Source organism: Rhinichthys klamathensis, unplaced genomic scaffold, assembly GCF_029890125.1.
Source record: "Rhinichthys klamathensis goyatoka isolate OS25496 unplaced genomic scaffold, OSU_Roscu_1.1 h1tg000726l_1, whole genome shotgun sequence".
NCBI classification, from domain to species: domain Eukaryota; kingdom Metazoa; phylum Chordata; class Actinopteri; order Cypriniformes; family Leuciscidae; genus Rhinichthys; species Rhinichthys klamathensis.
Window position 1 is genome coordinate 73,228 of NW_026607140.1, and position 144,179 is coordinate 217,406.

The 144,179-nt window shown below is 43.8% G+C and overlaps 1 protein-coding gene and 1 pseudogene across 1 annotated transcript; one reads left to right on the forward strand and one right to left on the reverse strand.

Moving 5' to 3' along the window:
- Positions 1-7,668: 7,668 nt before the first annotated feature.
- LOC130077244 (NACHT, LRR and PYD domains-containing protein 1 homolog) lies at positions 7,669-113,748 on the reverse strand. The gene is made up of 10 exons (XM_056242412.1): positions 113,494-113,748; positions 110,895-110,966; positions 16,417-16,665; positions 14,869-14,913; positions 13,042-14,719; positions 12,838-12,921; positions 12,674-12,730; positions 10,370-10,630; positions 8,028-8,114; positions 7,669-7,812 (listed from the first exon to the last, which is right to left on the reverse strand). The coding sequence occupies exons 2-10, from the start codon at positions 110,911-110,913 to the stop codon at positions 7,671-7,673; spliced, it is 2,622 nt and encodes an 873-aa protein (XP_056098387.1). The 5' UTR covers positions 110,914-110,966; positions 113,494-113,748; the 3' UTR covers positions 7,669-7,670.
- Positions 111,809-113,051, forward strand: LOC130077236 (zinc finger BED domain-containing protein 4-like; annotated as a pseudogene).
- Positions 113,749-144,179: the final 30,431 nt, after the last annotated feature.

The following is a 144,179-nucleotide window of genomic DNA, read 5'->3' on the forward strand; positions in this document are numbered from 1 at the left end:
TTGGGGAAAAACATTTAAAAACCAATATTTATGAGTAATATTAACTGTTTTTATTTGCGAGTAATATAAACTTTTTTATTTCCTCTAAAGCTTTGTAAAATATTCCATACAACCCCCGGCATATACATGACATTGGCCTTTATTGTCGATGAGTACAACAAAACAGCATATTTAAAACTGTTTTAACATCATGTACAATATTGCCTACATTTAAACGAATGTAACAAACATTTTAGAAGTAAAAAATTATACATTTAAACATTGAAGTGTAATCAACCGGTCTTTTATCCCATTTCCACGTTTCAGCGCTGGTTCTCGTGCTGGAGATGCTCTGCGGTTGAAGGGATACAGATATGAAAAAGTTAAATTGAATTACTACTTTTAATACCATCTTTTTAATACCACCTTATATGAAATTTAAGGCCAAACCTGCAATGAAAATACACACGTACATATATATAAATCATCACATATCTCAAAATATCATTGCTGTCACAAATGCTATTTATTATTACAATATACAGTGAGTTTTTCATATCAGCAGCAGACAATATCCGAGAAATCAAAATTGACAGCAGCCAAAGAGCTAGAGAAATACAGTTCCCTTTCGTAGTCACTCCGAGTTACGTCGAGGGACGACAAAATGGGGGTTTCGCTTAGAAGCCTATCACCTTCGAGTATTAAAAAACGAGCCAATGGCAAAGAAATGCCATGGGTCTGCGGAATTTGCATAGCGTAGCTCCGCCCCACCTCGTGGGTATATAAGGAAGGACGCTGGCAACATGCAGATATGTTTTTGCTTCGGAGCCAAGAGGTTCTCTTCACTCCTACAGCCTGAATTCTCTCTAAGTGTCATCGAGTATTCTTTGAGACGAGCAGCTCTCCAGTCTGTGTTGGTGGAAAGGTGATTTCCAGCGAGTTTCACATTCCTGCCTGCTGATCTGTGCAGTGGTCTGCATCCAGCGTGTGTGTTTCTTCCTGGCCGCTTCAGCACAGGCTGCTGAGCTTCCTTTCACAAAAGAGCTTGCACGTGCACGTCTTTTTCAAGATGTTTCGCCCGTGTATTTCTGGGTGCGGTCGTTCCGTCTCATTATCTGATGGGCATGATCGCTGTCTTGCGTGTTTGGGCTTAGAACACATAAAATGTTCTTACTGCGGGAACATGACCATCGCTGCGCTGAGATCGAGACTCCGTGACCTTATTAAAGGTAGAGTCCCCTCTGCCACACCCTGATCTGTCCCCTCCACGAGAGACGACACTTTGGCTGGTGGCCAGGGTGATCTGAGGGTTACGGTGTGGAACAAAAGAGCCCTGACGATGCGTCCTCGGGCCACACCCCCCTCACCAGCGCAACAGTCCGCGAGCACCTTGAGTGCAGCCGCAGGGCTGTCTTCGGATGTGCTTCGTGTCTCATTCGGTGCTCCAGATGATGAGGCGATGCCGATCGCCGCATCACAAGGTGAGCTGGTATTTTCTGTGGATGTGCTGCCGCCCCCTTGGGTCGTGGCATTTTCTGAGTTCAACCCGGAACTAACAGCTATGCTTTCCCGGGCTGCCACGAGTGTCGGGTTAGTGTGGTACTCTCCACCCTCTCCTGAACACTTGCGGTTGGATGATTGGATCTTGGGGGCTGCACGCGCTGACTCTCGTCGGCGCACCCCCCTAGTTCCTTTCTTCCCAGAAGTGCATGAGGAGGTCACGAGCTCCTGGAAGTCCCCGTTGTCTTCCCGTGATCGCTCGGGGACCTCCTCCGCCTTCTCTGCCCTTGATGAGGCCGCTGTGAAATGGTACACTGGGGTTCCCCCTGTTGAACGCTCTGTTGCGATGCAACTGCTTCACAGAGTGCTTCGATGTGGCATGGTGACCCAAAGCACCCCTCCAAAGCCTGTAGGTTTTCGTCTACCTTGGTGGTGAATTCCTACAGAGCTGCGGGGCAGGCCGGCACCTCACTGCATGCCATGGCCATCCTCCAGATCTACCAGGCCAGGATGCTCAAGGACATGCACGAGGGCAGAGCTGACCAAGAGCTCTTTGATGAGCTGCGTGCCACCACCGACCTTGCTCTCCGAAGGTGACCGCATGCTCCCTTGGTCAGGTGATGTCCACAGCTGTGGTCCAGGAAAAACACCTGTGGCTTAACCTGGCCGATATGCGGGATGCCGAGCTGACACGTCTCTTCGACTCCCCTATATCCCAGGCAGGCCTTTTCGGCAGCGCGGTCGAGGACCTCGCCCAAAAGTTCTCGGCTGCCTGAGGCTATTAAGCACATACTGCCCCGCCGGCACAGTTCACTCAGTCTGTCGCCGCCAAGGGTGCCCTCCTGCGACTCCCGTCTCTACTGTTCGGCCCCAGCAACAGCCTTTACCGGGTCGCGCCGTGGAGGTAGTCGCAGGAAGGTGCCCCAGTCCGCTCAGGCCCCGCCACTCCTTGCCCTGGTGGAGGGCCGGGGGAGAATCTCTTTTTCTCCTGTGTGGCTAAGGACAGAACTAACACCCCCATCTCTGAGCCCCCAGAGTGCGCGGATGGCAGTGTGTGCCGCTTACGAGCCTCACCACTCTCGTCCACCTCTGTCACAGAGTTCTCGGATGACAGTGTGCGCCGCTTACCAGCCTCGCCACTTGCGTCCCCCTGTATTGCCATACCCCTGTCACACGAGACCCCAGCGGAACGCACGTCCTTCCCTGCTCTCCTGGATGCGCTTCATCCGCTTCACGGCGGTAGGTGGCAATGCCCCTGTCATGCGTACGGAAGTCGCAACCTTGCCGGCGAAAGGTACGATCGAGATTGTCCCTCCAGCCGAAATGAAGTCCGGGTTCTACAGCCCCTACTTCATTGTACCGAAGAAATCCGGTGGGTTACGGCCAATCCTGGACCAGCGTGTTTTGAACCGAGCCCTTCACAGGCTTCCGTTCAAAATGCTCACGGCCAAACACATTTTCGAATGTGTTCAGCCACAGGATTGGTTTGCAGCGATCAACCTAAAGGACGCCTACTTTCATGTCTCCATTCTTCCTTGACACAGACGGTTTCTGCGGTTTGCTTTCGAGGGGAAGGCATATCAGTACGCGATTCTCCCCTTCGGCCTAGCCCTGTCTCCTCGCGTCTTTACGAAGGTCGTCGAGGCAGCCCTTGTACCGCTTCGGCTACACGGGGTTCGCGTCCTTAACTATCTCGATGACTGGCTAATCCTAGCTCACTCTCGAGACCAGGTTTGCGAAAACAGGGACCGTGTGCTCCGGCACCTAGCTCGTCTAGGCTTTCGGGTCAACTGGGAGAAGAGCAAACTTTGCTCAGTGCAGAGGATGTCTTTTCTCGGTATGGAAATCGACTCGGCCACCATGTCCCCGCAGTCTACGAGCGAGCGCACACAGTCACTGCTGACTTGCCTGCGTCAAATCCAGAGCAAGAGTGCGGTTCCACTGAAACTTTTTCAGAGGCTCCTGGGGCATATGGCATCCGCAGCGGCAGCCACTCCGCTCGGGTTGCTTCATATGAGACCGCTTCAGCACTGGCTTCGCGATCGAGTCCTGAGGTGGGCATGGCAACAGGGCACGCTCAGAGTACCAGTTACTCCGGCCTGCCGTCAAACCTCAGCTTTCTACGGGCCGGTGTGGCCCTAGATCGAGTTTCCAGGCATGTTGTTGTCTCAACAGATGCCTCCACCACGGGCTGGGGTGCCATGTGCAATGGACATGCACCGCGGTCCTCCTGGACAGGACCCGAGCGCCTTCTGCATATCAATTGCCTCGAGTTGCTGGCAGTACAATTGTCTCTGCACCGCTTCCATGCATTGCTCAAAGACCAGCACGTACTAGTCCGTTCAGACAATACCGCGACAGTAGCGGCGTACATCAAACGTCAAGGTGGTCTACGCTCCCGCCGTCACTCGCTCGCCACCTCCTCTTATGGAGTCAGAAGCATCTGAGGTCGCTTCGTGCTATTTTCATTCCAGGAGACCTGAACTGTGCAGCCGACGAGCTCTCACGGATTCAGCCTCTCTCCGGCGAATGGCAACTCCATCCCCAGTCGATTCAACTGATTTGGGACCAGTTTGGGGATGCTCAGGTAGATCTGTTGGCCTCTCACAACTCGACCCATTGCTCCCCGTTTTATTCCTTGACCGAGGGCACGCTCGGCACGGATGCACTGGCGCACAGCTGGCCGCGGGGCCTCCGCAAGTATGCGTTTCCCCCAGTGAGCCTTCTCGCACAGACCCTGTGCAAGATCAGGGAGGACGAGGAGCAGGTCATTTTGGTTGCGCCTTACTGGCCCACCCGGACTTGGTTCCCAGAACTCATGCTCCTTGTGACAGTCCCTCCCTGGCCCATTCCTTTGAGGAAGGATCTTCTGACTCAGAGACGGGGCACCCTATGGCACCCGCGTCCAGACCTCTGGAAACTCCATGTCTGGTCCCTGGACGGGACGCGGAGGTTCTAGGTTACTTACCCCCTGAGGTACTTAACACCATCACTTCAGCACGGGTGCCGTCCAGGAGACGTGTTTACCCCCTGAAGTGGAACCTGTTCGTCGAGTGGTGTTCTTCTCGCCGAGAAGACCCCCGAAGATGTTCGATGGGGTCTGTGCTTTCCTTCTTGCAGCAAGGGTTGGAGCGAAGGCTGTCTCCCTCCACCCTCAAAGTACATGCTGCCGCTATTTCAGCTTATCACGACCACATAGATGGCAAAACAGTGGGGAAGAACAACCTGGTCGTCAGGTTTCTTAGCGGGGCGAGACGATTAAATCCTCCTCGACCCCCCTCCATACCCTCTTGGGACCTTTCCCTGGTGCTTCGAGCACTTCAGGATGTTCCCTTTGAGCCTCTGCAATCAGTAGACTTAAATCTTCTTTCCATGAAGACTTTGCTACTGGTTGCACTGGCCTCTGTCAAGAGGGTAGGAGACCTGCACGCATTTTTGGTCGACGAATCGTGCCTAGAGTTCGGGCAGGGTGACAACCATGTGGTACTAAGACCCCGGCCTGGCTATGTGCCCAAGGTTCCTACCACTCCCTTCAAAAACCAGGTAGTGAACCTGCAAGCGCTGCCTTTGGAGGAGGCAGACCCAGGCCTGGCTTTGCTCTGTCCCGTTCGCGCTCTGTGTATGTACGTGGACAGAACTCAAAGCGTCAGGACCTCAGACCAGCTCGTTTACTGTTACAGAGGCCAGCAGATGGGAAAGGCTGTCTCCAAGCAGGGGATGGCCCACTGGATAGTGGATGCCATCGCCTTGGCTTACCAAGCACAAGGCGTGCCCTGCCCGCTCAGGTTGCATGCACACTCCACGAGAGGCGTTGTGTGACACGCACAAAATAAGTTTTGTTGAGATTATTACTTTTTGTTTTCTTTCCTTCTATATACAATAGTATTTTATTTTATTTTGATTTATGTAATTTAATATTAATGAGAGGGTACGGAAAAAGCACAATGACATGTATTTCCTAAAATGGACACAGGGTGGCAGTAATCGCGAGTAGCATCACACGGGGACATTTAGCGATGCGCAGAGCAAGATAGGCTCATAATCCAAGTCAATGGAGAATGAGCAACTGTGTTCCTGCGTCACTGATTTCTCTGTAATATTTAATATATTTCCAGGTCAGTTACACACCTTTTATGTGACTCAAGATGTTTATAAGCTTATATGAATCCCCAGTGAAGTGTGCTCCGTAAGCTAAAAACATGTCAAATGTGTAAACAGTTAAAATTGACAGTACGCAGTAGAGAAAATGGCAGCCGATGCCCGCAGATTGATTTTTCTTTCTTTCTTATGACTTCGGGGCATTTGTGGGTTATTTCAACGTGTGTGGAAAACAGCTATATGTGTTAAAAGGATAAAAAGTTAATGTGAATGTACATCATAAGACCAGTTACGGCTGCAACCATGTTTAAGGGCGCACGTGTGTTAATATTACAATAATACAGAGTAAGTTCATAGAACTGAGTGCCAAAGTTATGGGGCAGAAATGTTTATTTTTGAAGTGTGAGTTCTTATAGTGTAAATGTGACAAAACTTAACTGCAAATGAGAATTATCCTGTTGTATAAAGTGAACACTAATAAAATGTACATTTATTACAAAAATATTCTTTTGATAAGAGAACAAAGATGACAGATGTTAAAGAGAAAAGTGCAGATATGATTGATGATAGACCAAAAATGTGATTTAAATGGAAAATGTCTGTTTTTGGTTTCATACAAATTTTGATAAGCTAATGTTTGTAAAATATGTGAGTATACATTTATGTGAAAACAGACCTTTCAAGAATATATTGCTTCATGTTATCCAAATGTGGATATAACCTGTGCTTAAAAGCAAACAAAGACAAAAATAACAGAAAATAACTCATGATTGCAGATACAAAGTTAAATTGAAGTTGAAAATAAAGATAATCCGAGTCAATGGAGAATGAGCAACTGTGTTCCTGCGTCACTGATTTCTCTGTAATATTTAATATATTTCCAGAGCACTCCTTGGAGAGGATTATATATACATCTGCCAGCGGAGACCTAGCCGGGACCCGCTACAGTTGCATCCTCCTGGGCGCTGGCACGTGGCTCCTCGCTAACAGATATCTGTAGAGCTGCGGGCTGGGGGACACCTAACACGTTCGCTAGATATTATAGCCTACGTGTAGAGCCGGTCTCCTCCCGTGTTCTCACCCTAAACGGGTAGAAGCACCGAGAGGCCCGGCTCTGTCGGCTTGCTGCACCCTACTGTGCAACCTTATTACTCCAGAGTAAACCTGTTGAGTCCTCCAAAACCCCTCGGCCCACACATGGCGGAGCGCCTGGCGCCAGGCCTTTATCCGCTGAATCCTTGAGAACCGGATCTGGGCTGGGTTCCATATATGTGACCCTACGTGGATCCCCTATGTGTATTTTTTCCACGGCTGCTCCTATCAGAAGCCCGTGTCTTTCCCTTGGGCTAAGTCTCCCATTATTCATATGCAGCACAACCTTCGGGTTAGTCCATATGTATTTTCCACATAACTCTTGAAGAAGTGGCTTCCGCAGCGTTCTCCTTCCTAAATAGAAAGGGCACGCTTTCACAGTGTTATCTAATATCTCACTGTATGGGTTATCACGGAACAACAGTGTCAGACTCACTCTGTGTAAGTCTCTTCCTATCGTCCTTCCATGCAAGAAGGTGTAGAGGCTTGCATTGGGCGCTGGATGGGGTGCAGCGGCTGTGGCGCTTTGGTAGGGATTCCTATTGGTCAGTCATGACCTACGTTGTAGTGACTGACCGACAGGGAACGTCTCGGTTACATATGGTAACCCTCGTTCCCTGAGGGAGGGAACGGAGACGTAGGTCCCGTCACCACATCTGCTGCCGCCCGCTGGGGCGGCCAGCTTTTTCAGGCTTGGCTCCTCAGCAAAAAACTAGTGTGCAATCGCAACAGCTGCTCGTTAAATACCCGCGCTGCGAGGCTGCACAGCTGATGCAAATGATTGCACGCCAATGTGCATTGGCTTGTTTTAGTTTCACTCGAAGTAGATTGGCCTCTCTAGCGAGATTCCTATTGGTCATTCATGACCTACGTCTCCGTTCCCTCCCTCAGGGAACGAGGGTTACCATATGTAACCGAGACGTTACTTGCTCGTGTCATATTACAGTTCTCATTTTTTTTATTGGTGCATTCTTAGTGTTCATCTCAGTCTTAACTTACTCTCACAAAGTCTCCATAGAAAAGCCCTGGTCATTCAGAAGAATCCTCACCTTCTGGCAGCAATTCGACTGGTGATCTTTCAAGCGAGACCAAAAGTCATCATCATAATGTGGGTATTTTTTAAACTGTTTATTGCAAATGGACCTTCATAATTAGAAAGCACAAAGCACAGCATCAGTAAAGCAACAAACCTGATATTTGCTTTTAATGGAGTGTAATCCTTGTTATAACAATAATTTGTGTGAGAAACAGATTAACATTTAAATTGTTATTGAATTGTTAATGAACTAGAAGGTCAGTGTGGATGTAAAGAAAATTTATTTTATCAATATCAATTCTCAAACGTTTGGTATACATACCCGATAAATGTCATCATACAACTTGGTCTTGTGTTTGAGCTCTTCAAGATCTCGATTCCATCCTCCTGTAATATGCCAGCATCTAACCTAGATGTGGAAACACATTATACAGATAAAATTAATAAGATTGATAATGTCATTCTTCATCTGCTTCTTGCACATTAATTTAAACAATTCCATAACAGTTTAAATGGATGAAGGCCATGCACTACAGATGGGCGGATTCATTTGCTTTGCAAGGTTATCTGATATAGCAAGAGCATTGCAAAATTGCTAAACTGCCAAGTTAAATAAATAAATTAAATAATAATAATAATTGTAAAAAGCGCTATGTAAATAAATAAATAAAAACCATTTTGTGTTTTTCACAAGGTTTTTAATTCCTCAAAGGTGAGTGACTGTGTGATCAGTGTCATTAATTCATAGCCTTATAATGTTTTAAAAGACTAGTTCACTAAAAAAACTGAAACTGTGTGTTAACCCTCTGGGGTCGGCAATCACGCCGGCGTGATCTGCTCGCTTTTTTTCTTATCAGTGCAAAAGAGACTCAAAATACTCGGTTGATTTTCATCTTACATTTAAGTGTTATACATCATTAGATCCTGTTAAGTTTCTATTTTTTTGTGGATACTCACAATAAAAACAAAGTGTTGTGCTTTTCACCAAATAAAGAAAAACAAACATGATGCGAGTTCTGCGTTCTCTCTGTCAGTGAAGTCCATTCTGAAACGCGTCCTAAGATTAACTGTAACTCCGCGATTACTTGTCACACAGGCACGAGAGATTTTTCTTTATGAAGCTTGAATTCTCTTCTTTTAAATGAAGTAATTTATATAAAAAACAAATATTCTCAGTTTATGCAATCTGTATGAAAAGAGAGTGCTGTCAGTATTTTTTCCCCCAGCTCATTACACTTCATTACGCGTTAATCTGACACGCCCACGGAGGACGCGCGCTATTCAAACGCAAATGTCGAGGCAAGCCATGACAATGCCCACATCAGCCGTTCCACCGCGGTGGTAAAATGTGTGGTGTATTTGCTGCCTTTTACCGCTAAGAGGCGCTACAATCATAAAAGTGTTCGGTTATTCCGGTTTATTCTCCCTAATGCGTAATCTGCTGCCACACCGCGGCTCATTCAGAGCGATTGAAAGCTGGTAGCAGATGAATTCAACAAGTGAAACGTAGCTAAAATAATTCATAATCACAATACTGAAATTAGGCTACTGAAATGTAATTGAATAAATAATGAAAACATTTCAACAGTAGGCCTATACTTTAGCCTTTTACAGTTTTAAAAGATTATATCTTATATAGATTATACCAACAATTTGTTGTAGGCTTATTTGGAAATTACCATAACTTGTAGTATTTCATCCTTAGGCTACTGTTAATAGACATTAGCCCCACTTACGTTTTGCTAAATGTCCCTTTGCGCCACCTGGCGGTCATTTCGCGTACGACTATAAAATGCGACTGGTTTATTTTTACCGCGGTGGATGGCTAAAAGGTGTGACTAAAAATGTGCTTTTGGCTTTCATTTATATTTTGATTGTTTGTATATATATATATATATGTGTGTGTGTGTGTGTATATAAATATTTATTTATTTATATATATATTGTCCTTGCATTCTTTCTTGTGTGACACCCCTGAATGAAAGGCTCATTAGTATGCAGTCTGCTCAGGTGAGAACTGCCTAATTATTCATGAGGGGGTTGGGCCGTTCCGCCCATCCGCATATTGCCTTTGCAAACAAAAAAATGTTTTTCACAATTTAAAACAATCTATTGTTTTATGTGAATGATTAGGCAGAATGATTTCAGATCAATTTGAAGCAAAAACTCTAGGCGACAACATCCACTAGTCAAAAGTCTTGTGGACAGATATTTAGTATGTTATTTGTGGCCTTATATTAGAAACTTTATTTTTTAGTTTTTTCAATAACCACGCATAAACAATATTCTCTCAAAAATACAAACATGTACATACATGTTGATAACATATTATGGTAGCCCTGTGTGTGCTATATAGAGTGTAATTTCACCTGTGCCATTAATATGTTTATAAGCAACTGAAAAAAGCACAAATGTCAGAGCATGCCAAAACATCTCAAGGACCCCGAAAACACCTCAGACCCCAGAGGGTTAAACAAGCATTCGTTAAAATAACATCTTTTGTTCCTCAGAGGAAAACAGGTTTGGAACAACATGAGGGCGACTAAATGATGACAGCATTTCCCTCTTTGGATGGACTATCCCTTTGAATATTAAATACACAGTTCTCATCAACAGACAAATTCACACAGAAACAGGACAGAGGTGATTTCAGATGTTTCTCACGTGAGTTCGGTTAGACTGGGGCAGTTCTGGCTCATCTGGAGGGTCCAAACAGACAACTTCTCTGTTAGACACTTCACACTCATTTCCATCTTTTTCAGGTTAGAGAAGGAATGAAGAACAGACAGTAATGCATCCAAATCCCATCTGTGAATTATCTGAAAAAGTCTGGTCCAGTCAATGTTGAATATCTCTGAGTGTGGAAAGGTGAGACTGAATGATTCCAAATCCGGATAGCGAAGCAGGACAATCTCTGTGCAGGTACTGTAAAAAAAGAATTAAAAACGGTTGTTTTGACTATTAAAGGGGTCATATAATGCCATTTTTTGTACAAGCTAATATGATTCTTTAGAGTCTAAATTAAAACTTTGTAATATACTTTAATTAAAAATTCTCATTAGTATTGTAAGAAAACACTTATTTTACCTGGTCAAAAACAGCTCTGTTTTCAGCATGCCGTTTCAGTGCGTATGCCTTTAATTGATAATGACCTTTGCTCACCCCGCCTCTCTGTTCTGTGTACACCGTTTGTAACACAATAACCATAACGCGTTGTTCATTATAGACGTGGGATTATGAATTATATTGAGAACGTCGTACATAGAAAACATGCCGTAATGTACCCTGAGTGTAAACCTTAGACGCATTCATTGTGAAGCGTGCAGCTAGCGATTTGCAAAGATTAATAGAAATATTAAAGGTTCAGCAGGAACACGAATAGTTGGTACCGGTCCAGGAGCAGCTTCTTAGCAAAACCAGCTTTATACTGACCCTCCTCGTTTATAAGCAGTCTGGTGTGTGAAATGATTCGCGCAAATATGAAAGCATTGACGTTGCTCGTGGGGAATATTCCCTTCGAAAACAAACTCAGGTTCTGATTTAGGAACATGAAAATGACTGCTGTGTTCGTTATTACACCCAAGAACAGAACACCACAATCGCTGAGACGCCATTCTGCTCATAGACAGTGCTCCAGCCAGTGGCGGCCTTTAGCATCTGGGGGCCCGTTTCAATAACTAATATGGGGCCCTACCCACATAAAACATAAACATAATAGAGCAGAAAAAGCAAGGATTCCTGTTGGTTTGCATCAATGGTATATTATTTTATTAGTGCACTTTCAGCTTCATGAACAGGCAGCTCAACATAGAAATAATCCAACCTTGTTTGATTAAAACTATACAATTATACAGCGTTTTACGTTGGAATAAGCCTCGCCCTTTCACGCAGGGCAACTTCTAGTAGACTGAATGAAGCTTTTCTTTTGTTGTCCGATATCTTTCGTTTTTCAGCACCACTGGCATATGTACGTTTCATTTCCTCTTAAAATTATTTTTCTGCTCAAAATAACATTTTAACCTAACGGCCAAAAAGGCAAAGGTGTAAATACATAAACTACCGATATTATACTTCAGATCGCTTAAGCCGTTCGCGGGAGTGGTAAACGTCGCCATGGTAACCGCGAGTTCGACCAATCAGAGACGTCAGTGTTTTGCAAATAACAAGGTTGATTTCGTAGCTTGTGGCTTTTAAAGGAGCAGAAACTTTCATTTCACAACCTCGTGGCTCGTGGTCAATCTACCTTGAATGGTTTAGACATAATGGCTGAAAATCAATATCCTGTGGAGAAAATTAACGGGATTTTGCTGGTCTGTTGGGGCCACCTCGGAGGGCGGGACCCGTTTCAATTAAAACGGGTGAAACATAGGTAAGGCCGCCCCTGGCTCCAGCATTTCAACAATGACCGCGCCGGTCAATCAACAATCGCGGGAGGGGCGTCCGACCGTGTGACGTCACACGGTTGAACGGCTTGATTTGAGACAGGGGAAAACATATATGGAGATTAAAACAAAAACACTGGATGGATTTTTATCATTTTATGATGTTTGTGTACAGGCACTGCCAACACACATTTCAGTACAATCAACTTGAAAAAGTGCATGTACCATTATATGACCCCTTTAAGTCAAAAATTTATTGCTTAGAATATCTAGTTGTGATTTTTTGGGGGGGGGGGGGGGGGGGGGGGGCAGCAGCCAATATTTACATGAATATCAATAGTCAAAAAAGATAAAAGTGTGTACTTTATTTTTTTAACTGTTTTGGGAGACCAACGTAGTTGCATTATTACTATTAGAATTATAATCCAATAGATTGCGGAGACCAAGTATGCCAGATAAACGGGAGAGCAAGATGATGATATAATTGCTTATCAAAATTCTATTAATCATAGAATTATTTCTGTTTATCATGAGAAAAAAAACTATTTGATGAAAAGAAAAAAGAAAAAAATCACTTGTTCTTCACCTGGACGGCTCTTTGTTGATTGACAGATCAAGTGAGAGGAGGGTTCTTACACAAACACTGCAAACCAAAACACAGGAAAAATATACATGAACTAAAAGTTAAACAAAAGCACATTAAAGGATGATAAAACACATCAAATGTATAAAATATATTTAAAACATTACCGCTGTGAGCTCAGGGTCTGTCCTCTCGTGAGAGTGTTGATCAGTTCACCGAGATCAGAGACTGATGGATCCAATATAGTCAAGCTTCAAAATCAAATCCAGAACATCACTGTACAGACTAATTAAGCTTAACTTGCTATAGCAAATTAGACATTAGATATAAATTACATCCACTAAATATCTGTTTTAGACCAATGCATTTACCTTGCCTCTTTAAACTTGTGAAGTTCAGGCAAAATCATAGACAGATATTCCGATGTTAAATACAAACTATAGATTCCTTCAATTCTCTGACAGCACTGAGAGCAGAACAGCAGGGCACAGAAGTCTGCTCTACTGAGGAATGGACCATGAAGATCAATCCTTTTCCAGGATCCCATTGCTTCTTTCACAAAGTCTTCTTCATGAAGTTCACAGAGACAGTGAAGAACAATTAATACTGCTTCCGAACACAAGGAAAAACCTTTAACCTTTTCCAAAATCCATTCTTTCAAATGAGCCTGTGTTTTTGGACGAATGAACAGACCATGTTCTTTAAGTGTGAGTCTCACATCCTTATTCAACAAACCAAATGCAAATTGCACCACAGCTGCAAAACGTGGTTTTGAGGAACTATCCATTAAAAGTTTCCCCAGGGACTCTTTTTCATCCAGAAGGACATAGTACAGAGCACAGAAGAACTCCTGAAAGCTGAGATGCATGAAACTGAACATTGTCTCCTGGTAGATTCGTCTCTTAAACAGGAACTTGCACAAGAATGGATTTCCAGCCGGGTCTGAAATGGTTTCATTCACACTATCCTCATCCAGCAGGACTTGCTGTTCCTGCATCCCTCTCTCTGCCAGCTGACCCAGACTCCTCAGCAGGGTCGGGACGGACTGACTCAAACCCTGGCTGTGATGCTTCAGAAGAGTGCACACAAAGTCCACGTAGATGGAGGTGGTGGTTTCCAGTCCACTTGTCTTATTTGCGCCATATTTGAATCGCTCCTGGATAGTTGTGCAGATGATCCAGCAGACGACAGGGATTGAGCAGGCAGTGATGAGGGATTCATTTGCCTTCACATATGTATAAGCCTCCCTGAAAAGTTTCTTCTTTTGAAAAAACTTCCGGAAGTACTCCTCCACCCCCTTTTCTGAAAATCCCACAATCTCAGAGAAACGCTGAGGTCCTTTGAGCAGTTTACTGAGTGTGTCCGTAGCTGTAGATCTGGAGGAGACCAGCAGGAAAGACTCTGGCAGGATTCGACCCCTCAGCAGGGCACAAAGAGTGTCCACAGGTCGGGCTTTCTGAAGCAGATCAGTGTGTGCTGACGTGTCATTAATGTCCTGTGGGAGTTTCAGCTCATCAAATCCATCAATGACCACAAGCACCTTCTCTGGCGACTGCTGTAAAATCTGTGAGATCTCATGTGATGTTAAACTACAACTGCAGCTCAAGATCTCCACCAAACTCTTCTCGCCAGGAATGCGATTTATTTCTTTACACTTTAAGTGAAACACAATATCAAACCGCCCTTTGTAGAGGACACCAGATGCCCAGTCCATCATGATCTTCTGCACAGTGAAAGATTTCCCGTTTCCAGAATTTCCCTGCAGTATCACAGAACTGGGACTGATCCCGTGGTCATCTGGGTCGAACAGAGAGCTGAGCTGGACAGAGTCTCCACTGCTCCTGGAGCTGAGGACCTGCTGGAAGCGCTCTCCACTGGAGCGGATCTCTTCTTCTCGCTCTATTCGATCTCTGTGTTTCTGAAGGATCAGAGGTTGTGTGAAGCGCTCAGACAGCAGCACATGTTCACCAGGCAGTGAGTTATACTCAGTCACATACTGATACTCACTGCGGATCCGCTTCATATATTTGTCAATCACTGGGCTGCTTTCTGTAAAAACGGTCAATGTTCAAAGAGTTAGTTTTTTTTTTTCTTATTCTAATACAGTAAGAAATTCCAGAGCAGGGAAATACCAACTAAATTACGAGGTCGATGGAGTGCAATATTCAAAACATATTATTATAAAATTCATCAGTCACCTGAGGAATGTGTTTTTTCAGAGTGTGTGTTATGTCCTGTGAAGCCTGTGAACATTATACACACTTGATACATTAATTAATTTATTAATTGATATATTGATTAAGGCATTTCATAACATTTTTTAAACATTTGACATCAATCTATCTATCTCGCTATCTATCTCGCTGTCTGTCTGTCTGTCTGTCTGTCTGTCTGTCTGTCTATCTATCTATCTATCTATCTATCTATCTATCTATCTATCTATCTATCTATCTATCTATCTATCTATCTATCTATCTATCTATCTATCTATCTATCTATCACTCAACACATTTATTAGACCACCACCCAATGTAAGGTTTATCCACAACTGCCCTGAACAGTATTGGTGATACACATTTTTTGAGATGGGAACAAATATGTACAGACTGCACGTTATTCGAAAACACTAAAAGTACTCATAAATTCTATCCATAAGTGGAAATTAGTTATTTGTGATTTTCTACTTCCGGTTTGAAAAGCAAAGACTCTCAGACTCTCAGCTGATCCACATCTACCTATAGGAATACAACGCCGATCACTGTATTCATATATAAGCTCCTCCAGTATTATCAGCAGCTATCGCGTTTCTCAGGAGCGAATTACCCTCCTCCCTCCCCAGCTCCTCCTCTCGTCAGTCAGGATTTGGCCTTCTGATATCCCTTTGAGTTAGCCTGGTTAAAACCAGACCATCTCAGTTGTAACTGAGTTATGGTCTGGCAAAGCGTCATAGACAAATCATTTCCAGAGGGGCGTCACCAACGGACGTCGCGGATAGACCTAAACCCAATCAGAGCGATGAAGGAGATGACGTATGCAGAGCGGCAGAAACATCTCCGAGTGTTGTTCTTTGCTCGGTTTTTAACAAAAAGGAAACGTTCAAATCGCTTAAAACAGACGCGATAGCTGATTCGAACGAGTGATGTTCGACGGCGGCATCCATCTTTGTAATGTAGGCTACAAAATCTGCTTCAAAATCCCAGCGCTGTCGTCATCGTGTAAAGCCCGCCCCAACGTTTCTGATTGGTGCCGGGATTTTGGCGGATTGGAAATGAGCTTGAATGAGCTCTTTGCCAGACTAACTTTCAGAGCAAATCTAAATTTGCCGGAAGTTGTCTGGGTTTTCCCAGGCTACCTTTGAGTCAGACTAAATTCTCGAATTATGTTGTACATTAAAATATTGACATTAATGATATCTGCAATTCATTCATGTTGGTTCTGTTCTATTTACCCTAAAGGGTGTTATTGTTGCTCTCCTTGCTCTTATCCATGCTAGGCTGCACAGAACAGAACCATACCGCCAATCCAAAATATATGTTAATTGTCAACCGTATTTGACGCTTGTGGTCCTGATAGAAATAAGTTAACAAGATGGAAAGTTAAGACAAAATATTTAAGGTTTCTACAAGAGCTTCTGCAATTTGTGCAATGTCTGTAAAAGTACATATTTTAACAGTACATATCTCAGTACATACATACTCTAGGTCTAGACACATGTGGTATAATAGCCTAAATTAATGTGCTCTTACCTAAGTCGCTAAACAGAGATGGCTCATGCTTTTCCAGTCTAGAATAAAAGGCAAATTTAACCTTGTCTCCTCCAGAGTGCAAAACTTTATAAAACTCTCTCATTTTCTCCTGGTTAGTATCTGCTGCTCTGATCTTACAGTACGGCTCATATTCCAGCATGCCACCGGACCGCAGCTCATCCGCTATCGGCATCACCATCTGTACTCTCTGGACAAGTTTCGCCCAGTAGTCGTCCACTAACCGAGCACCTGGTAGAGAGATAACAACATGATAACTGCTCACAAGGAAGAACGTGATTTCATAAGATTCAAGAACGGCATATTCTATAGTGTACTTATTTGCTTTTAATCAGTGTAATAGAGATTTTTTTTCATATGACTATCTCTGCGTTTACTGTGGTAACTACTTACGCTTGGTCCAGTCTTGGTCCATGGTGTCTCATAAGTGTCTATGACGTGTTGTAGAGACCTGTCTTAAGTTGTCCTCTAGGAAATGAAACATAATGCACATAGTGTGAGATGGTTGAAGAGAGCTTTTGTGACCCGTGGTTAAAGATAAGACTATTAGTATGCTGTAAATTAAGTGGCATGTACAAAAATTAATCTAACATGCACAGCCCAAATTTGGCCTTTACTGAATATACAGTCACAAAACAAAATTGTAGAGACATAGGAGGTTGATTCATTTTCTCTGATAAATAAATGTATCAGTCAACTTCTGCTTTTGACTCAGTATTTTCAAATTTCAAATGGTATAGTTCTGTCATGACACCTCTGGAAAGATTGGCATAAAAATGGATATGACACCAGACTCCAGTGCAGGCTACAGCCCCTGACCAGAGCCCAGTGCAGGCTCCAGCCCCTGAACAGAGTCCAGTGCAGGCTCCAGCCCCTGAACAGAGTCCAGTGCAAGCTCCAGCCCCTGACCAGAGTCCAGTGACAGCTTCAGGCCCTGACCAGAGTCCAATGCAGGCTCCAGCCCCTGACCAGAACCCACTGCAGGCTCCAGCCCCTGACCAGAGTCCAGTGCAGGCTACAGCCCCTGACCAAAGTCCAATACAGGCTCCAGCCCCTGACCAGAGCCAAGTCTAGGCTCCAAGCACTGACCAGAGCCGAGTGCAGGTTCCAGCCCCTTACCAGAGTCCAGTGCAAGCTCCAGCCCCTGACCAGAGTCCAGTGCAAGCTCCAGCCCCTGACCAGAGCCCAGTGCAGGCTCCAGCCCCTGACCAGAGTCCAGTGCAAGCTCCAGCCCATGACCAGAACCCAGTACAGGCTCCAGTCCCTGACCAAAGTCCAGTGCAGGCTGAATCCCCTGACCAGAAACCAGTACTGGCTCCAGCCCCTAACCAAAGTCCACTGCAGGCCCCAGCCCCTGACCAGAGCCCAGTGCAGGTTTCCTGACCAAAGTCCAGTGCAGGCCCCAGCCCCTGACCAGAATCCAGTGACGGCTTCAGGCCCTGACCAGATCCCAGTGCAGGCTTCCTGACCAAAGTCCAGTGCAGGCCCCAGCCCCTGACCAGAATCCAGTGCAGGGTTCCTGACCAAAGTCCAGTGCAGGCCCCAGCCCCTGATCAGAATCGAGTGACGGCTTCAGGCCCTGGCCAGATCCCAGTGCAGGCTTTCTGACCAAAGTCCAGTGCAGGCTCCAGCCCCTGACCAGATCCCAGTGCAGGCTTCCTGACCAAAGTCCAGTGCAGGCCCCAGCCCCTGACCAGAATCCAGTGCAGGGTTCCTGACCAAAGTCCAGTGCAGGCCCCAGCCCCTGACCAGAATCGAGTGACGGCTTCAGGCCCTGGCCAGATCCCAGTGCAGGATTTCTGACCAAAGTCCAGTGCAGGCTCCAGCCCCTGACCAGATCCCAGTGCAGGCTTCCTGACCAAAGTCCAGTGCAGGCCCCAGCCCCTGACCAGAATCCAGTGCATGGTTCCAGACCAAAGTCCAGTGCAGGCCCCAGCCCCTGACCAGAATCCAGTGACGGCTTCAGGCCCTGACCAGATCCCAGTGCAGGCTTTCTGACCAAAGTCCAGTGCAGGCTCCAGCCCCTGACCAGATCCCAGTGCAGGCTTCCTGACCAAAGTCCAGTGCAGGCCCCAGCCCCTGACCAGAATCCAGTGCAGGTTTCCTGACCAAAGTCCAGTGCAGGCCCCAGGCCCTGACCAGAATCGAGTGACGGCTTCAGGCCCTGACCAGATCCCAGTGCAGGATTTCTGACCAAAGTCCAGTGCAGGCTCCAGCCCCTGACCAGATCCCAGTGCAGGCTTCCTGACCAAAGTCCAGTGCAGGCCCCAGCCTCTGACCAGAATCCAGTGACGGCTTCAGGCCCTGACCAGATCCCAGTGCAGGCTTCCTGACCAAAGTCCAGTGCAGGCCCCAGCCCCTAAACAGAATCCGGTGACGGCTTCAGGCCCTGACCAGATCCCAGTGCAGGCTTCCTGACCAAAGTCCAGTGCAGGCCCCAGCCCCTAAACAGAATCCGGTGACGGCTTCAGGCCCTGACCAGATCCCAGTGCAGGCTTTCTGACCAAAGTCTAGTGCAGGCTCCAGCCCCTGACCAGATCCCAGTGCAGGCTTCCTGACCAAAGTCCAGTGCAGGGCCCAGCCCCTGACCAGAATCCAGTGACGGCTTCAGGCCCTGACCAGATCCCAGTGCAGGCTTCCTGACCAAAGTCCAGTGCAGGCCCCAGCCCCTAAACAGAATCCGGTGACGGCTTCAGGCCCTGACCAGATCCCAGTGCAGGCTTCCTGACCAAAGTCCAGTGCAGGCCCCAGCCCCTGACCAGAATCCAGTGACGGCTTCAGGCCCTGACCAGATCCCAGTGCAGGCTTCCTGACCAAAGTCCAGTGCAGGCCCCAGCCCCTAAACAGAATCCGGTGACGGCTCCAGCCCCTGACCAGATCCGAGTGCAGGCTTCAGCCCCTGACCAAAGTCCAGTGCAGGCTCCAGTCCCTGACCAGTTTCCTTTTTGCCCAGAGACAAGAGTTTTCCAAAGTTCAGATGTGACCAAGAAGGTTATCAGCCATGATTGTAAGGAGAGAAGCATCTGTAAGATATACCACCTCAAACACCCAAGCCTTCATTTTTTTTTATAAAAAAAAAAGGGCATTCAGTATAATAAAGATGATACAAAGTCAACAGTGGGAAGTGCTTTTGGTCTTGCTCTATTCTAGTGCTCTTACTGAGCATGGTAAAAATAATTCCACATTGTCTATCATTCCTGTATGTGTGAAATTAAAGAAAGGAAGTAAAGTTGTGACCACTTATGCTTTCTTTGATTCTGGAAGCTCTATATCTTTCTGCACAGAGAGTTTGATGTCCAAGCTTAATTTCTCTGCAAAGAAAATAAACATTCTAAGGAGAACCATGGATCAGGAGAAAGCCATTTCTGTTCTGTAGCAGAATACATAGCAGATATAAAAAACTGGATGATTAACAGTAATTTCCTACTTGTTGTTTCCTACGGCAACAGAAAGAGAGTGTTTCGTCTCGTGCACCTCCACACAAACACTGGAAGCAGACGCAACACTCTCAGCCGAAGTCTTCTAAGTCGAAGCCGGATCTGAGGACCGTTCTTCAGGCTACGAAGGCCACTGGCGTCAGACCTGTGAGGGCAGCCCCAACCGAAGTGGAGCGGTGTACACCTCAGAATACGGTGCCCGTTCCATCTCGGTGTCCTCACGGGACCGTTCTGCCAACCCCGCCACCCTTGGTGCTTCAGGACGCAGCGGTCTCCAGCGAGCCTCTGGAGCAGTGTCAACTCGACATTGCGTCAGACTCGCGCCCTCTGAGGGGGGTTCAAAAACAGTCAGTTCAGGTAGTTCCTGCCAGTATGTTTCAGGCTCCCGAACTGGCTGTCTATATAACACCAGAGACCAGCCTTAGCAGATTTTCTGGCAGCGTGGAAGCTACTGCCAAATATATCTCGTTGGGTCCTGCAGATAGTAGAGAAAGGATACAGAGTTAGGTTTTTACAGCCGTTATTTCATTGTTCCAAAAAAGGATGGAGGGTTGCGTCCCATTTTTGTATTGTGAAAAGCGCTATACAAATAAATTTGAATTGAATTGAATTGAATCTTTGTCTGTTGAATCGTTCAGTAGAGAAACTCAAGTTCAAGATGCTAACACTCAAATAGATCGTGACCCAAATCAGATCCGAGGACTGGTTTGTCACGATAGATCTGAAAGACGCTTACTTCCATGTCTCCATCCTACCTCAGCACATGAGGTTCCTGAGGTTTTCTTTCGGGGGCAAAGAATACCAGTATCGGGTACTTCCATTCGGTCTAGCTTTATCACCCCGCACATTCACGAAGTGCGTAGATGCAGCTCTGGCCCCACTCAGGCTGCAGGACATACGCATTCTGAATTACATAGACGACTGGCTGATTCTAGCGGAATCAGAGCAGTTAGCGGTTCGGCACCGAGGTGTCGTTCTCGCTCATATGCATATGCAAGAGTTTCTCCATGACAGAGGACCACTTTCCTTGGTGTGGTCTGGGATTCAGTCACGATGCGAGCCGTTCTATCGCCCGCTCGTGTAGCTGCTATCCTCACAGCCACAAAAGAGCTAAAGCTAGGCCAGTCACGCACTGTAAAACAGTTCGAGAGACTGTTAGGCCTCATGGCAGCAGCGTCCAATGTGTACCTTTGGCCTGCTGTACATGAGACATTTGCAGTGGTGGCTCAGGACCAGAGGGTTCTCCCCGAGGGGAAACCCACTTCGTATGATCAAGATCACGCGGCGGTGACTCCGCGCCTTTGTTATATGGAGGAAACACTGGTTCTTAACCCAGGGTCCGGTGTTGGGAGCTCTTTGCCATCGAGTTGCTATCTTGACAGATGCTTCCCTCACCGGCTCGGGTGCGGTAATGGAAGGCCGCTCGGCTCAGGGTCTGTGGAGGAGTCATCATCTCTCTTGGCACATAAGTTGCCTGGAGATGATGGCTATCCTCAATGCGTTGAGACATTTCCTCCCAGATCTAAGGGGCCATTATGTGCTCGTCCGAACAGACAACACATCGATGGTCTCTTATCTGAACCGTCAGGGGGGTCTGCGTTTGCGTTTACTATGCAAGTTGGCGGACCAGATCCTTCTATGGTCCCTGGGGAAGGTACTCTCCCTGAGGGCAGTGTATATTCCGGGGGACCAGAATATTTGAGCAGACGTCCTGTCGAGGCAGGAGCTGAGGCCAGGGGACTGGAGACTCCACCCCGAGGCGGTGGAGCAAATTTGGGAGTTTTACGGCCAAGCAGAGGTGGATCTGTTTGCGTCTCAGCATATGACGCACTGTCCACTTTGGTTCTCCCTAGATGCTTCAGATGCATTCATGCTGGGGGCGTTCCCAAAGCATCGTTGACGCTTTGTCTCGTTCCCTTTCTCAGGGAACTATGGTTACAATCGTAACCTGAGACGTTCCTATTATTCAAATCAGTTAAATGTTTATTAAGCTGCATAAATTGCATTTAATAAACCAGTTGCTCTTGTTATGCACTGAGAAAGTGTGCAGAGGACCATTAGAATCTGTATGATGCCAAAAATGTAGAAGTCGTCTTCAATAACTTCTAATCTAGACGATTGTCTTGAATCTGTGCCTACAGATTCCGATGCTATGCTGTTTTTCCAAAAGCTAACTGAGATGTGCACCAGATGACTGAGACAAAAAAGTTAAGAATTTAGACTTGGAACACGACACCTTTAGAAAGAGTATTAGGTGTGCACTGGTGTGCTGAGTCTGATGTCTTCAAGTTCAAGGTGATCATCAAGGACCGACCTCTTACAAAAAGAGGAATTCTTTATATCATCAATTCTATATATGACCCTCTTGGCTTTAAGTCTCCTGTGATTATCTGTGCTAAAATGATACTTCAACATCTATGTAGAGAAAAAATTCTACTATTCCAACAGTGTACATTTAGCAATAGACAAGTTGGTTTGAGGAACTTCATGAATTGGAGAAATCTGAGGTCTGCAGATGTTTGAAGCCTGAAAACTTTGGAGAAGCAACATCTGTCCAATTGCATCACTGCCAGTGAGGATTACTACTTTATAATGATCTACAACTTGCATGGAGCTTACAGCTGCCACACTTGCAAGATGCATGGACACGTTGTGGAAGAAGAAGCTGAAGATGCAATTTCAGGATTCTGTTTTTTGAATAGACAACCATTTCTTGTTCTGTCCAAGAGCAGTGGTCAATGGAGCCTACTGATGTAGGTGTGATGTCTTCTTGTGACCCAGAAATAAAAAGGAGTATTCTGGTGAATACTGTTCAAGTTCATCAAGAGTATCATTTAACGCCATACATTAATTACTACTCTTCAAGGATGTAACTGAAAAAAGGTGTGGCGATTTAGAAACCTTCTAAATGACCTCAGTAAGGAAAGAAAAAGACTGATGACTGTCTGTTCTGACATGGACAAGTGGCAAAAAAAGATGGTTGTTATCTCTTTCACACATGAGTTTAAAATATTCTATCTGACCCTCCAGCGTGAGTTTTTCAAGGTGACCATTATTTAGAACGTATTGCTTTATTGTTTCCATGGCGATGCGCCACTACTTATCACGTGACACACTGCAGCGCCACAGCAGCACTGTTTGACTTGATGTATTACTTTCATGTAATTTTTCTTTTTTCATTAAAAATATTCAATAACTTGTTAACTATATCATGAAATATCTGATATTTCGATATGTGTATTTGAATGTGTTTTGTTGTTTAAACGCCTTTATAATGATTGCAGTGGTTAAGCTGTATGCATGATGGATGCAGCCATGTTTGTTTACGCCGCAGTTCATAGACTCGGATCTGTTGAATTTACAACACGTGAATTAATCCACTTTCTCGAAATACATGAATGTAAGTGGCTGGTGTACAGGGAAAAGAATAGAGTGAACTTTACAGTTGCTCACATAATAAGTATTTCGGTGCTTGAATTAGAAAAATAAAAGGGCCGGTACTCCTGGTGCTCAGTTCAAAATGCGTTCCTGAGGAAGGGAGGGTGCAACGGGCTAGTGTACGTGCAACATGTCAGAATTGCCGGTACGCAAGGATAACTATTGGTACGCTTAAAGGGATACTCCACCGGTTTTTCATATTAAACTATGTTATTCCCTTAACTAAGACGAGTTGATACATACCTCTCTCGTCTCAGTGCGTGCACTATATCGCTCTGTATTGCCGCAAAACTATGTTAGCACTTAGCTTAGCCCAGTGCATTAAATATGGGCCAAAAAGAGAAGCGACCAAACACTTCCTCGTTTTCCCTATTTAAACACAGTTACTCGAGTAGTGTAACTCGACCTAGGCTGGTGACACAAAATAAAACTTGTTTTTCTAAGCGTTTAAAATTGATGACTATATTGTATGGCGGAATACCATAACAAGTGCTTTTGAGCACTTCGACTTGGCGCAATAATATCATCACTCGTGGAAAGTCCTCTTACCGGCTCCCAATTTCCTCTCCCCCTCCCTCTCATTTCCGTCAATACAACCAACGTGACACTTACTACCTGTGCTATTAGCAGACTGCAGATCATTTGCAATGGCGGACTTTGTAGATGATTATGACTTCTTTGTAGCAGACCCAGAGCCATATCTGTTTGAACCCGAGTACACGGAGGAGGAATTAGCTCTTATGGACCGTGAGAGGGAAAATAGATATGATCCAGAACAGAAACTCTATACATATCGGTTTGCTGCTGCTTATGTGGGTTTAAATGACTGAAACCTAAAATAAAAATTATGTGGTTGAAAGCACTGCATAGTTGTGATATATGACAAGCACAGGGAGTGTGCTTCAGCTGTCTGGGGGTCAGCGCTAGACAACGCACCAAAAGTGCTTTTGAATTTTAGCAGTTGATCACGTCATGCACAAACGTTCTAATCACACCGTTGTGATCGTACGCTCCAGGGACCAGCTAAGAATGATCACACCGGTGCATGTCAAAGGGTTGACAAGAAGATGCAAAGATTCATATCAATTCAATATCCCTTCAAATTTGTTGTTTTCTGAGGAACTGGAAGAGGCTGAATTGGAAATTGGTATTTGCCAGAAGACGACATATAGTAGTGAACTCAATAGACTTAACCCAGTTATTTACTTAGATATCATCAGAGTTGTTGGACATCTTAAAAAAATGCAATGATGCCTAAAGAAGTTAAACATCCAGTAATAGTGGCCAAGGAACTACATATTTCATCATGATATTGGACATTGTGGACGAAATGATATGCTGGCTAATCTGCGACTTAGATAGCGACCTGGTGTTAGCACGGCTATAAGAAGACTTTTGTCCAGTTGTGTAGTCTTGTAGTCTGCAGACATCTGCATGGAACTGCGGGTCATCAGCAGATTTGCCACAAGACAGAGTTACACCTGACAAACCGCCATTCACACGTTGGAGTGGACTGCTTCGCTCCCTTTGAAGTAAAACGATAAGCATTGTAAAACGTTATGAAGTAATGTTCACATGTTTGACTGTAAGGGATATTCACCTTGAAGTTGCAGCTTCACTTGAAACTGTATCATTCATCCATGCATTATGACGCTTATTGCACGTAGAGGACAAGTAGTTAAGATCTGTTCAGACAATGGTACTACTTCTGTTGGTGTCCAACGTGAACTGCAGGAGGCTATGAAAAACTGGAAGGTGGCAACAGGTCCAATAAATGGCAGATCTAGTTTGGAAGAGATGGATCAGGGAGTACAAGAACACCAGAAGTGGACGGTGAAGAAACGTAACTTTCAACTGGGAGATATTGTGCTTGTAGTTTATGATACTGCTCCAAGAAGCTCATGGATTATGGGCAAGATTATACAGATCATACAGGATAAAATGGGATTGACACGTCAAGTAAGGATCAAGACCAGGAGGACCTGCTTGACGAGACCCATTATTAAGGTTGGCCTTCTTCTTGAAGCTGACTTAACTGCTCAATGACTGACTAATTGACTTAAATCAGATGAGCTACAGCAGCAGAAGAAACACCTGTAGAAACCAGAAGAAAAGCAAACTGAGGCTACAATTCACACAGACAATAGCTGGAAAAACGTTGCCTGGTCTGATGAGTCTGGATTTCTGCTGCAACATTCAGATGGTCGGGTCAGAATTTGGCGTAAACTACAAGAAAGCATGAATCCATCCTGCCTTGAATCAGTGGTTCAGTCTGCTGGTGGTTTAATGGTGTGGAGGATGTTTTCTTGGGACACTTTGGGCACTTTAGTACTAATCGAGCATTGTTTAAACACCTGACCATGTCCATCCCTTTATGACCACAGTGTACCATCTTCTGACAGCGACTACCCAGTGCTAGCAAGGTGTACCTAATAAAATACCCAGTGAGTACTACGTATTTACAGTTCCCTTTCAAGGGAACTTCGAGCTGCGTCAAACGCTGCGGGAACGCCCCTGCGTTGTGCGTCATGAAGCACGTATGGAATCAGCCCAATGGAGAGATGAAACGTCATAGGCGGGTGACGTCATCGACCAGGAAACTATAAAGCACCCCAAAAACACAAGCGCATTAGCTTCTGTGCTTTCAGTCGCGCTACATGTGAATCTGTCCCTGTGTGATATTGTCTGTCTTTACATACCCTGCACCACACAAACAATTTATCCTTATATTGAGAGATATGGTGGACGAACAACAGTTTAAGAAGTGTGTTCCTCCCTGCTCGCGTTATTTAACGAGCGGGGATACACATGATCTTTGTGTTGTTTGTTTGGGAGTTCAGCATGCCCAGTCTGCTCTCGAGGGGGCAGACTGTGAGCATTGCGAGCGTCTGCCGTTAAGGACGCTCCGCTCCCGCCGAGCGCTCTTTGAGGAGAGCGGTTCGGTGCGCGCTCCCCGCGGTTCGGGTCCCGCTTCTGCCGAGGCAGAGCGGCGGCGCTTATCGTGGGGATCGCAGATGGATCTCACAGCGGGGTTTGAGACGGGCTCTGCCTTATCTCTCCCTTAACCTGTGAGATCCAGTGCCTCAGTCCCGGGTTCGGAAGCACGCGCTGCGGTTTCTTCCGCTCGGGCTGAGGCACCAATGCTGCAGCTATCCAGTTCTGAGGAGCTGGATGTTGTCAGTGTTGAGGGAGATGTGGAGGATTCGCCACCCCACACTCCCGAAAGTGATGAGCTTATGGAGGTTTTAACAAGAGCTGTTGAAAAACTCAATATTGAATGGCCAGTGACTAGACAGGAGTCTGTTTCTAAATCAAAGTTGGATGAGAGATTTTTGCCGTCACGTGTGCAGCCTCCACGCCGGTGCCTGCCGTTTTTCCATGATCTCCACACCGAGGTGTCGAAATCATGGAGAAAACCGGTCTCATATAGAGTGTTTAGTCCCCAGACTTCAACATATGCAAATATTATGGGAGCCAAGGCTCATGGTTATGGTGCTTTGCCTCGTGTGGAAGAGACGCTTGCGAGCCATCTCTCCCCCGAAGCAGCATCATCTTTTAAGGCACCGGCATTACCCACCAAGCCTTTAAGAAACACCTCGGCTTTGGTGGGTAAAGCATATTCGGCAGCAGGTCAGGCTGCGTCATGCCTGCATACTATGTCAATCTTGCAGGCATACCAGGCTGATCTGCTAAGGGACGTGAGTGAGAGTGAGGAGGTCAGTACTGACGTAGTTCGCGAACTGCGTCAGGCTGCTGATTTATCCCTGCGTGCCACCAGAGAATCGGCCAAGCTAGTGGGTCGTTCTATGGCAGCTCTGGTGGCCGCAGAAAGACATTTGTGGTCAAATCAAACCAATATTAAAGAGAAAGAAAAAGCTTTTCTTTTAGATGCTCCTCTCTCTCCCCTGGGTTTGTTTGGTGATGCTGTAAATTCAGTTATCGATAAATTCCAGGAAGAAAAGAAACAAACTGCAGCTTTTAAAAAGTTTCTTCCCCTGAAAGTTCACGTCCCTGGGGCTGCTGGGCGGGAGCAGCCCCGGCCGTCTATGAGCTCATCACATAGAGCGCAGCAGAGGCAGAGTGTCGCGTCTCGTGCTCCCCCTGCTGGACAGTGGGCTCAGCCGCAGCACTCTCAGCCGAAGCCTTCTAGCAATAGAACTGATCTGAGGACAGTTATATTGGCTAAGAAGGCTTCGGCTAAGAAGAAGTCCTGACGCCAAGGCGTTCAGGATACTGAGGGTGGTCCCCACCGAGGCGGAAAGGTGTTCACCTCTTTTTACGGTGCCCATTCCTCCTCGGTGCCCTCAGGGGCTCGTTCTGCCAACCCCGCCTTTATGCCGGGGCACAGACGATCCCAGCGAGCGCTTTCCCGAGGGACGCTCGCTCCCTCTGAGGAGGGTCTCAGGGCGGTCAAACCAGTTGTTCCCTGCCGGTGCGCCGTTACAGGGCGCTGCGTTTGCTGCTCAAGTTACACCAGAGGCCAGTCTCGAGAGACTGGTACCCTTAGTAGAATTTCTGGCAGAGTGGAAAAGCCTTCCAAAAATATCTCATTGGGTCCTGCAGACAGTAGAAAAGGGTTATGCTGTCCAGTTCAGGTGTCGTCCACCAAAATTCAGAGGGGTTCTGCACACAGTGGTGGGCCCCGAGCAGGCTCTGGTATTGGAACAAGAGGTGAAAACGCTCCTTCAAAAGGAGGCTATAGAACGGGTTCCTCCTCCCAGTTTGGAGTCAGGTTATTACAGCCGATATTTCATCGTTCCAAAGAAGGATGGGGGGTTGCGTCCAATTTTAGACCTGCGCATATTGAATCGCTCGGTAGGGAAGCTAAAATTCAAGATGCTCACTATCAAGCAGATCGTGTCTCAAATCAGATCCGAGGACTGGTTTGTCACGATAGATCTGAAGGACGCGTACTTCCACGTTTCCATCCTTCCACAACACAGGAAGTTCCTGAGGTTCGCCTTCGGGGGCGAGGCGTACCAGTACAGGGTTCTTCCGTTTGGCCTAGCTTTATCTCCCCGCACTTTCACGAAATGCATGGATGCAGCACTAGTGCCTCTGAGGCTTCAGGGAATTCGTATTCTCAATTACATCGACGATTGGTTGATTTTAGCTCAGACGGAGCAGATGGCGGTTCGGCATCGAGATGTCGTCCTCGCTCATATCAGAAAGTTGGGGTTGAGGCTGAACGCAAAGAAAAGTGTATTATCTCCTTCCCAGAAGACCACTTTTCTGGGTGTCGTTTGGGATTCGGTCTCGATGCGGGCGCGACTCTCTCCGACCCGCATCGCTTCGATTCTCTCAGCTGTGAAACAAGTGAAGCTAGGCCAGCTACTCACTGTGAAGCAGTTTCAGAGACTGTTGGGTCTGATGGCAGCAGCGTCCAACGTTATACCTTGCGGCCTGTTGTACATGAGACCGCTACAGTGGTGGCTCAGGACCAAGGGATTCTCCCCGAGGGGAAATCCGCTCCGCACGTTCAAAGTCACGCGGCGCTGCCTTCGTGCTCTGGTCATGTGGAGAGAAACTTGGTTCCTATCCAAAGGTCCTGTGCTGGGGGCTCTTTGTCGTCGCATAACGCTAACGACGTATGCTTCCCTCACAGGGTGGGGGGCGGTCATGAGTGGTCGCCCAGCCCAAGGTCTGTGGCAGGATCATCATCTATCGTGGCACATAAATTGTCTAGAGATGTTGGCTGTGTTTCAGGCTCTGAAATACTTCCTAACAGACCTGAGAGGCCATCATGTGTTAGTTCAATCAGACAACACGTCGGTGGTCTCTTATATAAATCATCAGGGGGGCCTGCGGTCTCGCCTGCTTTACAAGTTGGCCCGTCAGATCCTCCTGTGGTCCCAAGGGAAGCTACTATCTCTGAGAGCAATGTATCTTCCTGGGTATTTGAATGTGGTAGCAGACTCCCTTTTGAGGCAGGGGCCGAGGCCAGGGGAATGGAGACTCCACCCCGAGGTGGTGGAGCTCCTTTGGTTGAGTTTCGGTTGCGCCGAGGTGGACCTATTCGCTTCCAAGGAGACCACGCATTGTCATCGGTGGTTCTCCATCACTCTTCCAGCCCCCCTGGGGTTGGATGCTATGGTGCAGCCGTGGCCGAGGTCACGTCTGTACGCCTTTCCCCCGATTGCTCTGTTACCAGGAGTTCTGGAGAGGGTCCGCCGGGACGGGGTCAGTCTACTACTAGTAGCCCCGTTCTGGCCGGCCCGAGTATGGTTTGCGGACCTGATTTCTCTCCTGGACGGTTCTCCTTTGGAGCTCCCGGTCAGGAGGGATCTACTCTCCCAGGCGGGCGGCACGATACTTCACCCCCGCCCAGAATTGTGGAAACTGTGGGCTTGGCCTCTGAGGGGGCCCAGCTCGTAGACTCCGGTCTCTCAACCGAGGTTGTTGAGACCATTCTTAACTCCAGAGCTCCATCCACGAGGAAGCTTTATGCCTTGAAGTGGAAACTTTTCACTTCTTGGTGTGGAGAACACCTGCAGGACCCAGTTAACTGCCCAGTGGGTGCAGTGCTGGAATTCCTGCAGGAGCGCTTCTCCACAGGGTTATCCCCCTCCACACTAAAGGTGTATGTGGCGGCACTAGCTGCTTACCACGTCCCTTTCAGTGGAGTTTCTCTTGGGAGACACCCGCTTATAACTCGTTTCCTCCGTGGCACTTTGAGGCTGAGGCCAGCAGTTCGTACGAGGGTGCCGACTTGGGATCTGGCCATTGTATTAGAAGGTCTTTCCCTAGCTCCTTTTGAGCCTATCGAAGAAGTTCCCGAGAAGTTTCTCACTTTTAAGACTATCTTTTTACTTGCTATCTCTTCACTAAAAAGAATCGGAGATTTGCAGGCTCTGTCGGTTTCACCCTCGTGCCTGGAATTTGCACCTGGCATGGTTAAAGCTTTTCTGCATCCTAGACCAGGTTACGTTCCTAAGGTCCCTACTAATATCGTTAGACCTACGGTTCTGCAGGCTTTCTGTCCTCCTCCATTTATGTCATCGGACCAGGAGAAACTTAATTCACTCTGCCCTGTTAGGGCATTAGACGCTTATGTCCACAGAGCTGCCCTGTGGAGGAAATCAGAACAACTTTTTGTATGTTTCGGGCCACCCAGGAAAGGGTGTCCGGCGTCTAAACAGAGAATGAGCAAGTGGGTGGTCGAGGCTATCTCACTTGCTTATGAGTCGGCTGGCCAGCCTTCACCTTTGGTTGTCCGAGCTCACTCTACCAGGAGTATGGCTGCTTCCAAAGCTCTTTTGTCGGGGGTTTCCCTGAGTGATGTTTGTGATGCGGCTGGATGGTCTTCACCGCATACTTTTATTAAGTTCTATGACCTAGACTTAAGCTCTACCCCTGGGGCACAGGTGCTCTCGTCCTCTGTGCGCTAGTCTCACATGACGGTCATTTGGTCCTATGGCGACGTGGGTATTCGCGTTCCCGCAGCGTTTGACGCAGCTCGAAGTTCCCTTGAAAGGGAACGTCTCGGTTACGTATGTAACCCTAGTTCCCTGATAGGGAACGAGACGCTGCGTCGCTCCGCCATACTCCCGGCACTCCCGTTAGCGCTTCCTTCAAGCCTATCAGAAGCTAATGCGCTTGTGTTTTTGGGGTGCTTTATAGTTTCCTGGTCGATGACGTCACCCGCCTATGACGTTTCATCTCTCCATTGGGCTGATTCCATACGTGCTTCATGACGCACAACGCAGGGGCGTTCCCGCAGCGTTTGACGCAGCGTCTCGTTCCCTATCAGGGAACTAGGGTTACATACGTAACCGAGACGTTTTTGTTGTACACTGTTTTAAATTTAGTTTTACTTCCAAACATTACAAGACATTAAGAAATTAAACAAAATACAGCTATTGTGAGATGTCTTTTAGGAATTGTTGATAATTGTTGACTGATACAGGCGGTGCTTGAAGTTTAACCATTTGAAATGTACATAAAACAATGACTAATGTGACATCTGTTATACATACTTGAATTTTATGACAGTTTTACTTCCACACATTCCAAAGTGTAATGGGTAACTTTGAGAATCCCTCATAGACCTGATAGTGTAAATCTTTTTATTTTTTTGCCAGCTCTTTTCAACAACCCGGTTGAACCAGTTCACAAAGTTAACATGCTTGCAATTTGATTTAAACATTTACGATTCTTTATGAGGGAGACATTTAATTTTTACACGGTCTATATTCCTCTGACCTAAATTTCATCTGAAACTTATTAAAAGTGTACGACTGATATACAGCAAAGACTTTTTATTTTGCTAACAAAAAAAAAAAAAAAAAAAAACTCAGACATTTGATCTATTCAAACAATCTCCTGATTATATACTACAAAATAGATTGTAGGACATATAGTAATTTTTAAAAATACAAAACTTTTAGTATGTGGCAAGCATTCGTGGAAATAAAAATATAATAAATGATATCTTTAATATCTATTGTAAGTGGTGAGAAGTATTGAAACATAAATACTATAAATACATGAGTAAATAAAATACATAAAAATAATTTAGATGACTTCTGGTATGCTCATTGTTGAGACATCTGTGCAATGGTAGCGATAATAAGAAAAATGGATGAAAATGTTACCTGATCCTCCCCAACATGTGGATTTTAGTTCTGCAGGTCGAGGTAATGTGTTTTATATATGATCTTTTTTAAATAAAGCAATTAACATCAATGTTGAAGGTTTCTCCTCTACTTCTGCTTTTCTTCAGGCAGACCGTGGTATAACTTCGCTTCACTGGAAGGAGCTCAATTTAGAGTTGAAACTGCAGGAACTGTAAGTTATGGAAACATGACAAAACAGGTTGAAACTGAATTGAAAGGGAGTCTAAATATGTGACATGTAGAAGCCTGTGGTGAGGGTTGCGTGGCTCAGCGTGACGAGCGGTGGGTGGGTACCCAGTCAACACGTGAGATCATCATACTATGTGAGCTCATTGTGAATTCAAAATGCAGAGCAGGTTGAGAGGAGGCGATTCAAATATCGGTCACTGGGGGGTGGGGGGCATTCTACTTCCTGTTTCTCAACACTATCACAGTGGTGTCACATGGTGAGCTCACAGTATGAGGCACAACCCAGGTAACAGATTTTTGTTGTAAAAACAATTCTCCAAACATACAACTGACTTCCATTCACAGGCTTAAATAAAATCAACTGAAGATAAGAGAAGACATAAAGGTGCGAAATAGGTACTGCAGTCCAAATTCAAAATCTCAGAGATCGTTGTTTCCCGCCCCCTCCTCCCTAATAGAGTATCACAGTCCCGCCCACAGCCCGAGAGAGCTTTGGTGCCGGAAGTAAATTTCCCATTCATTTCTCCCATTGACGTTTTGGAAAATCGTATCTTAAGAGTTTTAGAGCATGTCTGAGGATAACCAGCTACGGCTGAACTCATAAGCATACAACATATCATTTCGAGTGAAAAAACGAAGAGAAAATACAAAAAAAGTCAAAGGTACAAGACTGTGTACATATTTTCATTTCCAAGTGAAGGAACTACTCATCCCATAAACCACCGCGCCTCACTGAAGTCGACTGAAGCCACAACCGCGAAAGGGCCTTTTGAGCGACTTCCAAATCTGACGACGGCCACGTGAACTTTTTCCTCCAGTGAATTTTATATAGTGAATGTGCAGGGAAACTCCTTTTCCTCGATTTACTGAAGCTTATATGTAAAACGCATAGGCTGTGCTGCGGCAACTGCACATCCAATGGCGCGGGCGCCTCTGACGTGTGACCAATGAACTAGCCCTACGTCATTACATGATCTTCAGTCTTCACGGACCTTCGCGGGGTTTAACCAGACAGTTACACGACTTCCACCAATCAGATGCATCACTGTGGGATTGTTCAGGATTGTGGGTAATGAAGTACTTATCCAAGACATCGCGAATAAAAGGCATTTATCTTAAAACAAGGTTAGTGCCCCATGAAGTTTTGGCGTTTATATGAGCATATGCAATCGCTTAGTACAGCCGTAGCTGGTTTTAAGTCTACCATGTATGGTTACGTTTTTATGGCTTATACCCCAACTGTCGATGGAGAAATTGTATTGAATTCTTACTTCCAGCACCGGCTGTGGGCGCGTGATGCTCTATGAGAACAGCTTCATTGGACATTTGGCCAACTGGCACCCCGGGGTGTCGAAATACTATTGGGTGAACTGGCAGTGGGCAAGATCACACAGACTAAAACAAAAACAGACTGACAACACCGAATGTGTAAAATAATAAGTAAAATAACTGGCCGTAGAAGTGTTTTTCAGAGAAACGAGTATGTGAACTCAACATTTCCTAAATATCTCCAAACATATTATGGTATTTTTATGCTTTAGTAGAGTAAAAAAGTTATATACAGCACCTTTAAATCTCTCAAAATCCCAGCAGAGGAGGATTAAACAACTCCACAAACAGCATTACCAGCTTCACTTATTACCAACCAGATTGACTTTATTTCTGTCATGTGGCTATAAAAGTTATTATTGAGAATTCACAGAGCTTTCGATGTTTATGTTTTGTTGTTTCGTTTGACTTTATCATCATGATGATCAGTGTTTGCTTTATTTGGGCTCTTGACATTTTTTTTTTTTTTTTTTTACAGCAGTAAAATTAGAAATTAGACAATTAGAAAAAATAACTCTAGAAAATACCTTTTTGCACTATATTACATATTCATTATATGTACATTTCTTTTTCTGTATATCTGAATAAATCTAACCATCTAAAAGTTTTTATATCAACAAGTTAGCATTTTAACTTAATTATTATTAACTGTGATCTTAAAGGGTTTGCTATCTCATCTCTGAATCGAATTGACAGAAATGTCCGATACTTTTTTTAACGATTACATTTTTTTTCATGAATTTGAATATATATTAACATTTGGAAGATTTTGACACCTTTTTGTGCGTTTGTTTTAAATGTTCTGTGTTTACTGTGATCTGGGAATAAATGAAGGTGAAATCTCTTGTGTGTGCTCTATGTATATCATCAGCCTGTTCGTGAGGAAAGTGCTAGTCAGGAGAGAGCGAGGAAGAAGAGTAGTTGTGTAGATCTGCTGTCTCTCCACTGGAGTTCTGGAGAGCATCTCTCTCTTCACAGCAGTGGCTCAGGTCAGGGGCAGAAAGTGGAGGATCAGACCACTGACACCATTAGTGAGAGACACGCCGAAGGTAAATCCAGTCCCACCAGTTGAGAATGTGGAAATGCTCTGTTTATTAGTGCTCTGTACATCAGAAAGTCTAAATCATTTTCAGATAGATATGAGTATCCATTAATGGAAACGTGTCATTCATGGGAACTTAATTAATTAAGGGAATTTTTCTGGATGAAGTGCCATTAATTACCATGGGCCCTATTTTAACGATCTGAAACGCAAGTGTCAAAGCCTAAAGCGCAAGTAACTTTGTGGGCGGATCCCGGCGCTGTTGCTATTTTCCCGGCGGGATAAATGCCTCTTGCGCCTGGCGCAAATCTAAAAGGGGTTGGCCTGAAGTAGCTTCATTATTCATAGGTGTGGTTTGGGCGTAACGTGGAATAAACCAATCAGAGCATCATCTCACATTCCCTTTAAGAGCAGGTGCGCTTGTTCTAAAGCGGATTCCTATTATAACGGCGGATTTGCCAGGCGCGCGCCAGGAGCGGTTCACAGCCGAGGAGAGCAACGTTCTCGTCAGAGAAGTGACATTGGGGATGGAGAAATCTATCTATCTATCTATCTATCTATCTATCTATCTATCTATCTATCTATCTATCTATCTATCTATCTATCTATCGTAATAATGTATGATTTGCAAAAATGAAAACTGCTGCTTAGATAAGAGAATTAAAGTGTATGCGCGTTGTACACACGCTACATTGATTATGGCCAAGCATGCGCCCTTAAAATAGCATAATGAACAACGCGCAACGCGCCACTGACTTTAGACTAGTTTTTTTCTGGTCAGTGGCGCAATTGTTTTATAGAACAGCAAAATAGCATGAGGGAAAGTTTGCGCCGGAACACGTCTCCTCTTTGCGCTGAACCGCCCCGGGGAGCGCAAGTGTATTTCTTAGTTAACCGACGTGCGTCTGTGGAGGGAAAAGTCCGCTATGCGCGGGTGCAAAATAGGAATGATACATGCGTCAGTGTACAAAGTCATTTGCGCCGAGTGCAAGATAGGGCCCCATATGTCACAAATTCACACCTATATCAAAATCCAAAAGTTTGATCAAAGTTATGATTTTTTTCCAGGACATGTCTTAAATATTTAAACAGAACTTGTATTTTTTAAATCAGAGGATCATGGTCTTCAGGACGCTGTATCCAGTGGTGTTGAAGATCCGCATGTTCAAACCCCTCCAGCTCCAGTCCACCACAGTCCAGTCCGTCCAGCACCGGCTCACAGCAACAGAGAGGACGTGACAACTGGCCATGACCTCAAACATTAAACTCACGGCTGTCCATGACACTAAAATGAATCATCTTTTTGCTGACGACATTTTGAGCCGGTATGAAATGGGCAGAATGCTTGGTGAGGGATCGTTCGGCTCTGTTTATGAAGGGAAACGCTTGGAGGACGGCCTTGAGGTATCCGCATTTTCTGACAATATTTAGCCTACAAATTATTTTGTCTCGCTATTTCCATTTCAAGTCTTTTTGTGGATATTTCTCCACTATTTACTGCATTTGACGTTAGACATGTAACATTGTTTTTTTTGGTTGATCAGGTGGCAGTGAAAATTGCCAGAAAGCCGCAGAACATGAAATACATCTACATTGTAAGTCGGCTACACTCACTATGTTGTTTTCAAATAAAAATATGTAAACATAATGACAACACCTTCATATAACAATGATCTTTGTTCCAGCCTGGTCATCCCGCACCCGTCCCATTAGAGGTCGGCCTATTAACCCTTGCTAATAGCGGCCCCAAAGTCTCCGAGATCATTGAGCTGCTGGACTGGCAGGACCAGCCTGACCAATACATCATGGTCTTGGAGCGTCCCGCACCCTGTAAAGATCTGTGGTTCTGGAACGGTCACGAAGGAATCCTAAATGAGGACACAGCACGGTTTATTATGGCGCAGGCAACAGTGGCGGCTCAGATGTGCTGTCGCGTGGAGTGTTTCACCGGGATATTAAGCTGGAGAACCTGCTGATCAACACACAAACTCTTGAGCTCAAACTGATTGACTTCGGGTGCGGGGATCTCCTGCAGGAATCTGGCTATGAACGATTCTGTCGTATGAATTATGAATCAAACCTGTAGTTTGGGAATTAAGTTCTAGTGACTAGTTCAATCGGTGTCATATAAACCATATCTCACATTTGAGGCAGCATTTTTTAAATGAAAAACACCAGATGTTTTTACCACATGCTCTGGTATTTCATGCTCTGGCACTTACCCATCAGACAACTCTTTTTCCTGCAGGCACTCTAGACTACCGCCCGCCTGAGTCCTGCACAGAGGGCAAGTACCACGGCAGACCAGCGATTGTGTGGTCTCTGGGAGTGCTCTTATTCCTGCTGGTGTGTGGACGCTTTCCAGAAGCACGAGACAGGCGAATGATGGATGAAGACATCTGGTCTGAGCCGGGATTGTCCAACGGTAAGATGGCGTTCATCACAACAAAGAAGAACAACTGTCATTCAAATCATACAAAACAAAGAAATTAAGAAAGAGTAACACCAAAAGATAGATATTGGATAATACAAGCATTTTTGCCGATTTTCTGACCGTACTTTATAGAATAGTTTAATCTTACAGCTTAACACAAAGACAGCCGGTGTAAAATTGAAGGTAATAATCTGACTCGCTTCTATCGCTCTGCACAGAATGCTGCCTCCTGATCCGATCCCTCCTGAAGGAAAGCCCAAGACAACGCATTTATTTGAGGAAAATCCTTCGGCATGAATGGTTTAAGGTAATGAGCCTAAGATCAGCTACAAATGATTTTGAAGATTATATTCACTTTTCATTTGAAAGATTTTAAAAATGTTTTCTTCTAATTGTAATCTATGACTGTAACCTTTTTTGTTTGTTTGTTTCGGGTCACAGAATTAGACATGAAGAGGAATGTCAGGATTGGTCTCTTAGCCGCCGCAGAAGTTGCTGTGAAAGCTGCTTCTGCCACGGCCTCTCCACAGATCCTGCACTGGATCCACAGAGTCTCAGTCTTCGGCTGCTTCCTCCTCCTGCTCTGCCTCTGACAGGCTGATATGAGCGCTCCCACAATGGTTTAGCTACTTTGTCTGTGTCACAGTCACCAGTTAATCATCCAGCTCTTCACTACATTTCCCAGCATCCTCCTTGGCCCACACCTGCACCTCCTTCACAATCACCTGCACCTGTCAGCGATCACCCTCATCATCTTCACCATTTAAGCACTCTCGCCACACAGTCTCATTGTCTGGTCCGTCGAATGACATACCGGGTCTAAGACTAGCACTTCAGGGGCCGGTTTCACAAAGCTATTTTAGACCGGTCTATAGTGTTAGACTAAAATTCTAACACTTGCTCATAAAAGTCTAAAATTTGCTCATAGACTAGTCTAATGCAAGTTAGACTGTTTCACAAAAGTAAAGACTGACTTAATTCAGACCAAAAAAATTAGACACCTTACCCCCAGGCTAACTTAGGTCTAAGACTCCGTTACCTTGGCAACCAGCAGTAACAATCAGTTACATTACAAACAGCCAAAAGAAAAGGGAAAATGGCTCATAATTTGTGGTTTGCTGACGACGTTATGGAAAGAGCTATGAGAAGGGAACGGGTTTTTAGGGACCGCACTAACCTACTGGAAATATATAATAATGAGGACTTCATCGGTCGGTTTCGTTTGCCCAAGGAAGCTATACTGAGTCTGACAGATGAATTAGCTGAAGTACTGAGCCCTGCCCCTTCAAGAAGCCACAGCATCCCAGCAGTGCTACAGGTTTGCACTGCATTGAGATTTTATAACAGGAGCGTTTCTGAATGCTGTTGGTGACACAGTGGGTCTCAGCAAAAGCTTCTGTGTCACGGGTGGTATACAGGGTATCAAGGGCACTTTCAAATAAGCTCCCTCAGTTTCCAAACCAACTGGCTGAGCTGAACAAAGTCAAAAGAGGGTTATTCAGCATAGCAAGATTTCCCAATGTTGTTGGAGCAATTGATGGGACACATGTCAGAATCCAGGCTCCAACAGCTCTTCAACATTTGTTTGTGAATAGAAAAGGATATTACAGCCTTAACATTCAGGCTGTTTGTGATTCTGATCTCCGGTTCCTCAACTGTGTGGCCCGCTGGCCTGGATCAATTCATGACTCTCGAATTCTTCAAAATTCTCAACTTTTCCGTGCATTTGAGCAAGGCATTATCGATGGGTTCCTGTTGGGGGACTCTGGCTACCCTCTAAAACCTTGGCTCCTAACTCCCTTCCTGAATCCTACTACACCATCACAGAGAAACTACAACGCAGCACACTGTTCAACTCGTAACACTGTAGAGCGGGCATTTGGTGTACTGAAGAGGCGTTTCCATTGTCTACATGGGGAATCGCGAATGGCACTTGACAGAGTGTGTAACATCATCTGTGAGACTGTTGTGCTGCATAACATAGTGAGGTAGGCCTACCTGAGAACAAACAATTTAAATTGCCAGCCATTTTCAATAGGCCTAATTGAATAACTATTTACCACATTCTACAACTATAATCATAATTGTTTACTTCTTAATCATTAGGGATCTCCGGCTACCTGACCCTCAAGGAGAGGATATCAGAGATGACAATCACAATGAACTGGAGGACAGAGAAGATTTAGAGGAGCAGAATGGAACCGGTCGATGTGTGCGTCAGATGTATGTTGACAGGATTTTCAATGTCTGAAACAACAACAAAAATCACATCAAAGTGGGCCACCATGTTGTCTGTCTTTACCTATTAGGCTTAAATGAGTAGCAACCAACTTAATAAATATATAAATTTATTTTTTGAAGTTTTCTGAAGTGACACTGTTCATTCAATAAATTATTACAAGAAATTATACAGCACTTGTGTCTCATTTCATTCATATCAAAATCCTCAAGGTTATTAAAAGTACAACATATCTACCATTCAAACTCTTAACCAGTGTAAAACTAATAAGGCATATTAGAAGTAGGCCTACTCAACATATTCACTTTTGAAACTGCTTTAAAAAACACAGAAAATAATTAGCCTAAAATACCTCATTGTCTTATTGGAAGTATTCAAGATATTCATAACTCCAGCGACTGTTTGTGCACCTCTACTTTTAATTTATCTCTCTGAAGCTGTAAAACGTCAATCTTGAGCAGCAATTTCCTCTCTTCCAGTTCAAGATTTCTGTATTGTTTGTCTAGCACCATTGGCGTAGTTGTTTCTCTCGACACCGATGTGCAAACCACGGGACCAGCAGCTGTAGCTGATGCTGAACCTGACGCTGACTCAGACTCTTCATCTCCCGTCCCGTCTCTCACCAGGCTCCTCCTCCACTGCCTCGCTTCGGTCCCAAGTCAAAGACAGGGTCACTAAAAATAAGTGCAAACATAACATTACCTTACTTGCTTCATGAATCTGATTCCTACATTATATAAATTGCAGACCTAGAACATAGGTTCCTTGTATTATAGGCTGAGTCATTACGTTGTTCACGTTTATTGGCTGGCTAGCAAGCTTACCGGTTCACATTAGCATACATCAACTTGACTTGAAAAGTAAAAAACAAACTGATTTCTTTAAATCAATCACCCGCAGTTACCTGTATTCTCCTCTTGACTGTCTGGCTCTTCCTCTTGACAAGGCGGGGTGCTGCTGTCAGTGGTTGAGGGAACTCCGCCGGTAACGTCGATGTTGACGCCACACACTCCACTTTCCCATCCTCCGCTTATGCCCCAGAACATAGGCGACTGTCCACCATATATAGAATAGAACCTTTATTGTCATTATACATGTACTGTACAACGAAATTGGATGCAATCTAATCAGTGCAACATTAAACAAAGTAAAAATAAAATAAATAAATAAAATAAAATAAAATAGTCATCACCATTTCAGTGATGTCTTTAAGTTTCTCTTGGGGTCCTCCTCCCGTTTTTGGATACTTTCTCCTGAATATATCTTTTTTGGCATCTTGTACCATGTTTTTGTACCTTTTCTGTACATCTTTAACGCTCCGCTCAACGGTTCGGATTAACGCTGTTTACTGTCGTCGCAATCTTTTTCCAAATTAAACACTTCTTTTTATTACAAAATTCTCCGTTAAATGTCCCAAATAAAATGTCCTTGTAAATGTTACATTCCTCCAACAAACACATAATTTCCGCTGGGGTAAACTGCACCAAGCGGTTAAATGCGCTTACTCGATCCGCCATGTTTTTTGTTTTGAAAAGTGTCTTATTTTACCCAGAATGCATTGCAGTGTAGTCCTGCTTAAGATAGTCAGAGTCTTAAGTGCTTTGTGCAACGGTCTGATTCAGATAGTCTATCTGAAGTCTGACTATCTACTATATCTAAGCCATAGTCAAAGTCTATCTTTGTGAAACCGGCCCCTGACTACTCACCTGAGAGACCGCCGTTCCTGTTTACTTTCATCGTCATTGTCCAGCGCTACAGACGGCTCCCCCGAGTCACCCTCAACCCTGACAACTTACCTGAAGTTCTTCCCGTCATCGCTGATCTTCATCGCCTTGGCTCATCTCGTCCTCTTCACTCCTGTAGACATTCATCCTGTTCAGTGAAGTCATCACCAAATCGCTGTCATCGCAGATGCATTCTCTCCCTTCATCGCTCGCCCTCCCTTCATTATTCACCTCAACCATTGTCTGCCTTCTTCTGAGTGTGACCGTCTGGCTCCTTGTTTCAAGGAAGTCATATTTTCATCTAGCAGCATTTGGTGACCACACATGAAAATGCAATGTAGATCGTGTAAATGATATTACAAATCTGTTATTTGTTCTCGATCAAATAGTTTTGACTGAGGGCAAAGATAAGTTTTATTACTTTATATTTTTATTATATATGGTGTGTGTGTTCGACCGCTTAACCCTGTGATTGATTGCTATCAGGATATGAGGAGACTTTCAACCAACATAATAAAAATAATCACCTATTGCACCTCAGCATTTTCCACACACTTTTATCTTTATATGGAAAAAATTCTGTATTCTTCAGGAGGGGCTGGTCCTCTATCCACCTTATTTTTATTGAATTTTTTTTTTAATGCCGAGGTATCAAAAATACATAGCAAAATTGTAAAAGTTACATACAATTAAATGATAATAAAATCCATAATTTATACATGGACCTATACAGGTTTCATATAGCCTTATATACATATAAAAACAGAAGAAAAACAGAACAGAAAACTTTAATGAAATAAATTAAAAAGTTGAAACAAGGTTATTGTCTTAAGGGCTTTAAGATTCTCAGATGATGAAATATTTTGGATGTACTGTTGGATCTCTCTCCTAAAAACAATTAATAAAGGATTTTGAATAATAATAGATTAATAATAAAGTACTTATTAATTTTAGCTTTTTGTATATTAAAGAAGCAAAACATTACATCCTTAAAAAACTTCATCCTTAAGAGAAACCCGGAAGAACATTGCAGTTAATAAAATTTGAAAATTCGTCCCAAAATAGTTGTGTGTGTGTGAGGACAATCCCAGAAGATGTGAGGAGCAGTTTCATCAGGGCACCACAGAAAGAACAACGTGTGTCTATATCTGACTTACACCTTTTCAAAAAAGCTTTAGCAGGGTAAAATTTGTGTAATAATTTGAATGAAATGTCTCTAACCTTGTTAGTTATTATATATTTCTAAGGCAGAGTCCATACTTTTTTCCAATCAATATGGTCAACCAAATTCATCCAATATGACGCCACATATGGAATTGTTACAAGCTCCTTTTGAAAAAGATCTAATTCTATAATTACGTGATGAAGGATGTGACAAAAAGCACAGTTTTCCTACTGGGAGTTCAAATGGGTCTGAAGAAATAGATAAAGTGTAGATGATCTAACAGACTCTCTCAGAAGCAGAACAACTCCTGTAGGAACAGCGTCCATTACAATGGAAAACTCCTTGGGAGTTACTGGGAAATTGAATTTACGTAAAAAATCTTCATAACTTAAAGTAAGTGTCACGAATTGCGTGGAAGCAAAGGCGGTAGTCGGATCTAAATGCAGCAGTAGACTTTAATAATGCAGCCTTGGGTAAACTCAGAACAGACAAGACACTCGTGGTACGTAAATACATTCAATAACTGAAAAGACAGGGCCGAAACACAGGGCTTAAATAATCAGAGACAAACGAGCAGACAGGATAACAAGGGGGCGTGGATAACAAGAAACACCTGGGATAACTAATGAACAAGACAGGGAACCACTAAACATGACAGGACACAAAACCACATCACGACAGTAAGACCTCCTGAATTTAATAACTGAGAAACAGTCGATTTTGTTTCTGAATTTGTTTCTCAAACCAATTAATAAAAATCAAAGACTTATTCTTATATACAATATCCCGGTTGTTCCAAATAAAGTACCGGTGAGGGGAAAAGTTGTGCTTAAAAATTAAAGACCATGCAAGTAATGCTTGCTTATGGAACTTAAATAAGTTGTAAGGGATTCTAGTAATATTATAATTGCAGATCAATAGGAAAGGGAGACCACCTAATTTAGAAAATAAGTAATTAGTTAGTGATAAAATTCCAAATTGAATTTGGATTACATAAAAACTGTCTAATCCAATTTATTTTGAAAGTGTTGTTCAGAGATGGGAAATCAGAAAATTCAACCCACCATCCTCGTATTGTCACGGATCACAGAGGAATCAGACAAGATGGTAAGTTATCAGTGTTTATTTTGCAGAAGGATTGCGGTTGGAGATAACAGGTGAGAAGAAGTAACATAGAAAGTTCAATGAACCTTAGCTGTGGTTAAAGTCTCTCTCTTTCTTTCCCTCTCTTGCAGATGGCGTGGCGATGGCTGGTACGGATGGGTTGATCCAAGATGAGTGAAGCGACGGTAAGTAGAAGGTAAGTGATCGGGAAGTCTGTGAGCCATGGAATGACGAGACCAGACAAGTGACTGCAGTGAAGGTGAGAGTTTTATAGTCCATATGGTTGATGGGACACAGGTGACGGTGATTTGTACTCAGGGGATAATGAACGGGGAAAAGTCTGGTTGGGTGAAAGGGAACGAGTGGGCGGAGATGGTGATCTGGATGATGATGTAACCCTGACAGTAACCCCCCCTCCCGAGGCGGCTCTTGACGCCTGAGACGGGCGCTGCCTGCGGCGAGGTCGACCACGACCCCTGGGAGCCGGACGATCCGGATGATCACTGTGGAACTGGGTGAGTAGCATTGGATCCAAGATGTCATCTCGCAGGACCCAGGAACGTTCCTCTGGTCCGTAGTCCTCCCAGTCCACCAGGTACTCCAGCCGAGGACCTCGCCGCCGAGAATCCATGATAGAGCGGACTCGATAAATGGGCTCCTCTTCAACGGGAACGGGAGGAGGTACGTCAGTGGGAAGGTTATCTGAGGGAACAGGGGTGACAGGGTCAGTGAAGGGTTTAAGCAAGGAAACATGGAATGAAGGAGCAATCCTGAAATGAGGGGGAAGATTGAGCCTGTAGGTCACTTCGTTCAACTGCCTCTGGATAGTGAATGGTCCGATGAATCGAGGACTCAGCTTACGGCAAGGTAGACGGAGACGGATGTCTCGAGTCGACAACCACACCTTTTGACCTGGCTGATACTGAGGGGTGTCGAGTCGGTGACGGTCCGCTTGTTCCTTGTGTCTCCGTACTGCCTGCTGTAGATGCACATGAGCTGAGTCCCATACCCCCTCGCTCTGATGGAACCAGAAGTCGACAGCTGGAACCTCCGAGGGCTCACCCGACCAAGGAAAGAGTGGAGGCTGGTAACCAAGGATACACTGGAAGGGGGTGAGCCCGGTGGTGTTCTGCCGCAGAGAGTTTTGGGCATACTCTGCCCATGGGAGGTAACGGTTCCAGCTGTCCTGGTACTGATGGCAGTACGTCCGCAGGTAACGTCCAATCTCCTGAATCTTCCGCTCAGTCTGGCCGTTAGTCTGCGGATGGTAGCCTGAGGAAAGGCTGATGGTGACCCCGAGGAGTTTGAAGAAGGCTTGCCATACTCTTGAGATGAACTGAGGTCCCCGATCCGAGACGATATCCCCTGGGAGGCCGAAGTTCCTAAAGACATTGTGGAATAGAGCTTCAGCTGCTTGTAACGCAGTGGGAAGACCAGGTAAGGGAATCAGCTTACAACCTTTAGAAAACCTGTCCACAACAACGAATACGCAGGTAAAGCCTTCTGAATTGGGTAGATCAGTCATGAAATCGACACCAATGTGTGACCATGGTCGCCTGGGAAGAGGTAACGGCACGAGCTTGCCTTCTGGGACTCTCCTCGGGGTGTTGGTGATGGCACAGACTGAACAACCGCGAATGAACCTGGCGACATCTCTGGAGATGGACGACCACCAGTACCGTTGACTGAGGAGCGAGAGGGTACGCTTGCTACCCGGATGTCCAGAGCCCGGAACGGAGTGAGCGGAGTCCAGAAGGGGAGTGCGTAGATGTGGAGGTACGAAAATACGCCCTTCTGGACCTCCCGGCGGAGCGGGTTGACGTGTCAGTTCCTGGGCGATCTGTTGGTCAACCTCCCAGACGATTGGACTGAGGATTACGGCTGGAGGGAGGAGAGGTTCGGGATGAAGATCTTCAACAGAGGTGTGATGGAGTCGTGAAAGTGCATCAGCCTTGCAATTCTTACTCCCGGGACGATATGATACCACAAAGTTGAAGCGTGTGAAGAATAGAGCCCAGCGGGCTTGTCTAGGGTTCAGTCTTTTAGCCTCCCTTAAGTACTCCAAGTTGCGATGATCGGTGATTACTGTGAATTGATGGTTAGCTCCCTCCAGCCAGTGCCTCCACTCCTCAAGGGCCAGTTTGATGGCCAGCAGCTCTCGGTTACCGACGTCATAGTTCCGCTCCGCCGGGGCTAATTTCTTGGAGAAGAAGGCGCATGGAAGGAGTTTGGGTGGCTCACCCTGCCGCTGAGAGAGAACTGCTCCTACTCCAGTAGATGAGGCATCTACCTCTACCACAAACGGAAGGTCCGGGTTTGGATGAATGAGGATGGGAGCAGTGATGAATGTTTCCTTTAAACGCTGGAAGGCCTGTACTGCGGTGGGAGATAGGGACAGAGACTTGGGCCGTCCCTTGAGGGAAGAAGTGAGAGGAGCACTGATATGACTGTAGTTCCGGATGAATCGTCTATAGAAGTTCGCGAACCCCAGGAATCGTTGCAGTTCCTTTACGGAGGAGGGTTGTGGCCAGTTCTGGATAGTTTCCACCTTCCTCTGGTCCATTTGGATGCCCTGTTGGTTGATGACATAACCCAGGAAGTGAACGGTAGAGGTGTGAAATTCGCACTTCTCCAGCTTCAGATATAACCTGTGTGCTCTCAGCTTCTCGAGGACCTGGATGACATGTTGATGGTGCTCAGACATAGAAGACGAGTATATGAGTATATCATCAATGTAGACGATTACAAAACGGTTGAGGAACTCTCGAAGGACTTCATTCATATGACCTTGGAAGACGGCAGGAGCGTTGGACAGTCCGAAAGGCATGACCTGATACTCGTAGTGGCCCGAGGGTGTCACAAAGGCAGTTTTCCACTCATCTCCATGCCGGATTCGGATCAGATTATACGCACTTCTAAGGTCCAGTTTGGAGAAAATGCGTGCACCACGCAGCTGTTCCAGGGCGGCAGGTACCAGAGGAAGGGGATAGCTGAATTTGACAGTCTGAGAGTTAAGATGACGGTAATCGATACAGGGCCGCAAGCCTCCGTCCTTTTTGGCCACAAAGAAGAAGCTCGAAGCGGCAGGGGAGGTAGATGGACGAATAAACTGCTGATGTAAAGCTTCCTTCACATACTCCTCCATGGCCTTCTGTTCCGGGGTGGACAGAGGATATATTCGATCTTTGCGAAGGGTGGCTCCGGGTAGCAAGTCGATGGCGCAGTCCCATGGCCGGTGTGGAGGTAGTTTGGTTGCCAGTTCCTTACTGAATACGTCCTGGAACGCCTGGTACTCCACTGGGATTTCGCCTTGAACTTGGACTTCAGGGCTTTCCACCGAAGTAGAACAGACAGGAACTCTAGTTTCCCCCTCGGGTGACTTGGAACGGGACGAAGAATGAACCTTCTGGATGGAACTGAGGCAGGATCTATGGCAATCTTCACCCCAACGGAGTACCTCCCCAGTTCCCCAGTGGAGTACCGGCTGATGTTGTACTAACCAGGGACGTCCCAGGATGATATCCGCGGTGGACTCCTCCAGCACCATAAGAGAGATTTCCTCAGAGTGTAAACAGCCGATACGAAGAGTTAGAGTGGGTGTATAATGGCGAATTCGACCACGACCTAGTGGCTTGCCTTGTATGGTTTGGACGGGAAGATCTCGGCACAGACGGCGTCTCCGAATATTCAACTTTTGGAGAAACTGGGTGGATATGAAGTTCCCCGCAGACCCGGAGTCAATGAGGGCTGAAGCGTATACGAACTCACTGAAGAATTTCCTTGACGGAGTTTATAGAGTTGGTCGTGAATGGACAGTTCTGATATTGTTTGCCCAAAAACCTCTTTAAAGTGCTGTTTAAAACTTGAGAAGGATTTGACCACCGGAGCATCTGAATCCCACAATGACTGTGCCCATCGAAGTGCTTGACCAGATAACAGTGAGATAATGAAAGCCACCCGGGCGGTATCACTACGGAACTGATGCTCATTCATGGAGATATACAAGGATACCTGGAGAAGAAACCCACTGCAGTTCTCCGCCTCACCAGAGTAGGGCGCTGGCCGGGCCATGGGACTCGCAGAGGCAGTGAACGAAGCAGCGGGAGGTTGCGGAAGTGGAGGTGGTGGAATGAGTGCCGCGGCGACCGGAGGATTAGCCGCTGAGGAATCCTCTTCTAAATCCGACTGATTCTGCATAATTCCTCCTTTCTGTGGTCTGGTCTTCTGTCACGGATCACAGAGGAATCAGACAAGATGGTAAGTTATCAGTGTTTATTTTGCAGAAGGATTGCGGTTGGAGATAACAGGTGAGAAGAAGTAACATAGAAAGTTCAATGAAGCTTAGCTGTGGTTAAAGTCTCTCTCTTTCTTTCCCTCTCTTGCAGATGGCGTGGCGATGGCTGGTACGGATGGGTTGATCCAAGATGAGTGAAGCGACGGTAAGTAGAAGGTAAGTGATCGGGAAGTCTGTGAGCCATGGAATGACGAGACCAGACAAGTGACTGCAGTGAAGGTGAGAGTTTTATAGTCCATATGGTTGATGGGACACAGGTGACGGTGATTAGTACTCAGGGGATAATGAACGGGGAAAAGTCTGGTTGGGTGAAAGGGAACGAGTGGGCGGAGATGGTGATCTGGATGATGATGTAACCCTGACACGTATGTATTCATTATTACAGACTTCTAAACATAATGTATTTTGTTTTTCCAAATAAAACTCAAGGTTTTCTCGACTGTCCTACACGTGTTGTTGTCCACATGCAAAAAGAGTGCAGCATACACTGTTAGACAGGGGCGTCATGCAAGCCAAAATTCTGGGGGGGCACAATCTGAGACATTGCAATTGTTTTCTGACGGGTGATATGGATCATGTTAGGAGGGGTCAGGGGGTTTCTCCCCCTGAACATTTTTAAATTCTGGCTGCTAAACATACCATTTCAATGCAGTTTGGGAGGGACAGAAATACCTTAACGGAGCTAGCAGCAACACTCCTCTATCTGATTCTGAGGACTAAGTTAAAGTATCTATTTTGTAAGTTTATGTAAAAGACAGGTTGATGAAAGAACTGTAAGCTCAAATTCAAAAGCTTTTGAAGTCTACTTCATTAAAGCATGTTTACACACACACTTACTGTACACTTAGGCCTACTACACATGATTTTAAAAACAGTACCATTGCAGTTTTTATCTTATGATTTTAAATTGGTATGTAAGAACGATCTTACATTAAAGGTGCATAAAGGTGCTGAGGTCTGACTTTGTGGTGCTCTGAAATTAAGTTATTTTAATATTAATATGTTATGAAGGACTTTGAAAGAAGTTTGACAGATTTCAGTGCTGAATAAGGTTAACACTACCCCGTTTATTTGAAAATATTTGACAGAAATGTAAAAAAGTAATCAAATAAAATGCAATATGTATAGCGATCTGTATAACAACTATTCTGGGATTTAGGGGGTAGTCCTACTATGATATTAGACTACATTAAAAGATAATGAATTTCAAACTTGAACCAAACATATTTTTTAATTCAAAGATCAAAGTCTGTCATTAGTCTTTAGTCTGCCAAAAAAAAAAAAAAACATTAAAATCATGAACACAAATGTCATTGTGAAAAAAAAAATGTGTTACTGTTGTAACAGTGTGTAGGCTAAATCAGACCTTTCAGGCTATAGCCTAACGCTAATAAGCCTTATGGCAAAATTATTATTACAACTAAATTGTCAGTCATTAAATAGGAAAACTAAATAATTTTGTCGATGATTTGCTTTGTGTAGGCCTAACCCGACATCAGACATTATAAGGCCCGGACGAAGTTTTTTTTTGCACACAGTGACGCGACCAATCAATCACTCCTTTAATGCTGCGTTCACACCAGACGCGAATAAATTCGCGCCTACCGCGTCTAGTTATAGCCTACGCGTGAACACTTTTAATCCATTCGCGCGTCAAGAGCAAATGACGCGCGTAAAAAACTAAAGTTTAGACTGGCTGGCTGCCTGCACATTCACTGTCCTCGCGGCTGCGGCTGCTGCAATTGGAAGGGGCTGGCTGCAGGACGACTCAAATTCCACGGACAGTTTTTAATATTTTATATCAAGATTTTGCTTTAGTATAATTTTCGGGACAATTAAGGCCGGTTTCGGGATTCGGGACAACAGCTTAGATTTCGGGACTGTCCCGAATTTTTCGGGACTTCTGGTCACCCTAGGGAGGAAAAATCTGAGGGGGCACGTGCCCCCTCACTTTGAATGGGCATGACGCCACTGCTGTTAGACATCGTATTGTATTTTTGCAGTACCTTACTGGCAGCACTATTGCCAGTAAGTTACTCTAAGTTCCCCTTTACAGTAGCTTACCTGTAAATGTGTTTTACCGTGATTTAATTGTAGAGTATGATGTCCTTACTGCAATTTAATTTTACAGTATGATGCCCTTATTTGTGCTTCACCCCAAGTCCCAAGTTAATACCTGCCTAGGAAATCGCCTAATCTTAATCTGCATTGCTTTTTGTACTCGTTGTGAATACGCAGGCCACAAGAAGTAATTGGGTTTTCTTTCTTTTCTTTTTTTATCACTTTTACTCACAACTATGCTAAGCTAAGCTAGCGGCGGCGCTGCCAGACTAAGACAATGCATCTGTCAATGGCCTCTAATAAAATGTATATAAAAAAGCATTTGTAGCCGACTACGCCACCTAGAGTTTAAACTGAGACCCCAGGAACTCACTATGGGAACAGGTTCTTTATCGGAGAAGGGAACAGTGGAAAACAACACCAAAAAACAGCAGTAGAAAAACTATTTTATTACAATAAAATTGTTGACAAGAAAGATGAATCAACTGGATAAAAAGAGAGAACAAGTCCAAAGTCCCGATCTTCAGCTCCAAGGACCGTCAAAGTTCAACTTAGGCCCCGTTTACACGAAAACGATTCCGGGTGAAAACGTAATAATATTTTATCGGATGTGCCTTTCGTTTACACGGCGACGGCGTTTTTGGGGCTTAAAAACGCAAAAAAGTGAAACCACCCTCCAAAGTGGAAATCTTAAAAACGCAAATCTGCTCACGGTGGCTTTCGTCGCGTACGCGTTTACGTCACATGCATGCGCAAGTACAGGAAAATAACAACCAACATGTCAGATTACTTCCATATGTGAGCGGAGGCCAATGCCACCTAAGATGTAAAGTGTATTTTGTAAATACTATTAATTACAGGGAGAAAAAGAAAAGAAAAAAAAAGAAAATCCAAAACCAATTAAATTCAAACAACCTCAGTTCACACCCTCATACAATTTTATAACCACACCCACACAACAAACCAATCACACATATAAATGAAGTAAATCCTCCCAAGCCCAGCAGCTAATGGCCCTTGTTGGTTACAGAGAAATTTGACAGTAGGTAAGAATAATGACAATACCAATGATAATGACAGTACTTCCAGAATCCAAAAAAAAAAAAAAAAAACCAAATCAAGGAAAATACAATGAAATCAACTAATACGAAAAAAGAAAGAAATATCCAGTAACAAATAATCTCAACACTTTTACACACACACAACGAACACGCGCTTACACCAACTCACTCAAACACGTGCTCGCCTCAACACACACTCACACAAAGACTCATTCACCTAAAACTGTGCTCACACAACCATGCGCTCGCATCAACGCTCACTCATATCCACACACATTCACATAAAGACTCGTTCGCATAAAACTGTGCTCACACAACCATGTGCTCGCATCAACGCTCGCTCACATAAAACCCCGCACACTTAACCGCGTGCTGCTAAATCACAGTAGTCAGCGGGACTTGAGCGCACAACTTCTCCAGTCTCCGCAGCACAGCACCACGGGTATCTGTAACGGACCGCCACCCAGCAGCAAAACAACTGCGTGCAGATTTCTATAAAATAATTACCCCATTTGGTCATTAATCACACATACACTATCTAAGATTGCGTTTTTGGTTAGCGAACAACTTACAAAATACCATAAAAACTTACCTGCAGCACAGTTAACTGACCCTCGGTAAGAACGTTGCACACATCACCAATACTGCCTTGATCACGCTATGAACGAGTCATCATTAAAAACGGCACTACTCAATTGAATACAACATTTCGCTACAGTAACATACCTTAAAATATGCACTTGAACATCCACAGGCCCACGCCAAGAGTTAAAGGGAATTTCCGCTTATGCAGGTCTACGGCACTTAATCCGCGCTCAATGCTTAATGCACCATAGGTAGCTCTTGCGACCCGAAAGAACGCAGCCTGCATACCATGCCGGAGGGAAAAACGGAAGTGAAAGGAAATCTCCGCGGTTTTAAAGGGGCCACACTGTCCACCCACACAGAATGGAACCCCCCCCCCCCCCCCCCCCCCAAAAAAGGGTCACCCCATTACATTCTACCCCTGGCTTTTCTTTCATCGTCCCGATGATACAATCTACAACCATGGACGGAAAGTAGTAAGTAGTAATAGATTTTATTTTCCCCGTGGGGCAATTGGATTTGCAGCACAGTCGCAAGGCACTTAATGACATGACATCAGACATAGACATAGACATATGTCACCAACAATAAAATACAAAACAATACACTATACTCCCTTGGGTCTGACCAGACCAGCCGGACATCTAGCTTATTTTGGGTGATTTAAAGCTTTTATGGCTTGTGGTACAAAAGAAAATTTCGATCTATTCTTAGTCAAAAGTGGTAGACTGAAACGACACCTAGATGGCAGTAATTTAAAATGAGATGCTAACGGGTGTGTGTGATCACATACAATGCAATTAGCCTTTTTCACCACCCTGTCTTTGTAAATGTGTTCAATGCTCGGTAGAGTTATCCCAAGTAACTTGCTGGCAGAAGTAACTGTTTTTCTGATTATACTCCATGCCTGCAAATACTCCATTTCAACCTGGTCAGACCCAGGGCGACCCTGGGTCTGACCAGGTTGAAATGGAGTATTTGCAGGCCCTCTAACCAACTGTACAATTTGAACCATTGCTGTGGCCCTTGGTAGATGATAAGGATTAGAACGTTTACCTGCAGTAGCCCGAGTGGTTTGACGCCGACTTCCCTCCCCTGTTTGAATTAGGGGATTAACAATCAACATAGGACCTTCACTCCCAATTTCAACAGGACTTTCTACAAACCTCTCTGGCTCCAGTGGTATATCTACTTCAGCTGGACTCAAGGCAGCAGGAGTTACATCTATAAGGGCTACATCCCACTCTTCCACTGCCATTGGGGAAGCTAAAAACTCATCCAAGTTGTCATCTGACAACCCCAACCCTGGATCAGCCATGTGGCCAGAGCATGCTACGGGTGGTACTGACTTTAAGTGAGACCTGTGCACTTGTTTCACCACGAGAGGGTTATCTACCTGTGCTATAGTATATACACCACCATCACCCCTAGGAGCTCTAACTACTTTGTGAACAATGCTGGACCAATGGTTTTGTATTTTATTACGACCACGGACACCATAGTCCCGCAGATAAACTTCTTGACCTTCCTGCAGCACAAAATCCCTTCCTCCCTGATCATGGCGCCTTTTACGAAGCTCAGCCGCTCTGTTCAGCCGAGACCTCACTCTCGTAAAAGTTGTTTCAAGTCTCTCCCTATGCTCCATCACCCAGTCTCTCACCAGTCCACTGGCAGGTTCATCCACTGCTGAAAGCAGAAAATCCACTGGAAGTCTAGGGGCCTGGCCGAACATCAAAAAATGTGGTGACTCACCGGTGGTCTGGTGAGGAGTTGTATTATACGCAAAACATACCTGTGCTATATGATAAGTCCACGACCTTTTCTGCTCTGAAGACAGTGTACGAAGTAAGTCATGAAGAGTTCGATTAAAGCGCTCACACTGCCCATTTCCCTGAGGGTGATATAGGACAGTGCGAGTCTTCTTAACTCCATACAACTGACAGAGCTGGGAGACCACGGCACCCTCAAAACTCCGACCTTGGTCTGAATGGATTTGTGCCGGTACACCAAACCTATAAAACCACTCATGGACCAAAATATTAGCTACCGTAGTCGCTTTCTGTTCCCGGGTGGGCACAGCCTGAGTGTACTTCGAGAACACATCCGTAATAACCAGGACATGCTCTCTTCCATCACTAGCCTGTTCCAAAGTTGTAAAGTCAACTGCCACAATCTGATTCGGCATTGATGCCAACAAATGGCCAATGGGAGCACGGACTGGTGGCTGATTTGATTTTGCAATAGCACACTGACTACATTCCTGGCATTGCTTCCTGACATCCGCCTCCATCCCCGGCCAATAACACCGGCTGCGTATCAGCTCATAGGTACGCTCCCTACCTTGATGGCCATGAGCACTATGCAATAGCTGAAAAACCTCTGGCTGAAAAAGCTCAGGAAGCACTAACTGGTCCACCTCCTCTCCCCCATCGGGTAGTTTTAAATGACAACAACAAGCCATCTCTCTTGAACAACCGACTCCACTAACGGAGTAATTCCAAACATTTTTTGGACATAGACTGACGTTGTTCCTTAGTTGGATACACTTTAGAGGAAAAAATCAAGAGCTGGACCAATGACTGCATCCTGCTCCTGTGCCCGTCGTAAATCTACTTTCGATGTTGCAGAAAAAGCAGAAATTACACTCTGTACTGCCTCTACAGGCCTCCCCTTATCCAGCAATTCTACGAGAGTCGCCGGCAGAACAGTTCCACACTCTTGCTGTGGGGAAGGTGTCACAGTATACTGCCTAGACAATGCGTCCACATTACCGTTGGCACGGCCAGGGCGATACCGAATATCAAAATCGAACGCAGCTAGCTGGGAAGCCCAGCGTTGCTCCAAAGCACCGAGTTTGGCCGTCTTCAAATAGCTCAAGGGATTATTATCTGTATAAACTAAACACTTCTGCCCTAAAAGATAATCCCTGAACTTTTCAGTTAGAGCCCATTTTAATGCCAATAACTCTAACTTCATGGAGCTATAATTTTGCATATTCCGTTCAGTGGGTCTAAGACCCCTGCTAGCATATGCCACTGGCCTCATCTTACCATCCCTCTCCTGCCCAAGCACTGCCCCTAACCCAGAGTGGCTAGCATCAATCTCCAACACAAATGGTAGGGAGAAATCTGCATACGCCAAAACAGGAGCAGACACCAACCGCTGCTTTAAAGTCTGAAACCCCTGCTCACACTCATCAGTCCAACAGCTTTCAATTGACTTTCCCGAACCCCTCTTCTTCTTCGTCCCTACCAAGCTTGCAACCAGCCGATGTAATGGGGAAGCCAACTGAGCAAATCCCTCAACAAAACGCCTATAATAACTTGCGATCCCTAAAAACGACCGCAGTTCAGTGACATTGGTTGGATGCTTCCACTCTGCAACAGTGCTGATCTTAGCAGGATCAGTAGACACCCCCTCCTTGGACACTAGATGCCCCAGGTAGCCCACTTCTTGCCAGAAAAAGCAACATTTTTCTAACTTGGCCTTAAGTCCCTCTTGCTGAAGTAGGACAAAGACCATTTCCAACCTCTCCAAGTGCTGTGCAATGGTAGATGAGAAAACAATAATGTCGTCTAAATAAAGCAACAACGTCTGGAACCTTTGGTCCCCGAACATGCGCTCCATAAGCCGTTGAAAGGTACTAGGTGCATTGCACAACCCAAAGGGCATTCGATTAAACTCAAATAACCCAAAGGGTGTGCAAAAGGCGGTCTTACACTTATCTCCCTCTGCCACCGGAACCTGGTTGTAGCCACTGGCAAGGTCTAATGTGGAAAACCACTGGGCTCCACACAGGGCATCCAGGGACTCCTCGATCCGGGGCAGAGGAAAAGCATCCTTCCGTGTCTTACTGTTTAGCTGCCTATAATCAACGCAAAGACGAATCTGACCATCTTTTTTTCTCACGACTACAATCGGAGAGGCATAGGGACTGGAACTCTCTCTGATCACCTGACTCTGCAGCAATTGGTAAATATGCTGCTTAACTGCCTCATAGTCGGAAGGGGGCAAACGCCGATACCTTTGCCGTATTGGGTCAGTATCGAGCAGAGGAATCTCATGGGTAATGAGCTTAGTACAGCCCAAGTCACCCTCATAAGCTGAAAAAACAGACCTATATGCATGCAAAAGGGACTTAACCTGAGCCTGCTCATCCTGCGGCAACCGAGCCAAGTCCATCTTCTGAATTGCCTCCTCCATTTTATCTACTTCGACTGCCTGCGATGCAATAGTGGCTCGGTGCAAGAATTTTTCCTCTGCTGGTACAACAACATCACACTCCTCCGACTGTGAAACAGTCTCGACTTTACACAATGTTCCCACCGCAACATGAGGCTGCAGTAAGGCGTCCTGTTCCCCTATATTAACTATAGGTACAAAGGCCAACCCTCGGATAATTGGTACAAGCGATACCGAGGCCAAAAGGCCAGCAGGGAGCGAAGTCTCTTTCCCCAAAGGCTCAAACAGCAACACAGGTAAAGGGCCTACAGGTAAGGAAAACGTAACGGGCAAAAATCGCAATGAATTGGCAGGGATTCGCACAGTTTCTCTGCCCCCAACCCTAGCCAGTCGTTCAGTAATCTCATCAGCACCAGTTTCAGTTTTCCTACAATACTGCAGGGCAGACAGCCATGCAGGAGTCTCTTTCACTGTTGGAAGGTCAAAAAGCGTATGTCCATGTTGACTAAACAACTCCCTGTAGCACTCCTGAATAACGTTCATGCCCAACAACCCCGGTAACCCACCCGGTAAGGAAGAGTGGGACAGGTCTTTCACCACAAGTACCCCCTTATTCTGGATTTTCTTCCCGAGAACAACAAAATCTAACTCCAAATAACCCAGATAAGGTATATCTAAGCCATTTGCAGCCCGCAACTGTAGCCACCCACAACCAAGTAACCTCTCTTTACCCCAAGGCTCATAATGTTGGAGAAAGAACCTCTCTGATATCGTGGTCACCATCGACCCAGTGTCCAATAGACAGGGAACCTCTACCCCACCCATTGTAATAGTGACAGAAGGGCAACTACCTAATAATTTAAAAAGGGCCTGGTTCACACCTAATTCAGAGGGCCGGGAGCCGACTGCCACCCCTCCTGAAGTGTGGCTCATCAATTCAGGGGGTTGAAGTTTTCCGCCGGCCTACTAGGATGCAGAGAGCCACCTGGCTGTGACAAAGATACCTGCTGCTCGGTAGATCTACGAAAATCCAAAACACAATTTCGTGCAATATGGCCTGGTTGGCTACAACGTCTGCAAATTATAGGGTTAACTCGCCTAGATTGATTAAAAGCATGCTGCGACTGTAGTTGTTGTAAACCTTGGGTGAGTTGATTTAGCTGCTCTTGTTGGGCCCTCAACATCTCTTTCAATTCAGCCAACTCAGACTGATTCTCTCGACCACAGGAGGGTAAACTATGCCCTTGGACTCTATACTGAGTAGCGAGAGATGGAACAGAGTAACTTCTTTCCCGTGTATCATGACGAAAACTCTCATCAACCCACCTAATTGCCTCTTTCCTTACATCCAAAATGGTAGACTGTGGATGGAGCCGGACATGGCGCTTAAGCTCACGGCATAAGCTATTATCGATCACGTGTTCTACAAACTGATCCCTAAGTAAAGTAGAGGAGTTAGGCACGCCATCTGGAGCGCATTGTACTAACTTCTCCATCAACGCAAAAAGGGCATGTGAGAAGTCTTGCAAGGACTCCCCCTCTTCCTGTTTACGGGAGAAAAACTGCTTCTGAAGAGAAATATACGAGCGTGCACACCCATATAACTCTTTTAATACAGAAAACACCTTTTCAGGATCCTCCCTCTCCTCCCTTGATCTAAACTTAAGTTCGCTTCTGGCAGATCCCCCTAGATGGTCAAGGATAAACAGAGCTTCCTCCCTTGCTGATAAATTTCGAGCCCTTAAATTACTCTTAATCTCCTCAACCCATTCAAAAACCTCCTCGTCATCCCTTCCACTAAACAAAGAACATCGTCTCTCTCTAGGGACAGGAATGACACGCTCTGCCATGGGCCTGGGGGCATCCACCACACCGGAAACACGAACGTGTGTATCAGCGGCAGCGCTAATACTAACCGAGGGCCCTGCTGCAGAACTAGCTTGACGCTGTAACTGCTCATTCTCTGTCTTCCAACTCGTTCTCCATTAGAAAAATGCAAAAACAAAAACGTACTCACGAATAATGAGCTTCCGTTGTTCACTGCCCGCTGCTGCTTTGCCGCTGTAAAATAAACTCACTCGAAGACAAAAAAACAACAACAAAAAAAGGGGGGGAGGAGGAAAAAAAAGAAAAGAAAAAAAAAGAAAATCCAAAACCAATTAAATTCAAACAACCTCAGTTCACACCCTCATACAATTTTATAACCACACTCACACAACAAACCAATCAAACATATAAATGAAGTAAATCCTCCCAAGCCCAGCAGCTAATGGCCCTTGTTGGTTACAGAGAAATTTGACAGTAGGTAAGAATAATGACAATACCAATGATAATGACAGTACTTCCAGAATCCAATTAACAGACAAAAAAAAAAAAACAAATCAAGGAAAATACAAGGAAATCAACTAATACGAAAAAAGAAAGAAATATCCAGTAAAAAATAATCTCAACACTTTTACACACACACAACGAACACGCGCTTACACCAACTCACTCAAACACGTGCTCGCCTCAACACACACTCACACAAAGACTCATTCACCTAAAACTGTGCTCACACAACCATGCGCTCGCATTAACGCTCACTCATATCCACACACATTCACATAAAGACTCGTTCGCATAAAACTGTGCTCACACAACCATGTGCTCACATCAACGCTCGCTCACATAAAACCCTGCACACTTAACCGCGTGCTGCTAAATCACAGTAGTCAGCGGGACTTGAGCGCACAACTTCTCCAGTCTCCGCAGCACAGCACCACGGGTCGCTGTAACGGACCGCCACCCAGCAGCAAAACAACAGCGGGCAGATTTCTATAAAATAATTACCCCATTTGGTCATTAATCACACATACACTATCTAAGATTGCGTTTTTGGTTAGCGAACAACTTACAAAATACCATAAAAACTTACCTGCAGCATAGTTAACTGACCCTCGGTAAGAACGTTGCACACATCACCAATACTGCCTTGATCACGCTATGAACGAGTCATCATTAAAAACGGCACTACTCAATTGAATACAACATTTCGCTACAGTAACATACCTTAAAATATGCACTTGAAAATCCACAGGCCCACGCCAAGAGTTAAAGGGAATTTCCGCTTATGCAGGTCTACGGCACTTAATCCGCGCTCAATGCTTAATGCACCATAGGTAGCTCTTGCGACCCGAAAGTCAAGTCAAGTCATCTTCATTTATATAGCGCTTTTAACAATGGATTGTTTCAAAGCAGCTTTACAGAGATAAACATATCATTTAAGGTAACAGATTGTTTTGGCGTTATAGCGGTTCTTGAATAATGTTACTTCCAGCTAAAGTTAACTTTGATTGATTCACCTCCGTCGAAATGATCAGACTTTAAACGCGAACCTGTGATTAACGCTGACGGCGTTCACATGCTCATTCAGAATTCTATAGTTATGTGCTTTTTAAAATATGTGTCAGGTTTGTAATTCATACAACCCAGCCTAAACAAACTACTTTTCTTGCCTAAAAATTTTGATACAGAATTTTGTTTTATTTTATCACTTCGGGGTACGCGAGCCGGAATTCACAACGCTTTATCTGTAGAGTGGGAAAGGGATCCTCCATAGGGAGAGGATAGTGGATACTTCAGCACTGCATTGTCATCGGGTCCAGCCAAAGCTCCCTCGTCAGATCTGGACACGGCCTGGATCCGGCAGGCTGCGGGAAAACCTCGGGATAAACAAAGACACTAATATTAGCGTAGATGCCATTCTTCTTATGATGTAGCGATTACATCAAGATTTAAGGGAAGTGTTCCCAGTTTCCGGCTGACCTAATCTATGCAGCCTAACATTGAATTTATAGAAGTCTATAATGTATTATGTGTATGCTAGGTCAAAGAGATGTGTTTTTAGTCTAGCTTTGAACTGACAGAGTGTGTCTGCTTCCCGGACAATGGTAGGAAGACTGTTCCAAAGTTTTGGTGCTAAATAGGAAAAGGATCTACCGCCTGCAGTCGATTTAGATATTCTAGGTATTATCAACTGGCCGGAATTTTGAGATCGCAATAGACGTGAAGGACTATAATGCGTTATAGGATCTAACATACAAGTTGTCGATTTAGATGAATTAACGAGTTTGCAGAATTCTTCCTCTCCTATAGCAACAAATAAATCAAATTTTTCCTCAGGGAGACTACAATGCACTCCCTGATGCGATCCTGTGGTAGACGGTTGCATAGTTATAATTTTGTCCCTGATATTATCAATCTTATAAGTGAAGAAGTTCATAAAGTCATCACTGCTGTGTTGCTTTGACACTTCTGAGCTTGAAGCTTTCTTTTTCGTTAGTTTAGCCACTGTTTCAAATAAATACCTAGGATTATGTTTATTTTCTTCTAATAGGTTTGAAAAATAAGCAGATCTAGCAGCTTTTAAAGCCTCTCTGTAAGCAATCGAGCTCTCTTTCCACGAAATCCGAAATACCTCTAGTTTAGTTTTCTTCCAGTTGCGCTCCATTTTTCTGGCTGCTCTCTTAAGGGCCTGAGTGTGCTCGCTGTACCACGGCATTGGACTATTTTCTTTAATCTTCTTTAAGCGCAACGGAGCAACTGCGTCTAAAGTGTTTGAAAAGAGAGAGTTAAACGTTTCTGTTGCAATATCAAGTTCTTCTAAGCTATCCGGGATGCTGAGATGATGAAACTGATTAGGAAGATTATTGATAAAGCAATCTTTAGTGGCAGAAGTTATAGGTCTAACGTATTTATAACACGGAGTCGGCTTTGCAGCCTTGGCTAAATGTAATTTACATGAGACTAGATAATGATCTGAGATGTCATCGCTCTGCTGCAGAATTTCAACGGCATCAATATCTATTCCATGTGATAATATTAGATCTAGAGTATGATTACAACAATGAGTAGGTCCTGACACGTGTTGTCTAACTCCAATTGAGTTTACAATGTCTTTAAATGCCAATCCCAAAGCATCTTTTTCATTATCTACATGTATATTAAAATCACCAACAATTAGTACTTTATCTGCAGCCAATACTAAATCTGATAGAAAGTCCGCAAATTCTTTGATAAAATCTTTATGGTGCCCTGGTGGCCTGTATACAGTAGCCAGCTTAATTCTCAAATGTGATTTATCGTTTACACTATATATTTTTACATTAAGCACCAATACTCAAATTACAGCAACCCCTCCCCCTTTGCCTTTCAGACGAGGTTCATTTTTATAACTGTAATCTTGTGGGGTTGACTCATTTAAAATAATGTAATCGTTTGGTTTTAGCCAGGTTTCTGTCAAACACAGCATATCAAGATTATCTGAAATCATATCATTAACTATGAGAGATTTTGAAGTAAGGGATCGAATATTCAGCAACCCAAGCTTTATCATTTGCTCATCTGTATTATATCTGTTTTTTATTTGTTGAACATCAATTAAATTTTTAACCTGACGGTTTTTGGATTTCCAAATTCGGGGAACAGACAGTCTCTATATGATGATATCTAGGTGAAAGAGGCTCTATGTGATGGGCTCTATGTGATGGGATTTATCTGACCTTGGTGACGTGAGGCCGCTAGCAGACGGTCGGTTTAGCCAGTCTGTCTGCTTCCTGACCTGAGCCCCAGATTGTCATGTTTTATCTCTAAGACTATGAGCCAAATTACTAGAGAGAAGAGCAGCACCAGCCCAGGAGGGATGGATACCATCTCTTTTCAACAGATCAGGCTTGCCCCAAAAACTTTTCCAATTGTCTATGAATTTTATATTATTCAGCGGACACCACTTCGACAGCCAACCATTCAGTGAGGCCAATCTACTAACTATCTCATCACTCCTGCGTACAGGAAGGGGGCCAGAGCAAATTACAGTGCCTGACATCGTACTTGCGAGTTCACACACCTCTTTAATATTAATTTTGGTGATCTCCGACTGGCGGAGTCGAACATCATTAGTGCCGACATGAATAATGATCTTAGAGAATTTACGATTAGCATTAGCCAGCACTTTTAAATTTGCTTTGATGTCAGGCGCTCTGGCTCCCGGCAAACATGTGACTATGGTGGCTGGTGTCTCTATTTTCACGTTCCGTGTGATCGAATCACCAATTACCAGGGCACAATCAACAGAATTCTCAGTGGGTGTTTCACTGAGTGGTTCTTTGATCCGCGACTAGAGCGGTGATCTCTCACGGTCACCCATCTGCCCTGCTGCAAGGGCTCTACTTCAGCCGGAACCGAATCATGTAAAGAGTTCACTATGCTAGGCGCATCCAAAACACTATCTAAAGCTCTAGCATTCTTACCATCCTCAATTAAAGTTTGGATGCGTGTCTCTAGTTCTGAAATCTTCTCCGTCAGCCTGACTGTCTCCTTGCATTTATCACATATAAATCCTATATTGCCATCGGAGAAGGCTATACTAAACATATGACATGTGACACAGGTGACAATAACAGGACAAGAAGACATTACTCACCGTGTTTGTTAACTGATTTCTTACTTACCTGGACTTTATGAACTCAAAGGCGCGGGCGCGCGAGAGAAAATAAATATATAAATGAGCGCACGGGTGGCGCGTTAGCAGGCTAACGTTAGCGAGTTACTAGCGTGCTGTGTTAACAATAACGGAAGCTAGAGATGTAAGGTTAATCTGAGATGTTGGGTAAGCTGTATTTAGTAGTATAAACAACTAGATAGTAAATGATGGCTCAAAACATGAAGAAATACGAGGCTCAGGCGGAGCTTACAGCCTCGAAGCAAACAAACACACAGCAGGCAGCGAGGCAGACAGGAGCAATCGATCAGCGATCAGACCAGCAAGCAAGAAAGAACGCAGCCTGCATACCATGCCGGAGGGAAAAACGGAAGTGAAAGGAAATCTCCGCGGTTTTAAAGGGGCCGTGAGCTTAACTCCCGCCCAGCTCCATCCACCCACACAGAATGGAAACCCCCCCAAAAAGGGTCACCCCATTACACATACGCGGACCTTCAAGTTGCCCTAGCAGCTCTGAAAAACATACAAGAGTCTTTTCAGCAGTTGTACAAAATATTCAGCAGTTGTATAAAGATATTAGGGTTGTTGTGTGGCAGTGCTTCACATTGCCACCTAGCCGCCTGGAGTGCATACTACATCGAATTTCACACACTTTTGCGTCACCATATGCACGCGGATTTCCCAACCATAACGCTCGTCTAAACGCAGAATAAAAAGTGATAACGCAACGCCACTTTTGCGTTTTCTCTTTAGATCGTTTCCGTGTAAACATAGCCTTAGTCTAGGCATCTGTATCACAGCTGACGTCCATTTACGCTCAGTCCCACATAGATGCCAGTGTCTGCTCGACGCTGGAACACAGAGAAGAGAAAAAACTGCCAGCATACGACGTCCAACTCACACCACTTCACATCTAACAGTTACACATTTTATTGATTAAGTAAAACTAGGACTCCTTAAAATATCGGCCGATCAAAAAGTCATTCAAGTAAAATATATGCAAAGCAGGCTCGTTCTCGTCCGTTACAAGGCAATAAACTGGATTTGGTAGGCACACCGCACGGTAGAAGTCAGAACGTACTCACAGCATGACTGGACAGCAACCCTGCTATCCAGTCCAATGTATTCACGACAGAAGAACCACGTCGGTTTTCTCCACTCGTCTCCCCAGCGCTCACGGTAGTCTCTCGCAGCCGGTCATCAGCCGCCTCCCACGCTGCTGCTCCGACAATGCTCCGCAAATCGCCGACTTCGTGGTCACTCGTCTACAGTGTGCTGCAATCTCACATAGCCATAAGCCGCAAGTGAAACACTCACTCTCTGAAGCAGCCACCGCACAACGTGGTCTCTTCTCGCTCTCGCTGTGTTTGGCTTCAGTACGGATGTGTTGTCCTTTAAGGAATTTAGAGTATTTGTGTCATGTGGTGATGTCATTTCCTATTAAGTCACTTCCTGTTTGTCCTTCCTGGTACTGCATGGAAACAAGGAGACAGACATGGTGTGCTCTTGATGTTGAATCCACTTGCATCCACCTTAAAGCATCATAGAGGCAATGCTGTAAGTTTGTTTATGTGATAATAGACATGTTAAAGGTCATATATTAGTAGATATTTTGTTAAAGTGATGATGTTTGATAAGATTGCTAAAAATGTTTACTGTTGTGTACAAGCTCTCAGCAATGCTAATGGCCTGTACAACTGCTGCTACAATGAGATGGCATTGTATATTCATGTTGTTCACAATTTGATGTTACTCAAGAAATGGACACTAAATGTTGCTGTATTGTTTTTATTACAGTTTTCACCTACATGTAAATGAGGAAGTGTGACAGTAAATGATCAACCTTACTACGACTCTGTCTTCATTTGCAACGGTTTAACTTGGTGTTTAGTCAGAGTTTCAACACACTGCACGAGAACACTACAGTGAAAAAGCACCATTTGATGTTTAAAGTGGTTAAGATGGCAACGAGCAGCAAGTCGTCTGTGTACAGCGCTAGAAGCGGCAAATCATCTGCGAGTGTAGCCCACGCCCGGGCCAGAGCTGAAGCTGCTAAAGTGAGAGCGTCATATGCTAGCCAAGAGGCTAAACTGAAGATGGAAAAGGCTGCAAAAGAAGCTCAAAATCAGCTGGAAACAGTAAGAATAGACACTGAGTTGGAAGTGTTAACGTTACATCGAGAAGCTGATGTGACTGCAGTGGAAGCACAAGTGCTGGAAGATGCAGAACTGGCAACGCGTGCTGCAGTTGAAAGAGGAGGATCTGAATCAGAGAAAGTTAAAATTGAACGTGTCAGTGAATATGTCAATTCTCAAATCAATCTTCAGAGTTATTCCCCCTTTCCACTCTTGCCTGTTGCTCCTCCATTCCACGCTGACTCACATGACAGCTTCATAACTTGGAGCCCGCCTGCGGGACATGTTTCACGTGCACAGTCTATCAACAACAAGCCGAAGTCTGAGAAAGCTGATAGAATGTACTTATCTGCAGCAAACTTACCGGATGTGTCTGCTGGTACGATGAAGTCAGAAGTCAGAAGGACAGCCCCCATCATAAATGCACATGCTAAGTCATATGTTCCTCGATTCATTCCTCCGGCTGGCACGCCACCTCATGCAGAGCCTTTGGCACAGTATTTAGCACGACGAGACCTTGTTAATTCTGGACTGTACCAATTTGATGATAAGCCAGAGAATTACCTGTCGTGGTATTCCTCATTCACCAGTGCAGCTCGTGAGGTTCACCTCACAGCAACTCAAGAATTGGACCTCTTGACTAAATGGCTGGGAAAGGAATCTGGCGAACAGGTGAAACGCATCCGCTCTGTGCATGTCAGCAATCCCAGTCTCGCTTTATACAAAGCATGGGATAGACTAGGTGAGTGCTATGCTGCGCCAGAAGTTATAGAAAAGTCACTGTTTCAGCGGTTGGACAGTTTTCCTAGGATTTCTGCTAAAGATCACATCAAATTACGTGAACTCGGAGACTTGTTAATGGAAATCCAAGGTGCTAAAGAAGATGGTTATCTAACAGGTTTGTTATACCTCGACACCTCACGTGGAATTGGACCTATTGTTGAGAAACTTCCATATGGGCTTCAGGACAAGTGGGTGACTTCTGGGTCATGGTACAAAGAAAACAATCACGGTCACTTTCCTCCTTTTGAGTTTTTCTGTAACTTTTTGTGCTCTGAGGCAAAGAAGCGAAACGACCCGAGCTTTATGTATCAAAACAGTGCTACAACACCCATTAAACCAGACAGATCCATTGTGAAGAGTTTCCATACTAACAAACCCATCTCAGTGCACAAAACAGATGTGTGTGCAGCCAATGACGATCCTAACAAAATCTGTCCATTGCACAATAAACCACACCCTCTGAAAAAATGCAGAACATTCAGAAACAAACTCCTCAACGAGAGAAAGGCCTTCCTTAAGGAAAAAGGAATATGTTTCAAATGCTGTGCTTCAATCTTTCACCTCGCTAAAGAATGCAAGTCTTCCGTGAAGTGCACTGAATGCGGCAGCATATATCATGATGCGGCCATGCACCCTGGTTCAACACCTCAAGCAGTCAAGGCTCCTTCACCATCACAAGAGGACGGCGGGGAGGGAGAAGATGATTTTAACACAGCTGTTGTTGGTACAAGCTGTACAGAAGTTTGTGGTCCAGGTCAGTGGAGCCGCTCATGTTCAAAAATCTGCCTTGTAAAGATATACCCCAAGGGTTCCAAGGACATGGCCATCAAAGCCTATGTAATTCTGGATGACCAGAGCAATCGTTCATTAGCCAGACCAGAGTTCTTCGAGCTGTTCGACGTGGAGAGCAGACCATTCTCATATCGTCTCAGAACTTGCTCTGGTATCCAAGAAACATCTGGTAAGAAAGCAGAAGGATTTCAGATTGAGTCACTGGATGGAAAAGTTCTCATCTCTCTTCCACCACTCATTGAGTGTCATGAGATTGTGAATAATCGGTCTGAAATTCCAACGCCGTGTGCAGTTCTACACCAGCCTCATCTCCGACACATTGCTAAGCAAATCCCAGCACTAGAACCAGAAGCAGAAATACTGCTGTTACTCGGAAGAGATGTCATCAGGGCACACAAGGTCAGGCAGCAGGTCAATGGACCAAACAACGCCCCCTTTGCCCAACGACTGGACCTGGGCTGGGTAGTAATAGGAGAAGTGTGCTTGGGTAATGTACATAAGCCAATAGTCAACACATTCAAGACCAATGTGCTAGAAAATGGTCGTCATTCAATCTTTCTACCCTGCACAAGCTTCATGCAAGTCAAGGAGATGCAGCCAAGTTGTAACATGTCTGCCCGAGTAACTGATAAGACGTTGGGACAGACAGTGTTTAACAGAACTGAGCATGACAACAAACTTGCTCCATCAGTGGAAGACACAGCTTTCCTGAAAATAATGGACACAAACGTCTACCGAAACGATTCTAACAGTTGGGTAGCTCCTCTGCCGTTCAGAGAACCACGACAGCCCTTGCCAAACAACAAAAAGCAAGTAGTGAACCGATTCACAATCCTGCAACGTACCCTGAAGAGGAAACCTGAGATGCAGCAACAGTATGTGGAATTCATGGAAAAGATCTTCGCTAATGGACATGCTGAGCTAGCACCGCCACTGAGAGAAGATGAAGGATGTTGGTATCTTCCAACATTTGGGGTCTACCATCCACAAAAACCCAATCAGATCAGGGTGGTCTTTGACTCCAGTGCTCAATACTCAGGTATTTCTCTCAACAACGTGCTCCTCACAGGCCCCGACCTCAATAACTCCCTTGTGGGCGTTCTGCTACGCTTTCGTAAAGAGAAGATTGCAATCCTAGCGGACATTCAGCAGATGTTTCACTGTTTCTTAGTGTGTGAAGACCATCGCAACTTCCTCCGTTTTCTATGGCATAAAGACAATGATGTCAACAAGGAAATTGTTGATTATCGAATGAAGGTCCACGTCTTTGGGGGTCCACAGCAGGGGGTCCACATTCAGCAGATGTTCAGCAGATGTCCACAGCAGGGGGTCCACATTCAGCAGATGTTTCACTGTTTCTTAGTGTGTGAAGACCATCGCAACTTCCTCCGTTTTCTATGGCATAAAGACAATGATGTCAACAAGGAAATTGTTGATTATCGAATGAAGGTCCACGTCTTTGGGGGTCCACTTTTGGGGGTCCACAGCAGGGGATGGCCCACTCCAAGGGCCATCCCCTGCTGTGGCAATTTACGGACTACGAAGAGCTATCAGAGAAGGCGCACAGAAATATGGTGTGGATACTGTCAGGTTTGTGGAAAGACATTTCTATGTTGATGATGGCTTGATTTCTATACCATCTGAAGCTGAGGCAATCGATTTGCTCCAACGAACACAAGCCTCACTAGCTGAGTCAAACATCCGCTTACACAAGTTTGCTTCGAATGCTCAGACAGTCATGGAAGCTTTCCCACCCGAAGATCGTGTTCCAGTAATTAAGGACCTAGATCTGAGTGGAGAAACTTCACCCACACAACGGAGTTTAGGTCTGCTGTGGGAGATCATGAATGATACCTTCACTTACTCTGCATCGACCATTAACAAACCATTCACACGACGTGGAGTCCTCTCCACGGTCAACAGTATTTTCGATCCTCTGGGTTTACTGGCACCTGTCACAATCCAAGGAAGAGCCCTTCTCAGAGAACTTACCTCTGAGCTGTCAGACTGGGACACATTTCTCCCAGAAGACAAGCTAAGCAGATGGGAAGCCTGGAGAGATTCACTCCAAGATTTAAAACAGCTTCATGTTTGTCGTACATATACAACAACCTCACTCACTGAAGCAGTGCACACAGAATTGTGTGTATTCTCGGATGCATCGACCAGGGCCATAGGTGCCGTGGCGTATCTAAAAGCACTTCAGAAAGACGGGACAGTTGAAGTAGGATTAGTTATGGGCAAGGCAAAGCTAGCACCTCTGTCTGAACCTACCATCCCAAGGCTAGAGCTGTGCGCTGCTGTCTTAGCAGTAGAGATAGCAGATCTCATTAAGGATGAGCTGGATCTTAAGTTGGATGATATAAAGTTCTTCACCGATAGCAAAGTGGTGCTCGGCTACATTTATAACGAGTCAAAACGATTCTATGTGGATGTTCACAATAGAGTCCAACGTATCCGTCAGTCCTCAAGACCTGAGCAGTGGCATTATGTATGTACGGAAGAAAATCCTGCAGATCATGCGTCCAGATCCTTACCTGCATCTGGCCTGGTGAAGACTTCTTGGTTTACTGGTCCTTCCTTCCTGCATCAGCCACATACAGAGAAAATACAAACAAGTGAGACATTTCAGCTAATTGAATCTGAAAAAGACTCAGAAATTCGACCTCAAGTACAAAGCTGTGCTACTAACCTGGAAGAGAGAGAGTTTACCTCTGATCGATTCCAACGGTTCTCCACCTTCACATCCCTGGTAAGAGGAGTAGCATTTCTAGTTCACATGGCAAAATCCTGCAAACACACAAACCAAAACAGAAAATGCAAAGGTTGGCACAGATGTGACTTACCTCGTACTCCGGATGAAATTGACCAAGCAAGGAATGTTATCCTTCAAGCAACACAAAAAGCTGCGTTTTCCAAAGAACTGTCAGCCTTCCAAGCTAACCAGGTAGTATCCAAAAGTAGCCGCTTGCGGAAACTCAGTCCGATCATGGAGGACAATTTAATTTGTGTTGGTGGACGTCTAAAGCACTCTCAGGTTGCAGCTGCTGAAAAGAACCCAATAATTCTGCCCAAAGATAGCCACATCTCCCTACTACTCACTCGACATCACCATGAGCAAGTGAAACATCAAGGCCGTCACTTGACGGAAGGAGCGATCAGGGCAGCAGGGCTGTGGATCTTGGGAGGCAAAGCTCTAATCAATTCAGTACTCCACAAATGCATAACCTGTCGCAAGCTACGTGGAAAGCTGGAAGAGCAACGCATGGCGGACTTGCCATCTGAACGCCTAAGAACCTGCCCACCTTTTACATATGTGGGACTTGATGTATTTGGACCCTGGTGCGTTACAACCAGACGCACCAGAGGAGGACAGGCGGAGAGCAAGCGATGGGCGATCATGTTCTGCTGTATGAGTTCGAGAGCTGTGCATGTCGAGGTTGAGTCTATGGACACGTCAAGCTGCATAAATGCTCTCAGGCGATTCTTCGCACTCAGAGGCCCTGCGAAACAGCTCCGTTCCGACTGTGGTAGCAATTTCATTGGCGCATGCAAGGAGCTTGGAATGGACAAAAAGGTGCAGAGGTACCTCGGTGAGCAAGGATGCAGCTGGGAATTTAATCCACCACACAGTTCTCACATGGGAGGCTCATGGGAGCGTATGATTGGCATTGCCAGAAGAATCCTAGATTCAATGTTTCTGCAGCTGTACACTCGCTTAACCCATGAAGTTCTTTGCACACTAATGGCAGAAGTTACTGCTATTATTAACGCACGACCACTCCTACCTGTGTCTTCAGACCCGGAACAACCTTTCATACTTTCACCATCAATGCTCCTTACGCAGAAGACAGGAATTCCACCACCTCCTGGAGACTTCTCGGATAAGGACCTGTACACAAAGCAATGGAGACAAGTTCAGGCTCTTGCAAACCAGTTCTGGATCCGCTGGAGCCGTGAATACTTACCTTGCTTGCAACACAGACAGAAGTGGACAGTACCTCGCAGAAACCTTCAAGTTGGAGATCTAGTTCTACTCAGGGATAAGCAGGTAGCCCGCAACTACTGGCCCATGGCTAGAATCACTGCCATATTCCCTGGAAAGGATGGACATGTCAGAAAGGTTGAGGTAACCACAAGTGACCAAGACAATATAAAAACCTTTCTAAGGCCAATTGCAGAAGTTGTACTACTTCTAACCAAAGACTGATCTAGAGACTAAGGTTAGGCACTCTCATAAATCCATAGTGACCTCACATAGGTCAGGCGGGGAGTGTGTTGTCCTTTAAGGAATTTAGAGTATTTGTGTCATGTGGTGATGTCATTTCCTATTAAGTCACTTCCTGTTTGTCCTTCCTGGTACTGCATGGAAACAAGGAGACAGACATGGTGTGCTCTTGATGTTGAATCCACTTGCATCCACCTTAAAGCATCATAGAGGCAATGCTGTAAGTTTGTTTATGTGATAATAGACATGTTAAAGGTCATATATTAGTAGATATTTTGTTAAAGTGATGATGTTTGATAAGCTTGCTAAAAATGTTTACTGTTGTGTACAAGCTCTCAGCAATGCTAATGGCCTGTACAACTGCTGCTACAATGAGATGGCATTGTATATTCATGTTGTTCACAATTTGATGTTACTCAAGAAATGGACACTAAATGTTGCTGTATTGTTTTTATTACAGTTTTCACCTACATGTAAATGAGGAAGTGTGACAGTAAATGATCAACCTTACTACGACTCTGTCTTCATTTGCAACGGTTTAACTTGGTGTTTAGTCAGAGTTTCAACACACTGCACGAGAACACTACAACGGATGCGCGTCAACGTCTCAATCACAGTTGTCACGTTTCTATAGGGGAACCTATTTCATCGCTCCACCCCAAAATCCATCACTTATTAGTTCATTGAATTATCAGAAATTGGAGGTGTGGCTATGGGAATACTGCTTGCAAAGAAAACACAGCAATCAACAAAAAACACAGCACTTCACCCAAAAGAAACACAGCAATTAAATGTGATCATGCATATAAAATACATTGTGCAACACCTTTGATCCACAACACATCCACTAAGAAAAAAATGCGACAACAATTTAATAATAATATCTAATATTTCATAGGAATATTGATGTATAATTTATTTACATACTCACTTGTTGTGTCTCCCAAAATGCCTGATAAAAATGATTTAAGTCCTGATGTCCTCTACAGTGGACATGTATGAAATCAATGCCCTATTCTCAGGGCCGGCCCGAGGCATAAGCGAACTAAGCGGCTGCTTGGGGCCCCCTGGCCACCAGGGGGCCCCCCAATCGAGTCGAAAAACATATTTTTTAGATGACTTAAACAAGTGACATAAATGAATGAATATGAATGAATGAATGAATGAATAATTCGAGAGAAGAGAATTCTGATTTCATGATCAATATACTGCCTACAACTGCCGCTGTATCTGCCAGCGCTTAAGTCATGCGTATAATCTAGACACCTCGCGCGTGTATAGACAATTCGTGCGCAACTGCGTATAGTCACGGTAATGTTAAGCCATGTAACAAAAAAGGAAGTAGGCCTATCCCTCTGGTGCCGAAAATAGAAAGAAGAAAAGGACAGAGGAGGAGAAAAAAAGAGCAAGATAAAACTGTATTTGCATGATTATTTACGGTATGTTTTGTGCAGCAATTGCCCCTTTCCTATCTAAGGCAAGCCCCGAGGAGAAAAATACATTGCATACACACATACAACGAGCGCCAGTACATCATTACCGGTATCATGTACAATCCAACCAAGTCTGTTACAATAATAATAATAAAAAACTTACACTGTATTGAGACCGTTGAGAAATAATAATATTTTTAGTTTTCAACAATAATTGTCATTGTTGAACCCTTGCTCTTATTGTGTTTCTGATTTCTCAGTTTTGTCATTATTTTAGCTAATAAATTATTTGATATGTTTTGAGACAGTTTGTTTTAAGAAGTTTCAAAGAGTTAGTAAAAGAGTAAAATAAAAGTTAAAACTTTTTTTATTTAAGTAGGCTATCTATTTTTTATTAAGTGTTTATTTTGTATTAATACATAACCTCACTGTATTAATTTATAAAGTATCATTAGTGCGTGATATTTGTGTCAATAATCGTCAAGCACATGTGACTCCGCGTAGTGGGAGGGGGCCCCCAAATCAAATTCTGCTTAGGGCCCCCAAATCAAATTCTGCTTAGGGCCCCCAAAAGCCTCGGGCCGGCTCTGCCTATTCTGTAACAGAAAGTTATTTTTTGATTTGAAACCCCGTAACGTTTTCCTGAGATGTTGGTTTATGAAATACAATTTGAAAAGTAGTTTGATTTAAATGACAATATATTATCATATTTCCATAAGAGTGCTACATTTGATCACTAAATTAATGTCAGACATTTTTAAAGACCAAGAAGAGGTTGTTTTTGTAGCAGTACTGGTTACATCTGTCAGAGTCACTTCATATGAGGGGGAGTGCCCCTTTAATTGCGTCCTTCTGCGACATATAAGGGCGTAGCTATGAGTGTGCGTTCTCTCTGTGGCATTCAGAGGTGGAAAGTAACCAGTGTTAATTTTGTCAGCAAATTTTGATTTAGTTTTAGTCTTAGTCTTTTGACTAAAATGCCATTTAGTTTTAGTCATATTTTAGTCATCTGAATTGTTTTAGTTTTAGTCTAGTTTTAGTCGACGAAATACAATAACATTTTAGTCGACTAAATCTACAGTAGATTTAGTCGACTAAAATATAATGGGTTTAGTTCAATTGTAAGGCGTTAATTTAGAATTTCTCTAAAATTTCCAAACCCATATACTCCCGGAGAAAACATCTATTAACCTATTAATATGAATGATTTTTAAGTTTGAACATGCAATACAGATACAGATTTAACTGCTGTTACTTAAAAAATATCTTAAAATGAAATAAAACCACTTTTCCTAAAGTACAACACAGTCTTCTTTACAATGAATGATATATTCACTACTTACACATCATTCTTTATTCTTTCAAGCAGACATATTTATTTGTATGAATTAAATATAATTAATCCTTATTAAAGCTATTAACAAACAGTGAATGCTTTTCTCTTTTTCTTTTGTTGCTTGATCAAAATTAAGGACACGGACCGCATTAGGTTTATTGCCACTTAATTTCAATTTAGCTGTCACTTTAAGACGTCGGATCATGTCCAATGACATGCGGATACAATTGCACTGATGCACATCCGACACACTCACAGTTTAAGACATAACCAGCATAGTTTACATGAATACTCTCCAAAAAGGACATTTAGACATACTGTTGTGTATTTCTCCATTCAGACACGAAAGAGAGCTCAATTCAGGAGCCTACTCGCGCGCTGTAGGTGTATTGTGCATGACTGCACGCTTCGGGTTAGGTGTGTGCGCAAAGAAAACCGCACCGAGAGCTCTTTTTTGCATCGTCACTCTTATTCAGAGATCTATATGTCTGCCCTACTCATTCTCCCAGACGTTCACATTTTTTAACGTTTTATGACCGCGGGGTAGATCACGTTATAGTAGCCTACAAATGTGCGCATCTACCACACACGCAGGACATCAGTTCTGACGGATCGCTTCCCAAATCGTCACTATCTAACATTTTCGTCTAGTTTTTATTCGTTGACGAAAATGTCAATAGATTTTCGTCATAGTCTTTGTCATTCAAAACTAGGTTTTATTTAGTTATCGTCTCGTTTTCGTCTGTGAAAAAATGTCGTTGACGAATAATTTTCGTCGTTATTTTCGTCAACGAAATTAACACTGAAAGTAACGAATTACATTTAGGCTACTCGCGTTACGTAATTGAGTCGTTTTTTTGTGTACTTCTACTTTTTTAAGTAGTTTTTAAAATCTGTACTTTTACTTTTACTTAAGTACGTTTTGTTTGAAGTATTGTACTTCGCTACATTTGAAATTTTAACCGTTACTGAGTAAAAAATAATAATACAAGGGAGAAAAAAAATCACACTCCGGAACGACTCGGTTACTAACGTAACCTCGGTTCCCTGAGAGGAGGGAACGAGTATTGCGTAAGCTTACGCTATGGGAAAACTCCTTTTCTCGAGAAATATTGAAGTCTTTATGTAAAACGCATTGCAGCTGCACAGCATACAGCAATGAGCGAGGGAGCTCGGTCATTGGCTGTGCCGCGGCAACTGCACGAACCAATGACGGGGCGACTCTGAACCCGCTTCCAATGAGCGTGCTTCGCGCCCACGTGCGTCAGAGCCCGCCAAGATGGGCGTGGCCAAGGGCTATATATTTAGGGGGCGCCCCGTCGTCTGAGTTCTTTAGGTTCAATAGACTGAAGCAAACTGACCAAGCACAAGCACGGCAGATTACGCAATACTCGTTCCCTCCTCTCAGGGAACCGAGGTTACGTTAGTAACCGAGTCGTTCCCTTTCGAGAGGTTCCTCCTATTGCGTAAGCTTACGCTATGGGAACGCCATGTAAAACGCAATGCGTGCTGACTTCGCTCTATTAAGCCGGAGGCAGATGCCTGAGCCTTTGAGCAAAGTAATTATCCAACGAGCTAGCCGAAGGCGGGCTTTATAAAAGGACAACGTGGAACGGCCCGATGGGCGTCCAGAGACACACACAAGCACATTTTTATGTACTGTCATGTATGAAAAATCCTCCACATCAGTCAAAGATGGATTCTATGAGGGAGGAGACAATGCTCAGCATGTACACACCCCAGCCTATGCATAGTTAGACCGACAGTATGTTAGAGTGCAATGAGGGGACCTGTAGGTTATAAAACCTGATAAATGTGGACGGTGAGGCCCAGCCTGCTGCCGCACAAATATCTTGAATGGGTATCCCACTCGACCACGCCCACGAGGAGGCGATGCCTCTCGTAGAGTGAGCTCTGATGCCCAAGGGGCACTGAAGGCCCTTGGCTTCATAAGCCAGCGCTATAGCATCAACTATCCAGCGCGATATTCTTTGCTTTGAAACAGCCAGACCTTTAGTGCGGCCGCCAAAGCATACGAACAATTGCTCTGTCTGTCTGAACAGGGCAGAACGTTCCAAATATACTCTGAGTGCCCTGACCGGGCAGAGTAAATTAGCGTCGCTTTCGTCTGCTGGAGACGATAGCGCGGCCAAAGATATCACCTGTGCTCTGAAAGGAGTAGAGAGCACCTTAGGAATATACCCGTGTTTTGGCCTGAGGACAACCCTGCTGTCGTTAGGTCCAAACTCCAGGCAGGTAGCGCTTGATGACAGCGCGTGCAGGTCGCCCACTCTCTTGACCGAGGTGAGAGCCAGCAAGAGAGCAGTTTTGAGCGAGAGCTGTTTAAGGTTCACAGTTCGGAGGGGTTCGAACGGGGCACACTTAAGTGCGTCCAGGACCGTGGCCAGGTCCCAAATCGGCACCGAGGGGGGGGCGTGGGGGGTTTATCCTCCTGGCGCCCCTCAGGAAACGGACAACTAGGTAGTTTTTCCCTAGTGTGCGTCCTTCCACAGGGTCATGTGATGCCGCTATGGCAGCCACATATACTTTGAGCGTGGAGGGGGTGCGGCCTGCCTCCAACAGCTCTTGTAAGAAAACGAGCACACTCGGTACTTCGCATGTCTCAGGATTCAGGTTCCTGGATTTACACCAGTCACTGAACACCTTCCATTTCTGGGCATATAAGCGCCTCGTAGAGGGCGCTCGCGCCTCAGTGATGGTTCTCAACACTCCACTGGGGAGGTTACCGGGAATCCGTTGAGGGGCCACGCATGGAGGGCCCACAGATCGGGGCGGGGATGGAGGATCATCCCGTTGGCCTGCCTGAGGAGATCTAGCCTCAGTGGAATCGGCCATGGGGCAGATTGCATCATCTGCATCAGTTCTGGAAACCACGTCTGGTTCTTCCAGAGTGGGGCTACCAGGAGCACTGCACATTTCTCCTCCCTGATCCGACTGATGACCTGAGGGAGCATCGCGACCGGAGGGAAGGCATACAGCGGGCGGCTCGGCCAGACTTGGGCGAGCGCGTCTGTGCTCTTTGAAAAGAAGAGAGGGCAGTGCGCATTTTCCTTGGAGGCAAAGAGGTCGACCTCTGCTCTGCCAAAGGTTTGCCATAACCACTGAATCGTCAGGGGGTGGAGAGACCATTCTCCTGGGAGAACTTTGTCTCTGGACAGCATGTCCGCTCCCTGGTTCAGAACACCTGGCACATGCGCTGCTCTCAGCGAGCGCAGGTTGCGCTGGGACCATAGGAGGAGCTCCCTGGCCATCGAGTGCAGGGAGCTCGATCTGAGTCCACCCTGACGATTTATATGCGAGACTACCGTCATGTTGTCCGTTCGGACTAGGACGTGCTCGTCCTTCAGGTACGGGAGCAGGGCTTTGAGAGCCAAAGCGACCGCTTTCAATTCCAGACAGTTTATATGTAGGCGCTTCTCCGGGTTTGACCACAAGCCGGAGACAGGCCTGCCCTCTTAAAGGGCCCCCCAGCCTATTTTGGAGTCATCTGTCGTGATCATTTTTCTCCTTGTGTTCACGCCCAAACTCACGCCGGACTGATACCAGTCGACAGCTTTCCAGGGCGTCAGGGCTTTTATGCAGCCGTGATTTGCTCTGATTAAAAAGTGGCCCGAGCGCCACGCGTGAGTGGGGACACGGCTTTTAAGCCAGCGTTGGAGAGGACGCATGTGCAACAATCCTAGCTGGAGTACAGCTGATGCTGAGGCCATGAGACCGAGCATCCTTTGAAATCGCTTGACGGGGGCGCGCACCCGCTCTGAACGATGTTGCAAGGCGCCGGATAGTGAGCGCGCGCTCTGATGAGAGGCGCACCGTCATCTGCACTGAGTCTAGCACTATTCCCAGAAAAGAAATATTCTGGCTGGGGGATAGCATGCTCTTTGCAAAATTGATTTTTAGACCCAGGCACTCTAGATGACTGATAATCCAAGACCTGTGTGTCACTAACTGGCTCTCTGATTGTGCTAGGATTAGCCAATCGTCGAGATAATTTAGTATTCGCACTCCCCGCTGTCTGAGGGGGGAAAGTGCTGCATCCATACATTTCGTAAATGTACGGGGTGCCAGTGACAGGCCGAATGGTAGTACTGTGTACTGGTATGACTGTCCCTCGAAAGCGAATCTCAGAAATGGGCTGTGATGAGGCGCTATTGGAATGTGAAAGTAAGCGTCTTTCAGATCCACTGATAGAAACCAATCCCCCGGCCGAACTTGCGCGAGGATATGCTTGGTTGTTAACATTCTGAACGAGCGAATCATTAAAGCTTTGTTCAGATGTCTGAGATCTAGAATGGGGCGGAGACCGCCATCCTTTTTCGGGACGAGAAAATAGCGGCTGTAAAAACCTGCCTCGCTCATAGAGGGAGGGACTGTCTCTATAGCGCCTTTCTCTATCAGTTTGAGCATCTCGGTGCGTAGAACATGTGAAACATCTTTTCTCACTTTCGTCTCTACCACTGCTGTGAAGCGGGGCGGTCTGCGAGCGAATTGAAGCGAGTAACCGTGTTTTATTTTGTTCAAAACCCATTTCGGCATGTCGGGGATATTTTCCCAAGCTTTCGCTCGCACAGATATGGGCTGAATGCTGGCTGGGGGCGTGTTGCAGTGACGTATGGCTCCCGCCAGCGAATTGTTCTGTGTTAATACCGAGCTTAAAGCTCTCAGCGGCGCGGGCGCGCGCTGAGCAGCTCTGTTGAATGTCGAGTGCAGGGGTGCGTGTGAGATTACATGCTCGCTGTAATGCTCACAGAGTGAGATTGGGAAATGTTTAACACTGTGTGTATAGTGCTTATGGGTGGGGGTGCATAGACTGTGGTAGGCACACGCGCCACTTTCATAAAACTTCCCGCTCGTGGCGGGAGGTTTTTGGCCATATAAACAGTGTTTGTGAGTTGGGGTGCGTGCATAACAGCGGGCACACACGCTACTCTTATAGAACTTCCCGCTTTTGCTGGGGAAGTGTATATAACTGAGGGAACAGTGCTTATGTGTAGTGGTGCATACGTGACAGTTGGCACACAATCTACATTTATGGGGCGTCCAGTCTGAGCTGGGAAAACATTTGGCACTGCGTTGACAGTTTTGATATGTGGGAATGCGCACTTTGGTGTGGACACGTGACCCTTTAATGACACAGGCAGAAAATGGCTCTTTATGTGATTTCTGTGTGTCGCCGTAAAAACGGCGTTTGTTTGCAGGTGGGCGAGCTGTGTGGCTGGCACATTGGCTGCTGTATAGACATTTCCAGCCGCCTGTAAGGGGACTGGGTAATGTTTTAAACGTTTTGGAGAGAACGGCCCGGCTTTTGCGAGACACGCGCTCTCCCTTTTTCTCCCTGTAGCTAGGAGGACTTACGAGGCTCTGGGTTCAGCACAATCTTGGGCCGAGGTCCCCGTCGCTCGGGCGGTTGCTTCCTGTTGGCAGAGCGCGAGCGGCGTCGAAAATCCGTTTCAGGTCTGGGCTGAGAGACGGGAGGCGCCGTCTTAGCTCGCTGCTGCTGAGGCGGCCTTTGGCGGCTCTGCGATGAGCTAGATCGCTTGGGCAGGAAGTGTCGCATAGCCTGTGAATCCTTACGGGCTTCAGTGAAGCGCTCAGCGAACTCCTTCACCGTTGGTCCAAACAGGCCGCTTTGGGAGATAGGCGCGTCGAGAAATGACGCCTTATCTGCATCCTTTATTTCTGTTAGCGTCAGCCACAGATGGCGCTCAAGGACAGTCAGGTTAGCCATAGCACGGCCGATGGATTGGGCGGTGGCTTTAGTAGCTCGCAGTGCTATGTCAGTGGCGCTGCGCAGGTCTTTGAATGCCTCAGGATCGGGTCCAGACTCGTCCATACTGCGGAGAAGTTTGGCTTGAAACACCTGGAGGACAGCCATAGAGTGAAGCGCCGATGCAGCTTGGCCGGCGGCGGCGTATGCGCGACCGGCGAGAGCTGAAGTAGACCGGCAGGGCTTCGAGGGATGAGAAGCTATAGCTTTCCATCCAGCGTTGGAGGGTGGACACAGATGATTGGTCACAGCCTCCTCGAGGGGCGGAGTCCCCTCATAGCCTCTTTCTTTCGCGCCGTCCACAGAGGAGAGCGACAAAGAAAAAGAAGGCTTCAGGCGAGCGGAGTGCGGGGCTTTCCACGACTTCGTGAGTTCGTCGTGAACTTCCGGGAAGAAGGGGGAGGGTCTTTGTCGAGGGGCCTGTCGGCGCCCCTGCAGGAACCACTCGTCCAGTCGGCTGCGGGCGGGTTCTTCTTCCTCGAGTAAGGGCAGCCTCTGCGTGGTGATGGAGATTAAATCTAAAGAACTCAGACGACGGGGCGCCCAATATATAGCCCTTGGCCACGCCCATCTTGGCGGGCTCTGACGCGCGTGGGCGCGAAGCACGCTCATTGGAAGCGGGTTCAGAGTCGCCCGTCATTGGTTCGTGCAGTTGCCGCGGCACAGCCAATGACCGAGCTCCCTCGCTCATTGCTGTATGCTGTGCAGCTGCAATGCGTTTTACATAAAGACTTCAATATTTCTCGAGAAAAGGAGTTTTCCCATAGCGTAAGCTTATGCAATAGGAGGAACCTCTCGAAAGGGAAACTACTGCATTGATGAAGGGCGGGAGAACAAACGCGCAAGAAAGGTGACGCAGACCCAGCTGAACTGAAAGCGCCCTCGAATTCTTATGAAGCGGATTATGGCCAGTAGCCCATGGAAATACTTTGTAGAAAAAAAGCGTGGTTGTCCTCGAGGATAGATATCCAATTTGCAAAAAATGTGGACGCAAAGTGGCTGCAAAAGGAGGATAGCTACATAGGACACCATCCCTCCTGCAGATAAAGGTATGGCCCGAACCGATTATAATTTAAGGCCGAATGACTTACGCGATGCAGAGGAAATCCCGGAATCCAGTCATGAAAATGGAATTATATAACGCAGATGTCACGTAAAACATGCAAAATAATGGATGGATGAATACATGGAAAGTAGAACTGTGCAATAAATTCAATCGCGACATGGTCTGTGAATATTTAAGCACAAAAATACTGCTATGTAAATAACCTATTTGTTCTGCTGAGCTGCGCCGCTTTGTCTACTACATACGTAAGTACGCGTGACGTTCATGGTGTTTTCAGCGTCTCACAAACAATTTGAGGACATGAATACATGAACATTTCCAGAGCTGCTCTGAGAGAACGCCTAATGAGCATTTTCATAATTTTATTTGAGAAAAACCATTGTCTAATACACTTTGAAACAGGTCTTCACTACAACCCGTCAAAATAAAAGTTCGGTTTTACTAGGTGAAATTCTGACAGAAGTATATTACTATTGTGGCATACAATTGAAAGTACTTCTCAAAATAATAATAATAACAACAATAATAATACATTTTATTTAAACATTATTTAAAGGAATATTTTTTTTGTCCATGGTTTAATTTAGTAAATCTGTTTTTGCAGCGCTTCCCCCCAAAAATAAAAGGACACGTTTAAATTTACATTTGATTACCACCGTTTTTGATAATATATTTGGATTAAATCATAAAAAGAAACATACATTTTCTGAATAAAATACATTTCAGGACTATATTATTCTTAAACATTTTAATAAATTATTAATTTATTATACTGTGAAAATCTCATACCATTACAACCCTACACGGGAGAGTCCCCCACCCCCGCTGTTAAAAAAGTAACTCAGTAACTTTTACTCTGAGTAAATTTTAAATGAGCTACTTTTTACTTTTACTTGAGTAGATTTTTAGACCGGTAATTTTACTTGTACTTAAGTAAAATTACATTGAAGTAGTAGTACTTTTAATTGAGTAGAATATTTTATTACTCTTTCCACCTCTGGTGGCATTGAGCGAGTCACCGTGTTTCCGGTGGGACGCGGGACACATGCATGTTTGTAGTGCGGCTTGCTCGTGGGTTGTTTCACAGGGATTCTATGGGTTTTTCTGTTCGTTTAACTAAAGGGTGGACGGAGGAGCTTTGTGGGATGCCTTCAAAGTTGATCCGTTTCATGGACTGTGTGTGATGCGCAGCAGTTTTGGTGCCGTTTGAATCGCACAACAGGTATGTTTCAACTGAATCAATAATCATATGATCACTGCTAGCCGGGCTGGCCTATTTCATGTTTTGTGTTATGTTCTATTTAAGGTGCGGGCCAACGTCCAAGAGGCGTTATAGTGGGCTGCTGTTTTGGGTTAGCTAAACTTTTGCAGATACTCGTTATGGTCTGCTTGGTTTGGCTACCTGTATTGACATCGACTTATCAGCGTGACTTTCCTGTCGGTTTGAGGGAGACCGGTCCATACGGGTTCGCCTGCGTACTGAATTAGCAGACGAGCGAAATGAACTCTGTTTCAGTTCGCGTGGTCCATCGACACGCCGGGTCCCGTTTCTTCGCTTCATTCAAGGAGTTCCGAACGCTGTCGCTGGATCAGCTGGACTGTTGATTATGGGCTGTGAGTAATTTGAGTTCTCTTACGAGAGGTTCTCTCGTATTGCGTAAGTTTAGCTTACGCTACGGGAAAGATTCATCTTCTCGAGATATTGAAGCCAAAAAATTATCCTTAATTTTGTATTCATTGTCAACGCAGTGCAGCAGCTAGCAGACCTAGAGTAGGCAGTCTTGCACGCTCATTGGCTGAACTGCTAGCGGGGTGGTGATGGCGCAGTGGATAAGACACATGCATTTGGTGTGAGAGACCCGGGTGAGAGACCCGGGTTCGAATCCACTGTGAGACACCAATGTGTCCCTGAGCAAGACACTTAACCCCTGGTTGCTCCAGAGGCGTGCGACCTCTGACCCCTATAGAGCAATTGTAAGTCGCTTTGGATAAAAGCGTCAGCTAAATGAATAAATATAAATGAATAAATGCAGCCTACCAGTGAGCCCCGCGTGACGTCATGCCCAATGAAGGGTGCCCGCGGGCGTGGCTTAGCGTATAAAAGAAGGGGCTGTAGGCTGAATTCCCTGATTTCTGTCTCTTCAGCTGGATCTGAGAGAAGCCGCCGCAGCCGTCGAACAGCGAACAGCCAGCCTAGGACAGCGCTGAGGAAGCCGGCCAGCTTCAGCCATCCGTGCGAGCTACGCTATCCGGCGACATATCCTTTTTACTCTGTTGTGTTTTTCTCTTTTAGCTTCTCCTAAAAGAGCAGCGAGCGTCTTTTTCAAGATGCCTCGCACTTCCTGTGGCTCGTGCAGGGCCCCGCTCAGCGTCGGAGACCGCCACGTGATCTGCGCTCTCTGCCTGGGCCTGGAACACGCGGAGCTCGCCCTCGCATCGGGGGGCTGCGAGTTCTGCGGGCTCGACTCGAAGCCTTCAAACCGGAGGCAGTCACTCCGCCCTTTGTGGGACCGCGCAAAAAGAAGCGCCGTTCCCAAAGACAGCCGGAACCCGTGGCCACAGCGACGCGCTCGCCGGAGAACCTCCCTCGAGCCTCGCTCTCGCCTTCCCCGCCTCCCTTTACCGACGCGCAGCTGCCGCTCATGAGCCTCACTGCCGTCGCGTCTGAGGATGAGGTTGAGGGACACGCCACAAGGGACTGCTGTTCTAACCGCCGCTAGCTTCCTTTACGTTACAAGGAAGCTACCGCGCCGCGCGTGCTCTTTGTTATCTGCTCGCGCTACTTAAGCTTACGTTGTTTCCCCCGTGGCTCTGTGGCTAAACTCTAAACTCTAAGCTTTCGCGCCAGAGACCCGTGTTCGATCCCGGCTCTCGCAGGAGATAAAATTTATGCAGCTCTCCTCTCTGAGCTCGCGACCAGCTTTCTTACGTACAGAAAGCGAGCGCGCGCCCCGAGCGCATGCGTCACCGGCGAAAGAAGGAAAGAGTGTGGTTTTTTGTCCCGCCGAGGCCTGACAAACCCCCTCTTTTTTCAAACATTTTCCAGCTCCTCCTAGTTCGAGCGGCTGGTAATGTCTATACTGCAGTAGAGAGCCTGTTAAAACATGCACGCCTGCAAACAATGCCGACACGCACACGAAAACTGTGATGACGCTCTCTCTCTTATTTGCTCGCGCCAACTAAAGCTTATGTTGTTTCCCCTGTGGCTCAGTGGCTAAACCCTAAGCTTTTGCGCCAGAGACCCGTGTTCGATCCCGGCTCCCGCAGCAGATAAAACTTATGCCGCTCTCCTCAGCGAGCCGCCTTATTCAGATCCGGCTCACGCCGATGGTGTTTTTAGTGTAGAAAGGTGCCCACATCTCAGTGTACACCCCTACACACAAGCACAACACTTCCCGTGTTATTCAAAGAGCCCACTCCCTTAAAGCGGGAAACCGCTCGAGTGTTGAACGTAGGAAATGTGTCCACGAGTTCGTGCCCACGCCTATTTTTCTGCCCGCTCTATCACTAAAGACTCATATCAAACTATGAGAGAGAAAGACGCGCGTGTCCTGCTGCGGCCGGACCGCCGTCAAAGTTTATTTCCCTGTCAGTCCCCTTCAAACAGGCTACTGCAGTGGTCAATTTAGCAGCCAACGAACCGGTTCATTTACCCTCTCGCCTGCACACATACGCCGTATTCACTGCGACCCAGAGTAATCACTAAAGAGTATAATGTCTGGTTATCCGGCTCACGCTGTTGGTGTTCTAAGTGTAGTGAAAGTGCCCACGCCCCAGTGTTCACCCCTACACACAAGCACGTCAAATCTCGTGTCACTCACAGAGCACACTCTCATAAAGCGCAGAAAAGCCGCTCGAGTGTCGAATATAAGAAATGTGTCCACAGGTCTGTGCCCACCATCTGCCCGCTCTGCTACACGGTCAACAAGACAGGTTATGAATGTAAGTCTCGTGCCCGCCTGAGAGCGTTCACGCTTACTAACACACACCTCCCCCCGGGCGCCGCCCGCGCGTTTAAATGTTATCACAAAACGCAGGGCATTGATAAGACGCTCCCCATCCGTTATGATCGGGGCGTCAAATACACTTGTAAGTCTCGTGCCCGCGCACACGCGCTCACGCTTACAGGAAGCTTTTCCGCCCAGAGCGCTGCTCGCGCGTCAAAAAGTGAGAATAAAATGCTCCCCATCCCTTATGATTGGGATACCTCACATAAATCAGACGGTTTCGGCTTTCAGCGAGCAGCCATTGCCCAGAACCGAGAGCGCGCGCGCCGCGCTTTCGGCTCCGGCTCAGATTCACAAGCCCGCAAATGGCGACGATCTGAACCCGGAGGCCATTCGCCCCCTAGCGGCTCACATAGCTGCGTGGGAAACTATCCCAGGGATTTCAGAATGGGTTCTGAGCACAATAAAGCAGGGCTATACACTTCAATTCATTCGCCGTCCCCCGCGCTTTCGAGCCCGGACCGCGACGATAGTGAATGCGGAAGTAGCACACCTACTTCATGCAGAAATAGCAAAACTGCTGTGCAAAGGGGCTATAGAAAAAGTACCGCCTTCTCTGAGCGAGTCAGGCTTTTACAGCCGATATTTTCTCGTACTCAAGAAGGACGGAGCTTTCAGACCTATCCTAGATCTGAGACATTTGAACAAAGTGCTTGCAAAAAGACCGTTCAAAATGCTTACAACCAGGAAAATCCTCGCGCACGTTCGCCCGAGGGACTGGTTTATTTCTCTAGATCTGAAGGATGCCTATTTTCAGATTCAGATATTACCCCGTCACAGGCAATTTTTGAGATTCGCCTTCGACGGTCAGGTATATCAATACACCGTCCTGCCGTTCGGCCTGCCGTTCGGCCTGCCGTTCGGCAGCTGATCCTGCCGTTCGGCCATGACGGCTCGTTTGTCGACACAGCGCGCGCGCCGTGTTCGCCGCCTAGCCGCGTCTTTCCAGAAGGGCAGCTTTCTCCCTTTGAAAACGTTTCAAAGGATGCTGGGCTGTATGGCTTCAGCGCAGCGGTGCTCCAGCTGGGCCTACTACGCATGCGCCCGCTCCAACGCTGGTTGAATGCTCGCGCATCCCGCCGAGCTTGGGTTTCTGGCGGCCAGAAAATCAGAGTGGCTCAGACCTGCATAGCGGCTCTGCAGCCCTGGTTAGTAGCCGACTGGTACCAGCAGGGAGTGATGATGGGAACCATCTCTTATCAGAAAGTCATTTCCACAGACGCGTCCAACTTGGGTTGGGGCGCGCTGTTCGAGGGCAGACCGGCCTTTGGCCAGTGGTCAGACCAAGAGAAGTGTTTTCACATAAACTGTCTGGAAATGATAGCGGTCGAGAATGCGCTGAAGCGCTTCCTCCCGTTCATACAGAACCAACATGTTCTCGTCCGCTCGGACAACATGTCTGTGGTTTCCTATGTAAACCGTCAGGGCGGTGTCAGATCCAGAAACCTCTGCAATCTGACTGAACGCATCCTTATTTGGTCCCAGATGCACCTGCGCTCGCTGAGGGCGGCGCATGTGCCTGGCCATTTGAACGACGGCCCAGACAAACTGTTCAGGGACAACGTTCCCCCTGGGGAATGGTCCCTGCACCCCCAAACAGTCCAGAAACTGTGGCGCCTATTTGGCAGAGCGAAAGTCGACCTATTTGCGTCAAAAGACAACGCTTATTGCCCGATGTTCTTTTCGAAGAACGAGGACGCGCTGGCCCAGGTCTGACCCAGCCTCCCACTTTATGCTTTTCCTCCGGTCTCCCTGTTACCACAGGTGATCAAGAGAATCAGGGAAACGCGCCACTCGGTGCTCCTCATAGCTCCGCACTGGGAGAATCAGAATCGGTTCCCGGAACTAGCACTGCTGTCACATGCAGCTCCGTGGCCTATTCCGGTGAGGGCAGATCTCCTCTCTCAGGCTCGCAGCTCGATCTGACATCCCCATCCAGAGCGCTGGTCTCTGCACGCATAGTTGATCAATGGGTACTCATTGCCCTGCCAGAAAGAGTAATGAACACGATCACGCAGTCTAGAGCTCCTTCCACGAGAAGGCTCTACGCGTCTAAATGGTCGGTGTTCTCCAAGTGGTGCACCGACAGAGATCTGGACCCGCGGACATGCGAGGTTGCGCATCTGCTCACTTTCCTACAAGAGCTGATGGATAAAGGGAGGTACCCATCCACGCTCAAAGTTTATGTGGCGGCCGTGGCGCCATCTTTTTAGATGTTTATCGAGCATTAGCATTAGCATTATTCGAGAGAGTCACCGCTCGTATATATGCTCTGGAGAGCAGAAACAGCTGCGTAGGGGCATCGTCGCTGTACTCGGGTCCACCAGAGCCTCCGGAGGGTTTCAGGAGTTTCACAATTTGCTCCAGGAGCTAGGTTTGGTGGACCTAACGGTGAGGACGCTGACGGGGACAGCGTAGGCCGTATAAGCCCTCGGCCTCGAGTGGTCTATGCCTGTCGAGCCCGCGCTCTACAGCCCGGCGCGAGGTTTACCTTCGCCCGCATCCACCTAATCTGTCATTTATTTTTGTTTTGATAATAAATGAAGCCAGCCTCCAAAAGTGATTAATCTGTCCTGTGATTTTTCTCTCTCTCTCACACATCACTGTCCAGACACGAACTTATATGTTGGTTGTCTTTACATTATAATAATATTTCATATAATCTAGATATGGAATAAATAGCATTCAATACAAAATGAATATGTCTCATATATTGAAATCAAGTTTTATGTGATAAAATATTTGCTTTGTTGTGCATTAGAACCACAGTCATATATTACAAAATAATTTATTGAAGCATCCAGATACTTCACCACGTGACAGCAGCAAGCAGCTAGGCTCCTGATTGGTTAACGCGGCGCGAATTGACGCAGAAGTTCAGATTTTTCAACTCGGGCGGCAGACGCGAATTCGCGTCAAACGCGTGAATGCACAAATAGCACTAACTGAATCATCCGCGCGTAACGCGCTTAACGCGCCAGACGCTCAATTCGCCCCATTCGCGCGAATGAGGCGTATTCGCGTCTACCGCGCCGCGCTCTACGCCTCATTCGCGCCGCAGGAATTTTTTTACGCGCGTAACGCGTCTTTGCATTGACTTAACATTGAAATCACTCGCGCCTGACGCGCTATTCGCGTCCGGTGTGAACGCACCATAAGGGAGTTGTGCGTTCTGCCCAGATATATCATGCTCAGACCACTCTCAAGTGACTCAGCTCTCCTGGTTGAGCTGCACTAGTAGGGATGTGCTATATGCTTATACAGACCAGTGCTCTGCTCTGTATTCCCTATGTGTGCTTATGTACAAGTGATGGCCCGCGTGGCTGGCCACCTTATTTTTTCCACTTATTGGGTTCCCCGAGAAACCTCGGCGCCTCATGGGTGGTTGCTTGGCGCGCACGGCGTTGACAAAAAGTTCCCGTAGCGTAAGCTAAACTTACACAATACGAGAGAACCTCTCGTAAGAGAACGTACTCCGTTACTAACGTAACCTCGGTTCTCTCTAGAGAGGGAACGAGTATTGCTTAACCGGCCGTGCTCGCGCCACGAGCGACTTCGCTTCAGTCGACAGAAACCAGGGAATTCAGCCTACAGCCCCTTCTTTTATACGCTAAGCCACGCCCGTTCTGGCGGGCTATGACGCTATGAAGGCGCGGGCGCCCTTTATTGGGCGTGACGTCATTCGGGGCTCACTGGTAGGCTGCAGCAGATGCCAGCAGGGCAGCCAATGAGCGTGCAAGACTGCCTGCTCTAGGTCTGCTAGCTGCTGCACTGCGTTGACAATGAATACAAAATTAAGGATCATTTTTTGGCTTTAATATCTCGAGAAGATGAATCTTTCCCGTAGCGTAAGCTAAACTTACGCAATACTCGTTCCCTCTCTAGAGAGAACTGAGGTTACGTTAGTAACCGAGTACGTTTCCAGTGGCGTTTAACCATTAGATTAGCCATCTAACTGTCCCCATCTGTTCTGCATTGTTTTGTTTTCTTGAAATATTATTTTCTTTCCTTGTGAGTTGATTGTTGTGAAACTTATATTTTTTTGTGTTGAATTATGGTTAGTATGTCATCCACAGGGCCGGCGCTAGCCATTTGGGTGCCCTAAGCACAAATGCTTGGTGGTGCCCCCCCCCCCCCCCCCCCCTCCACTCACTCACCCACTCACCCAAGGAATAACAACCATTCAGAATGTCTTAGTTAGGTTCTCTTTACTTCCAAAATAACTGCTGCAATTAAATATTTTTACATCAACAATGGCACAAAATATGAAAAGAAATAAACAATATAAAGGTTAAAATTATAAATACCAAAAACCACCACATTTACTAAAAACACAGATTTGGAACTGAACAATGTAAATACAGAAAGTTAAAAGTGCAAAAAAAGTTTAAAGAGGAAATAACAGTATAAGTATGAATTTTAGAATTAGAATTTACTCAACAGAGGGACTACATCTCTATAAAGAGACCATTCTGCCATTCTATAGAACTATATTGAACATTTTTCACTACCATCAGTTGTCAGAGGCCCTCCTCTCCTCCAGTTGGCTCCATTGTCATAGGCCTGTCCTCGACAATTTTCAAAAGGAATGCCAAGCTTCTTCAATTTCTCAAGGACAACATTGGACAGGTTAAGGCCAGTAGTTTTCTCCACATCAATATATCCTAGAAAGTATTCTTTAATGTCTGGTTGCAGTTGGAAACAGACAATGCGCACTATGACTGACATTTGTTCCGTGTGACTCGCATCTGGAGTGCAGTCAAGAATGATAGAGAAATATTTGGCCAAATGGATTTGTCTCACAATGGTGCGTAGTGTCTCTGAAGAGATGATCTGAATTAGTTCGTTTTGTATCTCATGGCTGAGGTAATGTGAGGTAATGTGTGTGAGAACTCATCTTTTATTCTGGCCAAATGATTTTCCATTACAGGGTCATATGTTGCCATAAGCTCTACTTCCTTCAAGAAGTTGCCATTGTCTGGCTCATAAAGACGGTCAGAAGAGCCTCTAAAAGACAAATTTCTTGAGGCCAGTGAGAGAGTGATTGAGAGCAAGCATTTGAGAATCTCTCGCCACCTTTTCCTTTCTGCCTCCAGTAGTGTCAACTCCTGCTGATCTATTGCCATGCCCTTCTTTAGCCGTGTGTCCAGTTCTCTCCACTTGAGCATGCAGTGTGATCTTGGCTACACCCCTCAAACTGGTGTTGATGTTAGACCAATCACTGTGGCCCTCTGCAGTCAGCTTTATATCTTTTGTGCTAAAAAGCTTGCATGCAAAGCAGAACACAGCATTGTTCTGTGGGGAGTACACTACCCAGCTCCTGTGCACCTTTTCTCCATTAGGGAGAACTTTGAACTGGAGGCTAGTAGGGGTGGTGAAAAAAATCGATTATTGATTAATCGCGAGTATGTTATGGACGAGTATGAATCGATTATTACATTTTCAAAAATCTATTTTTTATTATTTAAAAAAAAAATGTTTTGCATTATTTTATTTAGTAAAAAATGTTATACCGGAAGTTGAACGTCACAAACGCGCCCAGTTCCAGTTAGCTAGCGCGGCAAACTCATAACGGCAGCCAGAGCGAGTTCGAGAGCAGGTGTGTAACGTAAAATGGAAGAACCACTAACGATCCACCCAGCTCCATCTGGGCTCAAAGCAAGCGTGTGGATTCATTTTGGTTTTCATGGCAGGAGCTCTAAACATGTAGATAGAACGCATGCCGTCTGTCGACATTGCCACACTAAACTGAAGAACTGCGGCAATACGAGCAACTTGAGGGCCCACATTTCCCGCTTTCATCCAGAGGAGGCAGGGTGGGTTAAAGACGACCGCCTGAAGCCCGTCATCCCACCGAATCAGCGCACTCTCCACGATATGATAACAAAGTTGGCCCCGGGCTCGGAGAGAGCTAAGAAAATCACAACGTCGATATCTTATTTTATAGCTAAAGATATGAGGCCATACAGTGTGGTTGAAAACCAAGGCTTCCGCTACATGGTCCACAGTATGGAGCCAAGGTATGTGATACCATCCCGGAGCTTTTTTACACACAAGTCGATTCCTATTCTTTACAAGGAGACAAAGTTTTTAGTGCAAATGTCCCTCAAGTCTGCTCCCAGGGTAGCAATAACTTGCGATGCCTGGACCTCCAGAGCCACCGTATCATATGTGACCGTTACAGCTCATCATGTCAACAGTGAGTGGAAGCTAATTTCATTCGTGCTTCAGACGAGAGCTATGGATGATAGCCACACGGGTGCTAATATGTGCGAGTTTCTCAAAGCTGCGGCGGACGAGTGGGGGATAGAGACACGCGACCTGGTTCTCGTCACAGACAACGCTTCAAATATGAACGTGGCTGCAGAGCTGGGCAACTTTCTACATGTCCGTTGTTACGCTCACACCCTAAACCTCGCCTGCCAACGAGCGCTGAAGTTGCCCGCTGTAGCCCGACTGTTGGGTCGCCTTCTTCCACCGCAGCACCACAGCCAGTCATGCGCTGGAACAAAAGCAGGCCCTACTCGGTAAGCAAAAGGCTTAAAATTAATTTGAAAAATAAAATATTTACCTTTGTAATAGAAGTGAATCTATTTTAACGATTGCATTCAAAGCAAGCTTTTTATTACTTTCTAAATTACCAGTAGGCTATTTAAAAATATAATTCCTTATAGGCTACTAGTAATTAGCTTTTCTTCTTCTTTTTTAATTTTTACCAGAACTGCCTAAACACAAACTGAAGACAGATGCTCCAACAAGGTGGAATAGTGGCTTTGACATGGTTGATCGGTTCCTTGAACAGCAGCCTGCCATCTGCGCTGCGCTCCTCTCCCCTCAAGTAAGTCTGGGATTTAAGATTTAATCAGACCTAGTAGCAAGCCAAGGTGTGAAAAGTATTTTAGTTAATAAAAAAAAATAAAAAAATAGACTTTAAAATAAAAATATGATATTGTGTACACACAAAACTATCTAACTAAAAAAACAATATATATACAGAAAATGTCTTTAATTTTGTTTGTCAATTTGACACGACAGCCTTGAGGAGGCACTGGTGCATGTGTTTGAAACTTAGTCTAAATGACTGCGAGTTGTTGTGTTGGCATGAATGGAGAACTCTTATAGCATACAGTGTTAATTCATTTATTTTAACTTTTCCTGTTCTCAATTCCCATCATCCTTACAGATGAGGAAAGGTGCGCATGACATCTGCACACTGAGTGAGGGAGACGTGTCCGGCGCTGAACACCTTGTGAAGACCCTCAAGCCCATGAAATTGGCCACCACCACAATGTCTGAGGAAAGCATGCCTACTCTCTCAATCATCGCCCCACTACACACACAGCTCCTGGCCGACTTCACCCCTGCACCAGTGGATGATCCAATGACCCGGGAAATCAAGCATGCCATCCGGGAAGATTTGAGGAAGAGATACACATCTACAAAAGAGAAGCACACACTCCATACAGCATCTTGCCTGGATCCTCGCTTTAAAGCTCTCCCATTCCTTTCAGAGGATGAAAAAGTGGAGACATACAGCAGAGTGACTACAGAGGCTGCATCATCCCTCGAGGTATTCTCTCTTTTGATATTAATAATTCTACTTTTTTTAGAGAATGATTAATTAATGATCTGATTAATGGAATGCTTTGTATCAGTTGTGTGCTTTGTATGCTTTCTGTCTTATTTCACTGCTTCCCTGTGTTAGTTAATGAGGCAAGAGGCTGAAGTCCCTGAGGGGGAAGGTGATGACATGGCTGAGGGGCATGATGACGGTGAGGAGGATGATGCAGTTCAGAAGGTTTGCGACGAAGCCCTGAAGCTGGATGAAGAAGATGGCCCTTCCACGCCCTCTACCTCAAGACCATCTTCTCTGACTGCACTGCTGGGCCAAACATTTAATGTCGCTGTCACCACAGGAGAGCCCAAGTCGGCACACACCAGGGCTGAGGAAGAGGTTCGCATGTATCTGGGGGCCCCTTCACTTCCTCTCACCGATGACCCCCTTGAGTGGTGGCGCACCAACCATCATGTGTATCCTCTCCTAGCTAAGCTGGCCAAACGATATTTATGTATCCCAGGTACGAGCGTTGCTGCAGAGAGAGTGTTCTCCACTGCGGGAGACATCGTGTCAGCACAACGGAGCACACTCACGCAACAACATGTGGACCAGCTGGTCTTCCTCCATAAGAATCTGGTCATTCCAGAGCTATGAATGTTTAGTACATTATGATTACTCATGTTGTGTGATTACACAAGTTAGTGTGTTTTTGTCACTGTGTTCTTTAGTACAGTTCCTCCACCTGAACAACACCTTGTCTTTCTAGAAGAAAATTGTCCAATTTCTACATCTACAGTATGTTGTTGGTTCTGATCTACTTCCTAAAGTGAACAAGCCTTTAATTTATTTGTTATTGTTTAGTTAAACTTGAGTCACAACACAATGTGATGTATTCATTTGTGTTCTACAGAACACTGAACTTTTATTGTTACTCAATAAAAGAATTAAGTAATTCAGCAGCTGACTTTTTTTTTTAAAATATTGCAATCACTTTGTAGTGTATTTACATCTATTCATTTTGCTGACGCTTTTATCCAAAGCGACTTACAATTGCTATATATGTCAGAGGTCGCACGCCTCTGGAGCAACTAGGGGTTATGTGTCTTGCTCAGGGACACATTGGTGTCTCACAGTGGATTCGAACCTGGGTCTCTCATACCAAAGGCACGTGTCTTATCCACTGCGCCATCATTCGTTTACTGTTGTGAAACGGAAAATCAATAATCGCTAATCGAGAATCGCTAATAATCGAAAATCGACTGTAATCGAATCGGGACTTCAATAATCGTAATCGAATCGAATCGGGAAATCAGACCGATTAACCACCCCTAGAGGCTAGTATGAAATGCTCTTCCATCCGGTCCCTTAGGGAAATTAAAATCAGAGCTGACTTTAAAAGGCCCTCTCCGCACAATTTCCACACGAACAGCATCTAAGATGTGAGCTGACCATAGAGCAGGATTCGTTGGAGGGGGCACATATGGCTCTGCAGTATCACTTGGCCCCTCAGATGGCCCCTCAGTGACAGGACTCACTCTGCCTTGAGAAGCGGATGCAGTTGTGTGCCGACTTGTATCTGTACCTGGGCTAGGTGCTGTTTCAGAGTCTGAGCTGGTTGGTGGCTGGTGTTCCTGGCTACAACTGCTGGTTGATGGTTCTTCCTCCTGGCCTTGAGTTGCTCCTTGCATGTATTTTAGCATTGACCCTGCATTCAGAAATACAAGACAAAATATTCAGGGATTCTACTGAAATGCATTTTTGATTGAACCATCATACAAAAATATTGCACACATTAGTCTTTTATATAGGCCTATGTGTCACTGGAACATTTAAAATTCAAAACTCTATTTTACCTTTAAAAGAGGTCTGATGAGGCACAATATAATAATTCTGTACATAATTTGTAGGGCTGGGAAAAGATTAATCGCGATTAATCGCATCCAAAACAAAAGTTTGTGTCTACATGAATGATATATGTGTGTGTACTGTGTATAATTATTTTGTATATATATACATACAGTATATATATATATATATATATATATATATATATATATATATATATATATAAATACTAGGGCCAGGACTCGATTAAAAAAATTAATCTAATTGATTAGAGGCTTTGTAATTAATTAATCGAAATTAATCGCATTTTAATTGCATAAATATTTGACCTGAGAACAGTGAGAAGTAATTTTTTTCACATGGATTTTTAGTATACTATTGAATAATGACTGAATACATAAGCTAAAGCAACAAAATAGTTTATTTTTGTTCAACCAAGTCCAGCAGACCAGTGTAATTTTTGCCATTAAGTGTAGCAATAGCATATTGAACACACTAATGGTGTGTTCACACCGAACGCGAATTTAATTATTTGCGCGAGTAGATTACATACAAAGTCAATGCAAAGACGCGAATAGACGCATCAATCGCGCCGGGCGTTGCGAATGACGCGAATTGGGCGACGCGTTTGCCGCGAATGTCTTCCCGGCAAGTTGAAAAATTTGGACTCGAGCAAATGTTCAAGCGTCTAACTAGACGCGATAGACGCGTATTTGACGCTCTATTTGCGTTCGGTGTGAACACACCATAATAGCAATAGCGAATTCCTTGTTGCATAGCTTGCACACAACCATGCTCTTATCGACGCTTCCATCCATTCGCTTTTTATAACAAAATTTCCCATCCACCGGCCAACCAAAGCGATCTCGTCAGCTTCTTCGTCATGAGCGCTAGTTGGTGCGCCAGTATAATCGGTCCGCCGAAACTCATCCAGTGAGAAACGTTCCGCGGTGCAAAACTAAGTGTGATTAAAATAATTTGTGTAATTAATTAACGCGTTAAAGTCTGTAATTAATTAATCTTAATTAACGCGTTAAAGTCCCGGCCCTAATAAATACACATTTGCATGCATGTATTTAAGAAATATTTGTTATTTATATATAAAATATTTAAATTTATATATAATATAAATTATATATATATAAATATATACATATTTATGGGGGGGGTTCTAATTCTGCAATTAGGGGGGTTCTAATTGCAGTTTCACCAACAGATGTCGCCCTTGGTCCTTGCCCTTGGCCTATGAACCTCTTGAAAATGGCCGCATTATCCGCATAGAACAACAACGAAAAAACGTATCTAAGCGGTCTTCCTTTTCTTCTCAAACAAACTAACTGCATCTTAAACAGCCCAAGTTTCAAAATTTCCCGGGGAGAAACCCCCGGACCCCCGTTAAAATAAGATTCAACATGCTGGGCTAAAAAAACCCCGGATCATTTGCACTACTACTAGCGACGCGACGCCCATGCGGACATGCCTACACGACGCAAGGGCGCCTGCGCTGCCTACAAAACTAATATTTTTATTTAAAACATTGTCTTACCTGCAAGCAACGTGCGAGTATCATCCCTCTGTCTCTTCTTTTTTCTTTTTTCCGCACCCGACTCTTGGTGCCTTTTTGAGGCCATGTCTGCCAAATTTGACATTGATTGAGGCATAATCGAACAGACCACTGGGAGGTGGGGAAGGGGGGGCACCAGAGGGAGACTGGCACAGGAGATTCACCTTTTTCTCGACTAATCTGGTCTAGGCCTATATTACTTTTGTATATTGCTTTTGTATTAATATGCTTTAGACATATTTTATTTGTTATTTATACTAGTAGCCTATTGTGATGATTTTTCACGACCCAGATTTTTTGGTGCCCCCCCAAGCACTTGGTGCCCTACGCGCAGTGCGTGATGTGCGTGTGCGGAGCGCCGGCCCTGGTCATTCATGTAACGTTACCTATTTTGTACGTGAGATCAGTTTTCCTTGTTCGCTGTTTACGTGTGGCCAACCCGAGGGCGGCCTATTGAAGGTGTTTTCTTCTTCTTTTCGTAATATTGTTGGCTGCTTTTGCCCATTTTTTTGCCCAGCCCAAAGATTTGGTTGTCGGGGTGACCGGACGCGGCACCTCGAGTTGATGAGCCAAGCTGGTGTGGTGAACTCTTTTAGTATTGTATTTTAGACTTGTTTTTAGTGACTGTTTTGTATATGATGTGTGTGTGTGTGTGTGTGTGTGTGTGTGTGTGTGTGTGTGTGTGTGTGTGTGTGTGTGTGTGTGTGTGTTACTTGGTCTTATTTTTTTCTTCCTTCAGAATTGGGGCGATCAGTGGCAGAAAGATAAGCGTCTCTTCCCGATTGTGGTGGTGGGTTCTTTTTTCTGAATGCTGTGCTCCGAATGCTGTGCTCATATTGAGGTGTGACGTGAGTGTGCACGTATGATTGCTGTGTCATTGCTGCCACGGGAAGCCAGCGCCCAATTCTGAAGCAAGGTCTGTGTGTCATTTGTGTGGATTCTTCTTTTTGATTTATTGGTGTCTTGTTAAATAAAATTGGAAGACTTTTGATGAGAAAATAAAGTTCTTATTGTTTGTACTCAACCCAAGTCTGATACCTGACTCTGTTAGAACGAGCCTGTGAGCCTTGCTCTAGTGCGAAGGGAAATTCCCCGGAAGTAGGCCCCGGGGTGGCGTAGTCGGTAACTTTATAACCGCCCACCTCACTTGTGGCCCAGTTGTCTGGGCTAACGTGTAGGTTGAGCGAAATTTTCTAAATCTTAGTGCATCTTTACTCGGGTCGCCACATTTTCATGGTGAAACCTCCAAACATTTGGTATCTCTGTAAAGCCCTGAATGTGCTCTTTACAGGACATCCAGAATAAAACTGTGACATGCACAGTGTGTCACTAAAATATGTCTATTCCTGGGTCCCAGGAGAACATTTGAAAATAAAGCAATTTTATTTCATTCAGGTCATATTTTCTGTTGAGTGGAAGCAAAAATTAGTCAAGTAATTGTCTCTGTAATTTTAATCTTAAAGGTAAAATACAATAAGGTCTGTAAACAACTTAAAATACCAGTACACATTCAAGGGAAAATAATAACAGCATCAAGAAAACAAATCTTGTTAGAAAAAAAGGGCTTAATTATATTTTGCCTGTAAGAGTTCCTTCTTTAATGGCTATACTCATTTTTCCACAGTGATCTGTGGGTTCCTCTTAATTTGCTGTTCAGTGTCTGCAAGATATGTACGTACATTTCAAAACAAAACAACAACCTGAATTTAAGTTTAATATACAAACTGATCACAGCAGTCAGATCACGCAGTTGTCACTCAAGTAAACATTTATATTTATCTTTATTCTTCTTTAAAGCCAAAAATGATGTATCTATGCAACTTTCATGAAGTAAAAATCACTAAAAGCCTTCCTTCCGCTGGAAAAAATAGTCCCTGACTGTAAACCAAGGGGGTAATCCATCCGCTGGAAACTGAAGCTTCCCTTGGGCGCCGCCATTGCAGACCATCACCTGCTGTTAGCATTCGACTCCCATTCATTTTGGCGTCACTTTGACAGCGAATAACTTTACATCTGAGGCGTTTAAAGACTCTATTTGTCCATTATTTATTTCTAAAGAAACACGACAATGTATAAAAGGCTCCATTACCTTGTATCTTACGTTATGGCCCCGTAGAAGCAGTTTTTGTAAAAATAGGTTAACATTTACGTCATAACCACTCGACTCTCTGTCGCACAGTAGAGAAATTATCGTATAGACAGGAGGAGAAGCTCGCGGGCAATCGGGGGGACGTGGAGGCATAAAGCCCCATAAAGTCAAGGGAGAAGCCCATAAAGTTCCTCCTGCTGCTGCTCATGCACAGCTAATACTCACGCTCTCCGTCTCTGCAAGATTCGGAAGGGAATGATTCAGATTTCTCTCGGCACAGCTACGAGAAGACGTACAACTGTCAGTCAGGTTGCTCACGTCACATCTACGTCATCAAGCTCAGTTTGAGTCTGCGCAGTCGCTCGACCATCAGGAAGTGAGTGCTTCTAATTGGCTTCACTTTTCTCCATTTCTTTTACTGTCTATGGCAGGGGTCTCCAACACGTCGATCGCGAGCTACCGGTAGCTCGTGGCCTGATTGTTGGTAGCTCGCCAAGGGGCCGTTCACATATCGCGTCTTTTGCGCGATCAAGTTCGTTATTTCAAATGTAGGCAATCGCACTCATAATTGAAGCGACGCGCTCATTTTTTTCCTGGCGCTGTGAGATGAAAAAATCTCAACTCAGAATGCCACAAGTGCACCGCAGGTAATGTGACAAGAACCAACCAATCAGCTTCACCCTTTCCGTAACAACATTGAAAGCTCAGTAAACATGAAGGATGGTGGTACACTCAAACACTACGGGTGTTTTTCTCTTCTCCGTAAATAAATCTTGTAGCAGAGCCTAGGTAAGTTACAGCAAGCGTTTTTCAGTGGTGGAAATCCATTAGCTACTAAAAATTCTTTGTCGTTGTGGAGAGCGCAGTGCATAGTTGCATAGCAACGACAGACTTAGGAAAATTGGACCGAATTTTACTATTAATAATAAAATATAAGCTAATGTGCATTGTAAATGTCAGTAAGTTATCTTTGACTCATTCTTTTTATAAAAATGATTTAAAGGCTGAAATATGTGAGGTTTATCTTTTTATAAAACATTTTTGTCAACTTTATTTGAACTTGTACATGTTATAACATGTTGCAAGACAAAAATCTGGCCATCATTTTTAATGTTATTATTTTAATGTTTATGTAAACAAAAAGTGCATATTGATGCTAATTTTGTTTGCTGGTTTTCATCATAAAACTTGTTGAATTGATTTTCATACCATTTCATCTCTAGTTATGATGTTGCAATATAAACTATAATTATGTGTTTTTACAGTATATTATGCAAAGTACAATTTTCGATAAAAAAAGTTAATCACTGATTCTGTTCTTTTCTCTGACATTTAAGGGTGACATATACAGGCCTACAAAAACTCTTTTAGTTGTTAATATGAGAGTTATGAGACATTATTTAAGAGATTTCAGTATTGTATTACATGAGTAGCTCTCGGCCTCTTTTATTTTTAAAAAGTAGCTCTCAAATGAAAAAAGGTTGGAGACCCCTGGTCTATGGGAATAACCTCTATTTGAAAAAAACGGTGGAGTGTGCCTTTAAAAGGGTGGTTTACGACTGATTAGGACTACACAAACTTACTCCCGGGTTAGTGACATCACAAATCCTAAAATTTACATAAACCCCTCCCCTGGAAACAAGCAAAACAAAGGGGAGTTGTTGTAGTCGAGCACATTTGTGAGTTTGCTCAAGCTGTTGCATACGTCTTTTCACATTTATTGCAATACAGCACATAACACAGATGCAATAGCATGTCATTCTAGGCATCTTACAACAGTTCCCAAACAAACAATTTATAAATTATCATGACAGAATATGCTAATCAAACACTTACAGATATAGTTAACTCCACATCAGCAACATAAATTCATCAACTAACCATTCAGAAATGTCCTGTTAACAAGCCTATTTACCAAAATATCAAACCTCATGCACGTTAGCAGTAATAAACAATCAATTAGTAAATAGGCTTGTTAGTACACCAAAATGTAATAAATTGTACAAAACCTTACAGATTTATAATCACAGCATAAATGAACAACCCCAACAACTATATACAATTTAATTGAATACAATCACAGTCACATGATCTATATAAAGCAAATCTCAAGTGCTTGATATTTTATATCGTCTTCACACATAAACCATACGCTCTAAAAAATCATTCTGCTCTAAAGTATTAAATTTAGACAAAGCATCAACATAATAAAACTCTGTAAAGCTGCTTGGAAAAACACTATACAAACAAATTGACACAAAACTATTATGATTACAATGCATGTAAATGAGTTTAGAGTTGTTTTGTGTCTTTATTTCTATCCACAGCTCCAGGTAAAGATCCTGCTTTTGCAGTTTTCTCCTCATTCTCCTTTATTCGACGGCCTTAGAAATGGAGAGACAAAAGATTAATCATGACAGAGAAATATGAACAAGCTGACCTGTATAGGATATGATCAACATTTAGTATGCGATGTTCAAATGAAATTTTATAAATCATAAGAAAATGTTTGTGTTACTGGCTCGTGTCATATTACAGTTCTAATTTTTTTATTGGTGCTTTCTTAGTGTTAATCTCAGTCTTAACTTACTTAAAAAGTCTCCATAGAAAAGCCCTGGTCATTCAGATGAATCTCCACCTCCTGGTTGCAGTCAGACAAACCTTTATAATCTGTGCATTTTTGAGACGGTTTATTGCAAATGAACCTTCATAATCAGAAAGCACAAAGCACAGCATCAGAGTCTTTAATTATTGTTATAACAATAATTTGTGTGAGAAACAGACCAACATTTAAATTGTTGTTGAATTGTTAATGAACTAGAAGATCTAGGGTGAATGTAAAGAAAACTTAATTTATGACTTTTCTCAAACTTTTGATTTGTTCCTTACAAAAAGGTATTATGTGACTTCAGAAGACATGGAATACGGAAAAGTCGTTCTTTTATGGTGTTTTTGTCTCCTTTTTAAAGCTTGTAAGCTGAACTGTAGCTCAAACAATAGAGTCATGGGTTTGATTCCCAGGGAAAGTAAGAACTGAAAAGAATGTAAATGTGTAGCTTGAAATGTAATGTAAGTCGCTTTGGATAAAAGCATCAGCCAAATGCATAAATGTAAATATGTAAATGTACTCACCATGAAATTGCATGCAAAATCTATATAATGATAAACCAATACAAACCCGAAAAATGTCATCACACAACCTGGTCTTGTGTTTGAGCTCTTCAAGATCTCGACTCCATCCTCCTGTAAAGAGCCAGCATTTACCCTAGATGTGGAAACATATTATACAGATAAAATGATTAAGATTGATAATACCATTATTCACATTTGCTTATTACACATTAATTTAAACAATTCCATAACAGTTTAAATGGATGAAGGCCATGAACTACAGATGGGCGGATTCATTTGCTTTGTAAGGTTATCTGATATAGCAAGAGCATAGCAAAATTGCTAAACTGCCTAAATAAATAAATAAAATGAATAAAATAATAATAATAATAATAAATGAATATAATAATAATAAAACAATACAATAGTTCCTTTGTTTACTAAACCAATTTGTGTTTCTAAGGTTTTCAGTTCCTCAAAGGTGTGTGTGTGATCAGTGTCATTAATTCATAGCCTTTTAATGTTTTAAAAGGCTAGTTCACAAAAAAAAAATTTAAACTCTGCCATATCATTCAAAACCTGTGTGTCTTTCTTTCTTCTGCAGAACACAGAAGAAGATATTTTGAATAACGCTGGTAAAACAGTTTTGGTTCATTGCATTTCTTTTCCAAACAATGGTAGTCCATGGGATCTGAAACTGAGTGATACACAAGCATTCTTTAAAGCAACACCAAGGAACGTACTCTGTTACCTAACGTAACCTCGGTTCTCTCTAGAAGAGGTAATGAGTATTGCGTAAGCTAGCTTACGCTACGGGAACCCATTGTCAACGCCGTGCGTGCCAAGCATCCACTCCATGAGTCCCTGGGAGTCCCGGGGAACAAAGATAAGTGGGGAAATAGGTGTCCAGCATAGCGGGCCGACACATGTAAATAAGCATCCAATGGGAAATGGAGAGCAGCATAGCCGGTTTGGCATAACGGCCCATTATAGTGCAGCTCAACGAGGAGAGCTTAGTGACGTGATATTTAGCCTGCGTGCTGAGAAGCGGGCAGAACATACAAACTTTTAGACTGACAAGAGTTTAGCCTGCAAGCCAGGAACTTCTAGGTTATAAAACCTCACAAATGTAGACGGGGAAGCCCAGCCTGCCGCTGCACAGATGTCATGAATAGAAATTCCACTGGACCATGCCCACGACGAGGCCATGCCTCTAGTGGAATGTGCCCTAATGCCCAGAGGGCATTGCAGACTTTTGACGCGTAAGCAGCTGCAATAGCGTCCACTATCCACCTGGACAGGCTCTGTTTCGAGGCGGCGAGACCCTTGGTGCGCCCACCAAACGAAACAAAAAGCTGCTCCGAACGCCTAAAGGGGGCGGAGCGCGCAATGTAAACCCTCAGCGCTCTGACAGGGCAGAGGAGGTTAATATCGCCTTCGCTATCGGATGCTGGCAGAGCCGATAGAGAAATGACCTGCGCTCTGAAGGGAGTGCCAATCACCTTCGGGACATAGCCATGCCTTGGTTTGAGGATGACTTTAGAGTCATTTGGTCCAAACTCGAGACATGCAGCGCTAACAGAGAGCGCGTGTAAATCCCCCTACACGTTTGACTGATGACAGTGCCATCAGAAAAACGGTTTTGAGCGATAGATATTTTAGATCCACAGAATCTAATGGTTCGAAGGAATATGCTTTCAGGGCCTCTAAGACCAAAGAAAGATCCCAGACAGTAACCGACGGGGGCCGCGGAGGGTTCAACCTTCTAGCCCCTCTAAGGAAGCGGATGACCAGCTCGTTTCTTCCTATTGACTGGCCGCGCGTCGACTCAGAGAACGCTGCAATGGCCGCCACGTACACTTTGAGCATGGAGGGGGACCAGCCCCTGTCCAACAGCTCTTGGAGGAAGACGAGCACCTGTGGGACCCCACATGTCTGTGGGTCCAGTTGTTTGTCAGAGCTCCATTTGGAGAACACAGACCATTTAGACGCGTAGAGCCGTCTCGTAGAGGGAGCTCTAGACTGCGTGATCGTGTTCATAACTCCTTCTGGCAGGATAACAGGTATCCGTTGGTCAACCATACGTGCAGAGACCAGCGCTCTGGATGGGGATGCCAGATTGAGCCGCGGGCTTGAGAGAGGAGATCTCTCCTCACCGGAATTGGCCACGGGGCTGTACGTGACAGCCGTGTCAGCTCCGGGAACCAGAGTTGGTTCTCCCAACGCGGGGCTATGAGGAGCACCGGGTAGCGCGTTTCCCTGATTCTCTTGATTACCTGTGGCAACAGCGAGACCAGAGGGAAGGCATACAATGGGTGGCTGGGTCAGATTTGGGCCAGCGCATCCACGTTCTTCGAGAATAACATCGGGCAGTGAGCGTTGTCCTTTAACGCAAAAAGGTTGACTTCCGCCATTTCCTTCGGCCTCATCCCCTGAAGCAACGGCAGTGAAGGCGGAAGCCGGCAGCTGCGCGTCCGGAAGGGGGGGCGGAGAAGGCGAGGGAAACACTCGTGGGAGTTGATCCGGTGAATGTTTCAAGGCCGCGTCGATCTCAGGCAACCTCTGTGCACGACGCTTCTTTTTGCGCGGTCCAACAGAGGGCGGAGTCACAGTATCCATGTTGAAGGCCTCGAGTCGAGCCCGCAGGGTCGACATCGGAAGCTCTTCACACAGCTCGCAGCCACCCGACGCAAGAGCGAGTACTGCGTGTTCCTGGCCCAGGCAGAGCGCAAATATTATATACTGAAGAGATGAAAATCAGGGAAGCAGCCTCCAAGCCGTGCTTTTATACGCTAAGCCACACCCATTCTGGCGAGCTGTGACGCGTAGAGGACGTGACGTCACGCCAGGCTCAGTGGTAGGCTGCTGCAGTTGCCGCAGGGCAGCCAATGAGCACGCTAGACAGCCTGCTCTAGGTCTGCTAGCTGCTGCACTGCGTTGACAATAAATACAAAAATTAAGGATAATTTTTTGGCTTCATATCTCAAGAAAAGATGACTTTACCCGTAGCGTAAGCTAGCTTACGCAATACGAGAGAACCTCTCGTAAGATAACTTTTCCTCTTCTGTCGCCCTACAGGTTGGAAGCGGAATTGTCCATTACTGCTGTCCTAAATAATTTAGCCTACTGTTGCAGCACGCTCGCTGTTTATCCAGCACCGGCTTTAGAATGAACAATGTCCACAGACAAGGTAGAGTATGTTTCATGATTTCATGAAAGTATGATGTATTGCGTCATCAGAAACGAAGAAAAACAAAATAATGACGAAATAAAATATTTTAACGCTTGGCGTAAAGCAAGTCAAATTTGTAGTTTTCTTATGTCTCATTAGAACTACAGAAACGCGACCCGATCTGCTAATCTTACATATGGTTATAGCAGATATAGGACCGCAAAGCAGAGGCACAAGTGCCTTTTACCCTGTTACGACTTGATGAACCACTGAAACGATTTTGGAAACATTATTTTAAGGTAAAAAAATCTTCCTTAGTGTTGCTTTAAAATAACTTATTTTGTGTTCCTCAGAGGAAAACAGGTTTGGAACAACATGAGGGCGAGTAAATGATGACAGAATTTCCCTTTGAATATTATATACTCATTTCTCATCAACAGAAAAATTCACATAGAAACAGGACAGAGGACATTTCAGATGTTTCTCACGTGAGTTGGGTTAGACTGGGGCAGTTCTGGCTCATCTGGAGGGTCCAAACAGACCACATCTCAGTTAGACACGCCACACTCATTTCCATCTTTTTCAGGTTAGAGAATGAAGAGAGAACAGACAGTAATGCTTCTGAATCCCTTTGGTGAATTATCTGAAAAAGTCTGGTCCATTCGATGTTGATTATCTCAGAGTGTGGAAAGGTGAGACTGAATGAATGCAAATCCAGATGGTGAAGCAGGAGAATCTCAATGTAGATACTATAAAAAAAAAAAAAGAAATAAAAAAAGATTCAAGTTGTTGTGTCTATGAGTCAATAATTCTTTGCTTAGAATATCTTTTTGTGATTTTTTTATTATTAATTGGTGGTTTGTTGGGCACCAGCCAATATTTGCATCATGAACAATAGTCAAAAAAGATAAAAGTGTGTCCCTTATTTTTAAACTGTTTTGGGTGACCAATTTAGTTGCATTAATGAGATTTATAATATTCGATTGCGGAGATCAAGTATGCCAGATAAACGGGAGAACAAGATGATGATATAATTGCTTATACAAAACATATTAATCATAGAATTATTTCTGGTTATCATGAGAAAAAACTATTTAATGAAAAGAAATATGAAAAAATTCACTTGTTCTTCACCTGCACAGCTCTTCCTGAATTGACAGATCAAGTTTGTGGACAGCATAATCAAAATACTTTATTGGAAAGGTTTCTACACGAACACTGCAAATCAAAGCACAGAAAAAATATACATGAACCTTAAAGTTGAACAAAAGCACATTAAAAGTGCAATGTGTAACATTTTTGAGTATCTATTAACAGAAATGCAATATGACATCCATAACTATGTGTTCAAAGGTGTATAAAGAACTTACTTAATAAACCGTAATGTTTTTATTACCTTAGAATGAGGCATTTATATCTACATAGGCGCGGGAATCCCCTTCTATGAAGGTCGCCATATTGTGACGTCATGTTTCTACCGTAGCCGACAGCGAACAAACAGCGTTACAGAGCGCGTTTCGTCACTACATTGAAAGAGAAGCCGCAGGAAGCTAGAAGAAGCTAGTCATAAACACCGTGAGTAGTGACTTTTCCCTTGTCAGTGGTGTAAATATGTAGTTGGATTGTTTCATGTAACTTAATTCTTCTCCCTCGCTGTGTTATGGCTTTGCAATGTGGGGATAAATGTGCTGGTTAAGTTCGTGAGACAGCTGATTAGTAGGCTACTCTTGTCATTGACCGTAAAACAGTTACAGGAATCACCAACCCGTCGATCTTGGAAGCATTTTAAGTCGATCGAGTTTCCAAAATCAGAGAAAAAAAGCCTTTGTGTGTAGTAAGTGGTGTCTAGGGGATGCGGAGGCGCGCGCGCTGTTACAATCACGTTATTTTTGCCGCACGCACCTTTGGGCTCATGCGGACGCGTCGAGTTTAAACAAGGCTCAGCCACAGTAACAGCTCATATTAGCCAGCTAAACTTTTACTACCCTGTTAGAAAAAATATATTGTTGCATAGTTTCATGTGGTTCTTCTCCCTCGCTGTATTATGGGTTTGCTGTGTGGGGAGAATGTGTTGGTTACGTTCGTGAGACAATCAGCTGATTACTATTATATTATGTAAGGTGCATTGTGTAATATTTCTGAGGATCTATTGACAGAAATGCAATATAAAATCCATAACTATGTTTTCAGTGGTGTATAAAGACCTTACTTAATGAACCGTTATGTTTTTATTACCTTAGAATGAGACATTTATATCTACATAGACGCGGGAATCCCCTTCTATGAAGGTCTGAAGGTATGTTTCTACCGTAGCCGAAAGCGAACAAACAGCGCTAAAGAAACCTCATTGCTTGACTTACTACTCTCTGCTGCTGACTCAGACTCAGACGACGACATATTTTGTCTTACGTCGGCCACCGTAGCTTCTCATTCGAGTTTGAAAACCGAGGGATAGGCCGCGAGTGACTTGCTGTTTGCAATTTGCAATTATCACCACTAGATGCCGCTAAAAATCCCACACTGCACCTTTAAAGGATGATAGCACGTATGCATAAAACACACCAAACGTATAAAGTATATTTTAAAACATTACCGCTGTGAGCTCAGGGTCTGTCCTTTCGTGAGAGCGTAGATCAGTTCACCGAGATCAGAGTCTGATGAATCTTCTATACCCAAGCTTCAAAATAAAATCCAGAACATCACTGTACAGACTAAGTAAGTTTAACTTGCAACAGCAAATTAGAGATTAGATATTAATTACATCCACCAAATATCTGTTTTAGACCAACGCATTTACCTTGCTTCTTTAAACTTGTGAAGTTCAGGCAAAATCATAGACAAATCTTCCGATGTTAAAAACAAACTAGAGATTTCTTCAATGCTCTGACAGCACTGAGAGCAGTACAGCAGGGCACAGAAGTCTGTTCTTCTGAGGGAATAACAACAAAGTTTAATCCTTTTCCAGGATTCCATTACTTCTTTCACAAAGTCTTCTTCATGAAGTTCACAGAGACAGTGAAGAACAAAAAATACTGCTTCCGAATTCAAGGAACAACCTTTAACCTTTTCCAAAATCCATTCTTTCAGATGAGCCTGTGTTTTTGGACGAATGAACAGACCATGTTCATTAAGTGTGGATCTCACATCCTTATTCAACAAACCAAATGCAAATTGCACCACAGCTGCAAAACGTGGATTTGAGGAACTATCCATTAAAAGTGACCTTGTAAGTTTCCTCTGGGACTCTTCTTCATCGAGAAGGACATAGTACAGAGCACTGAACAACTCCTGAAAGCTCAGATGCATGAAACTGAACATCGTCTCCTGGTGGATTCGTCTCTTAAACAGGAACTTGCACAAGAATGGATTTCCAGCCGGGTCTGAAATGGTTTCATTCACACTTTGCTCATCCAGCAGGACTTGCTGTTCCTGCATCCCTCTCTCTGCCAGCTGACCCAGACTCCTCAGCAGGGTCGGGACGGACTGACTCAAACCCTGGCAGTGATGCTTCAGAAGAGTGCACACAAAGTCCACGTAGATGGAGGTGGTGGTTTCCAGTCCACTTGTCTTATTTGCACCATATTTGAATCGCTCCTGGATAGTTGTGCAGATGATCCAGCAGATGACAGGGATTGAGCAGGCAGTGATGAGGGTTTCATTTGCCTTCACATATGTATAAGCCTCCCTGAAACGTTCCTCATTTTGAAAAAACTTCTGGAAGTACTCCTCCACCCCCTTCTCTGAAAATCCCACAATCTCAGAGAAACGCTGAGGTCCTTTGAGCAGTTTACTGAGTGTGTCCGTAGCTGTAGATCTGGAGGAGACCAGCAGGAAAGACTCAGGCAGGATTCGACCCTTCAGCAGGGCACAAAGAGTGTCCACAGGTGGGGCTTTCTGAAGCAGATCAGTGTGTGCTGACGTGTCATTAATGTCCTGTGGGAGTTTCAATTCATCAAATCCATCAATGACCACAAGCACCTTCTCTGGCGACTGCTGTAAAACCTGTGAGATCTCATGTGATGTTAAACTACAACTGCAGCTCAAGATCTCCACCAAACTCTTCTCGCCAGGAATGCGATTTATTTCTTTACACTTTAAGTGGAACACAATATCAAACCGCCCTTTGTAGAGGACACCAGATGCCCAGTCCATCATGATCTTCTGCACAGTGAAAGATTTCCCGTTTCCAGAATTTCCCTGCAGTATCACAGAACTGGGACTGATCCCGTGGTCATCTGGGTCGAACAGAGAGTTGGGATGGACAGAGTCTCCACTACTCCTGGAGCTGAGGACCTGCTGGAAGCTCTCTCCACTGGAGCGGATCTCTTCTTCTCGCTCTATTCGATCTCTATGTTTCCGAAGGATCAGAGGTTGTGTGAAGCGCTCAGACAGCAGCACATGTTCACCAGGCAGTGAGTTATACTCAGTCACATACTGATACTCGCTGCAGATCCGCTTCATATATTTGTGAATCACTGGGCTGATTTCTGTAGAAACAGTCAATGTTCAAAGAGTTATTTTTTTTCTGATTATAATACTGTAAGAAATTCAAGAGCAGACAAATACCAACTAAATTATGAGATGGATGGAGTGCAATATTTAAAACTTATTATTATAAAATTCATCAGTCACCTGTCACTTTTTCAGAGCGTGTGTGATGTCCTGTGAAGCCTGTAGAACATAGACACACTTGATACATTAATTGATTTATTAATTGATATACTGATATTTATTGTATATATATATATATATATATATATATATATATATTGATTAAGGCATCTATCTATCTATCTATCTATCTATCTATCTATCTATCTATCTATCTATCTATCTATCTATCTATCTATCTATCTATCTATCTATCTATCTATCTATCTATCTATCTATCTATCTATCTATCTGTCTGTCTGTCAATCTATTGCTGAACAAATTTATTAGACCACCACCCAATGTAAGTTTTGTGCCACAACTGCCCTAAACTAACAGAATTGGTGATACACATTTTTTGAGATGGGAATAAATATGTACAGACTGCACATCATTTTAGAGCAATTTTCTACTTCCAGTTTGAAAAGCAAAGACTCTCAGACTCTCAGCTGATCCACATCTACCTATAGCAGGGGTCGGCAACCCAAAATGTTGAAAGAGCCATATTGGACCCAAAAAAAAAAAAATCTGTCTGGAGCCGCAAAAAATTAAAAGCTTTATATAAGCCTTATAATGAAGGCAACACATGCTGTAAGTGGTATATTAGCTTTATTAGTATCAAAATGATAAGTAGGCTACAACTTAGAGCTTAGATCGGGCCCAAAAAATCAAGCCCGGCCCGGCCCGACACATTAAACGTAATTATGAGCCTGAGCCCGATTTTAACCCGACCATTTTTTAATGCGTGGGTCGTTATAACTGACGTTCTCAACTTTCTTTCTCCCGCCCGCAACATTTATGTTTTGTCCCGCTCCCGCCCGCAAATACACTTTTTTCTGTACCTCCAAATACTTTCAAGTTAGCCTACGTGTCGCCACCATACATCCTCCTGATAAATTATTTGTTATTAAAACATTAAAACACAAACCACTGTTAATTTAACATAAAAGCAAGCAGTTTACTGCATGCATGGTTTGCCATGACTGAATGCGCGCAAAGTGCGCTCTCTTAATAATTCCTAAAAAGCTGACAGTTCATCGCGGTCTCACACATCTCTGTTATTATCAATGAAGCTGACAGCACAATGAATCTTTCATAATATCCACACTTTGTTCGTTATAATTAAAGGATTTGCCAGCATACAGAATTCAGCACTGAACAAAAACGTCAGTTTTGAGCGGTGAGGGGAGTCTATCTTAAATGCTTCTGATTGGCCTTTGCGTTCAAGAAATCAACACATATGTCTGTGATTGGCTATATCGCTCAACGCTGCAAACATGTTATGAATAGAAATTCTGGCCTGTAAATCGTTTCTATTTTGTTTTAGTAGAGTGAGTGCATTACCGCACGTGCCCGCGCTCGCACTCGCCCATCAAATCTAGTCCCACGCCGCACTCTATTGCGTTGGGAGTGCTCAGCTATCTTTCTCTTTTTCCCCTTGGGATCCATGGCCCATGACACACCCGCCGGTTAGTTTGTTTGTTTGTCAGCCACCGGTCTAGCATCACGCCGATCTGACAGACACGTGTGTCACAGTCTATGACGTAAATTCTTCGTTGACAGAAATGTTGAAATTAAATATTTATTATACACATTTTTACAACGTTGAAAAACTTTAATAATATTTGTCATGTTTTTCCTCCTACAGAAATTATATTAAAACAAAAAATATTTTTTCCATTTTCAAATTTTTGAAAAAGCTCCAGGGAGCCACTAGGGCGGCGCTTAAGAGCCGCATGCGGCTCTAGAGCCGCGGGTTGCCGACCTATGACCTATAGGAATACGATGCCCATCACTACATTCATATATAAGCTCCTCCAGTATTATCAGCAGCTATCGCGTTTCTCAGGAGTGAATTACCCTCCTCCCTCCCCAGCTCCACCTCTCGTCAGTCAGGATTTGGCCTTCTGATTCCCCTTTGAGTCAGACTAAATTCTCGAATTATGTTGTACATTAAAATATTGACATTAACCCTTTCACACGTACGATCACACCGGTGTGATCAGTCTTGGCTGGTCCCTGGAGCGTACGATCACACCGGTGTGATTAGAACGGTCAGTGCATCACGTGATCAACTGCTAAATTCAAACGTGCTTTCGCGCGTTGGCTGGCGCTGAGCCAGAGAAGGACACACTCAGTGCTGTCATATATCACAACTATTGAGTATTTTAAACCACATAATGTTTATTTTAGGTTTCAGACATTTAAATACACATAAGTACTAGCAAAACAGTGATTTTGAATTAGTAAAATAGACACTGATGTCTATGGAAACGGCTACAATAATCATTTCCATTATAATAAGACAAAACGTTTTATTCATATCAGATACCCATTGTGTAAGTAGCTTTACATTTTACCCTATTCTTCTCCTAGTTCACCGGCCACTTACTTTCATGTATTTCGTGAGAAACAACAGATCCGATTCTCTGAACTGTGAAACAAACTAACATGGCGCCGCCCTTCGCACATCCAGCTCAACTAACGCGATCGTTATAAAGACGTTTAAACAACAAAACACATCCACTTGCACATATTTGACAATCGGAATATCAGTGTTTCATGCTATAGCTAATACATGTGTGAATATTTTGAATAGAAAAGGAAAAAATACATAAAAGCAGATCATCACTCATTCAGCTCTGTGTTGTGATTGCGCTGTGTCACGTGACAAGAAATGACGCGTCACCATGGAAACATTAAAGTGGCAGGTTCTAAATAACGGTCGCCTTGAAAAACTCACGCTGGGGGGTCAGTTAAAATATTTTAAACGTACGTGCGAAAGGGTTAATGATATCTACAATTCATTCATGTTGGTTCTGTTCTGTTTACCCGAAAGGGTGTTATTGCTGCTCTCCCTGCTCTTATCCATGCTAGGCTGCACAGAACAGAACCAGAACGCCAATCCAAAATATATGCTAATTGTCAAATTTGACGATAGTGGTCCTGATAGAAATAAGTTAACAAGATGGAAAGTTAAGACAAAATATTTAAGGTTTCTACAAAATTTCTACATATTTTAAAAAGTACATTTCTCAGTACATACTGTAGGTCTAGACACATGTGGTATAATAGCCTAAATTAGTGTGCTCTTACCTAAGTCGCTAAACAGAGATGGCTCATGCTTTTCCAGGCTAGAATAAAAGGCAGATTTAACCTTGTCTCCTCCAGAGTTCAACACTTCCTCAAGCTCTCTCATTTTCTCCTGATTAATATCTGCTGCTCTGATCTTACTGTACGCCTCCCGGTGCAGCATGCCAGCGGACCGCAGCTCATCCGCTATCGACATCACCACATTTACTCTCTGGACAAGTTTCGCCCAGTGGTCGTCCACCAATCGAGCACCTGTTAGAGAGATAATAACATGATAACTGCTCCCAAGGAAGAACTTGATTTCATAAGATTCAAGAATGGCATATTCTATAGTGTAGTAAGAGCTTCTTTGAGCCACTTCACTTTTAATCAGTGTAATGCAGATTTTTTTCATATGACTATCTTTGCTTTTACTGTGGTAACTACTTACGCTCTGAGTGTTGGTCCATGGTGTCTCATAAGTGTCTATGACGTGTTGTAGAGAGCTGTCTTAAGTTGTCCTCTAGGAAATGAAACATAATGCACATAGTATGAGATGGTTGAAGAGAGCTTTTGTGACCCATGGTCAAAGATAACACTATTGGTATGCAGTAAAGTAAGTGGCATGTACAAACATTAATCTAACATGCACAACCCAAATTTGGCCTTTACTGAATATACAGTCACAAAACAAAATGGTAGAGACATAAGAGGTTGATTTATTTTCTCTGATAAATAAATGTATCAGTCAACTTCTGCTTTTGACTCAGTATTGTCAAATTTCATATTGTATAGTTCTGTCATGACATGGCATGATAATGGATATAGAGATATGTAGAGATATAGTGCAGGCTCCAGTCCCTGACCAGAACCCAGCGGTTAAAACACTGACAAAAATAAACCTAAGTCTGACCCAAATATTGAATATCACAATTGTTACCATCTATTTGCATTAGTTTATATCCAGCTGGTCACTTTTATGCATTCATTATGCAGTGAAGTTGCATATTTAAAGCTAGAGACGTAAGATAGCAAACTGATATGTTCATACAGCCGAAAAAAACAAACAAATCAGAAAAGCATTCGATTTCGGCTCTTTTTTCCATCATCGCTTTAATACATATTTTGTTATTTTGATTAGATAATCATCAAGTGTTATAAAATAGTAACATAATATTTATGTCATTTCAATGCTCTGGTGTTGTATATTTAAAGTTGGCCACTGTTTGGATTTATATGAAATAACACGTACAATAAAATTCCATATGTAACATTAACTAAGGTTAATAACTGCGGTATAAGTATTGCTCATTGTTTGTTTGTTAATTAACATGTACTAATAATTTTTTTAATTAATACATGCTGTAAAAATGTATATTGCATAATGCACACAGTTCATGTAAGCTAGCTAATAAATCCTTGTTAACAAATTGGACTCGCAAAGTGTTATAGCTAAAGAAACACACATTTGACATAGGCTATAATGTTTAAATTATTTTCAGATGGCAAATGCTTTGAAGAAAGTACCAGTGTGGGATTATTTTACTGAAGTATCGCCAGGGAAAGCACAGTGTAATATCTGTGACAAAATAATCAGCATGTGGGATCAACATCTACAGGTAAAAATACTACGAACATGTGGAGTCATCTGAAGCACATACATCCAGAAGTCCATGAAGAGGCTCGAGGAAAAAGGAGAGAAAGATCCTTCTCAGCCATCAGTGTCTCAACTGTTTGAAAGCAAGACAGGGTGGAAGGATACAGATCCAAGGTCTATCAAAATTGATGCCGGTATCACTGAAATGATTGCCACTGACAACCAACCATTTTCAGTGGTTACAGACCTTGGATTTAAGAGGCTCCCTTATGGAACCGGATTAAAATGAGAAGTTCTACAGAACAAAGATGCTTGAAGAAACATATTCCAGAGTTTTGACAAAAGTGGAAAGTGTAGTGATGAAGGACAAGGCCCCATTCATGGCCTTCACAACTGACTGTTGGTCTGGAACTACAGGGTCCCTGATGAGCCTAACTGGGCATTTCATTTCTGAGGACTGGTCTAGAAAGCAAGTGGTGCTAAATGTCAAGCCCATGACTGGATCACACATAGCCAGTTATATTCAAGAAACCTTCCTGAACATGTTAGAAGATTTGGATATTGCAACACACCGTGTTGTTCTTGTCCTAAGAGATGGGGGAGCAAACATGGTAAAATGAGTGAAACTGGCTGAACTTCCTGATTTAAGCTGCACTGCTCACACCCTTCAGCTCATTATCAATGATGGCCTATCTTGTCAGAGAGCTGTCTTCGACATTATTGCCATATTAAAAAGCAGTGCAACTCACTTCGGCCACTCTGTGTTTGCCAAACAGAGGCTAAGAACCATTCAGGAGGAGCTGGGTGTCCCAAAGCACAACATCATCCAGGCCGTCCAGACTCGATGTAACACTTCATATGCTCCAAAGAATGTATGAACAGAGACGGGCACTGAATGTGTACGCTAGTGAACATGGGCATATCAGTGGCTTATCTGCCACACAGTGGGACATTGTCAGTAACCTTATTGACACACTGGTTCCCATCGAAGAAGTCACAATGGAGATGTAGCAATATAACATTGTTATTCGTGACTACATGATTCACATAATAACTAATAACTAACTAATAAAACACATTATGCTGCGCGTCTAGTCGAGGTTTAGAAAAACAATAACAATATCGATCGTGTAAGGACCTGTTCACATATCGCGTCTTTTGCGAAGCGCGCTCTTTTTTTCCAAGCGCGTCCGCGATAAAAACATCTCAACTTTTCAGAATGCCGAAGCGCACCGTAAGTCACGTGACAAGAACAGCAACGACAGACGCCCCCGGAGCGCAACCGCCCTGGCGCTTTGGAAAAAGGAGAACGCGAACGCGGCGCGCCTAGCGTTTTCTACGCGTAGGCGCTATGTGTGAATGGCGCCTAAGTGAGTAAAACTAATCTCGTGACTGCGAGGCTTCATTATGTCAGAAAAGTGATCAATAAGTTACGGTCCAGTCTTGTTCTTACCTTCTGTGAAGTCGACATAGTGTTCACGGTGAAGATATCAAGGCTTTGTCACGAATATTTATTAGTAACATTCATTTCTACACTAGAGATCGAAAGTAGCCTAGTTTGTGGACACGCCTCTCCTAAACTCTTCTGAACTTCCTTCCTTTGTATAAGACAGCCCAGAATGCTAGTTTCGTTAGTTTTGTTTTCGATATTCCTCCTCATGTAGAGACAAACGGCGAAGGATCATCTCTCCAAAATAGTATCGCTGTAAAACGCGAAAGGCTGATAATATTCAACAGGGTTTTTTCTCCCGCATTTATATAGGCCTACACTCCAGGTGAGATAGTTATAGGCTCTTTATTCCTAATCAGGGGCGTCACTAGGCCCTTTTTAGGGGGGCTTCAGCCCCCCTAAACTTCTGCCTAGCCCCCCTAATAATGTGAGATTAATGTATAGGCTACACAAATTCGTGTTCGCTTCAGTCTGGTTATAATCAGATTCAGCGCGTTCTTCATCTTCAATCCACAGCGGCGCCGACAGAGAGCACGTCAGAAACAGAGGACAGGGTGTGTGTGTGTGTGTGTGTTCATGTGTGTTCATCTGAGCCTCATTGGTCTGTCACTGCTCGTCAATGTCAGAATATTTGAGATGACCAATCAAATCAAAGTAGGCAGGCTTTATGTTCACAGACGCTGCTGAGCGCGAATTCTAACAGTGCGACTCGACGCGTACGGTCAAGTGCGAGATAAGATGTAAGTAGCTAAACTTAACATTTCATATTTTACTTTTTTTAGGTCATAAATGTTAAACGAATGACAAAAAATAATCAGGCAAACTAATATAGTTTTGTCTAATTTCGCCATTTTGAACTGAAAATAGGCTGTAACGTGACTCATGTAGGCCTAATGTAATAATTAGTTTACAAGAAACATTAACAAAGCCGTTTTCATCATGTTAGGCACAAGATTAATAATGAATGTGTACATATTGAGGATATAATACAAATTGTAGCCATGTATGGCAAGCCGTTTTAACTTTTATTCATTTCCAGGATATGAATTGTTGATATCAACAATTACATTTTTGATATCAACAATTACATTTTTTGATATCAACAATTACATTTTTGATATCAACAATTAATTGTTGATATCAACAATTGAATTATTGATATCAAAAATGTAATTCTTGATATCAACAATTGTATTTTCACTAGTGAAATGTCACCATAGGCTGCCCTTCAAAATCAATTGTTGATATCAAGAATTGATTTCTTACTAGTAGAAATATAATTTTTGATATCAATAATTACATTGTTACTAGTAAAAATGCGAATTCCTGATATCAATAATTAAATTGTCACTAGTCTAAATGTCTATTCTTGATATCAACAACTGAATTGCTACTAGTAAAAAAATTCATTTTTGATATCTGAAAATGTATTTCTGATATCAATATTATTTTAGATATCTAAAATGGCTTTCTTACTAGTAACAATCACATTCATGATATCAGAAATTAACATTGTCACTAGTGAAAATTGAATTATTGATATCAAAAATGAACATTGTTACTAGTAGCAATTCAATTGTTGATATCAAGAATAGACATTTCAACTAGTGACAATTTAATTCTTGATATCAAAAATAAAGGTTTTTACTAGTAAGAATTGTATTTCTGATATGTGAAATTGGAATTTCAACTAGTAAGAAATCAATTCTTGATATCAAGAATTGATTTTGAATGGCAGCCTATGGTGACATTTCACTAGTGAAAATACAATTACAGATATCAAGAATTATAGTTTTAACTAGTTGCAATTCAATTGTTGATATCAAGAATTATCATTTTAACTAGTGAAAATGTAAATGTTGATATCAAGAATTAGCATTGTTACTAGTGAAAATGTAATTCCTGATATCAAAAATTGCCATTGTTACTAGTAGAAATATTATTCCTGATATCAATAATTATAATTTTAACTAGTGAAAATGTAATTGTTGATATCAACAATTCATATCCTGGAAATTAATAAAAGTTAAAACGGCTTGCCATAGTCTTTAGTAAATTAAAAAAGCTCAGCTTTAGGAGGGGAAGAGAAAGGGACGAAGAGACTGAGAAAAAAAGAAAGAGTGATGGAGATGAGAAGAGAGCAGGTATTGACAAATAATCTGCCCACTGACATGTTTTTAAAGCTATTTCTTATCCTTTTTTGGTCTTCAAACGTCTTGAAATGCACATATCAGAGAAATAAAAAATTTGAACCCCCTACCAACCTCAAATTTAGGACCTCTGTGACTAAAGCCCTGTCTACGGCCCTGTATTAGGCATAAGATCAATAATAAATGTGTAGCCTACATATTGTGAATGCATTTAATAAACTTAATTACCTTTAGTAGCTTTCAGTAAATAAACGCGTCTGAGAAAATGATTCATAGGCAAAATCAACCTATCAGTTGACCCTATGTTTACTTTCTTCACTGACAGACAAAAATGAAAAGCCTATATCAGTCAAAGCTCAGCTTTAGGAGGGGAAGAGACAGGGCAAGATCAAAACAAAGAGAAAAAGAGTGTGATGCTGATGAGGAGAGAAAAATAATCAGCTGCCCACTATCCAAGTTTTTTGGCCTTCAGAACATCTTAAAATGCACATATGTAGATCAGAGAAATCAAAATTTTCTCGGGGAGACCCCAAACCCCCTTATTTGCCCTACCTCACATTAGGGACCACAGTAATTATGAAACCGTGCCTTTGCATCGTAATGAAAATGGTTAATAGTGATCTTTAGAACCTAAACTAAAGTGTTACATTTTTTTATTTTTAAAAAAAAAATCATATTGGGGGCTTAGCCCCCCTAAAATGAAAATCCTAGTGACGCCCCTGTTCCTAATCTATCTATCTATCTATCTATCTATCTATCTATCTATCTATCTATCTATCTATCTATCTATCTATCTATCTATCTATCTATCTATCTATCTATCTATCTGTCTGTCTGTCTATCTATATCTGTATTTCTTTCTATCTAATCTTTACTTCTTTTATTCTATCTAATATTTATTTTGATTCTATCTAATATTTCTTTCTTTCATTCTTTCTATCAATATATATATATATATCTGTGAGAGACGATATAAGATGCCATGTTTCGAGAGTTTTTTAACACTACTCTGTTATACTTTTAATTTACTCGTTGTCTTTGCAAGTTGTGTATTTCTTTGACTAATGTTTTTTCTTTTCTTTATAGGTCACATCTCAATAATTTTTATGTAGAGGTTTACAGCATAATTATTTGCAAAACGCAGTAAAATAAAGTATACACTCTTTCTAAATACCTCTTTTTTTTCATATATTTCTTTACAATATTAAAAGTTTCTGGAATTCAATGTCCCACACAGTATGCACACCTCATATCAAACCATTTTACTGCAGCATTTAGGAGATACATGACTTTAGCTGACTTTAGAGGCCTTATAAGTAGAAATATAACGAATGGTCAGTTCTTATAGGGGACGTCCCACAGTATAATCAACTCATCAAACCATGGAGATATGTCACATTATTTCTATTTGTACACCTATACAGACCTCATTTCTAATAAGTGGGAAAAACTAAGTCAGTTTCAATACGGGACGCCCCATACAGTAGCACAACTCATATCAAACCATTTTATGGGACATCCCCTATACAAACTGACCATTAGTTTTTTCTACTTACTTTTTCTAACATTGTATCTGTTCACATTTGAAAGTATAATCACAAGTAATGATGTTTCCTTTTCTTTGTTTTTCTTTTTCTCTTTAAGGTTATCAACCTTAATGAATCCCTTTGAGGCAAACTGTGCAATTACTGTCTAACCTGCCAGAATTTACAAATGCAAGAGCTGGAAGAGATTTGAGTTGTTCCCCGTGTCCTCTGTGGTTGGCTGATGCTCTTTTCCAGTTAAAAGCAGAAACTGATGCACAAAATCCCCAGATAACTCGACACTTAGTGCAGCGGCCGTACGGGAGAGCGAGAGGAGACGCGGATGCGATGAGGTAAAGGACTGTTGATGTGGGATGCTTTACCTCATCGCATCCGGCATTGTTCCTCTCTTAGAGAGACATTTCAAGGACCAGATTAGGCCAGACACTGCAAGGCTCAGCTAATGTCCTCCAGCAAATCCCAGAGCAACAATGCTTTCCACATCTGTGACTTCCACCTCGTGTTGGGGTTTCTCTCTTTTGTGAAATCACTTCTCTGAGATCTTTGATGCCAGAAATATTAGACTTTAATTCACAACAAAGCCGAACACCTTCTGCAGGTCGCTCCAGATTTTTGCTCAGCTCACACACATATGCATCCTTTCCCAAAGATGGTAACACACCCTATAGATATTTTTTGGTTATGGTTTTGTACCATGTGAGCACTGCAAGCAATATTTCAGGCCTTTCTTCATGCTTCAGAAAGTCCAACCAAAGTCAGAGGAAATAATAGTGTACAAAAATATAGCTAAATTACTTATTTTCTAAATCACATTCCTCATTTAAGCCCCACTTTCACTTTCCTTTCCCAAAGCAAAATCCATCCGCTCAGTTCTGCTACCAGTGACTAAACTGAGTCGCCCGTTCCCCTTTCCAATGACTGGATTATCCCACACACTCCAACATCACCGTGTTGTAAGTGTGTGTGGTTCAGCATTGCTTGTTATTATCACAGTTATGTAGAGTATGTCAAACATACAAATCCATTGTACTATTAAAAGTTGTTCTTGCGGTGTAGAGATCTTCTTCGACAGACACTGAGAGGGTCACCCTTGGGGAGCGGTTAGGCACACACACACACACACACACACACACACACACACACACACACACACACACACACACACACACACAAACACACACACACACTTCTTTATTCGCTTCTTATTTTTATGAAGGAATATCAATTCTTAAAATTGAAGAATCGATCTTTTAATCAGTCGTTTTTAGTTGATGAACGAACAGAACATTGTAGTGCACCTTCTGTCCAATAAATCGCAATTTTTGTGAATTTTTGTTTAATGCAAAGTTTTTGTGCTTTGTTATACAGTTTTAGATATCAAATGATGTAAATATTATTATCAAATTTAAACAATAATAACATTTTGACATTTTTAATGTTGCGTGTTGTAGCTCCTCAGTTCCAGCGGTTCTTCACTGAATACCATTTCTTCCTTTTTATTCATTTCTAAATAAAACATCATGAATAAACTAATCATGTCTCGTGTAATCACTCAAACTAAGAAATCTTGAGAGCAATGTTACATTTACCTCATAAAAGTCATTCAATAGAAAATAACTTTTTGCACTATATTACATATTAATTATATGTACATTTATTTTTCTGTATATCTGAATAAATCTAACAATCTAAAAGTTTTATATCAACCATTTAAAACAAAGTTAATTATAACTTAAATATTAATAACTGTGATCTTGAAGGGTTTGGTATACTGTGACTCCCTCTGGTGGACAACATTAATATTCATCTCTGAATCGAATTGACAGAAATGTCTGATACTTTTTTTTAACGATTACATTTTTTAATGATTATTTTATTACTGATAATATAGCCACATCAAATTTAAATTCACTGATTCATGGTCCCTTATTTCATGCTTTAACAGTTGCATTTTAAACTTCCATTTTGTAGCTATATGATAGATTATTATATCACTTGTTAAATGGTTATTAAATAATTTCATTCAGTCCTGCATGTATGGAGCACCAGGAGTGCCACTTAAAAATAAAATGAAGATTCAATATATCAATTTAATAATTCAAAAAATGTATAAATAAATCACTTTTAAATGGACAAATTAATAGACATTTTCTTATTTAAAAAAATGTTGTTTATTTAATTCGTGTTTTTAAATGTATTGCAATAAAACCATAAAACAATAAAACAATAAATAAATAAATAAAAACATTATAAATGTATAAATAAATAGACACATTTAAAATTGTTTATTTAATTCGTGTTTTTAAACGTAGATTAATAAAACAATAAAAAGTACTTTAATAAATCATTTTAAAGGCACATGTTAAATCGCTTTTTTTTTTAAAGCATTTGGCAAACCATTTCTCTATCTATTTGCCAAATGCTTTTCTTTGTCCATTTGTCAATCGAATTAAAAAATGCCATTGGACAGTACACACGTGGGATCAACCAATCACCTTTCGCCTGTGTCCCACTTGTAAATATAACACGCACTGTCATTGGACAGTTAGAGAGACCATACGTCATTAGCGGGAGTTTGAAGACGGGTTCGAGGCGAGCGACGCAAAAATGGAATCTGAATGTGTTTTCAGGGGGATTGCGTTTGATTTGTTGTCTTTAGCTGATTTCTGCGGAAGAAATTATCCTCTCGTACTGTTACAAAGTACTTCCAAGCGTTCTTGAACAACAGCAGTCGTTGGATGTACCAGCAGAAGAGACGGCAAGATGTATCTGCGTGTCGCTAAGGACAGTCCAACGAAAACTTGCACATGATGGTTTGAGGTATGTAAATGAAAATGTTGTATAATGTTTTCCTGAAAGAATAGCTTCCCATTGTCCCGTACCTTGAACGGCCTGCTCGTTAGTTTTAACTACAGCGGTCAATCTTATGACAATCTTATGATCCCCTTATGAATTTCAGCAACATTAGGCTGGATATTTAATAAGTTACTACAATTGAGTTGGTTACGTGAAGGTGGAAAATTCGATTGTATGTGAGTGCTTTAAAGTCCCTGTAAAGTCAAAATTAAGTTGTCATACCACAAAAAAATGTTTTAATAGCCACCAGACCATTTTGAATGATAAGAAAAAGTAGAATATCAAAATCTTGAAAAAATTAGATCAAACGCTTGGGGCGTGTCCGTTGGTTGTCCTGAAACCACGCCCACCGACGAAAGGTGGTGTAGAAGGTCAAGGCAAAGGCTGCGTCCGAAATCGCGTACTATGTGAGTAGGTATTACATTTAAATAAGAACGTACTTCACGACCGTTAAAAAAGTACGTTCTATATAGTATGAATACGTGTATGAATGGAGTCCGGACGCACTACATGCGCCATGTTGTTATTGTCACGTGACATACGCTGTCATAACAGCGCGAAAATTTAAAGAGCCCATTCCACTGACTGCACCAACGTCGCGCTGTTTTTAGTTCTGCTTTCAGTTTTCATCGGTGTTTTTATGTCGTTCGAGCTCACAATCCGGAGGAGGCGTCGGTCAGCTGCTCGCAGATTACGCCTTCATCGAGAGCTTTTGCGGAGTTTATCAAATAACACAAGTAGCATTTATTTACCTAATACATTTTACTTCAGAAAACACATACACAAATCTATGAACAACGACAGGTGTTGGCAAGGAAAACGATATTTATTTGCTTGTGATATTACCATTGATGAATAAACATGAATGAATCAATAGAGATAAGTAACATATGTATGTGTATCTCTATTGTGTATCTGAGTCATTCATTAATGGTAATACTAGCACAAGCAGTATGCCAGTTTGTGTGTGTGTGTGTGTATGTACTGTATATTTATTAGATTTTATGGCAATAGGTTCTTTTCATTGCCATTTTCATTGCCATTACAGAGAAATAACTGAACACAAATATACAAGCTTGATAAGAATTATAATTCATGTAAGTTAAACTTTGAAATCTGAAATCAAATTTTTATATATATATATATATACAAACACATTTATATATATATATATATACACATAAGAATATGTCATGCATAAGAAATATATTTATATAAATATATTAAAACTATATAAACGTTTACAGATTGTGAGCCCTACAACCTACTGCCACCTGAATGGTGCTGTGCCAATTCTTTGGCTGTATTTTGAAGTTGGAGCTGACCTCCGCCCCAACCTCCGACTTTCACGGCAGTCCATCCAGTCCCTGATTGCTGTGGTGAAACCGGATTGCCACCATGGGTGGGAAAAGGACGTCGAGGTGCTGGTGTTCCTTTACTGGCTGGCCCATGCAGCATCGTACCGGGTAGTCTCACTCGCCTTTGACATCCTGAAGTCTACTGTGCACGACATTGTGCACAGAATGAGCAAGGCAGTCATCGGCATTCTAAGGCAGCTTATCGCTTTCCCCAGCGCAGATGACCTGGAGGCAGTGGGAGCAGGTTTTGCCCAGCTGGCCGGGTCTCCAGCTTTCAATGTTGTAGTTGGAGCAATAGATGGCTGTCACGTCCAGTGTTGAGCATGTTACTTAAAAAAAGTAATTAGTTATAGTTACTAGTTACTTCTCACAAATAGTAACTGAGTTAGTAACTGAGTTACATCATTATAAAAGTAACTAATTACCAAAGAAAGTAACTATTGCGTTACTTTAAAAAAAAAAAAAATCAAATAGGCCTATGTCAAATAATTTGGATGCCCCCAGTATTAAATATGTTAAATTAATGAAATGGACACTTAATAGTGTAGATTAGTGTTCAATGTTTTATAATAATAATTTATTCTATTTTAATGTTGCTGTGGGACAATGTGAGAGATGCCTATTAAATTCAATATATTATTCTAAATATTAGCATTACTATAGTAGAACAATAAAACATTATAGATGGTTTACTTAATATCGCACAGACCCCAACTGGCCAACAAATAAGTTTAAAAATAAATTATGCTTCTTAAGAAATGTACCAAAAATGAATAAATAATAATAAAAAATATGCATACTCTTTTTTGTGCATATTAAAATGATAAAACTGTTACACAACTTCACAACTAGTAGACATACTGTAGCCTGAGTATTTTCTTCCTAACAAAAGTAAACAGTTTAACAAGTGCTCTCAATATAATACTGAACAATTTACCAAAAAAAAAAAATATATAATACTAAAATATAATATTTTGGGGGTTTATTTTTATAATAGCGAACGTCATCATCAGAGATTATTTAAGCCAAATTCTAGACATGTTTGGCGCACGTGTTTACAACCGGTCAAACAAACATGTTTTCTGTGAATGTTCCCTGCAGGTTATTTTCGGGTTTATTTTATAACCTAAACAGAACGTTACCTGACGGTAATTTTTTAGATTTTACTTGTATAACCCTGTAAATTAATTAACGTTGCAGATATGTGTCATTTATTTATAAACAAACTATATAATGCTCGGAGTCGGACACCCTCGGTCTCTCTTGCGCAACTGTTCAGCGCGCTCTCGGACACTTTCGGTCTCTCTCGCGCATTGAGCGCGCTCGCGCCAATCGCTTCGCTTTTGTCCACTCCGGCGCCTCATAAACACACACACACACACACACACACACACACACACACACACCAGAGAAAAAAACTTTGCAGGTCCTATGGCGGAGAGAGAGCCTACTCGGATGAAAGCCGGTTCAGTGAGTTCAATTATAGTAACGCCACATTTTTTTTGTCAGTAACGGTAACTGCGTTGTAACGGGGGAAACAGTAATTCGTTTGATTACTCGTTACTGAAAAAGATAACGCCGTTAGTAACGCCGTTTATTTATAACGCCGTTATTCCCATCACTGGTCACGTCCGCATCAAACCACCAGCAAGTGATGGTCAGTGCTATTTCAACAGGAAGCTGTTTAGTTCTGTACAGCTGCAGGCCATCACTGACCACCAGGGGAAGTTCCCTGACATTTTTGTTGGGTATCCTGGGTCGGTGCACGATGCCAGGGTGCTGAAGAACAGCCCTGTGTACACTGGCCGCCTGTTTCCACCTGCAGGAAAGTGTATCCTTGGAGATGGTGGGTATCCTTGCCTGAGTGCGCCCATCTGCCTCATGACCCCATACAGAGAGCCTGTACAGAATGCTGTACAACAGGAAGCATTCTCGAGCACGAAACATCGTCGAGAGGGCCTTCGGGATGCTGAAGACACGCTGGCGTTCCATATTTTTCAAGGCCCTGGAAGTCAGCCCTGCTTTTGTGCCAGATGTTGTTGTATGCTCCACTTGATCCAGAAGTTGCGGAGGATGACGATGACCCACCTGAACCCTGCAACACATAAGCCAGCGCAGGAGAGCACGTGCGGGACAACCTAGCTGCAGCAGTGTCTGCACCAGGCCACTGTGTGCCTGCTCTTCATGAGCACAATTAGCTGTAACAGGTTAAGACAGTAAAAATCAGTTCTTGTTCTCAGATTGACAGTGTTCCAGCTTGTCTAGTTATGTTAGTTATGTAAATAGTTAGGTGTGTGTGTGTGGGCACAGCCCACAGGGTGCTGTGATGTGTACGGTGCAGTAGTAGTAGTTAGAAAGGTGCATGACTATCAGTGTGAACCCCTCTGTCTTACAGCTCACTGCCGCTGGACAAAGCCTCTCCATCACCAAGACTCCTGTCGGGCCTCCTCGCGGCTGCACATGGTAACTGGGGATATTGCAGACCCAGGCTAATCGACAGGGGATCTCGGAGCTACAGTGGTCCCTAGAGGTGACACCCACCAACCACTGGCACACTGCCTTAGATTTTGTTTGTTTTAAGCTTTGTATTCTGTATCCATTTAAAAGTTAAATAATACACAAAAATAAAGCAAATACATTTTAAAGGTGTCTGAAGTGTGTGGGTATTTCTCTACAGTGCGGCATTCAAGAGTTTGGTTCCAAAACGCAATAAATCCATTTAGATTAATTTGAGTAAAAATGTGTTTTCTTTACCAAGAAAGTGGAAAGATAAAAAGCACTATTTTCTGTTTCAAACTTTCACATAGCATTTGTAGGTCATAATAACAAAAAAAATTCAAATCCAGGTTTTGATTTTCAAAGATTTATTATAAAAACGGATCGTTTTTTTCCCCAAAATGCAATAAATCCATTTTTTTTTTCAAATTCAAAATGCAATTAATCCATTGAATCAATATAAAAGTTTTTTTTTTCATATTGAAACTGTTGAAAATACAAAACAACGTAAGTTTATTAGTATAATATTTTTATTAAGAACTGTAAAGAAGATTGAAAACATTTTTCCTCCTCCCGAGTGCCTCATCTTCTTAATCTCCTCACGTAAATGATTCGATTTCGATGCCTTACGTTTCTTACCCACCACAGAAACAACCACAGGTTCATCAATGCCGTCAAAATTATTCATTTTTTTGTTTGTTTGTTGATCGAAAAGTACAAAATAGATAAGAAAAACTAGGAAGCCGAGTGTATTTAAGGCGCTGCCGTTACTGTTTACATTGCGTGGAATGGTGCGTTGTGATTGGCTGAGAGCGGATATATCGCATTGTGCAGAGAAGGGAGACTGGCGTTTGTCGCGGTTTGGAAAGAAAGGGAGAAAACATGACAGAATAACACGGCGGATATCGCATTTTACTTAAAATTAAACATTGACTTTTCAATACCAACCAGATACAATACTGATTTTTGCAGTAACTAATTTTTTTTAAAAAAATGGCGTTTATCGCGTTTTGGAACCAAACTCTTCATGCAATTTACTTGTTTCAAAAACCATGGAATCGGCTACAAAATACACACACACACAACACTTTTTAATTATTAATTAATTACTCAATACCACATATTAAGGACTTTACAACTGACAATCTAGCTACTGTAAATCCCTGGGAATTAAGTGTTTTGTAATAAAACTTGCTAAAACAGCATGACACAGTGAACTTATTAACAAAAATAAATAAAAGAGAGTGTGTATCATTTAATTTCTTTATTGAATTTTTTTTGCAATTATTTCTAGCAGGCTAGCAGCTGAAGAAATCTTTCCTCTCTCTCTTTTGTCTCCCTTTCTCTCTCACGTCTCTGTCTCTCCTTTCTTCTCTTTCTCTGGCCTCCTGTTCTAGTCTCTTCTCATGCTCCTGTTGCTCCTTTTCTTTTCTTTCCTCCTTTTCCTCCATCTTTCTCCATCGCCTCTCCTCCATTTCAATGGCATCTCGTTCTCTTTCAGCTTCCCTCTCCTCCATCTCTCGGATCAGCTCCTCAACTTCTTTTCTTTTCCTCCCTACTCTTTGACCCTCTGACCTGACTGAGGATGGAGAGGTAACAGCAACATCCGGGCCAGATGAGGCAATAAGGGTGGGTGGTGGGTGGTGTGATGGAGGGTCTGCCCCCTATTGCCTCATCCATGGCAGAATACCATTTCCAGGATGGTGCTGTTACATCCCCATCCTCAGTGCTCACCCCAGTCTGTGGACATTTCAGATCCTACAAATATTTGTAAACAGAATATCAAGACAATTCATTATATTGTAAAATATAACATTTGTTAGATGATTGCATTACAGGGCCAAACATGAGCATGATTCAATCATGACAGAATTATCATTTTGGTATATAACTATAATTAAAAAAAACTTTATATTTTTGTTTAAGGTTTTCCCTTTTTTTTTTTTATCTGAACAGCAGACATTTTGCCGTCAAGGCTCTGCTCTGTGACACAAACTTTGCAATAAATGCACAGAAATCAAGCTTAAAAGGACTGCAGTAAGAGCTTGAGTAGAAATGTTTACATCTACAAATGATACACCACAAAACTAGTTGAGGACAAATTATTTAAAATTGGGCGATTCCAGCGTTATGGACGTGACATTTGCAGTCAAAACCTGAAATATAAATTCTCAGAAAATGCATTAAGGCCATTAAAACCTCTTTTTATATATATATATATTTTTATATATTTTATATACATACTGAGGACTATATTCTCAGAAGGCATAATCATAATCACTCCACCCAAGTAGCAGTGCTTCGCCTTCTGAGAATATAGTTCCCAGTACGGTTACAATGTTTACATGGTGCATTTTCTGGTAAGCTACTTTTTTTTTATGGCTCAACACAAATTTCACGATATCAATTCAGTTCAGTCCTTGTGATTTGACTCAATATTGACTCATTTGGATAAATATTAAGTACACAAAATGGGCGTTCATTTTCTGTATAGCTCTTTTTTTTTAACCAACTAATGGCGCTTTTCCACTACACAGTACCAGCTCGACTCGCCTTTGTTTGGTTTTCCACTGTGTAAAAGTTGTACCTGTACCTGCTTTCGGGTACTTTTTTTGTATCGGCTCGAGGTTCGGCCTAAGAGCGAGCTGAGGCGATACTAAAATGTGACGTGAAAACAAGGCGGACTGCTGATTGGTCAGAGAGAATCGGCACCATTCACTGAGTCATCATTGCACGCGCCAGATGGACTGTCTGTCTGCAATGGAAAACGGAGCAAAAAGCGAGCTGAGTCGAGTCAAGCCGAGCTGGTACCAGCTCGACTCGACTTGACTCGACTCGCCACGGTTTGCCTTTGTTTGGTTTTCCACTGTGTAAAAGTCAAGGGGGTAATCCATCAGCCGGAAGTTGAAGCCTCGCGGGAGCCGCCATTGTAGCAGAACTTCACCTGCTGTTAGCATCCCATTGACTCCCATTCATTTTGGCGTCACTTTGACAGTGAATAACTTATAAACCCATAAAAGGCTCCATTACCTTGTATCTTACGTTATGGCCCCATAGAAGCAGATTTTGTAAAAATAGGCTAACGATTGCGTCATAACGAATCGACTCTCCGTCGCACAGTTGAATTTACCGTATAGACAGGAGGAGAAGCTTGCAGGCAATCGGGGGGACGTGGAGGCATAAAGTCCGATAAAGTCGAGGGAGAAGCCCATAGAATAGGGCTGCACGATGTATCATTTTAGCATCGATATCGCGATGTGCGCATCCACGATAGTCACATCGCAAGGATGTGCGATGTCAATTATATATGGAACGCCTTAGGGATCGTAGTTGATCCGTGATTCATGATCAGTAGGCTACGTGCCAGCAGCTCCCCGGCCCGTAACGCTTGTGATTCGCGGATTAATTGCAAAGTTTAACCATCATAGTGTGAGAGTTTATCAATTTGCAAGTCCTGTCAGTTTAAACATCAAGAGCAAGAAGACTGGAACTTGCGCGCTGTTTTCTGTCAGCCTTACTAAAGCGCATTTTTGTCCCGCCAAAGCTTGACCGATGAGTGATGTAGATGAGTGATGTAGATTCTGTAGATAAAGCCCCGGTCGCGCGCGCAAACTCTCACGGTCTTCAAACTGTCTTGCTCTCTCTCCCTCCCTCGCACATTAATGAATTGAGATGACTGAATATCTTTGAGAATACATGACGGTAAAAGGTCGGAAGACCAAAGTTTTTTGTTTTTGTTTTTTTGAACTACCACTGGTTGTGGATTGTGCTAAAATAACGTTGCCTTATCTTCTCTGAAAAGCGTTCCACACATTCAGATGACATAAACCACACTTTCAATAAAGATCTATCTAGTGATGAAATGTTTTCTGTGTTGACACAAATCTTGTACGATGTCCTAAACTGCCTGGATAATCACACAACGTGTGTCGTGGTCCGTTAATGACACATCCGATTCGCGAACTAATGACTCCTTTGAACCAATTCACTTTAATGAATGGTTAAAACAACTGATCTATCCAACACTGAACTCAAGAGACATAAATCGGAAACACTTTACAATAAGGTTCCATTTATTAAAGTCTAGTTAACTACATTAGTTAACGTTCTATTAATATTAGTTTCTATGCGGATTTACTCCATGACAAAACCACCCCAGTCATTCTAGAATGATTAATTCTTTCCAAATAGAGCTATTCAAGTCATCTGGAGAAATTGTTTTTATATCGCAATATATATCGTGGAAAAATAAAATATCGCAATGCCATTTTTTACCAATATCGTGCAGCCCTACCATAGAGAGTCATAAAGTTCCTGCTGCTAGCTAATACTCACTCTCTCTGTGAGATTCGGAAGGGAATTATTCAGTTCCCTTTCTTCCTGGGAACTCCAACGTGTCGTCGGGGAGTTCTTTGACGAATTGGGATCACGCTAGGGAGCCTATTGCCTTCGAGAGAATTAAAAATTGGCATGCAAGATTGGGATTCCGCGAGCCGCCTTCTAGCGCGGATATAAAAAGCGGAAGTAAACATTGCATTGACGCTTTTTTCTTCGGAGCCTGAGTGCAGCACGAGGGCTTGCAGTTTCTACCCGGAAGTGTCTGCCGCCCTGATCCCTCGGTGCTTCGGCTCTTCATAGTGTTTCTTTTTCTCCTTTTTAAATTTTCTTTCCTTCTAAAAGAGCATCACAGTGTGTTCACGTCCTTTTCAGGATGTCGTCTCACCCGTGTGTTTCTGGATGCGGTCGACTTCTCCCTCAGGGTAATGGCCACAAACACTGCCTCACGTGTCTGGGCTTAGCACACGCTGAAGCAGCGTTTGTGGATGAGTCATGTTCTCATTGCGGGAATATGACTCTGGCGATGCTACGTTCGAGACTGAGAACCCTGAAACATGGGGAGTCCCTTCAGATAATCCTCGATCTAGTTCGTCTGCCGGTTCAGTTCGGCAGGCGGCTACTTCTGTGATTCCTGTTGGTGAGCGGATGAGGATCACCGTGAGGAACGTCCCGACTGGTGAAAGAGACTGTCGGGCGCCTCACGCCTATAGCTGCACGTTGCCATTGGCGCTTCCGGTGGAGCGGCCGGAGCCCCCCCGGGCGGTTCCGGTTGTCTCGTTCAGGGTGCCACCTGAGGATCAGATGTCGATCGCGGCATTGGAGGAAGAGCGGTCATCTGGTGATGACTCGGCGGGGCTGCCCCCTTCGGGTGTGGTAGCCTTAGCTGAGCCGGATCCAGAAATGGCCGCTTTGCTCGAACGGGCGGCCGCGAATGTCGGGCTTGTGTGGAACCCTCCACCGGGTCCCGAACCTTCGCGGTTGGATGATTGGTGTCTCGGGGCGGGCCGTGCTGTTGCCCACTTGCCCCACAGCCCGCTCCAGTCCCTTTCTTCCCGGAAGTGCATGAGGAGTTGAGGAAGTCTTGGTCGGTGCCTCTGGCGTACAGGCGGAGACAACCTCGCTCCTCCTTCCTTACCACTCTGGACAGCGGGGGCGGCGCACGGGTACGAGGGAATCCCCCCGGTGGAGCGGTCTGTCGCGATGCAACTGTGTCCGAAGACCGCTTTCACCTGGCAGGGTGCCCCTTCACTCCCCTCCCGCGCCTGTAGGTTTTCCTTTGGGCTAACCAGGGATGCCTACATGGCGTGTCGAGACGCCGCCTCCGCCCTGCATGCCATGGCGCTGTTGCAAGTACATCAGGCAAGGGCGCTCCATGACGTGCAGGCGGGTGGTCCCGACCCAGCTCTGCTGCAGGAGCTGCGTGTGGCGACGGACTTCGCCCTCCGGGCAACGAAAGTCACCGCACGTTTGCTGGGTCGGGCGATGTCCACGTTGGTGGTCCAGGAGCGCCACCTATGGCTGACCCTGGCAGATATGAGGGAAGCGGAGAAGAACAAACTTCTCAACTTCCCCGTATCCCAGGGCGGCCTCTTCGGCGACGCGGTGGAGAACTTGGCCCAGGAGTTCTCCGCCGCCCAGAAGCAGTCGGAGGCTATACGGTATGTCCTGCACAGGAGCACACTCGTGAGATGTGTTGTGTGATCACAGGGACATGGTGCTACGGCACCTCAGTCGGTTGGGGCTTCAGGTCAACTGGGACAAGAGCAAACTCTGCCCCGTGTAGAGGATCTCTTATCTCGGTATGGAGTTGGACTCGGTCGCCCAGTCGGCGCGCCTCACAGAGGAACGTGTCCAGTCAGTGCTCACCTGCCTCAGGTCCTTTCGAGGCAGGACAGCGGTTCCACTGAAACAATTTCAGAGGCTCCTGGGGCATATGGCAGCCGCAGTAACGCCGCTCGGCCTGTTACATATGAGACCGCTCCAGCACTGGCTTCACGATCGAGTCCCGAGGTGGGCATGGCAGAGAGGCACGTTCCGGGTCAAAGTAACCCCGCACTGTCGCCAAACCTTCTCACCGTGGTCGGATCCTGCGTTTCTACGGGCCGGAGTGCCCCTTGTCCAGGTTTCCAGGCATGCTGTGGTTTTCACAGATGCCTCTGCCATGGGGTGGGGGGCCACGTACTAAGGGCATGCAGTCTCGGGTCTGTGGACGGGGCCCCAGCTGCATTGGCATATCAACTGCCTAGAGTTGCAAGCAGTACGCTTGGCTTTGTGCCGCCTCAAGGGGCTTCTCAAAGACAAGCACGTACTGGTCCGTACGGACAGCACTGCGACCGTTGCGTACATCAACTGACAAGGTGGTCTACCCTTCCACCTCCTCCTATGGAATCAGAAACATCTGAGGTCGCTTCGCGCCACTCATGTTCCAGGGGAGCTCAACCGTGTGGCAGACGAGCTTTCACGGTTGCCTCCCCTGCCAGGAGAATGGGACCTCCTTTCTCAGAGACGGGGCACTCTATGGCACCCGCGTCCAGACCTCTGGAAACTCCATGTCTGGTCCCTGGACCAGACATCACTTCTGCTAGAGCCCCCTCTATGAGGCGCCTCTATGCGTTGAAGTGGAACCTATTCATCGAGTGGTGTTCCTCCCGCCAGGAGGACCCCCGAACTTGCCCAATCAGAGTCGTGCTTTCCTTCCTACAAGATGGGTTGGAGCGAAGGCTGTCTCCCTCCACCCTCAAAGTGTATGTTGCCGCAATAGCCGCACATCACGATGTAGTAGAAGGTAAGTCCGTGGGGAAGCACGACCTGGTCATCAGATTCCTTAAGGGTGCTAGGAGGTTAAATCCACTTCGGGTTTTGCACTCTATGCCCTCTTGGGACCTAGCTCTGGTACTGAGAGCTCTCCAAACTCCTCCCTTTGAGCCTTTGCTGACAGTGGAGCTTAATATCCTGTCCATTAAGACAGCGCTCCTGTTGGCACTGGCCTCTTTTAAGAGGGTCGGGGATCTGCAGGCTTTTTCGGTCGACGAATCGTGCCTAGAGTTCGGGCCGGGCCTTTCTCGCGTGATATTGAGACCCCGGCTCGGATATGTGTCCAAGGTTCCTACTACTCCCTTCGTGGATCAGGTAGTGAACCTGCAAGCGCTGCCCCAGTAGGAAGCAGACCCAGCCCTAGCTTTTCTCTTTCCCGTCCGCGCCCTGCGGGTTTACATTGACAGAACGCAAAGCTTCAGGACCTCAGACCAGCTCTTTGTCTGTTACGGAGGCCAGCAGAAGGGGAAGGCTGTCTCCAAGCAGAGGTTAGCTCACTGGTTAGTGGATGCTATTACCCGAGCGTATGAAGCTACGGGTTAGCCTTGTCCTCCCAGGTTGCGCGCTCACTCTACTAGAGGTGTTTCCACCTCCTGGTCGTTGGCTCAAGGCGCCTCGCTGACAGACATTTGTAGAGCTGCGGGCTGGGTGACACCGAACACGTTTGGTAGATTCTATAGTCTACGTGTGGAACCTGTTTCCTCCCGAGTACTCGCTACGGCCAGTGGTGCGAGCGAATAGGTTGTGTCGGCTTGCTAAGCCACTCCGTGCCTCAGCCGGATACGTGCGTCTTTTTGCTCCGTTGGCGCCCTACCTTGGTTAGCCTCGTGAGTTCCTCCATCACCTCTCCGGTGCCAGGCGTGGCGGACCGCCGGCGAGTTGTGTAGACTGGGTGTTATGTCCAGTGGTCTCTTCGGTGACCCATTATGCCACGTGCAGTCCAGCCGTGTCTTCCCCTTGACAGACTCGTTCTGTCGTCCCTGTTGAGTACGCTCCCACTCCCCTTGGATTGGGACTACATCAGGGACTGCTATATGTTTCACTACCCCCCTGGGCTAGTACATATGTGTATTCCAGGCCTTCATCAGGCGGCTGGCTTCCGCAGCGTTCCCTTCCTCGTGATGGGTTAGGGCACGCTTTCCCAGTGTTATCCAATGTCCACTGAATGGGTCTTGCGGAACAGCAGTGTGACTCCCTAGCTAGCTCCCGCAATTTGTGAAACTGCTTTTGGGTAGCTTAGCTGGGCGCTGGAAGGGGCCAGCACCATGGCGTTTTGTTAGGGATCCCAATTCGTCAGGGAACTCCCCGACGACACGTTGGAGTTCCCAGGACGAAAGGGAACGTCTCGGTTACGTATGTAACCCTCGTTCCCTGGGAACGGAGACGTGTCGTCCCTTCGCCATGTTGCTGTACCTTCGCGGAGGTCTACACTCTGTTTGGCTCCTCAGCGAAAAGCGTCAATGCAATGTTTACTTCCGCTTTTTATATCCGCGCTAGTAGGCGGCTCGCGGAATGCAAATCTTGCATGCCAATATTTATTGGCTCGTTTTTAATTCTCTCGAAGCCAATAGGCTCCCTAGCGTGATCCCAATTCGTCAAGGACGACACGTCTCCGTTCCCTGTACTCAGCTACTAGAAGACATACAGGTTGCTCATGTAAAAGGCTCAGTTAGAGCTTGCGCAGTACGCCTGGCTATCAGGTTTTAACGGGCTTAAATTTTCTCAGTTGAAATCAATGGGGTCGCTGTGTCCATTTCTTTTACTGTCTGTGGTAAACGTTGTACCTGTACCTGCTTTCGGGTACTTTTTTTGTATCACCTCCGGCGAGGTTCTGAGCGAGCTGAGGCGATACTAAAATGTGAAGTAAAAAAACACTGCCGACTGCTGATTGGTCAGAGAATCGTCACTATTCACTGCGTCATCATTGCACACGCCAGATGGAGTATCCAGAATAACCCTGCCATTTTGAAATAGTTTGGCCAGAGATAGTTACTAAACTTACTACTATTATTATGGCAACTCGGTATGGCAAGAATATGCCGTGGTCAAACGAGGAGGTGCAGACTTTCCTTTGTTTGGTTGCCAAAGAGAGGATCCAGCGAGAGCTTGATGGGGCAACTAGAAACGAAAGGCGTCGCTATGACGACCAGGTACTATTTGTGGCGGTACTGTCTGCAATGGAAAACGGAGCGAAAAGCAAGCCGAGGTGAGTCGAGTCGAGCTGGTACTGGTAATGGAAAAGCGCCATAAGGTGCTCGGCCTTCATCCTCCCGTCCCACCGACAACTGGTGCCATCAGCAACAGCGTGTGCCCACAAGTCATCTTTCCCGCGAGTGGGTGTGGTTTCAGCACAGCCAACGGACACGCCCCCAGCGTTTGATCTAAAAACAAGGATGCGAACGCACCTGCTGCTTATGTGCTCGCGATGCAAAGCAGCTGGTGCAATTATCGCATGCCAATATGCATTGGCTCGTTTTATTTCACTCGAAGTAGATAGGCTCTCGCAAGCAATGCCCATTTGTCAGAATTACTTCTGACTCAAGTCTCCATTCCCTCCTCGGGGAACGAGGGTTACCATACGTAACCGAGACGTTAATTATTACACACACACACAATAAATAATATTTGTTCAATAAATAATATTTTATATAAACAATATTGGTGTACCTGATGTTGAGAAATGGTGTTTGTGTTCGACTGATTAACACTGTGATTGCTATCAGGATATGAGGGGCCTTTAACCAGCATTAAAAATAATTGTACACAATCACCTATTGCACCTCAGCATTTTCTACACAGTTTTATCTTTATATGGGAAAAAAATATATTATTCAGGAGGGGCAGGTCCTATCCACAATAATTTTTATTAAAAATATTGTTTTTAATGCCAAGGTATCAAAAATACAAGTAGCCTACATAGCAGAAATTTAAAAGTTACATACAATTAAATTATAATAAAATCCATAATTTATACATATACGTGGGCCTACACATACAGGTTTCATATGGCCTATATACACATATAAAAACAGAACAGAAAACTTTAATGAAACAAATTAAAAAGTTGAAACAAGGCTATTGTCTCAAGAGCTTTAAGATTCTCAGATTATGAAATATTTTGGATGTACTGTTGGACTTAGACAATGACAATGGACCTAAAAACAATGAATAAAGGATTTTGAAGAGAGAATTTACAGTGGCAAATGTGAAATTTTGCAAGGAGCAATAATAGATTATTAATAAAGTATTCATTAATTTGAGCTTTTTGTATATTAAAGAAGCAAAACATTACATCCTTAAAAAACAGAGAAACCCGGAAGAACATTGGGTAATGCTTCCTTTTACAGTACAGTACTAACGTGTACTTACCTGAAAGTACTGGCTAATATAAGGTAAGTACATGGGTTAGGGGTAGGTTCAGGGTTAGTACTTAGTTATTATAGTAATTACAATTACTGGGTAACAAGTACACAGTATGTACATGGGTAAGAGGACTGTACAAGGAAGCGTTACCGAACATTGCAGTGAATCAAATTAGAAAATTTGTCCAAAACTAGTTGTGTTTGAGAGGACAATCCCAGAAGATATGAAGATTTTTTGGTAATGCTTCCTTTTACTGTCCTGTTACCCATGTCGATACTATGTACTTATTATAGTAATTACAATTACTGGGTAATAACTAGGTACTAACCCTGAACCTACCCCTAAACCTACCCCTAACCCATGTACTTACCTTGTATTAGCCAGTACTTTCTAGGTAAGTACACTGTAAGTACTGTACTGTAAAAGGAAGCGTTACCGATTTTTTTGGTGAAACATTTTTACACTTAAAAATATTGATTAAATTTTAAAGCATTTACATACTGTATGAACTGAGTTAGCCAAAGAGAGAAATACAGTTCTTTTGAAGGAGAAAATTAATAGAAATAAGCATTAAGGTACGAGAGGTTGTGCTGTATCGTGAATAAAAAAGCCATTGACCAATCATAATCAAGGTGTTACGGGTGGTGTTGACAGAAGAAGAAGGTGAGGCACAAAGGTTCCAATACAAATTACTTTTACTTCCAATAACTTTCTGAAACGGGTACAGGCAGAATAACACAACACACACTTTACATAAACGAGAACGGACCAGGAGTGAGGGAGAACACAGGGTTTAAATACACAGAGAACAGATCAGGGAAACAAGGCACAGCTGGGGCAAATTAACACAACACAGGTGAATGAACTGTACACAAACGAGGAGCGGGAAACCTGGAACACAGGACTGAACCAAAAACACAAAGCAGGGGGAAACACAGGACACACATGTAACATTACGCTCTCCCAAAAAGGCATCAACGGGGGTGGGGGGGGCAGGCGCCCTGGAGGCTGATGAGGGTGTGGCCTACCCGGAGCAGGAAGCCTCCAGGGCGGAGCAGGATGTGCAGGCCGCCAATTCGGAGCTGGCAGTGCATGCGGCCAAGGCGGAGCAGGCTGTTCGGACGGCCATGGCGGTGATGCCCCTTTGGGGGGCCATGGTGGAGACGCCCGTTTGGGTGGCCATGGAGGAGACGCCCCTTCGGGTGGCCATGGCGGAGACCTTAATGCCCTTAAGGACCTCGTACCTTAATGCGCTTCGGGTGGCCAAGGCGGAGTTAATTTTTATAATAATTAATTTGAATATCCCCAACTGAGCAAGCCAAAGGCAACAGCGGCAAGGAACCGAAAAACTCCATCAAGTGACCTAAAGGTGTCCTAAAACTCCATCAGGTGACCTAATGGAGAAAAAAAAAAACTTAGGAGAACCCAGGCTCAGTCGGGGGCCAGTTCTCCTCTGGCATTTATGAACTAGAGGCCGGATTTACAGTAACTGTAAACGCAAACCTGTGATAAACGATGATGGTGTTCACATGCGCATTAAGATTTGATTCTATAGTTATGTGCGATTGAATATATGTGCGCAGGTTTGTAATTCCCTACAAAACTATGCCTGAACAAACTACTTGTCTTGTCTATAAATGTGATACAGAATTTTGTTTTATTTTATCACTTTGGGGTAGGTACGCGAAACGAAATTCACAACGCTTTATCTGTAGAGTGGGAAAGGGATCCTCCATAGGGAGAGGCTAGTTGGCACTTCAGCACTGCATTGTCATCGGGTCCAGGCTAAGCTCCTCGTCAGATCTGGATACGGCCTGGATCCGACAGGCTGCTGGAAATCCTTGGGATAAAAAAAGACACTCAAATTAACGTAGATGATGTAACGAGTACATCAGGATTTAAGGGAAGTGTTCCCAGTTCCGGCTGACCTAATCTATGCAGCCTAACATTGAATTATAGAAGTCTATAATGTATTATGTGTATGCTAGGGCAAAGAGATGTGTCTTTAATCGAGCTTTGAACTGACAGAGTGTGTCTGCTTCCCGGACAATGGTAGGAAGACTATTCCACAGTTTTTGTGCTAAATAGGAAAAGGATCTGCCGCCAGCAGTCGATTTTGATATTCTAGGTATTATTAACTGGCTGGAATTTTGAGATCGCAATAGACGTGAAGGACTATAATGCGTTAAGAGCTCGCTCAAGTACTGCGGAGCTAAACCATTCAGTGCTTTGTAAGCAATCAACAATATTTTAAAATTTATACGATGTTTAATAGGCAGCCAATGCAGTGTTGACAGAACCGGGCTAATATGGTCATATTTCCTGGTTCTGGTAAGAACTCGAGCTGCTGCGTTTTGAACCAGCTGTAGTTTGTTAATTAAGCATGCAGGGCAACCACCCATTAGAGCATTACAATAATCTAGTCTTGATGTCATGAACGAATTGTTCCGCATTTGTCAATGAGAGCATATGACATAATTAAGATATATTTTTAAGATGGAAAAATGCGGTTTTACAGATACTAGACACGTGACTTTCAAATGAAAGATTGGCATCAAAGAGCACACCCAGGTTCCTAACGAACGAAGAAGACTTAACAGAGCAGCCATCAAGTGTTAGACAGTATTCTAGGCTGTTACGTGTGGAAGTTTTTTTTTTTTTGTCCAATAATCAGAATCTCTGTTTTTTCCGAAATTAGTATTAGGAAATTACTAGTCATCCAATTTTTTATATCAGCTATCCCTTCCGTTAATTTTGTGAATTGGTAAGTTCCGTTAGATTTTGAAGAAATATAAAGCTGAGTATCATCAGCATAACAGAGAAAGCTAATTCCATCTTTCCTAATGATATCTCCTAATGGCAGCATGTACAGAGTGAACAGCAGCGGTCCTAGTACTGAGCCTTGTGGTATGCCATACTGAACTTGTGATCGATAAGACATCTCTTCATTTACTGCTACAAACTGATAAAGGTCAGATAAGTATGATTTAAATCATGCTAGTGCAATTCCACTAATGCCAACATAGTTTTCTAGTCTATTTAAAAGAATGTTGTGGTCAATTGTGTCAAATGCAGCACTAAGATCAAGACAACCACGATCGTATGATAAAAGATAATTTGTGACTCTAACGAGAGCTGTCTCGGTACTATGGTACGGTCTAAATCCGGACTGAAAATCCTCGCAGATATCATTTCTTTCGAGAAAGGAACACAGTTGTGAGGAGACTGTTTTTTCTATTATCTTTGACAAAAAAGGTGGATTCGAGATCGGCCTGTAATTGACTAATTTTGTAAGATCAAGTTGCGTTTTTTTTTTAACAAGCGGTTTTATCAAAGCCAGCTTAAAGGTTTTTGGTACGTATCCTAGAGACAAAGACGAATTAATGATATTAAGAAGAGGATCTATGATCTGGAAGCATCTCCTTCAGTAGCTTAGTCGGTATAGGGTCTAACATACAAGTTGTCGATTTAGATGAATTAACGAGTTTGCAAAATTCTTCCTCTCCTATAGCAACAAATGAACACAATTTTTCCTCAAGGAGACCACAATGCATTCCCTGATCCGATACTGTAGTAGACGGTTGCAAAAACTTTGTCCCTGATATTATCAATCTTATAAGTGAAGAAGTTCATAAAGTTATTTATGCTGTGTTACTTGGACACTTCTGGGCTTGAATCTTTCTTTTTTGTTAGTTTAGCCACTGTTTCAAATAAATAGCTACAGTAGGATTATGTTTATTTTCTTCTAATAGGGTTGAAAAATAAGCAGATCTAGCAGCTTTTAAGGCCTCTCTGTAAGCAATCGAACTCTCTTTCCATGAAACCCGAAATACCTCTAGTTTTGTTTTCTTCCAGTTGCGCTCCATTTTTCTGGCTGCTCTCTTAAGGGCCTGAGTGTGCTTGTTGTACCACGGCGTTGGACTATTTTCTTTAATCTTCTTTAAAATCAACGGAGCAACTACGTCTAAAGTGCTGGAAAAGAGAGAGTTAAAAGTTTCTGTTGCAATATCAAGTTCTTCTAAGCTATCCAGGATGCGGAGACGATGAAACTGATTAGGAAGATTATTGATAAAGCAATCTTTAGTGGCAGAAGTTATAGGTCTAACATATTTATAACACGGAGTCGGCTTTGCAGCCTTGGCGAAATGTAATTTACATGAGACTAGATAGTGATCTGAGATGTCATCGCTCTGCTGCAGAATTTCAACAGCATCAACATCTATTCCATGTGATAGTATTAGAGTATGATTACGACAATGAGTAGGTCCTAACACGTGTTGTCTAACTCCAATTGAGTTCATAATGTCTTTAAATGCCAATTCCAATGCATCATTTTCATTATCTACATGTATATTAAAATCACCAAACAGTAGCCAGCAGAATTTTCAAACGCGATTTATTTTACATTACATTTACATTTTTACGTTTTTACATTAAGCACCAACACTTAAAAAGAAGTATATTTAAAACTAGATTTCTTAGTGGTTTTGAAAATATTACTATAAATTACAGCAACACCTCCCCCTTTGCCTTTCAGACGAGGTTCATGTTTATAACAGTAATCTTGTGGGGTTGACTCATTTAAAGTAATGTAATCGTTTGGTTTTAGCCAGGTTTCTGTCAAACTCAGCACATATAGATTATAATCTGAGGTCATATCATTAACTAGGAGCGATTTTGAAGTAAGGGATCGAATATTCAGCAACCCAAGCTTTATCATTTGCACCTCTGTATTAGATCTGTTTTTTATTTGTTGAACATCAATTACATTTTTAACCTGAGGTTTTTTGGATTTCCAAATTCGGGGTCTCTATATGATGATATCTAGGTGAAAGAGGCTCTATGTGATGGGATTTATCTGACCTTGGTGACACGAGGCCGCTAGCAGATGGTCGGTTTAGCCAGTCTGTCTGCTTCCTGACCTGAGCCCCAGATTGTCATGTTTTAGCTCTAAGATTATGAGCCAAATTACTAGAGAGAAGAGCAGCACCAGCCCAGGAGGGATGAATACCATCTCTTTTCAACAGGTCAGGCTTGCCCCAAAAACTTTTCCAATTGTCTATAAATTCTACATTATTATGCGGACACCACTTCGACAGCCAGATATTGAGTGAACACAATCTACTAACTATCTCATCACTCCTGCGAGCAGGAAGGGGGCCAGAGCAAATTACAGTGCCTGACATCGTACTTGCGAGTTCACACTCCTCTTTAATATTAATTTTGGTGATCTCTGACTGGCGGAGTCGAACATCATTAGTGCCGACATGACTAATGATCTTTGAGAATTTATGATTAGCATTAGCCAGCACTTTTAAATTTGCTTTGATGTCAGGCGCTCTGGCTCCCGGCAAACATGTTACTAACCAGTGTTGTGCAAGTTACTTCCAAACTGTAATACATTATATATTACTTGTTACTGTTATTTAAAAGTAATTCATTACCTTACAATATTACTCACAGAATTGTATTAGTCTCAGAATTGTAATGCGCTACATTACTCCTGTATTACTTTTGAGTTACTTTCACCAAAATAACTATACAGACGTAGAACTTAACATTATAAAATGACTAGGGCTGTAACGATATGCGATATGAAACCGAAATCGCAACACTCAGTCAGATCCACGAACCTCCATAATCGCGACACACCCCTTCCAACTCAGCATTATTTTCCTTTCCGTCCAGATCCAATGCTACCACATCTTTAAATTACTATTAGTATTATTTGAGGTTAACATTATAAAATACGTAGACCTATACACCACAAAACTAGTTGAGGATAAATGATTTAAAATTGGGGAATTCCAGCGTTATGGACATGACATTTGCAGTCAAAACTTGAAATATAAATTCTCAAAAAATGCATTTAATACCAATATAGAAACGTCTGTTTATCAATAGGCTACTCCCTTAAAGGAGTCCAGACATTAGAAAAATACCAGTCAACACATGCGTTTTATATTTAGGCCTAATGTTAGGGAAATTGACACGCATGAAAAAAATATTTAACTTTTAGGAGGCAAAATATTTTTTTTGTAATTCTGTGAAATACACTGCGCAAATCCGATGAAGAAGGGTTAGCTCTCCACAGAACATAAAATATTCATTTTATTTTACTTTTCGTGTTCGCATTTAGGAGGAAAAAACAATGTTACAGACGTGATAGTTCTCCGTTACGGACGCGAGCACTCTGAAGCAGCACTAAAAGATGCTTTAAAACTTTCACCTAGACCTCAAACAGAAGACACAAAGCCTTTCTTTAAAGGGAATTTCGTTTTGTATTAATTGTATCTTAATTTTAACCAATGTTTCATCCACCCATTGCCTGGATTTAATAAATAAGAAGTAAATAGAAGACAATTATAGATAATCACGACACGGAGGCGCCGGCGCGTGAACTGGAGCGCATCTCAATCTCAAATTCACCGAAACTCAGCGTATAAGTAGCCTATAGCTTACTTCACAGACCTGAAAAAATATATCTATATTGAAATGTCTACTTGTAAACAGAACAATTCAAAACGAAAGACAACAGACTGCTCTCTGCTTATCTGTATGAAATGTACATTTCTCTCTGGCGCATTCACTAGCCTATTGCGAAGATCGCGAGTCAGCATCGTCAACTTCATCTTTATTAATAAACAATAAAAATTTCTCCTTGCTATATTTGACATATTCGTAATCATTGCTTTTGCTGGTTCTTTGTGACAGCCCTTACATGTTACATAAACGCGTCGCCACCGCATCAAAAACATGATTGCGTGATGAAAACATGAAAAATACCACCTAAACATAGCCTAACTGTTTAGAAAGAAATCATAGAACGAATAGCCTAATGCGCATACATCGATCTCGCTAATGTAGCCTATAGTTTTCTTCATGCCAGCTTCAACCATTAGCCGCTTTCCACTGGCCAGTGCGAGCACAGACCGAAATCATGCCTCACGGCACTCCTGAAAAAATAAATCGCTATACAAATGTATCAGACGCTGCAATGATTTCAACTGCCAGTGTGAAGGTGGCGTGAATCATTCATGCCGCCTTCACACTGGCAGTTGAAATCACCTCCGTAATACGCAATACGCCCCCAACGGACGTCGTACTACACAATGAAAAACGCTGGAAGCGGGTAGAACAAAAAGGGTGGAGAGATTAGAAAGATTGATTCTGTCAGTTCTGTATGATTTCTCTGATGAGGGTTATAAAGATATTAATAGGAAGGCTGCTGCGTGAGGAAAGTTGCTCAGAACGTTGACATGTCAGAGCGGCAAAAAAATGTGATATGGTATAATGTCAATAGTTCAATATCTGCCTACAATTTAATTGTATTAACTGCCCTAAAAACAGTAGAAAGTCATGAAAAAAAAAATGACATGACAACTTATCGTTATAAAATCATAATTTATTTTATTAAAAGTTAAGAATTCAGGTTTGTTTATCAGTACCATAGCAACGCTCAACTTCCGCTGGAATTGTCGGATAGGAACCGCCCGTAGCTTTTCGCAAGAGTTACATTTTTTGAACGCATCCGGATGACCAACGGACCCGATTTTCTCCGCACCGTACTTGGTAGGACCCGTTTCGGACCCATTCGCATGCGGTCTGCGAATCTTCATAGGAAATGAATGACTTCCGGTCGTTTCAGGAGCCGTATCGGAGCTGAGTTTAACTGCCAGTGTGAAGGCGGCGTTAGTCTTTATTTGCAAACTTGGACACCATACGCGGCTAATGACTGACCACAAAAAGGTAACTTAGCCTACTTGCATTTTTCATTCGTTAATGTCTTGCTATTTTTTTGTTTGTTTTACATTTAAAACTAAAAGTTTGTTGTAACGCAAGCCTTACTGAACTTGTAACGAGTAAAATATTACTGAAAATTGATTAGTAATGCCTTGAACTACTGTGTTACAGCAAAAAGTAATATGTTACTGTAAAGCATTACTTTTGTAACGCGTTACTCCCAACACTGATGGTTGCTGGTGTCTCTATTTTCACGTTCCGTGTGATCGAATCACGAATTACCAGGGCATAATCAACAGAATTCTCAGTGGGTGTTTCACTGAGTGGGGAAAATCGATTTGTTATAGTAATCGGAACGGAAGAGTGTTTTTTTTTATCCGTGATTAGAGCGGCGATCCCTAACCGTCACCCATCTGCCCTGCTGCACGGACTCTACTTCAGCCGGAACCGAATCATGTAAAGAGTTGACTATGCTAGGCGCATCCAAAATAGTATCTAAATCTCTTGTACTATCCTTGCTACCACTCGTTACAACTGAGGTATGCAGCAAAGCATTTTTGAAGCCACAACACGCACAACCTTGAGGCGGATGGGCTACAACAGCAGAAGACCCCATCGGGTACCACTCTTCTCCATTACAAATAGGAAAAAGAGGCTACAATTTGCAAGAGCTCAACAAAATTGGACAGTTGAAGTGCCTGGTCTGATGAGTCTCGATTTCTGTTGAGACATTCAGATGGTACAGTCAGAATTTGGCGTAAACAGAATTACCTCTTTTCCATAAACAAGATCCAGGTGTTGGTTCAGAGCTAGAGCTAGTGCCGTTTCGGAGTTGGTTCGACTGACGAGCCTTCAAAGAACCGATTTGCCTTTCCACAGGCTAGAGAGCCATCACAGAGCCAGATCTTACGTCACTGTATACATCTCATGTTGCCTAGCAACGCTAGCGCGGCACACACAAACACACCAGGCTTGTTCCAGATGGTTCGGCACTGCGAATCTCGAACTGCGAGAGCGATCCAAAAGGCTTTGCAAACCTACACCGGTATGCAAACACGGCAAATCCAGCGTGTTCGTGCAGCTCGCCGCAACATGCATTAACAGAGATTACAATCGAGCTGCTATTAGCATGATTAGCTGCTATTTAAAAAAATGGCGGTCTCAAGTTTCTGTTCGTCTTGTTGGTCACGGTAACCCCGCCCCCAGCCGCTGACGTAAGCGGTTCTTACTTCTAGACCCGCAATGATTTGGTGCTACCTAAGAACCACTTTTACTGGTCCGGAACTGGTGCTTTGGTGGTCAAAAAACAAAGAACCGATTTGAAACTAGGCTCTGGCTCCGAACCAGCTCCAGCTCTGCCTTGGTGGAAAAGGGGTAATAGAGAACATGGATCCATCATGCCTTGTTACCACTGTGCAGGCTGCTGGTGGTGGTGTAATGGTGTGGGGGATGTTTTCTTGGCACACATTAGGCCCCTTAGTGCCAATTGGGCATTGTTTAAATAACACGGCCTACCTGAGCATTTTTTCTGACCATGTCCATCCCTTTTTATGGCCACCATCCTCTGATGGCTACTTCCAGCAGGATAATGCACCATGTCACAAAGCTCTAATCATTTCAAATTGGTTTCTTGAACATGACAATGAGTTCACTGTACTAAAATGGCCCCACAGTCACCAGATCTCAACCCAATAGAGCATCTTTGGGATGTGGTGGAACGGGAGCTTCGTGCCCTGGATGTGCATCCCACAAATCTCCATCAACTGCAAGATGCTATCCTATCAATATGGGCCAACATTTCTAAAGAATGCTTTCAGCACCTTGTTGAATCAATGCCACGCAGAATTAAGGCAGTTCTGAAGGCGAAAGGGCGTCAAAAACAGTATTAGTATGGTGTTCCTAATAATCCTTTAGGTGAGTGTATATATATTTTCACCAGGGTAGGTAAAGAATTGGGGTTTTTTTAGTGAAGGGGACTAAATATAAAGTGGGTCCCTATATTTTAGAAATAGCAAAATATGTGCGTT

Excerpts from the sequence above, each read along its gene's own strand:
- LOC130077244 (XM_056242412.1), bottom strand. Across the intron at positions 14,914-16,416 it reads ATCTCTGTTTAGCGACTTAG|GCTTCACAGGACATAACACA; the intron begins GTAAGAGCACAT and ends TAATGTTCACAG. Across the intron at positions 12,922-13,041 it reads CACAAGTTTAAAGAGGCAAG|CTTGACTATATTGGATCCAT; the intron begins GTAAATGCATTG and ends TTGATTTTGAAG.